Source organism: Anoplopoma fimbria, chromosome 7, assembly GCF_027596085.1.
Source record: "Anoplopoma fimbria isolate UVic2021 breed Golden Eagle Sablefish chromosome 7, Afim_UVic_2022, whole genome shotgun sequence".
NCBI classification, from domain to species: Eukaryota; Metazoa; Chordata; class Actinopteri; order Perciformes; family Anoplopomatidae; genus Anoplopoma; species Anoplopoma fimbria.
Window position 1 is genome coordinate 21475738 of NC_072455.1, and position 136289 is coordinate 21612026.

A 136289-nucleotide genomic window follows, 5' to 3' on the forward strand; every position below is an offset into this window, starting at 1 on the left:
AGAGCTTTAATAGCTAGTTAGCTTCCTGGCCAGCTAACAGCTAACAGCTAACATCCCCGACTTTCTGTTTTACGTTGAAACGCTTTTCTTTTTAGACGGCGACACTGAAATAAAATGTTCCCCAGAGAGACACGGAGGCTTCAAGCACCCAAACAGACCACAACACGTAAGACTGGAGAGACAACAGCATGATTAAAATGATCTTTAAAAGAAAAAGAGGAGCCCGGTACGTCACCATGTCGGTCGGCCTCTCTTGTTGACAAGTTCTGATCTACTTCCGTGTATTTGAGGTGACGTCAGAAGGGGGCGGGGCCTAATTGATGTTTTTATCATTCATTCATAAAAACCTGTCCTCCTGTATCTGCACATTAAACGTGTAACTGTGACCATGTGGGTTATTCACAATACTGTACATTCACATTGTAATGTTTTCTAAAGGGAGGATAATGTCTAAAAGGAGTAAGTGTGAAGTTCTTTTCTTTCTTAACACAAGGTGTCACTGTCGGTTAGTACAAGTATACAACATCAGCTTTAATTCACAAAAATGGGGTAGGAACCTTAATTTATAATAATGTTTTACGCTACTTTATAATACTTTATACTACTAAACTTATTGTAATTACATAAAGATCTCATCCAGACATGCTTATAATACTATTATTAGTATTTAAAACACATTAGTATACGAGTATTTATATATTTTACATACAGTACCAGTCAAAAGTTTGGATACACCTTCTCATTCAATGGTTTTTATTTATTTTTAGTTTTAGTTTTTTCTACATTGAAGATTAATATTGAAGACATCCAAACTATGAAGGAACACATATGGAATTATGTGGTAAACAAACAAATGCTCAACAAACCAGAATATGTTTTATATTTTAGATTCTTCAAAGTAGTTGAATGAGAAGGGGACACACCTTCTCATTCAACTACTTTGAAGAATCTAAAATATAAACCTTTAGACTGGTACTGTACATATATTTAAAAATGGTTTCAATACTTGTTCCACCGCTGTCCTGCTTTTAATATTATTGTGGGTCTGATGTGTTTTTTTTCCATTAAAAAAAGTTAAATTGCCTCATTGCCTCAATTCCTAAAATTACACCTCGACCTACTCCTTCTCCCTGAATGAAAAATCCAGATATGATTGTGCAAATATTTTCCATTTGAAAAAAGTTAACTGCTGGATCTAAGATGTCTACTGCTTCACTATTAAGCCCATGTATGTGGATTGCAGGCTTTAAGTGTCCATCTTAGTGTCAAACTGTTCACACATCATTCTGCACAAGAAGCAAAACACGTGTTTGAGTGGAGGGAGACTTCAAGTGAAAGAAGCAATATTGCATTTTAAATAAAGGTTTCGAATCTACATTTATACCTACTTAAAAGTACAAAAAAAGTAAAGTAACCAGTTAGTAAACTGTTATATTATCATATCTCTTGTGTTGCGCTCTCTTTCTCATCTGGTTCCATTATATCTTGATCTACTGATGCATGAATGTGTAGTATCTTAATGTTGGTCATTTACTTTTGAAACAGCTGAGTAGCAATGCCTCTTGCTTTATAAATTGAGTATATGGTTTTGAAATGTCTCATAGACATTAATAGTAAAGATGGCGTTGGCTTTAACTTAAATACAGTTGTATAGTTAAGTATTCTGAATGTAGGATTTTAACTTGTAATAGAATATTTAAGTTTAAAGAAAAATACGGAATGTCTTTTAGCCTAAAACATAGTTTAAAAAAGTGAAGCATTGTCACTTTCTGTGCCAAATCATATCAAACAAATGAACATCACATAAGTGTCTCTTCAGATTGGCATCTATCTCATTGTCAATAATCGGTACATTGATAAACCTGCTCAGCCATGAAGAAGAAATGACGTCTGCACATCTGGAGGAGGACCCGGAGGAAACCATCCATCTCTCTCTCTCTCTCTTCCTCTTTCTCTCTCTTCCTCTCCCGTGACCACGTCCACATGCAATCCTACCAGAGGACAGGAAACCAAACTATGAAGCTTTAGAGAACACCAGCTGCCTCACCATATTTATTTTGGGGCATTTTGTCCAGAGTTTTCAACTCAGCTCTGACTTTCAGGGAGTCGCTTTTGTGCAGACAAGCTGCGAGCGTCCATGTGGATGCGAGGAAAAGTTTTATACCTCGTTTTTTAAAAAGAAAAAGCACAACGGAGTAGCATCGAGTGGTTTTGTTGTTCGGGACGGCCGGACTTGTGTAGAAATTAAGTTTGCTGAAGTTTTTTTCCCGGGGCAGTCTGCAGATAGAATGCTGCCCCAGCTCCTCACCCTGGCCTGTGGTCTCTGCTGCTTTGGTTTTACCTCCGTCACTGCAGATGTACTAAAAGCTGATGTAAGTCTGATGTTAACTCATCATTTATTCACTTTAAACAATGCAAAGTGATCCACAAAGCTTGAAAAGTTTGTCATATAAGCTGTTATGTGTAAACAACTTGGATTCTGAATTGTCTTTATTTTAAAATGTTTTGTGTGGTTTCTCCAAGAACAGTTTTCTACAATAGTCGTTGAGGATATACATTTAAAGTATTTTCCTGCAGAAAAGCCTAAAACATATCAGATTTTTTACCTCTTACTGTATCACTACAGGAAATTAAAGTTTCACTGGTGTTTGTAGTGTCTTTCCAATGTTTATAGCTTTTTTTCTAATCTTGCAACAGCAAAGGAGGAACTGTTTATGTTCCCGTGTTTATCCTTCCTCCCTCAATCACTCCTGGAGTTTATCTTTCCGTACTAAGAGCTGGTTAACAGACGCCATCTGTAACAAGAGATGAAACTTCAACCAGAGAAAAAATGTCATGAGTCAAAACTCTTGTGGTTTGTGAAGGAGGAGGTCCAGCCATGCAGGGGCAGTGCCCGGTTTGGAAACCTCAGCTGAGCTGCTTTGTTCAGAGAAAAGAGGGGGTAGTGGTGGTACGGGGGAGGGGGGTTAATGATTTTCATCTGTCTGAGGAGACTGAAGGAAAGCTGGTCTGCATTCACAACAAGCCGGACATGAGTTGCTCCATCGGGGAGACTGAAGGCCTCAGGCTGTAAACCCCCGGCCTGGAGACACTAAAGTGCCGTTTAGGCTTCAACTAAACAACATATTTGGTCACCAGGTCGCATGCAGCTTCGTAAATTATTGGGTACGAGCACCCTCGGCTCCTCCGTCTATTAGCTCATTTTACGTTGACTCTGTTTGTTGCTCCAGAGGTCATAAGGGCGTCTGATGTTAGTATTTAAACAGTGCCTCATCAGAATTTACTCATACTGCCAGGAACAGCACATACAAGGTGTTTCTCTTTAAAAAAGACAGGATGCACCACTAAGAGGCAGCTGTCACAGGAAATTGATTTACAGAGGGAAAAAAAGTCAATTTACTACAACTAACTTAAGAAATACAGGAATCATAGCTGTAGTTCTGCGTGGACAGGATGCACGAGGAGCGAAGGAGGATCTTAGTCACTGACCACAACCTGCTGGCGTGTGAGTCAGGCCAGACATGGTGGATAACTCAGAGAGTCAGACGGTTTATAAGGCGAACACACCAACACGGTGATGAATGTCTGTAAACAACGCGAGAAAACAGGACTGTGTTACAGCTGTTTATAAAGCACTAATATATATCACCTCACTGCTGAAATGATGGTGACCCACTGTGCAGGATTTGATCAGATGAAGAGTCAATGTCTCATCTGCGAAGATGTCAAACATTGCACTCAGTCCAGAAAGAGGATAAGAATCAATTATGGGCTCAGGATTACATCACCTAAGAGCTGTTTATGAACCCTGTGATCAAAAGATAGACGCGTCTATGTTTGGAGAAAGCAGCAAAGATAGGAAGACAGAGACAGAACAACAACTGAGTGACATAAATGTTTAATTTAAGTTTAGTTGAAGCTCCTCTGACGGGATTGAGAAAGCAGAAGTCAGACAGAAGAACTTAGCTTAAAGGAATTTTGTGGTTAATCAGTGTTGCTCAACATCTGGACGTCCCTCCCAAACACACTTAATCAACGCTGATTGAAAAGAGAAGCAGCTCCAACAAACGAAAAATAAGACTTCCACTATTCTCTGAAAATGACTCCTGGTGAAGTCGAGCACCTTTGCGTCCTCCAGCATCTGTTTTCATTCACCGCTTTTGCCTTGTCTAACCTTTCTTAATTTAAATGAGAAGCTCAGGGAGACCTGGTGAGCAAAGGAAGTGGGCAGCAATGAAAACAGCACCGTCTAAAACAGGATCTCTCCATATCTGGCTAAGAAACTTATTGAGATTTCCCATCGCCATCTGGAGACATATGTCTCGTGATCCCAGCAAGAGGGTTACAGATCCGCTCAAAAACACATCTGGGTTCAATTCCCTTTATCTATACTAGAGTGACTGTTGATGCAGCATCAAAAGAAACAGCTTTGCTCAGAGATCTGGTGCACGCTGCTCTGACAGGCAGCGGCTGTCACTTAAGAGAGTCAAAATAATCGGCTGGATCAGGCTTAATGAGAAACTGATGGACTTCAAGGGAGAACGGGAGATTATCTTTACCCTACACCGAAGAAAATGGGTGTAGGAAAAGGGATTGATGTTATCTGTCAACACAGAGGATCATGGTAGAAAGAAAGTTTCCACCATGATGTTTGATGTTAGAATTGCAGGTTTTGAAGATGCATTTTTTTCCATAAGTTTTTAGTCTCAGGTGCTTATTTAGTAGGATCTGACTAAATTTAGGCCAGGTGTGCTCAATTCAATTCAGCTAACAGACTGGCCACTCACCAGATGTAGAGAGGCTCTCTTTGCATTTTATGCTACTTTATACTTCTGCTACACTACATTTCATTACAGCCATATGGTACTTTTTACTGCACAACATAAATGATTACTGTATTTTATAAAGTATGATGCACTTTCATAATCTACAAAGGTAAAGCTTGTTATAGCCTATTAGTAGATTTACATAATCACCTGCATCTCACAGTCTCCATCAGCCGATAGAGTTCAGTCAGTTGTCATGGAGACAGTCCAGTTTTTGTCACGTGGTCTAAGTAATAGTTTCATAGGTGTGCTCCAACTCCTATGAAAGCTGCAACATTAATATGAACCAATGCATAAACATGATATTGCATGGTTGATATATAAAAGGGACATTCTGCAAAACCTTTGATACATAAGTATATTTTTTTGTAATTGAGTATTTTTATGCTCCAGAATTGCTCCTTATTAAACTAAATTATCTAAAAACTTCCTCTACCACTGCAAAAATGTATGTTAATGTTGTAATTGGTCTCGGTGGAGCTAATTTCATAATACAATTTATTCTATAACAATTCATCATATATTAAAAGCTCCTTTTATATTTGGTCAGATAAAGTGCAGTAACAAGAACAAGATATGCCTTTGAGTAGAACTAGAAGTACACTCAAAATGGTGCTTATGTACAGTACTTGAGTAAACATACTTTCCACTACTGGTTATTTTAGTGCAGTTATTGCCATAAAAGCAATGTCTATGGTATTTATCGCTCCAGTTGCATCACTGTCACTAAAGAAAACCTATCCATGTACCAGTAACGGTTGGCTTGCATCAGTTAAATTTGGTTTTCACGAAACAGAATAAGTTATTTTAAATTGACCTGTTTGACCCCCTAGAAATGTAAATGCAGAAAAAAACATATTGCATGGCGCTGCTGTGAGTGCTAACTGGGTCAGAGACGCCAAGAAATGATGGCAATGTGAGATTCCGCCACTCATGAGCAGAACTCTCAGTTTTTTCCGTTGGCACCAAGCGAGAGGAACAACTGACTCAGTCCCTCAGATTAAAATTCAGCCTAAACCCCTCTCTCTCTCTCTTTCTCTCTCTCTTTCTCCCCCCACATCTCTTTAATCGCTCTTCCTTCTAATGTCTTTACCGCTCCTCCGCTAATGTAACTCTGTACTTTAGATCATCTTCTTCTGTCCATTTTCTCTCTTCACTGCTGATGAGATTTTTAAGGCAGGAAATAAAGCCTCCAACTCACTTGTCTGGCTAGAAAAATACTTATTGACATTAAAAAAAACATTGCAGCTTGAAAGAAATTGTGTTTTGACACAAAAAGACAGACTTTACTGCAGTACTTAGTGCATATAGGTTAAATATACACTAACTCACATCCTTATTATATTTAATTCCTGTTTTCTTTCAGTATATATGTCATAAATAAAGACACCCACCCACATGATTAATGTTCCCACGCAATGACAGTTTCACTTCCTAAAAAAAAATCATTCTTTATGTTTTTCACAGCAGTTAAATATGCTTAGGGGGATTTATTTTTCTTTTTGTTAATAACACTTGTAGGAAGTTGTGGTTTGTGCTTTTTTTCCAATTTCTTTCCTGTGATGCGCGACATGACATTGAGACATCACATGAATGCTTACCAGCATCACGTCATATTTTTGTAATTGTTGATTCTCTCTGGATTGAGTGATTTAGTGTTATGGAGTACATACTAGGAAACTTTGCAGGGTTCCTGAACGCACCAGATTAACTGTGTTTAAACTAGTTCATGCTAATTTAATTTTAAAAATTGTATCCAGAAATCAACTGAAGACTGTCCTGCTGTGTTTATCTTGAGGTTGTAGCTTGAGGAGGATATCTGTGTTAAAATCTACTTTTAAAACCTTTATTACACACCTGGTACTCTATATACTCTGTAGACCAGAGGGCCTGTTATAAAATTACCACACAGCAACTAGAACCATGGGGTGCTGTTCTAGCTTAGAAAAGTTACACAGATTGCACACATTGTGGGAGGAATGGAGGGTTAATGGGGGCCCAGCTACTCATTGTTGTCCCAAGGCCCCCTTGCAAGTGAATACAGCCATGGTGAAGTACGCATTTAGGATTTAGTTGTCATAAAATGTAGATTGTTCTGTTCTCAGCTTCTCTCAAATAATTGGTGAATTATTTGTACCATGAAAAGTCAGAAAAAACACTTTTTAGACCTCTAACATAAAGTTTTCACATGTAAATTGTGCAAGTGATGATACACCTTCATGGAATTTCCAGCTGCAACTGATGATTTTCATCATGTAATAATCTACAGATTTGTTTTATGGAATGGCAGGAAATGGTGAAAAACACCCATCACAATTTCCCCTGAAACCAAAAACAACATATTTATATTGACCACTGTGTCGAGCCAGCCATCCAAACCCAAACAAATTCAGTTTAGTAGAATTTAAGATGAGGAAAAGCAGCATATCTGCACATTTAAGAAGCGGGAACAGTTGAATGCTTGCCATTTTTTTTTTTTTTAAATGATGTAATGATGAAAGATGATCAAATTCTGTACACTTAAGTAATTTCTTAAGTTCTATATAAGATAGTAAGGTCATAGTAGGGTCACACAATCCACTGAAACAACCTCTTCCACCAAGTTGTCATCACCATCATGTGTTTCAGTGTCTGTGCATTATACATTCAGACCTCACGTCACTGCACACACACACACACACACACACACTCAGTGGTGTGTTTACCAAACCAGCAGCCAGCCCTTTTTGACCACACATGGCCGTGTAGCGAGCTAACCTAGCCACACCGAGACCAACAATACCAGCCATGTACAAGTCTCAATAAATAGAAGCTTTGATGGTGGCTGCTGGGAGTTCCAGGGAGGAGGGGTGCATGCTGGGATACCTGGCGTCTCAACCGGAGACGGTGGTGGCTATGTGTGGAGTAGTTTGGGACTAGCGGGAGAGAAGTGGAGGTCTTGTCGGTGTGTGTGTTGGGGGGGGGAGACTTTTCGGGGGAGTGTTTTTATAGAAGCAGACGCGTCACCACACTGGAGCCACAGGACACACTAGCAGCAGTCAGTGGAGAGGCAGAGAGAGTCAATTTGGTTGGTGTTGCAGGCAGATTGACTCAGAGAGAGTCGGCGGAGGGAGGGGGTAAATTAGATTAATGCTTAAATAATCGAGAAGAAATTGTGGCGGGGGGGGGGGATATGCAGAGATGGAGAGAAGGGGGATAAGTTGCCTCTCTGCGGGTCGTCATAAGTGAACCTTGTTCTCTGGCCTCTCTGCCCAGCACATGACTAACAGTAGCTGTGTGTGTGCACCCAGGCAGGACACGACCAGGTAGTCCGGCCTATGCAGTCCCTACATTTCCATCCCCCCCCCCCAGCTTTTCCCTTCACTTGTCGGTGGAAGGCTTGAAGAGAGAAACACAGCACTAATGGTGGAATCAGAGAGATATCTGAGGTTTGTATGACGCTTATGAAGGAATTCGGGGGATAATTCCAAAAAACCCTAATCAGTGGTGGAGATGAAGATGTGCGTCAACTCTGTGTGTGTGTGCAGATACATAAGTGGAAACACACATAGTTCAAGATGCACTTAAGCTTCTACAACTCATGAGATGAGAAGATTAACACCACACTTCATGTTTGTCCGTTGAATATGCAGCGAAAACTCACAGCTGGTTAGCTTAGCTTAGCACAAAGAGTGAAAACGGGGGGGAAACGACTAGCCTGGCTCTGTCTTACGGTTATGATATCTACCGCCAGCTCGAAAGGATTTAGGGTCCGTCACGCCTAAACGCCGCTTTAAAAACCACAACTGTTCATTTTTACACTTTGGTTTCTGTACAAATTAAACAAATGTGTTAATTGGTGAGATTTAAAGCGAGAGTGTAAGACTATTGAAAGAAGAAATAACACAATGATCTTCTCATGAATAAAAAGTAGAATTCATAGCCGATAAAACACAACCTTCAGCTCAATTCATTCAGTTTTAGCTTGTTGATGTTGTTGCATAATGGATATTTTAAGTTCACTAACTTAATGGCTCTTCTCTACTAATGCTAAAGTCTTTATGCTAAGCTACATGTCTCCCAGCTTCAGCTTCACTTTTAACAGACTGACATTACAACATTACTAACTCTCGAAAAGAAAGCACATATTAAACTATTCCTTTAAGTTTTAGACCACCAGCTGCAGGCAGTGGAAAGAATAGGCTGCTCTTTCATGTGTAAAGATAAATAGTGGTGGTTTTGGTTGACTTGAAGGCAGACAGAAAGGAGGAGGAGGAGGAGGAGAGACAGAGGCAGGCAGATCTTAAACTCAAGCTTTGAGGAACCTAAATGTTGCTGAAAATATGACTTTTTCCAGCGTTACGACCGCCAGTTGTCTTTGGCTGCGATCGTCTAGACAGACTTCTGGGTCATCGTAACTGAAATGACATCAGTGTTTTCAGATCGTGTGTTTTATTTGGCTCCCGGGTCCTCTTTCGTCCCTCCTTATGACCCCACAACAAAGTTCCCCCTTTAACGAGTTCAGCATAAATCAAGGGAGCATGCGAGGATTCAGTGTTTGCTTTTAAGAGTTCATAAACAGGATAATGTCACAGTCACATGAAGAAAAAAACAATAAATTTAACATGCTGAGTTAACTAAAAACACACACACGCTTTTTCTCCCTTATTCGGCATTTAATCTGCGTGATGCATCTCAGACGCAGGTCCGAACAAGCTCTGAGGTGACTGGAAGTACACAATCACCCACAGGTTCACACAAGCGGCCAATCCATTATGTTTTGTCGACTAAGATGTTTTCAGGTGGTTTTCTGTTGTTTCTGGCAAGTCTGACTACGAGCAGATTGAGAAACTCCCTTTTGTTTTGCAAATGTCGTAATTCTGCAAATAAAGTCTACCAAGGATAATTTGTGTGTTAAAGACTTTTTTAACTCACTTTATGATTTTATTACCTCCCTCTTAACCCAGGTGGAGACAGGCTTAATATTTTGGTTTTAAGCGTTAGGGGGAACACTGTTATATTACTTAAAGTATGTACTATAGAAACTGCTACAGAAACACTATAGCTATACCATTACAGACAATATAGTAATACTTAAACATCATCATAGTATTACAATGGGAATGTTCTATACAAACAATATATAATATACAATAGTAATACTTTTAAACTGTAGAGGAAAATTGGAATACTACAACAATCTACATAGTATTAATGTTGAAATGCTTCAACAGATATAACTATAGTAATACCATAGATGGTGAAAAACACTACAAATTCACAATAGGGAACTGTACAAACCATATTGTACACTAAAGTAATACTATAGCTCGTTTTTTCAGGGACTGCGTAGTATAAAATAAAAGTAATAAGAATATAATTGTGTTTTAGCAGATACATGTCATTTTTAATTTGTTTTTGCAGTTGTTTGTCTTTTGCATGTTGTATGTAATGGAAATATAGAATTCTATATAAACACAGAGTTTTAGGGCTAAGGTGTCTCAGGATTTTGCTGTTAGGATCTTGACATAAAATAGACTACAGGCCACCATACAACAGTGTATCAGTTGAGGCAGCAATCCTTCTTTTTTAAATATATATTTGCCTGATTAGCAATTTAATTATCTATATTTTCAATATATCAATTGTTGGGTCTGTAAAATGTCACAAAATAGCAAAGAATTACAATTTCTGTTTTTCAAAATCACATGTTATATATAAAAATACTCATAGAAAATATCATAATGTCTACATTCATCCACCGTCATTATTTTTCATCACTGTTGGAGATACTTATGTTCTTCTAAACAGAATAATGATGTAATGATAAAGGATGCCAAAATAAACACTGTTATAATATTATGATAATAATATATGATTATTTCTTTGTGTAATTTGTAGTACAAAAATACTGCAATTTTCGTAAAATATATTTATTATTTGCTTTGGCTTATCAAGTAGTTAGTCTGGAAGGTTTATTTTGGAATAAACAAGGTCGTTGATAAAAGTTGATGGAGAAAAATCTGAGAGGATTTCTCTCATTTCATGCTAAAAAACACTCAAACTAACATAGAGGTACCTTTCTGAGGTGCATTATTTTTGTAATAACCTGTATTTTTGTGCCGCCTGGAAATAATTACAGTTTTTATCGATATGTAAACAAACAGACATTGATCATCTTCTCTCTCTTTCCTGTAGGGTTGGCTGCAGCAGTATGGCTACCTGCCTCCAGGTGATGTCAGAACTCAGGCCCTCCGCTCACCAAAGTCCATTCAAACAGCGATATCAGCCATGCAGAGGTTTTACGGTTTGACTGTCACCGGCTCCATCGACTCCAACACGTTAGAGTGAGTCCTGATTGACAGCAATGCTTTTTTTTTTGATTGATTTTAAATCAATACTAGAATCTTTCAAGTTGTCAGATAATTTGATGAATTGAGATTGGGCTTAAGAAAATTTAAGAAAGCGATGTTACTAACTATAAATAATGTGTCCTTCAGTGGAGCCTGAATATTTTACATAGTTAAGAACTGGGAATTTGATTTTTGCTGTTGCCAGGGCGATGAGCCGGCCGCGGTGTGGCGTCCCAGACAAGTTTGGCCCGGAGCTGAAAACCAACCTGAGGAGGAAGAGATACGCTGTGCAGGGTCTGAAGTGGGACAAGTCAGAGGTGACCTTCAGGTACACGCCTACGCTAATCAATAATTCTGTCTTTTTCTACTTAAGTCTCACATGTGAATATGATATATTAAGCAGGTGATGACACACAACTAATGTTTTCTCACTATCAAGTCTGCATTCTTTAAACTATTTTCTTGATTAATCGTTGTCGACATCGTTAAAAAAAATGTTAAGAAAATATGAGAATCTATTAAATTAATTTAATAATTTATTCATTCATTTATCTGTTTAGCTCTAAGGAAATTAAATTTAAACTCAAAATCCAAACTCTAAATATCCCTTAAACAGACCACTAAAGAATAAAGCATTTTTGACATTATTTTAATTTCTTAATAATAGTAGTCAGATCTGCTTTATTCTAAAGATATTCAAGACACTTGGTCTAGAGTCATGTTTGACAGGCTTTTATTGTGAAGCACTAAATCTCTTTTGTTTTGAAAGGTGCTTTACTTGCTGAATTACTTCTCTTTAGTGTATTACATTCCTTATTACATTACAGTCATTTAGCAGACGCTTTTATCCAAAGAGTCTGCTAAATGACTGTAATGTAATTACTGTATTACTGTGAGTCGTCCCTAAATCCCCGTCCCTCCGTCCTTTCCATCAGCATACAGAACTACACCCCTAAGATCGGAGAGCAGGCCACATACGAGGCCATCAGAAGGGCCTTCAAAGTTTGGGAGAGCGCGATCCCGCTCACCTTCAGGGAGATCCCCTACAGCCGCATCGCAGGCAAGGTCGACAAGTACGCAGACATCATGCTCTCGTTCTCGGAGGGTTTCCACGGCGACAGCACACCGTTTGATGGTGAGGGCGGTTTCCTGGCCCACGCGTACTTCCCCGGACACGGCATCGGCGGAGACACGCACTTTGACCTCGCCGAGCCCTGGACCACCGGCAACACGGACCAGGGGGGTAAGAGAGAGAAGAGCAGACAGTCACATATAGATCCTGTAAGAAATGAAAACAAATAAACTAAATGTTATCTTCCCCTCTCTCTCTCTCTCTCTCTCTCTGAAGGCAATGATGTTTTCCTGGTTGCGGTCCATGAGCTGGGTCACGCTCTGGGTCTGGAGCACTCCAACGACCCCTCTGCCATCATGGCCCCCTTCTACCAGTGGTTTGAGACCGAAAACTTCCAGCTCCCGCACGACGACCGCAGAGGCATCCAGGCAATCTACGGTTAGTTGTTCTACTTAAGGAAGTGGGAATTTATTGGAGATATCTGCAGTGATGTTCCTCGCAAGCCAATCAGAGCAGACTGGGTTTTTTTAGGGACGGGTCTTAAAGAGACAGGCGCTAAAACAGAGCGTTTCAGAAATAGGGTGAATACAAGTATTATTCAGACAGACAGTTAGAGAAAAATAAAGTGTTTTTTGAACATTCAAGCATGTAAACACGTTCTAATAGAAACCCAAAATAATAGTATGAACCTGAAAATTAGCAACACATGTCTCCTTTAACGAGTGTCTACAGCCATACTAACAGCTCTGTGATGCTTAGTCACAGTGTTGCTTTGAGCTAAATGCTAACATGCTGATGTTTCCCAGGTCTAATGTTTATCATTTTTTCCTATCTTAATTTAGCACGTTGGTATGCTAGCATTTGCTAATTAGCACTAAACACAAAAGACAACTGAGGCGGATGGGAATGTCATTATCTTTGCAGGTATTTTGCCTTAAAAAAAGCAAACATCAAAATTTTAAGGCAACCCACTCAGGCGATATTTCAGTCTGGACCAAGGAGGTTGAGTTGGTGGTGGATAAATATGTTGAAATATGTCATTAACCATTTCACACATATCCTCCCCACAGGGACCAAGTCTGGCGCTCCCCCTCCTCCCCCACCTCCCCCTCGACCCACAATGCCGTCCACCCCTGACAATGGCCCTGACATCTGCGAGGGACACTTTGACACCATCGCTATCCTCAGAGGGGAGAGGTTTGTGTTTAAGGTACGATGTTTTCTAAAACCTTCAAATGAGATGTTTTGACTCGTCGTAACAGAGAAGGAACAGGAGTTAGTAATAACGTTAACGATGGCTCTGTTCTATGCAATTAAAAATGCATTATTTCTAATCTGTGAGTGAATGTGTGTGTTTGCAGGACAAGTGGTTTTGGCGTGTGCGTAACAACAAGGTGTTGCCAGGCTACCCGATGACCATCAGTCACTTCTGGAAGGGCCTTCCTTCAAACATCAACGCCGCCTACGAGAGGGATGATGGGAAATTCGTCTTCTTCAAGGGTTTGTTCCAAACCAGATTGGGGATGATTAAATCACAGCAGCTGCTCGAGTCTTTCATCTCCTCTGATCTTTCTTTTCTGTTCTCCGTCTCCCTTCTGATGATCTTCCTCTTGTTCTTTCTTGCGTCTCCAGGTGACAAGTACTGGGTTTTCAAAGAGAACAGCATGGAAAAGGACTCCCCAAAGAGTCTGAAAGACCTGGGCACCGGTCTACCCAAAGATAAGATCGACGCTGCTCTCTTCTACACGCCAACAGGACAGACGTACTTCTTCAGAGGCAGCAAGTGAGTCTGCCTATTGAGGTTTTACGACACACATTTAAAAAGTATGGTTAACTTTTTATGTGTGTAATCAAGTTTTGCATTTCTGAAAATGATTTCTCTCTGAGGAGAAGAAAAATTAGTTCGTCCTCATCTCACAGGACGAAAGCCTTGGAGTACTTCCTCATCACTTTTCTATCAAACATTGTTGTTGCATTCCTGCAGCATTCATGCATGGATTTAATCTCTTTACATTTTGTCCAAACAGATACTGCTCATACTTTTTTGTTGTAACCTGTTACAACTTGTACTTTTACCGTGCTTATCTGTGAACTTGTTATGAAGGAAACATTCCACATTTAATTTCTCTTACTCACACTTTGTCCCTCTTGTTTTTCATTCAGTTAAAGAGTATTACTTCATATGTGAAAATGGAAAATCCCCAACACGTAATTTCTGTGTAATTGTAGAAAAAACCCATATTACCAAAAACAACTGCGAGGACATGCACCTTGGTGTATCCCTGTTGTGAATGAATATAATCATCAGAAATGTTTTCTAACACTGTAGATCTCTAATAGTTTTGTGTCTTCGTGTCCTTTGCAGATATTACCGTTTCAACGAGCAGACTCGCACCGTGGACAGCGGTTATCCGAAGCCCATCAGCATGTGGAGCGGTGCGCCGGAAAACATCAAAGCAGCCATCATGAGTGAAGATGGATGTGAGTTTTACTCCCCATGGAACTCATCACGGTTACAGACAGAAACAACTCCAGAAAATTAAGCGATTCATCATAATCAAAGACCTCTTTACCATGTGCAATAGTAAACTGAAGTGTTTATCAGACAAAACAAGCATTTTAAATATAAGAAAACCAAATAATTAATCAGTTAATAGAGATAATATGTGACAGATTTAAATCTGAACTCTCTCTCTCCACTCTCCTCAGCCTACACTTACTTCTACAAAGCCAACAAATACTGGAAGTTCAACAACCAGTACATGAAGGTGGAGTCCGGCTACCCCAAGTCTGTGCTCAGCGACTGGATGGGCTGCGAGGGCGAGGAGCCCAAGAAGGGTCGGGAGGAGGTGACCATCATCGAGGTGGACGGATCGCAGCGCGGCGCCGGGCCGGTCGCCGTGGTGATCCCCCTCCTCCTACTGGTGCTGGTCGTGGTCACTCTGGGAGCGCTTTTGTTCTTCAGGAAGTACGGCACGCCCCGACGCCTCCTCTACTGCCAGAGATCCCTCCTGGACAAGGTGTAGACGGAGCGACGGGGGTGATTGACAGACTGCCACAGAGGGACAGAGAGAGAGAGAGAGAGAGAGAGAGAGAGAGAGAGAGAGAGAGAGGGCCGGGTGAAGGTGGAAACTGAGAGGAGGAAAGAAATGGAAGAGGAGAAAAAAATGGAGGATTAGGAGGGGGACAATGTGTTTAATGTTGGGTGGTTTGTATCTGCCACAACGAGAGAATTAAAAAGAAAAGGCCCTAGAAACTGAATTCAGGAAAATGTGTATTTTGTATGTTAACTATTTACATGTACTCTGTGCTCTGTGTTCAGAGATTAACAACGTACCCACAATCTCACATAGAGGAGTGAAATATACAAAAAGAGACTCATCAAACGACTTCCCTCCCGCCTCTCCTCTCTCACATCCCAGGTATTAAAAAAAGAAAACTTCCCTCCTTCCTTCCATTACCTTTAACTGGACGACTCCAGCTGAACTGCTGTCTGATTCATGTCTAAGATTGAGATCCGTGTTTCACTTTTGGGTTCTACTCAGATATTCATCACTTCTGTTAAGAGTTTTTGACTCTGAAATACATTTGCTGTTTGTTTTTTTGGGGCAGTTTGAAATTAATTTCAACGTGACATTTGTCCTCTTGAATCCATCGTTTTGGCAAAGTTTGGATATTGGGCAATGCAGTATTTCTTAAAATATTTTATTTTACCACTAAGTAGGGCTGGGTATCGCACCTCATACTTTTCTAGTACTGCTTAAAATTTGTCAACTGCACAAAGTATTACAATCTGTCAAGTTGTCATTAAATTTATGGTCAGATACGTAACCTTGTTTACTTAATTTTCATCAAATATTTTCAGATTTTATACAAAATTCTGCCAATTTTGACCATTTTATTAAGAACTTCTTGTTAATGGAAAAATGCTCATATTTCTCAAAGTAAGGTTCTGGAAAAAATATTGTTTTGATATTTGTTATCAATATCGTATCCACACTAGCATTAAAAATGATCAAATCTATACCTAGCCCTACTGCTAATATGATTATTTTCCATCTGCTAAACTCTTAACTTGACCATATTCAGTTTCAGTTATTATTGCCTGCTTTGTGTTTGATGGAGCTGAGTACAACAGCACGTACCCTTTGAACAGTGTCAGTATTGTTTGATGCAGACTTTTGAACATGCATACTTAGGATTTGTTATAAGTATTTGTTTTTCCAAGATTACGTCTACCAAAATACCTTGATGCTGCTGGAGGCTCTAAAAGACAAAGATGGTACAAAACTAGAATCCTTTTTTTAACTCTTCTCTCAGTGTAAGCAGTCAGACGGGAAAAATATTTTTCTTACAAAAAACGTTTTATTTCAGTTCTCAAACATTCCAGTACATTTGTTGTCGACCAATAAGGAGCAGAGCTGCTTGTCCAAAAATGTGTCAGTAAGCGGTACAGTTTCCAACAATATGGTGCAATTTTTTTAATTATTATCGTTGTTATGGGAAATTGTTGTTATTATAAGTATGGTTATTGTTATTATTGTTCTCCTGGTAAAGTTATAGGGACTTTTTTCTTTTTGTTGCTTTTGTACATTGTCATTTGGAGTCCTGCTGGACAGAGGCGTAACGTGACAATGGTTGAAATGAATCCCAGTTTACACTCAAGCATGTGATGAATTAGATCAGGGGGCTCAATGTGAGTTCAGGGAGTTTCTTTTTACTCTGAAACACCTGGAATTACAGAGATGTCGGCACAGAAAAACAAGCAATGCTATTTATGAACTTTGATGGTGCTTTTTTTTTTTTTTTTTTTTTTTTTTTTTTTTTTTTACATAAATCCAAATTGAAGGTGAATTCATTTAGTTTATAACAATGATAATGGTAATGATATTTATAATGATGATCATATCAATAAAATGGAATGAGATTTTTTTTTCTGCCTGTTTTTACCTTTGTATTTCATTTGATAAAGTGAAAAGTTTTGATATTCTCTTTATCAGTGGATTAACACAAAAACGTTAAAAAAAGCAAAATACGAAATGCAAAACTTAAGCCAACCACACGTCCCAAAAATGAAAAAGAAAAACTTAGATATTAAATATTTTCCAGATAACAAAAACAGATGTAACACCACAAATATTCTGAAGGAAATTCTGTTTGAGTAATTAACCAAAAAAAAACATGGACGCAACCAAACAAACCTACTTGGCATTGAACTGTTTCTGAATCTGAACTTTTGGAAATAGAATACTTTTAGTTTTTACAATGTCTCATAATCATTTCCTGTATCCGTGCTTCCTTTTAGGCAAACATTCTGCTTGTGTGGCTTTAATTGAGTCCGTTTCCCAGCTCCATGCTACATGCTAAAACTACTGTGTTGTCATTTGTATGATGTACTTTGCCTGTAATTACCATTGTGCGCTTTAAAAGACATGATGGAACATGGGGGCTAACTGTCACTCCCATTTCTTACTGACATGTTTCTAAGTTTGTGATGAAAGAGTCTGGCAGACATTGTTTGTTTGGGATGATTTCATCATTCCTGTTCATTTCGTTTCAGCCTGAGCTGTTGCCAGATAAACATCTGCTATTTTTGCCATTTCTTTCAATTTGTAGTCCTTCTCTTTCTCCACTAGGTCCAGCTCTATGGGACAACAATGTGACAGAAGTTGTTGTCATCTAATTCATAACAAGTAGTTATAAATGTAAAAGAACAAATGATAATGATTTATGTCAACATTTTACAGCCATTACCTGAACTCTGTACAATCAAATCCCCAAGCTAACAATGCAAACAAGTGTTATAAATCTGTAATTAAGAAACAATGCAGTGTTGTACGAAAAACAAAATAAGGAGGAAACAAAGACAGGCTGGATACAGTTACACCACCGCTGGTTTGTTTTGGACGTGGAGCCAGCAATCATGTGTCGAGGAACGAGTCGGAAAAAGTGATGGAACGCTCACATTTTTTCGGAGAACTTCTTTCCAACTGAGCATCTGGTATTCATGAAACATCTGAACATCCCGGCCAAGACCAGCTGCATATGTGTGTACTGTTTATCTGTGTGTGTGTGTGTGTGTGTGTGTGTGTGTGTGTGTGTGTGTGTGTGTGTGTGTGTGTGTGTGTGTGTGTGTGTTTGTCTGTCTGTGTGTGTGTGTGTGTGTGTGTACTGTTTGTCTGTCTGTGTGTGTTTGAGTTTATACAAAAACAAAAAGTTTAAGCCCTGTATGTCTCCACTGGAAATAAATTATAAAACATGTGACCGAAAAACAGAGAAAAGGCAGTAAAAAAGAAATGATTTGATAGGTTCGGGGATATTTTTCTCTCTGCACATTTCTATCAGCAAGAATCCCTTTGCAAGCAGCCTCCCTCCCTCCCTCTCTCTCTCTCTCTCTTATTTCCTCACCCACTGCAAAATTGTTCTTTTTATGAGGCTTCAGTCTCAAACCACTCCTCTCACCACAAGTATCTCTGGTCTGTTTTTGCACTCTTTCTTTTTTTCTCTTTCCTTTCCTCCCCCCGTCAACCCATTTTTTCCTCTAGCTATTTTTTTTTTTTAACTCTTCACATACTCTCAGTGTAGCGGTAAACAACAGCAACCACAAGGTCACGGAAAACCACTACCGACTTATAATTGGGAATTGCTGAAAATCTGGTTGGTATGCAATAAAGGTTTAGTCTCTCAAAAACACTATTTTTATTTAAATGACATATTCCAGAACACACGACCTTTGCACTTTTTTCTCATTAACTGTTTCCAGTTTTCAAAGCACTCTCAATTACTGTGTAAAAAACGTCCTTGCGCAAGCGTTCAACAGTGATGTCACAGTGTACTGACACACCCTGAAGTACGTTTCTACATCACTGCAGAAAGGAGAGAAGTTAAACCAATGGAGGGCAGCTAGAAACACGTTTAATGTGATAAAGAAGATATTTCAACTGGAGTAGATGTCATTTTTCTTGGTCGAAACATCATGTAGAAAAAATATATTACTTCATACAGATTTTATAATTAGTTTGATTGTTTGAACTGAATTCAACTATATATCTGTTTGTCAGTTACTGAGACACTGTAGAGATATTGTTGATATAGTGCAGCTTATGCGGACTAAAATAAACTGACCTTTTCTATTTTTTTCTGCTCACATCTGTTGATCCACTTGCCTCCTGTCACTGGCCAAACTGTCTCTCTCTCTCTCCCTCTCTCTCTGTCACCCGGTGTTTCCATTGGTCTCAGTGGATTCTGCTCATGCACAAGAACTGTTTTGGAGAATTCATCCTTCATTGGAATCCATAGATGCTGCTGAAACACATTAGAATGGCATTATTACCAGCCAAAGATCATCTTACTGATGATTTACAAAACATCTGGAAAGAATTAACAATTTATGAATTAACCATTAATAAAGTAATTAGTTACAACTTTGCAAATATTAAAAGACTGCAGCAGCCGCGTGCAGAGAGACTGTCCTTCAATCACTGCTTAATGTCGGTAATGTTTCTGTAATGTTTCTGAGGAAAACTATTTCCCAACAATTTCACAGGCATTTCCCTGGAAATAACTGTTCTAAAAAAAGTTATTCGAGTTATTGGCAGTTCAAGATTTTTCACATGAATTACCCTAAAACCCTGAGTAATTATTTTCTTAATATAGCGTCACACTTCCTCTTTGCTTTGTTTGTTGCTGCTGCTCCACACTGACTAAAATACCCTCTAGGTCTCTGGTTTCCATGCTTTTATTTTGTGATGCCTTAAAGCAAAGCACTGTATACTTTGTTATGAACAAGTATGCAGTGTGAACAATTAGGCCTGAAGACAACAAGGTGATATCAACCATTAAAATACAGGAAAAACAAATAAAGAATCTGCTTTTCTATCCTGTTAATTGTCTCTCAAACCCTGAAAAAGATTTATTGGATGACCCTTTGGTAGACTCACTAGAACTAATGCTGTAGGCTTTAGGAAGAATTAGTTGGCTGTGTCATGCCTCCATGTTCCTTATAATTATAACCTCATTACTTTCTGTAGTTCTTTCCAGAAACCTTCGGAATGTTTTACAGTTTCTTTTTTGAAGGAAACTATGAGTCCTGTGAAGTATGATGTTGACAGAAACCTTTCTCGTGCCTCTTTTTGTTGCCCAACAGCCCTGTTGAAGATGTTATACTCTAAAATTGAAGTGATGACATCTCTTTGTAAGCGGAGAAGTCGACAAGATACAATTTTGTTCAATGTTGTAAAAGATGTTGCTGATCAGTAAGGGGAAATAAATCAAACACACATATTTCACTTGATTTGTTTGGAGATGTGACCATGTTTTTCTGATGGAGAGCATCTGCTCTCCGTCTTGTAGGTCAAGGACATGAACACAGATGAGACCTTTGGCAGCTATGTTTGCTCTCTATTCCTCCCCTCTCTCTCTCTCCCTCTCCTCTCTGTCAGCCATTTTAATGTTGAACTCGTACGGCCTGGCTGGGCGGTGCAGGAACAACCGTCCAGCTCAGCACTCCTTCTCCACGCCAGGCAGGAAGTGGCCAGGACAGCTGCTTGCAATTCAACCTTAGACTTTGTTTGGGTGACCTACATTATGGCACCATCTACTGTAACTTTTTCTCGTTTTGCATGACTTCCAGTGCTTGAATGTAAATGTACTTGAGTACAATGTTGAGGTTCCTGTACTTTACTTGAATATTTCAACATTATACTTCATATTCGTACTCCACTACATTTCAGAGGCAAATGTTGTTCGTTTTACTGGCTAGTTTCAAATTAATTTTACATTTTAAACATATATGCCCATAAAAAATATGTATGTAACAAAAAGTGGTCTAGATTTATTCCACCGCTAAACTTCTAAAATGGTTTAATTTGAATTTGAGGCCCAAATTATCTAATATTTCACAAAAAAGCAAAGATTAGATTAAAGTCTAAAATATGATGACAAATTTGTGAGGCATAACTTCTTCAATCTTCCTTCTTTCCCATTAATCACCTCACGACCCCTCAGGTTTATCTTGTCAGGTTGGGAACCATTGGACTACACTACTAACGGTATATAAAGTAGTTACAACCTACCTACAATTAAAATATAGCACTAACATTTTCTGCATAATGAAACTTCAGATTGTTTTAGCTACATTTTGTAAATAATACTTATTGGTACATGTACGTGTAAAGTAAAGTATGAGAGTACTTCTTCCTCTCCCGCAAATCTCGTCTTCATCTCCTACAGAACAAACTCCCACTTGAGCAGCAGAATTTTAACAAACTGAAATGAAACAAGAGTGAAAATAATCTGTCCTGATGCCAAAACCAACTAATTAGGTTGTATAAAAAAAACAAATAAATACCAAAAGTACGCAGGAAGCCACGTGGTTTACTGTCCAACTAGCAACAAACAAAGATAATTGCAGCCTGCAGTGCCAGTTCTCATACAGTCATAGTATCAAAGTTCAAAACGTTCAGGCTGTGTAATTTGGTCAGACATGCTGCCCAGGTTGACCCCGTACTCTACAGACACACCCAGGTCAGGAAGCGGTCTTTGGGAACAGAGTAGCTGAATCAGACCCACTGACTCTGCACCGGGTCGATGCTCATCCTCCTGCACCCCCATCCCAGTCATATCGGCCAGGAAACCCTCCCTCTTCCTGGTCTGCGGGGGTGAAACTACAGATACATCCACCTCTGCCTCACCCTTCGCCCTCCATCCGGGGCAGACTGACCTCACCTAGCGCCCCCTTGAAGCACTCACCCACCAACCCTCCCTCACAATCGCTGACTTCTGCACAATAAGCAACATCTGGTTCTCATTTCCCCCAAAACCAAAACAACACGAGGAGGAGGAGGAGGAGGAGGAGGAGGAGGAGGAAGGGAGGAGGGTTGTTGAGGAGAAATACATTCACAGAGAAGCAGGATGTGAAAAAATGGTGCATCAAGAGAAAGAATGAGGAGTCACATTTCTCACTATGGGTCCAGTCGGGAGGTCTTTTGATGGTGCAGGTGTGAAGATGTGGGTGTGAATGAAAAGAATGTCGCCATGCCAACAAAATTATTTTTGTCTTTAACGCCGTCTAAGACCTTTTCAGTGTCCTCCCACACAACAAACAGTCAGCTCCTTTGGTCACAAGGTATGAAACAGTCAAGACAAGGAGAGGAAAAGGGGGAGGCGGGGGGGAGAAAACTCCCATCTCCACAGAAAAGAATCTGCAACTCAGCGGCTAGCAGCCCTAATTACAGTGGGGCTTTGCTGAAGTCTGCAACAAGACAAAGAGAGGGAGAGAAGAAAAAAAGAAAAAAAGAGGCAGATTGGAGGGGGGGAGAGAAAGAAGTGAGGAGGAAGGGAGCAGAGAGCAAGAGTGAGGCGAGGAGAGGGTTACCTCATTTTGTAAATAGTCTGTTTATAAGTCAGAGTCACACTAAATTAGTGCTGACTCTGCAAAGGCACAGCTGCTCAGCATCTCTGCAAAATGTCTCTTTTCACCTTAAATGCATGCGACAAAGAGTTCAATTTGATTCTCTTCAAAATAATGAATCAGTTTGGTAATGATGGTTTTTTTTTAAAGAAGAGATATAAAACATTCTAACGACTTTAAATACACACAAGAACTGGAATTAGGTTTCATTCTTTGCGGCAGATTTATGTTTTTTGCTGTTAAAATCCAATGACGCAATAGATAAGTGTTTCTGCAGCCTGATGAAGACTTCGGCGAGCTTAAAAATTTGAGTCGATACTAGAAAAATATCACTTTCTGTGGGATGCAACTTGGCTGCGGCAGGCTAATCATCTTACCAGACACCAGGCTGCAGAAAAGCACATTCAAAACTCAAGACTTTTTCCTCTCTGTTGGTATTGAAGCCCTACGAAACAAATAAGCTGCTTTAAATGAGTAACACAACGCATGATATGAGCCAAGATGTCGCTAGAAACACCCCTTTACTGCCAGGTATTAATTACTTTTTATATTGGAGCAGATTTGTCTTCACTCTAGCTAATAAAATCTTGCAAATTGTCAATTATTCTGGTGATGGCGTTACTTAAGATTTTCTTTTTAATGGCTCTCTACTTAAACTTAACTAAGCAGCTTGGTCATGTACTTTGAGTAATAACATTGAGTTACAACAGCATGCCAAGGTGTGAACTCTCTCTCTCTCTCTCTGTTTAAACACATACTCATACCCAGCAGATCCTGAATCAGAGCTACTTTATGTTCCCCAGCTCCTCCCTTCCTCTGCCCGCTCAACAAAACTCCTCTCTGAGCCCAAATCCAGACAAAATGGCGTTTGAGCCTCCACACTGCCTCACAAAAGGAGAAATGCTGCATTCTAGTGGAAGCTGAGGGACATTAACTCAGAATGATATCTGTAAAAAGATCTAGGCAACAAACACATAATCATAACAGATTCATATTTAAAGTATAAATTGGAACATTTATTGCAGAAATCCATGAAGAGTGAAAACAAACAGTAAAGCAGAAGAAAACCCACAAGTCCTCATAAATATATGAATGAATCAGAATAAGGATATGGCTACGTGACTACGGTGATTACATGTCTCTAACTTTGAGATTTGTTCTTCATTAACAACTTCCCTTTAGGTTTGAGTAAGAGAGACTTTTTGTGCTCCTCCAGTCGTTTGGCTTCTTTCTGTTTTTCACTCCACGCTTCGATTCCTTTGTCCACCTCCGAGTCAAGCATCACGATGCGTCTCTGTGAGAAAAAAAAAAGAGCGCAAAGGTTACAGACAAAATCATGTATGAAACAGAGGGACAAGAAGATTAAAAAAAGGAAGAGGATTTCTTTTTTTTTTTTTAAGTCTAAAGGTGTTGATACTCACTGCCAAAGCTTCCCTCTCTTGCTTTCTTCTCAGCTGTCCTTTCAGTGGAGGTGCTGGTCTCCCATCTTTTCAGTTCCACAAACATTAAAAGGAAATTATAAAATGTGCTTCAAGTAGAGCACAACATGGACACAGTTTTCTCCAAATATTGCAAGCAGAATTTATTAAGAAGTTCGATGTCAAGTGAATTTAATTACCCTACATTGAAATAACAACCGTGAATCCCTGTTGACTGCCTCCTTATGCAAACTATCATTTTGTTCTTTGTTGCTTGAAAATACCTCCTAATATCTGTCTTCACAAATAATATAAATAAATACCTGCAAATGACCAATCAGGCAGATCTGTCAGAGGGCCATATTCTGTGCCACTTCGGGCAAGTCCATGTCTGCAAGAAAACACAAACGTTATGAAAAAGTAGAAACAGAGAATGGGAGTAGTTGTGCCTAAGTATATATTTTCTGTACAAAAGTCAGATTGGCTATAGCTATAAATAGGTGCTTAAGCACTGTTTGCTGTAGTATTATCGAACTCGCCGTTACCATGGTAACCACACTGCATTGTCGAATTGGAATTTTCTATAACATTGGGGGTCACAATGGCTAGCTATGGATACAACAAGAATCAAAAACAGTGCAGATGAACCAGCGATATCGTGTTTTTTTTAAATCCCACAAATTATTCTTACTGGCGCCTACATTGCCCACAATGCAACACAGCCCCTGACAGTTAGGTTGGAGATTCAGGTGCAGCAGCTAATGTGAATTTTTTTTTTTTTAACCTCATAGATCCAGCCTTCCCGAAAAAATTGCTTCATTGTTTATCAATTGACATTTACGGAAGGAAATATAGCCAAAATATAATAATGATTTACACACTGTTAAATACAACACAGTCTTTATATTTTTTACTTATGACAGATAGTTGACTTTGAGTTTATAGTCAAAAATAGTACCTGACCGTACTTGACTTTCACATATTTTACTGTTTGAGAACTGTAATTGAATGCACTGTAAGCCATCCTCATTTGGTCACCCTACTCCAATCCAAACACATAAAGCCATAAAAGGCTGTACACATCTTCTGTATGCAGTAGTACTTCCTAACACCTGTAAACTGACTTTGATGTGTAAATTAGTAGATTTCCCCTTAAGGGATTACCACTTCAAATCCTCTTATCATGTCAGTCGACTGGGTGCTGTAGAGATGCATATACCCAAACTAAATTTCAAATAAATAAGGATTCAACTGCAACAGTCTAATTGCAAATCAAGATTTTTTTTGGTCTGCATACTGACTTTTAATGTCAATATAAAGTACCAGTCACACCTTCTCATTCAATGGTTTTTGTACATTTTTTCTACATTGTAGATTAATATTGAAGACACCCAAACTATGAAGGAACACATATGGAAGTATGTGGTAAACAAACAAATGCTCAACAAACCAGAATATGTTTTATATTTTAGATTCTTCAAAGTAGTTGAATGAGAAGGTGTGTCCAGACTTTTGACTGGTACTGTATAAAGTCACTTTTCCATTGAATTACATACTTAAAACCTGCTCAAAAATAAAGAGATAAAAGAGAAGGGACACCACATCAGTGTGTTTACAGTGAACTTACTCTTTCCTCCATTTCTCCCCACCTTGAGCTCCACATGTTGTGCTGAACTGCCTGCTGCAGTGCCTCAAAACTGTTAAACACAATAGAAACAGCCTGTTAAATCTCCTCTAGACAACAACAATCAGCTGCAGTCTGCAGGATATCCTGTTTACACACTATGATCTCATGACACATGCAGATCTGTTCACAAGAAGCACAACCTCATGAGTGGTTACTTTTCTTTGGCTAGTCTGTCAGCTGAAATAACCCTCAACATAACAAATGCTGCTCCAACTGTTAGCATTAGCATTAGCCTCTGTAGTCTCTCTTACTGCATTAATGGCGTTTCTTCCTGCAGACAGCTGTATCAAAGTACAAGAAGATATTTGCAGCAACGAAGGTCCACTTTAAGGGTTTTAACGGGTCTCAGAAGCATCAGTTTACCTGAATAACCTCTGTCTCACCTGAGCAGCACACTGTCCTCACGGGGGCCGCCATGTTGTCTGCGCACTTCCGGGTTGGCCACCAGGTGGGGCTAAAGCTGCACAGAGGTGGCTCAGTTTATTGAAAAAAGGGGATTTTATAGCTTAAAAAAATCTGAAAGTGACAATATATATTTTTTCTTTTTTTTAACATTGATTTTGCAAAGGTTTTTTTAGTTTTTATTTCCAACAACAACAAATAAAATAGTTAAAATAGTTTTTTTCTGTCTGTAAATATTATATTTCAGTTATTGTGTTTTTCTACTGTTTTTATTGCTTATTTATAATACTTGGGTTTTTTTTTTTTTTTTTTATCTTGTCTCTCTTTACTATGTCTCTTGTGTGCACTTTACTCTCTGCTGCTGTAAGCCTGCACATTTCTAATAAAGGATTATCTTATCTTAACAAAGAAACAGTACAGCACCACAAGCAGTACAGATGTTTATGCACTGAGCATGATGGGAACTTCAGTGAAACAGTGTACATACAGGGCAGCAGGTGGTGGAGGCATTTTGGGTTCAATAGAGGCCAAATAGCATTTTTTTTTTTTTTTGCCCCAGTGCCCTATAACAGTATGGAGGACGAAAAATGACATAAGTATAAATAAATAAATAAATGCATAAATGTAAGTGAAAAGAAATGTAGAAATAAATGTAGGATATGTATCTATTTATGTCCTGTTTGATTATTAACTTTTATTTATTTATCTATAGATTAATGTATTCATTTCCATATTTATTTTAGCATTTGCTTATTTATTTATACTTTTATTTATTTATTTCAGTATTTATTTAAGCATTTATTTATTACTGTATTTATTTAAGCATTTATTTATTTATTCCTGTATTTATTTATACAATTATTTATGCATTTATTTATTTATTTATTCATTTATACTTATGTCATTTTTTCAGTGCCTTACCTCTAACCATCATCAATTTTTAAACAGACCTTTTGTCTTTGTTGTTGGTGCATTTTCTTGTATTTTATTCTACACAATACCTGCTGTTGCTGTATGCATCTTTAATGTAAAGTTCACCTGTAATGAAAGATATAAACTGCCTTGCTTTGCTGTTATCCCCGTGAAGGAAACATGTCCTGATTATCTGCAATTGGGCTTTATTAGAAAGGAAATAATCTATTAGAGATGTCATTAGCACATTAAAGGAGCCTTCCACTGATTTTACATGTCAAAGTCAGGTGACATGAGGAGTAGTTTTCACAGTTGAATAACATCTCCTGAGGCTATGGGTGAGCTTTGTCAAGTCTAAAGACAATAATTCTGGTGATGTCACAGTGATGTCATCGGGGCTATCTCAGTTTGAGACTAAAAGTTACACCAGAAAACAATGTGACAGGGAGTGTCTAGCTTTTGACCCTTTACACAATGTGATTGTCAAGGACTTGTAGAGGTCTGACGGGATCAACAATATGTCTTGGGAGAAATGTTGTATTTTATCTGTCTTGTTCCAGCCTGATTCATCTTGTGACTTCTCAGATTTAATTTGGGAGCTTTCACTCAGGGAAGTTTTGGAGCTTGGTCCATACTTTAGACTCAGGATATTAGACCCTTTGCATTTTTTTACCATTGTTTGTGTAATCTGTGCAATGCTATAAACACTGGAGAGACTCTTCAAGTTTGTTTAACACTGTTTTTCTCCAGAAATTACTTATAACAGAAGCCACATTTCGCTGGAAAAGTCAAACAGACGTGTTTATGCTTGAACTCGCCTTTGCATGTGATTACAACAAATACACATACAGTACCAGTCAAAAGTTTGGACACACTTTCTCATTCAATGGTTTTTCATTATTTTTATTTTTTTTCTACATTGTAGATTAATATTGAAGACATCCAAACTATGAAGGAACACATATGGAATTATGTGGTAAACAAACAAATGCTCAACAAACCAGAATATGTTTTATATTTTATAATCTTCAAAGTAGTTGAATGAGAAGGTGTGTCCAAACTTTTGACTGGTACTGTAGATAAATTATATTCGACTACTTTTAGTCCATACAAATACATAATTAAATAATTAAACGAGTAAAAACTATATTCCTTTAACACCATTTATGCCTTAGTTTTAGGAAATAATATAATAATAATAATAATAATAATAATAATAATAATAATAATAATAATAATAATAATAATAATAGAAAACAGTTAATTAAGTCAATAAAATGTTAATATGTTTTATATTTTATAATCTTCAAAGTAGTTGAATGAGAAGGTGTGTCCAAACTTTTGACTGGTACTGTATATAAATAATATTCGACTACTTTTAGTCCATACAAATAATAATATAATAATAATAATAATAATAATAATAATAATAATAATAATAATAATAATAATAATAATAATATTAGAAAACAGTTAATTAAGTCAATAAAATGTTAACAGGTTTCATATTTTAGATTCTTCAAAGTAGTTGACTGAGAAGGTGTGTCCACACTTTTGACTGGTACTTTAAATGGGAAAAGATTGAGATAGATGGTGAGTTAAGTTCATTTCTCTGGAGATATTAGGCCTAGAGACAACAGAAATGCAGACAGAGCACAGCTGCTCTTCAAAGTATTGTTTTTGTATGAAGTGCTCCGCTACTAAGCTCAGAAGAATTTCTCTGTTAGCTTTTCAGGCAAGTTCCCACTCGCAGCCTGTGAGGTGGACTGTGAGTCTGCAGAGCTGCTGGGACTGAACCACAGGGGCCATGAAAGGCTCCATGTGGAGGGGTGGTGGGGGGACTCAGGGGCCACACAGACAGCCGGACAAACAGCCACTCTATCAGGGCCTTGGTGTGTTTAGGTGTGTCCACTAACTGCCACAAAGCCTGGGCCTCGGCGCTGATAAGGTCCCCAGCCAGCCTGAAACAGTAGCTGGATGTTTACTCTGTATCTTCCTTGGAGAACTCAGACAGGCCGAAAAAATTCGCCAGCCGCCTCACTCGTCGGTGTCCCTCCGCACATTCCACAGGCTGGTGGAACAATAAAGTAGTGCCGTTGCCCGAACGACGGGGTTTGAAAATGATTTTTTTTTTTTAAAGTGTAATGAAGAGAAACAGCGACTACTGAGTGTTTTAAACTGTTATGGAGGAAGCATTGGTATTTTTAATTCAACTAAAAGTAGTGCCACTGGTTAGACTTATCCATTACACATAAAAGCAATGCATCTTAAATTGAGCTCAGTATGCTGAATGTGTTATTACACATACAGTACCAGTCAAAAGTCTGGACACACCTTCTCATTCAATGGTTTTTCTTTATTTTTAATTTTTTTCTACATTGTAGATTAATATTGAAGACATCCAAACTATGAAGGAACACATATGGAATGATGTGGTAAACAAACAAATGCTCAACAAACCAGAATATGTTTTATTACATTACATTACATTACAGTCATTTAGCAGACGCTTTTATCCAAAGCGACTTACAATATAGTTTTATATTTTAGATTCTTCAAAGTAGTTGAATGAGAAGGCGTGTCCAAACTTTTGACTGGTACTGTACGTCATATTAATCTATTATTATATTTGTGTGGGCAGCATTTACGGGCAAACGAGTAGCTGATTCTAACTGATCTATATACAGTTGTCAGATTCATCTTTAAGGATGTAATATTTAATAAGATGATCATATGTTTTGGGTGGAATATCTTAATTTGCAGTAATGGAGTAAAAAGTACACAATATGTACCTCTCACTTGTATGTAAGAGTATAAACTACCAGAAAATGAAAATATTCATGCTATTGCCGCCCTCAAAGTTGTATTCACTGTGCTTGAGTTACTGTACTTTCCACCACTGGTTTAAAACATTAAAGGTTATAGCCTACATTAAGGTTTATTGCACAGACGAGATTTAAACAGAATAGTCAAGACAGCAGCACGCTTGGTTTTGTTTGTGATTTGGGGGTTACAGTTATATGAGGAAAACAAAATAATGGCTTTTCTGAAAACAGAATTGTTTACAGCGGTGGTTTGTCTTGGTGGTCAGGTCAACGTTTAAGCTTGTGCAAAGCCGCACCCACATGAATACATCTACATCCAGTGCTCAGTCATAATAAAAACCAAGCTAATGGTTAAAAGGGTTTTAGAAATATTGAGGTATTGAGTCACAGTTCTGCACCCCCACTGTAAGACAGATCATTTTTTAACCAAACACTAAATCAAAAAGACACATTTTTCTCTCCTTTATCTTTTATTGTGAAGAACTTTGTGACAGCTGAGTTAAAAAAGAGCTTTGAATAATCTATCCCTACTTTACTTTTATTTGAGCTTTCTTGTTTGTTTGTTTTTCTTGCATCAAAAAGTAGTAAAATGTATCATATTTGTTTCTTTTTGTGCTATTTCACAGTCATCTAATACATTTAAACACCTCCTACAAGCTTTAAAAAGTCATAATGTAAAAGTAAGTGACTTCAGGGGACTCAGACCCCAGTGGTGGCATGGAACAGAGTCCACTCTCTCCAAAGTCTGTATACTTAAGTATAATGAGGTACTTGTACCATACATGAGTATATCCATTTATACTCAACTATTCCAGATGGAAAACTATTCTACTTTTTAATTCAATACATCTGTTTAGTTATTTTGCAAATAGAATACAAAATAGTAATATCTAAGATACATGTATTAATACATTATGACATATTATAACGGATTAAACTATCCAGCAGTATTTCCTAAAGGCCTTTATGTGCTTTACCTGATACAACATGGGAGATCAGTACACCTGGATACACCACTAATAAGCCAGTGATATAATATATAGGCTATTGTTTTTCTACATGAGTAGGCCTACTTTTACTTTTTGTACTTTAGTTATATTTCTATTCTAATACTTAGTATGGTTTTGAGTACAGAAGTTATACTCGTTGCCGGCAGTATTTTTAAACCATTGCTACTTTCTGCCAAACCCCCACGCATAAGACATGACCTCAGTTGTTGCTAAGGCATTGCGTGGGAAGTCTTCATTTAAAATGATTTATTTTGGTTAAACAACTACTAACTAAAGATCCTGTGGCTGAAAGCTTCAGGAGAAACCCAGTGAGTGGACATTATGGTTATTTCCCCCTGAATACTAGTTCCAATGCTCAGAAACTAAACATGAACACATCATTTCTTATGAACATCTCTTCTTCTCTCCTTGTTGTAAAGAGCAGGTCTCGGCGGAGCGTTCTCATCCTCTGGGGGAGTTTTGCGTATGAATGACGAAACAGTCATGGCTGGTGGAAAGGTGTCCCGGCCGCTGTGGGGGGAAACGAGCCGCCGCGGCGTGATAAAGCAGCAGTGATGCGTCAAGCTGAACCAGCCAATGGAACGCAAAGCAGCGCTCTGCCCTTCAGAATAAAACCAACGCGTATAGCTGCTTTCGAATAAAGTGCTGAATAAAGAACAACTTACGTGTTATTTTACTATAAAACACGTGTTTGATTAATAATCCTAAAACCAAAGCTGTTCAGCGACTCGTATATGATTTTTGTTACCTTTAAATATAACAGCTTGCAAGTAATGATTTTATTGTGAAACGCGTGGAAGCTTGCAGCGTGTGAGCTTGACGCCTCTGCAGAGCGGGGGGAGGTAAGTGGTTATTTAGGGAAAAGAAAGAAAGAAAGACAAAGTTGTGTCGACCGTGCAATGCACACGGGAGGGATTGAGTGTATCTCCAGCGGCTCGTTTGGTCCGGCACCGGTCTGCGGGGATGTGAACGCAGCAGTTTCCTCAAACTTCTCCGCTACTCTTCAGGTCGAGTCCCGGGACAGGAGGGTTTTTTTTTTTTTTTTTTTTTTCTCCCCTTTTGAAAAAAAAACGTGAATGATAAAAGCAGCCGGATGCACGGGACGGGCTGCACGTTACAGTTACAGTGAATGATGTTTTAGTTTAGTTCTGTTTCCTCAGAGTGTGTGTGTGTGTGTGTGTGTGTGTGTGTGTGTGTGTGTGTGTGTGTGTGTGTGTGTGTGTGTGTGTGTGTGTGTGTGTGTAACACTCAAACAGAGAGACACACAAACACAGCACATCACACAGACTTCACTGAAGGTTTCACTCCCAGAGAAGATGCAGATGTGGAGCCACATGAGGGGCCACAAAGGAGGCCCTCCACGACCATAGGTCACTCAGAAGTGTCCTGGATGTATGTGTCTCCCACTTCCTGGCTGGATTGACTTGAACTCTTAGTAATTGTCTGATAATCCAATGGATTCTTCTTCACCACAGCCTCCATGTGCCAGTGGATCATCCACATGAAGGCAAACCAGATGACTCATAGGACTTAAGTCATGTAACCACCCTGAAATGTCTTAAGAAGTCTTATTTATCTGTTTTGTATTTATTGAGTGTACATAAGGGTCCTTTTTATTAAGGTTTGTGTCTGTTTCAAGGCCAGTTTTGAACCATTTTCATCTGTCGTAGTGAAAAGTAGACTTACTTGAACGTTTTTTAGTTTTTTTAGTTCTGCTGTGTATATCCACACTGTATTTGAGCACATTCGTCTGTAATTTAAGGAGGAAGTGGTGGTGAGTTTTAAGACTTGACTTTGACCGGACAGGTAAAAAAAACAAAACAGGAGAAGGCTTCATCATGGACAGGCCGATAAGCAAGTTGTTGGAGAAGTTAAATTTGAAGGACTCGGGCAGTGTGAAATTCAACAGTTCCAAGAAAAAACATGACTCTTCCAGCAACTCGAATAACAGCAACGCCAACACTGGCGTCTCCGGAGGCGGCGGTGGGGGCAGCGGTCTGCCACCGGCTCCCGGCTCTGCTGCCTCACCCTCAAGACCCGGCCAGTTCTCGCTTGCCTCTGCAACCACAGGCGATGCATGTGTTCCAGTGAGAGGAGGAGGAGGAGGAGGAGGAGGAGGAGGAGGAGGGATGGTACTGCCTCCCTCTCAGCTCCTCACCCCACCGCCGCCTTCCTCCTCGGTGGGTGCCATACCTCAAGATGGCGAGCAACCGCTTCACCCTTCTACCGTGGCACAGCTGAGGCGTCGCTCCCCCCAGCAGCGAGCTTCTTGTTACCTGGGCGAAGGCGTGGACTCCCACATGAGGCGTGAGTCCGGCCTGGGCCCCGAGTATGACCCTCAGGGGGCCTTTGGCTCCAAGGCGTCCCTCAATCAGCGGCGCTACTCCTTGGAGCTCCAGCAGCTGGTCCGGAGACAGCAGCTCCTCTCTCAGCCGCCTCACTCCGTTCCCCCGCCGTACCCGGCCTCCTCGGGCTACGGGTCGGCTCCTAGGAGCGGCCTGGCGGAGCCTGGATACCTCTCTGAGACCGAGAGGCACAAACGCCTCTCCCTCCAGGAGGCTCTGTTCTACAAACGCCTGAGCACGGGGAGTGAGATGTGGGAGAGCACCAGGCCTGCGTCCCTCTCCCATCCACCACATCGCACATCTGATGTGACCGGTGGAGGTGTGGGAGGAGGCTTTTTCTATCCCCCAGGACCCACCCTGAGCCCGTGCTCGTCATTCAGCCTCCAGGAGTCGGTGCTGGTCAGCCCCAGGTCCAGCTTCGCCTCCAGCACGGCCAGCGGCGGCGGCGGAGGAAGCCCCATGGGAAGCCGCTGCAGCAGCAACCGGACCAGTGGCATCAGCCTGGGCTACGACTCTCGCTACTCGGCCTCCGGAGGCCTCCCCCCACAGCAGCAATGCCCCTCCATGCAGTCGGGGGGCTCTTTGGCTGGTTACGGACCTCCAGGGCGGGCCGGCGTGACCCCCGTCGAGGCCTGGACTCAGTATTTGGATGGAGGGATGCGTCCAGCGGCACACGATAGCCGGCACTCCTACCCGCCCGCCGTTGGGAGTCCGGGGGCGGCGTGCTACCAGGCCGGCCCAGAGTGGTGGGAGGAGCAGCAGGCGGGAGTGAGGGGCAAAGAGGGGGGTGTGATGGGAGACAGGACCAGGTACTCGGACCTGCCTGGCACCCGCTACCAGGAAGAGCTCACCCGACTTCTACTGAGAGATGCTGTGCTGGCGGGCGGGGGGCTCCTGGAGGGCCTGATGCTGAAGGACCAGTCTATGGCCCTGACGGCGCTCTCCAAACCCAGCACAATAACACTGGGGTCCTGCTCAGCTGGAGGGCCCGTCAAACCTCAGGAGGATCCAGGAGTCGGGGCTGGGAGGGAGACGGTGGAGAACCGCCAGGAGTTCTTTGGTGAGATCCTTTTTTTTGTTGTTTTTAACAGTTTTCAAGGTGTAAGAAGGTAGCCAGGATACGAGTTAAACACAAATTGTAAAATCACATCCCTAACCTGAACCAGTGCTCATGCACAGACTCCCATGCATTCACAACAGATCGCCCTCAGTGTGTTATTATTGTCCGCCTCGCCGCCTGGTGTCAGATCACAGGTTTCTCTCTCAATGAAAGGGTTGTATGGATGGACGGACGGACAGATTAATAGTTGAAAGAGCGTACGGATGGATGGTGCCTTGAAAAACCTGCAGGGACATGCAGGGTTGTAAGCATGGAATCATAAAGGAGGAAAGAAGATGAAGAAGAAGAAAAAAAAAAAACCACTCAGGCTGCAGAAACTGATCCAGACAAGTAGAAGTGTTTGGCTGTAGAGAAGAAAGGGGGGGGGAAACCCATGTATTACAGATATGTATATATACACTCATTCAGGCTCGCACCTGTAGCCGAGACGTCAGGGAGTCAGCTGATGTTTCAGGCAGGCGTTGGTGCTCATGGAAGGCTAAATGCAGCGAATCTACACGGCCGTTAAAGTGCAAAAATTCTGCTTTAACACTCGGGACACAAATTACATGGTTCCATATAAACACAGTACCAACCATTACTGTGAGTCACAGAGGATTAGGGCGCAGGATGTGTGTGTACGTGTGTGTGTGTGTGTGTGTGTGTGTGCGTGTGTGTGTGTGTGTGTGTGTATTGTCTCTCTGTGGCAGGGTGTGTTTTCCCCCAGAGTGACTTCAGGCCACAGTAACGCAGTGTGTGTGAGTCATGTGTGCGTCCTGGTGTGTGTGTGTGTGTGTGTGTGTGTGTGTGTGTGTGTGTGTGTGTGTGTGTGTGTGTAGTGCTGCCCTGGCGTGTGCAGGGGCGGTGTGCTGTAGCCTGTTTGTCTGCTCAGGTATTTGTGCCCGGAGGGGACATACAATACTGTACCTCCTCAGCCATTAGGAAAGAAATCACAAGCTCTGAGGCATGAAGACAGACGCTCTGAGCTCAGCAGACACTCAACAACACACCTATATTAAAGTGTGAGGCTTTAATTAAATGGAAAAGAAAGTGTAAAAATGAAAAATATTGCCACATAAACTAAGAATGATAGAGCTAGTTTCACACAAAACTACTCCGGTGATGAGTCTTTTTGGGCTTCTTGAATTAGTTTTCCTTACAGAAAAGAGGACAAACATTTAATTCACACTTTTTGTGGCTTTTATGATTTTATTTTTTTTGGGATTTGTGCCCAAAGCGAACACATCAACTTAAACCAGTTAACCTCCTTTAACGTTTTCTATATATAGAAGCTTCAGACGTCAAATTTGAAGCCTGGAGTTTGAGTCTCTGTTTGCCTTTTTTGGTTTCTGGCAGAGACTTGTGCCTGTTCCTAAACATCGAAAGGACCGTCCAAAGAGTGAAGGAATTCTCGATTTTGTGTGGCACTCCCCTCAGCCACATTAGAAAGGAAAAAAAAACGCAGGCAGCTCCTTAAAATAGATCACAGAAACGCTGTCGCTTCGGACCAACACACCACTTTTCCACTTTACATTTAGTGCCTCGACTAGTGCTGAACGTGTACTTAGACTAAAATGTATTCTGTTAGATGAGAAACACACTGAGGAGTTAGTCTGCTGTACAGCTTGTCTAGCTTTAAGGTTTTATAGTATAGAGGTGTTTCCTTTAAAGGCGAAAACATTTTGACTGGTTAAACTGTTACGACAATGTAGTTCCTATATCTGACACTGAACTTAAAAAAACTGAAAAAAGGAGCTTAAAGGTGTGTTTGTATGGTTAGAATTTGGCCATAAAGTGGCAATTGACTTTCAATGGAGAGAACAATTATCTTAGATAATGACAAGAAGAAAGCAGCACAAGAGATGATGTTAGTAAGAAGCAATTTAGTTCCATGGGGTAGTTAAGGCTTCTATGAAGGAAAAAAAAAAAAAGAAGCCATCTCATTTAATCTCCAAATGGCTCCAATTGTGGGGTTTGAAGTAAAAATATAAATGGAGGTCTACTTTCTGGAAGGACAAAGTCAGATCCGGTGGAGTTCCCCCTGTTTTAATAACAGAGTGGATGAGCAAGCAGGCTGGCATGGGTAGCTGGGTTTTTTTAACGGTGTGAAAATCCCCTAGGTGGTGCGAACGAGAGGATTTACAAGTGTTGACACTCTGTGTGGAGTTGGATTTCAGAACACATCCTCCTGGAATGCGTCGTAAGCGAAGCGTTAAGGGCCGCCGAGCTATTAACTCTACTAAATGCACGTTTTGTGTCCGTTGTGTGTTTTTTTTTTTTTTTTTTTTTTTTTTTTCTTTCCAGGAACCTGTGTGAAGTGTGGGAAAGGCGTGTACGGGGCGGATAATGCCTGTCAGGCTCTGGATAGCCTCTATCACACACGCTGCTTCACCTGTGTGTCCTGTGGTGAGTACCCCCCACCCTGACACCTCCACCCAAAAGACACAATGATTTTAAAAGTAGTTAAGCCGAATGAAGTTCTATCACCGACACCTTTTCTAAACAAAGCATTTACTATTAGAAGTTCCCGAGTCACACATCTCTCTCTCTCTCTCTCTCTCTGCAGGACGCACTCTGAGGAACAAGGACTTCTACAATGTCAACGGCTCTGTGTACTGTAAAGAGGATTACATGGTGAGAGACCAGGTCGAGGGCGGGGTTTTGTCATCCGTCTCGCACCGCCACATATTCAGAGTCGGAGGGATTGATTTTCTTCTAATGGTAATCTCTCTGTTGTAATTACAGTTTTCGGGATTCCAGGCCGCGGCTGAGAAGTGTAGTGTGTGTGGCCACCTTATTCTGGAACAGGTGAGGTGTGTGTGTGTGTGTGTGTGTGTGTGTGTGTGTGTGTGTGTGTGTGTGTGTGTGTGTGTGTGTGTGTGTGTGTGTGTGTGTGTGTGTGTGTGTGTGTGTGTGTGTGTGTGTGTGTGTGTGTGTGTGTGTGTGTGTGTGTGTGTGTGTGTGTGTGTGTGTGTGTGTGTGTGTGTGTGTGTGTGTGTGTGAAGACAAACACCTCTCAATACTCTTAACTTAAGCTAGATTTAAAGATAATATACTTTAACCTTAACCAACCCTGTGAAATGTTTAGTTCCATGTGTCCTATGTTTCCCAGAATGCCTTTCATAAATTCCCCCCCCGCTAGAGGCTTGAGAAATTCAGTGACGTCTTTTTTGTTTGGCTCCTCTTCGGGGTTCCCACGGAAGATTTTCAGTGGAATGTTTGCCTTTTTTTTTTACATTTATTTTTTAAACAAAGGAATATGGCTCTGTGGTGATTAGCCCTAAAAGTTTTTTTTACCATATTTGTACCACATGAGACCCGTAACATAAATAGAAAGCGCTCAGCGAGTGTGAGATCCACAGGCCATCATTTTGATGTATGATGTGAACGGCTTAACCGCGCTCAAGTTTGAGGACCACAAACGTTTAATGGTATGCATTGTGGCTGAATTTGAAATGCAGCTACACGAAGGGAAGTTTTCTACGGCCATCTGAAAGAATAATAAGAAAGATTAATTTCATATTTTCTGGTCTGCTTACTTACTAAAAGTAAAAGATGTTGGTAGGACAGAACAATAAATGTTGATCATGCAGATGTATCATTAAAACAGCAGATGAACCAATTTATACATTGCTAAGTAAGATGTAATGATAACTACTTTGAATTAAATCCAAATCAAACTGGTATTAAATAAGAAAGGCATTCACTTTATACATTTTGAGGAGAGAGAGATACTTCAGCATTTAGGCTCAATTTAGGATGGAAATGTTAGAAAATCAAATTGGTTTTGTTGGAAATGGATTTTACAGCTTGTCAAATTATAAAAGACCCACAAATTAAGTTTGGTCATAAAGAGTGTATCGATAACAGCAAACATAAAACATTAAAATCCAACAACAAAAATCCAGAAACTGTCGTCACAAATCACAATAACAGCAATAAAGCATACACTAGCATATAAATGAGCATACCTACATACAGTCTTTACAGGCCAGTTATTCGTGGTAAAAATACTCAATAGGCCAAAACGAGATAAGCAACGTTTTTCTAATATCTTAACTAAGTCTCTGTGTTCCTCCTCAGATCCTGCAGGCTCTTGGGAACTCGTACCACCCCGGCTGTTTCCGCTGCGTGGTCTGCTCAAAGGCTCTGGACGGCGTGCCGTTCACCGTGGACCATCACAGCAACATCTACTGCGTGGCAGACTACAACAAGTGAGACGCTCAAATGCTCCGTTTTGGATGAGGATGCTGAAGCTGTGTGGCTCGTCACGTTTTACCTCTGTGTTTGATCCTATTTGTTGTGTAACAGAGATGTTAAGCAATTGAGTTTTTTTGCAAGTGTATCATCTGAAGAATGTCTTTTACTCATCCCACTTCCTTCATTACACAACCGTTGTGAGTGCTACTGGTTCTTACAACTAAATAAACTTTCTCCCGTCGTTTTTTTTCTTCCTGCAGGACTTTTGCCCCAAAGTGCGCCGCGTGTTTACAGCCCATCTTACCCACCGAGGTGAATAATCTGAAGTGTGTTTGCGTTCTCCATGCGCGTGCTTGGCTGGAGGCGTTTTTTTTTTTTTTTTTTTTGGATTTCTTTTCTACATCATGCACGAGCAGATCGTTTCATGTAACGTGACTTCAAAGTGCTTGTTTGTTTTTGTGTCTCAGGGCAGCGAAGAGATCCTCAGGGTCGTGTCTATGAACAAGGACTACCACTTTGAGTGCTACCACTGCGAGGTGAGCAATCTTTAACTCGTTCTGTTTCCTGACCTCACGTCCTCTGTGTGCATTCCTGTCCTTATCTGCATCTTTTTCTCCCTCTTTTAGGAGTGTAGTAAGCAGCTCTCTGATAAGCCCGGCTCGCAGTGCTTCCCTCTGGACTCTCATCTCCTCTGCCACTCCTGTCACATGAGCAGAGCGTGTGACACATAAAACATTCCCCCCCCTCCCCTCACACACTGATGATCAGCGCCCGTGCAGCTGTGGATGTGTATTTTTTATTTTATTTTATTTTTAAAAGCTGGTCTTAACATGCTGTCATTCCCTAACGTGCTTTTGCTCAGTCATACGATGAAACTGCTGATATTCAGACATTTCCACTGATTCACTTCAGTCCCCCCTTTGTCACATGTACTGCCTGCTGTACTTCTTGTACTATTACTGTACCATAGTTATAAGGGAACGGGAAAGAAACTACTGCTTTTTATTTTATTTGTTTTACCCCAATGTGGCTACTGTTTGCTGTAGAAGAACAAGGGATTTTGCTAAACTGTTTTGTACATATATTATCGCTAGCAAACATTTTGCACTTAAATTTGACTTTACTGTAAGAGATTTGTTACGTGAATCTGTACAATTTGGGGAAAAACATTACTGTAATTTCTGTATGTTGTAATAAATATTTTCATTTGTGTTCAGACAAAGTTGAAAGTATTGGGTAACAAGCTCAGACAAGCTCAGTGTATCAAAACTTTCACTTTTCCAATATACTCATTAACCGCACACAGCAGCTCTGTGAGAAATGACTAAGCAAAAAAAATCCAAGCAGAGAAGCTGATAACCAATTTAAATTTATTCATTTTTTTAAATTCTCAGTACATTCAGCACTTGCAGGAAGGGGAAAAAAAAGCAACAATATCTAACCGTTTCAAACTAAAAGCATAAAATTAAAAATATTAAAATTGTAACCATTACTCTATAAGAAGGTTAACGTTTTATTTGTACCTCCTCTTAAATATATATATGATTGAAGGGTCAGAGGAGGGAATTTTCAAACTGAGACTTCAGTGCAGGGAAGGTCAGCTTCCTGTAATTATTACAGAATAAACCACTTAACAAGAATTTCTATATCCCCTCCTTCTCGACTCCAAAAAACATCCACTAAAGACAAACTCGGGCAGGTGCATGTCTCCCGCACCACCACAACACATATCACGTCTCTTCCTATCACACACTTTTCTAGGTTACAGTGTTGAGACTACCAGTTGCATCTTTGTGGGAGAGAGAGATGAAGGTTATAACTCACACAAACATCACCTGCTGTAACACACAACAAACCTTCAAGGCTGAAAAAAAAAAAAAAAAATTAACATGATTCATAAAACTTCAACAAAACAAAATCCTCACTTTGACGAGGTCAAATCTAGTCGTATGTAGAAAAAAAAAAAAATTCTCAATGCTGAAGAGTAGAACACTAAACTGATCCTAGAAAATATTTGAAGGTCAGGGATCTATTTTGGACTGGTTTTATTACAGGGCTCTGAGGAGGAAGGAACTGTGCACCCGCAGAACTAAAATAAAGAGGCGGGCTCCCAAACCACAGTGGGACAAAATGCTGAGGCGAGCCAGAAAAAAAAACCTGCCGTCCTCTTTGCTTCTTTTCTTTAACAGAGACGAGGGGGAACGCCGCTCTCTGCAGAGGGGAGGGGGCTGACTTATGCTTCTGGAAGACGGAGAGAGAACAGAAGAGACGGGGATAGGAGCTAGATTAACTGTCGTGCTATCATTAACAAAACGTGTACTGAACATTTTCTGTGAAAGTTGACTAGGACGAAGGGGGGAGGAGGGGAATAAATGGCAGAAGTGTGTGGAAGACAACGCTGGCGTCAAGAGTGGACGAATTAAAGCACGCTGGGGCAGGTAGCGAGGTGCAGACACGAGTCCTGGACTTGAGGCGATAGAATCGTATCCCCCTCACAAAGACTTTATGTCTGCAGAGTCCCCGAGCTACGCTGTGTCCCTCTCTCCCTCTTCTCGCTTCAGCTTTCCCTGCAGCTACTCGCCCCTCAGCGGCGTCTATCCCTGGGGTTGCTACGGCTACGGGAGCGACGTCCACTGCCGGCGCCTACTGAAGGTCGCCTGGGCCGCTGGCTGTTGTCCCTCTTCTTGTCCCCCTCTCTATCTCTATCTCGGCCGCGGTCCCTCTCTCGGTCTCTGTCGGCCTCTCGGTCTCTGTCGGCTCCTCGGCCGGCTGCTCCGACGCTCGCCGCCACGCTGCCGTCCTTCTCCCGGGCCTTCAGCCGCTCTTTCCTCTCCTCCTCCCGCTTCTTCTCCTCCTCCTCTTGCTGCTCCTTGCGCCTTCGTTCGCGCTCCTTTTGCCGCTCTGTGCGGTCCAGAAGCCTCTTCGCCGCCTGGTGGACACACAGCAGTTTAGTTGGATGCAATTAAAAGTCTAAATTACTCTCAATGGTGACAGTAAGTGTGTAAGTGACCCACCTGCTCCTCAGAGAGGGGGAGCCAGTATATACAGGGAGCGGCTTTGGTCTTCAGGAACAAGTCGTCTAGCAATTTTGCAGGAGGCTCGTCTCCTTTCTCTGCTAGTAGAAAACATAAAAGGGGGGATTTCTTTAAAACAGTAAAACATCTCAAACTGCATGGCAAGATTAAGTATCGCTTCATAAAAACAAGTTTAACTTTGAGCAGCAAACTCTGTTACAGCGGTGGGAATTAAGAGGTGGCATGCTAGTTAACAGTATTTGTCAACAGTTCGTGCTGTATCTATCAGTCTGTTTCTCTCTTATCAATGCAGCCTGTTTTGTGTGGATATTAGCAATAATAATAACAATAAATAGATTGAGGTGTAGGGATCATTTTGACCAATGTCGCTTTAACTTTTTGTTTGTTTGTTGTGATTTGCTGGGCACTGAGAGTAGATCATTATTTGTTTTATGGACATTTTCAAAGCTTTGGACAACAAATGTATACCATTTGAAAAACATATGACATGGATGCCTATCTATGAGCTGGGAAACAAAACTTCCGTTTGGAGAGTAATGAAGGACGGAATTATTACAATATACGTTTAAAATCATTTTTCCTCCTCTCTGCTTCTACATAATCACAGCGGGGTTCGTTACCCTTCTTGTCGGTCTTCCTCTCCTTGCTCTTGGCCCTCTCTCTCCTCCTCCGCTCTCGGTCTCTGGATCGCGACCGTTGTCCGTCCTCTCCCGGTGTTGCGAACTCCCGGACCTTATCCCGGTCCCATTCCCGCTCGCCACGGGCTCGTTCCCGGCGCTCCATCTCCCTCTGCCGCTCCGCCCACAGATCCCGCACTCCTGCCACGCCCCGGTCTCTTTCCCGGTCGGGCTCCCTGTCCCGGTCTCTGTCCCGGTCTCGTTCAGGCATCAGAGGGGGCAGCCGGTTCTGAGGACCACTCGGCGGGGAAACATGTTCCTCCTCTTTTGCTGGTTTCAAGATGCCTCTTTGAATGTCCAGCTGCAGGGAAAAAAAATAGAAATATGGAGACAAAAGCAAGGTTGGTACTATTTAAGTGGATAAATAAAATTGAAAGGACAAATAAAAAACGTAAAAAGGTCTATAAACCATCAGCAAAATAAATCTGCACGGCCACTTCAATAGATTAGTAACTGAAAATAACAAAGACTACATTTGCACGTAATTTTTTTTAAAAGTACGATGCAAAAAAGTACTGTTCTCAAACAACTGGGATTACTTTTCCAGATTTAACACTAAGAAAACTCGATGGATGACGTGATACTGCCTGCTTCCTGATACAACTTGAAGTACGAAATATTTTATTTTGCATTATGGAATGAAATATTATATAACAAGATTAATTGTGGAGCCATTTCAGATGAGAAACCACATATTTAGTCCTTTTACTATGGACTTTATGCGTACTATTTGCTTCATATCTTGTTTGAGTGGTTTCAAATAGACAAAACGGTAAGATTATCATGTTGCTCCTTTAACAGAGGCTAACAGTCAGACATCGGTGACTCCGTCTATCAACAGTGACAAAAAGAGAAACTCTGCATTTCATGGGTTACCTCGTCCTGCTCACAGAAGTCGACGCTGAGGACCTTGGGATTGCTCGTAGGCCATTTGACCCCGTGGAGGGCAGCTCTGGTGGCGACCGCCTCCTCTGTTGTAGCGTACTAAAGAGGAGGGGAAAAAGTTATCAGGTTGAAAATAGTCCTTTTAAAGTGTAATCACATCTCAACACACCACACACACAAGTGGATATAAAACTGTATTTGTTGATACTCACTGTGACATAGCAGTGGGACTTGATCTTGTCGATCCAGAAGCCCTCTTCCACCACGCTGCCCGTTCTGTTCAGCAGCTCTTTGAGTTGGCCCAAGGTGAAGGGTCGCACCTACGGGACACAACAAGAAGCATGGTTAAATCAAGGTCAACGGCCATGTTCTATCAGATTGGGTCAGTTTATATAAAAAGCAAATACAAGACAAGATAATAAGAGCTGAGCAGGGATTATCTTGTTGTGTATCAAGACAACAGACTGTGACTTCTTTCAAAATGTGCTTAGAGTTTTAAAGCTCATATTAAAACATGGAACATATCTGAATTTGAGATGTTCCCACGCTATTATTCCCTTCCCGTTACAGAGAACCAATCCGATACCAGTGCGTTAAAAACAAAACAGTTAAGCACGTCATAATGTCCTCTAATATCTATTTTATATTGCTGTGAACTCATATCCTTCAGAACAACCGCATTTAAGTTTCATGTCAAAAATATTTATTTTGCGAAGCAGGACTTTGCCATCTCCCCTCTGCTAACAGCTAACATGAACTAGCTCTCCTCTGTTGTTCACTATATAGCATTATCAGGGAATAAACAGGGTGCATGGTAGTGTTTGACCACACGTGTGTAGTACTAGTTTGCAAATGTGCAGGATGTACAAATCGGGTAGAGATAGACATGTGTTGTTGTTGTTGTTGTTGTTGTTGTTCCTGTTTAGCGTAAATGAGCTGATAAATTACATGTTGACGTGATTTTGGATCTGTGCATAGACTCAAGTACTAGCTGAAACTCAGAGGCATTTCTGATACTGGTATCAGAAACAAGACTCTAAACATGAACATGAAGTGTTTACAACTTTGGATGAAGATTGCCAACAGTCATTGAGAGTAAGAGCAGTTGGAATAAAGTACAACAAGTTGGAGAGAGAAATGCTTAAACTCCAATGGTGTAGCTCTGGGGATGATGATGTTAGTCTTGGCAACTTGCCATGAATTGTGGTTTACATAATCATCTTTCCCAGAGAATGAATCCTGATGATTTGTGGACCCCCTGACTTTTTGTCTAGCATCAGTAACAGGTCATAATTTCAACTTTTCCAAGGCTACACGACATGATACTTCTACAAATAATGACTGATATATATTGTTGGTTTACATCAAAACAGAGCAAAGGTGTTCCTACGTTTTAAATCCATCAGTTGTTTTCTGGTAAACAAAATGTCACACAGCAGAATTATGAACCTTTAGTCGTATTTGTTTGCGTTCTGTGTGACTGTAGTCAAAGAGCCAGGTTTTTCTGAGGCTGGGTGTCTTTGGATTTCTGCTAGTCTTTAATCCAAGAATTACTTTAAATCCTGCTTCTATGACGCAAGTTTAAAAAAATCTGCAAATGCTAGTCATTAAATGTGTAATGTCTAGTCTTGTCATAGTCTGTTTAGTCATGCAGTGTGCCCCAAACTTAAGGTGCTACTTGACTACAGCCATAATACCTGGGTGAGTGTTCCTGACTCTAATTATGGGAATGACGGGGATTACCACTGGCATCAACACAATATGCCTCATTCATAAAAACTAGTTGGGTAGATTTTTGAAATGCTGGATTTGTCTGTTAAATCATTTCCCTCAACATCATTTTAGTTTGTGGGGAAAGTTTAAGGCTCCAACTCGACCAAGAAAAAACACATTTTCACTGTACTTCCTATACGCCTCAATGCAAAGGGATACACATGTTACAAACTCACCAGGTTGGTCACATGGATGATATTTGAGGTTTTGCCGTGAGGCGGCGAGGGCTGCCTGGTTGCACGGACGGGGTCATCGATGGTGACGGACACGCCCGATTTCTGTTGACTTATGGAGCGACGCACCAGACTGTCGCTGGGGGTAACTGAGGGGGGAAATGATGAGGAAAGAAGAGTGAGTGGAATGGGTAAAAAAAACACACACCAGGAATGTCTGTAATCAAGGTGAGAGAAGAAGATGAAGTACTGCTAGAGGGATGTCAGCAAAAAGATTTGTACCCAACCATCTACAGCAATTAAAAAAAAAAACTTCACAGCGAGGCATCACCTTTCTTTGCCTCTCCGTCGAGCTTGACAGACGTCTGTGTTTCCGAGGCTTCCTCAGAAACACTATTCTTCCTTTTGTCTCTGGAGGTCCTGCGTTGTTTCTCTTTCTCCATTTTCTCCACCTCTTCCTCCTCATTTGTCTGTCCGTTTTCCTGGCTGTCACCTGGGACGACCTGGGGAAGAATGGTGGACAAACAGTGTTTTTAAAAACCACTAACTAAAGACTTTGGGGAACAAAAATAATTTCTCAACAATGGCTTTAAAATAGAAATGATACATAATTGGATGTGGCATGTTGAACGTACTAGCAAGCACCTGATATTTAGTCAGTATTTTTGAACTACACTTTTTTTCCCTCTGACAGTAATGACACAGTGTGCCTCCTCTGACCTGTGTGACGGTGCGTCTGATCTTGAGGCCTTTGTCCTGGTCGCCCCGGCTGGTGTCCAGGCTCTCCTCGTCCCCAGACATTTGCAGCTCCTCTGGGTGCAGCTCCACCACGGCCTCCTGGTTCACTTTGATGTCTGGGATCAAAGACTGAAGGACAGAGACACAGACAGACGATGGCGAAGGGAAAAAGAAAGACAGGGAAAAGAGAGTGAGAAATATTTCAATATTTTAACTACATATGATACAACCTAGAAAAGATGCTGATTTTGTTTTCCCCTCATTCATTTTACATTGGTTTAACTTATGTACACAATGAGAGTTTGGTTGTCTTAATACAATCCCCAAATGTCTCCCAGCTTACTTGATGTTTTCAAACTCATCACATTTCACAGTTGAGTTTTAAAAGGTTGACACAGAGCTGGGAGGAAATCTTTGAGGGAGATGTAACCAAGCTGTAGTTGTCAAAGTAAGATCATCAATTATAAGAATGTTTCTTTATTGGTTGAAACAATTTATCTTTATTTCAAAGAACTACCCAATACTTAAGAGGTTTTTTTCCCGCATAGACTGTATACAAAAATGTGGACGTAGTCACTGACGTCACTGATTGGTTTGTGGAGCCACAATTTGAAGCCTCAAGTTCGGCAATTAGGCTTTCGCCTGCTTTTGGTGTGGAGGAATAAGTCATTTTTAGGCAATCAAAACAGTTACAATTAACTTTCAATATTTAAAAACACACTGTGAAAGTTCTAAAGCTCTGTTGTAAAAAAAACCCCCAAAAAACTTTGACAACTTCCAGTCAGGACAATGCCGTGGTATCAACCTGTCAATCAAACCTCTTTTCTATATTTAGAAAATGAAACTCAATAGTTTTACAAATTGCTTATCAAAGTACGTTAACAACAGGTTTCACCCTGAAAAATGAAATGATCTTAAAGAGTAAAGCCCTTGTGTTTTCAGAAGCTTTGGTCAGCTTTTTGAAATAAGAAATAATAAATATTGGCCAACATGTCAGCACCAATCAAAGAATACTGCCACAGCTAAAAGAAGCAAAATCTAATTCATTTCCCACATTTTCCCAACGGGTGCATGGACACCTGGTCCTAGTCTATATGCCGTGCTAGTACCTTCAGTGAGTCAGTGGTGATGCTGATGGATGGTTTCTTAGCAGTGGATGCTGTGCTGGAGCCCCACCGCCTCTTCCTCCCCGCTGCAGTTCCTGTGTCGGGCTCACCTGCTCCTCCATCTGTGGCGGCTGGAGACGTCTTGCTGCCTGTAGAGGAGCCAAAAACATGTAGTTCAACACTGAGAAAAGAGGAAATTAACTCCCAGATGGATGATTTACTTGCTGCTGAACAGAACTATAGTGACAAGTTTCTGCAAGCTCATATCCTCAAAGCAGAAATAATTGCTTTAATGACACAGATGCCATCGTTTGTAGGAACTAGTTCAAGTTTACAGAGTTTATAGATGGAACTGATTGATTCAATAATTTCAGTTATTGTTTCCCATATTGTTAAAACAATATTCAACATGTTACAAGTATGTTGGTAGCTATTCTAGGAGGAAGGTTCGGTGCACATTATTTCATGTAAAGTGCTTTCTCCCACACTGAGCGTAAGGGTACAGTACAGTATGCAGAGAAAAATAATAGGAACAATGCAGTGGATAAATATAGTGAGCACTTATAACGAGCAATGCTACTTTAAGAGCAGGCACTGACAGGGTCCTTGAGCATTAAAATAGCACAAAAGACTGTAGCTTGGTGACTTTTCCCCCACCAAAACCAGCACATTAGTGAAAGGTGTTTTGTTAAAATATCACTTTTAATCAGTGTTTCCTAAACACTCTGCTATAACAGCCTATTTGTGCAAAAGGATAAGACTAGTGAAATGATATTTATTATCAACATTATAGTCCACAAAGGGTATGAATACATTTCCAGCTGCCACCAAATTTTGAGTAACTAACAATTTTCTGCTTGTTTTAAGTAAAAAGCTGGAAAAAAAAAAAAAATGAGTAGAGTAGGATATTTTCTTTTTTAATTCTGGTTCCACTCTTGTGTCTAAATAGTCTTTATAAAAAGGACAAAAGAAGTAATTGGTATACTCACTGGTCAAGGAAATCTTGCGAGCAGCAAAAGCCTTAGGAGTGGTGCTCTGCAAAGAGAGACAGAGAGAGAACATACAGAAACCCCAGGGGTGCGGGGCGAGATGAGAACCGAGTCAAAACCCAAACAGGCAACAACAGAGAGGAGGTGAAACAGGAAAAAGTGGAGGAGGGTTTTGGGGGCGGGGGGGTTAAAAAGATGCCTGGAGGCTCCAATTTTACCACATTATGGAGAGAGTTCTGGGTCGATGCAGAGACTCCAGACACATTTCCGCCTTCCACCTCTGCTCAAAGACACTCCGATAAATCATTATGCTTCTCCCCTTCTGTGTGTGTGTGTGTGTGTGCGCGTTAGACTCTAAGGAAGTACATAATGTGCATTAGGACACGAGTTGGCCTGTGTAAAACTCAAACTGGGTCGTATCTCTGTTTTAGTACAAGATAATGTCCACCAGAGGACGGTGAGGATAGAAGGGAAAAGGAGACTAGCGAAGTCTGTCAATGTGTTTGAGTGGATCCTGTCACTTTACAAGATTCATGTCCCATTCAGACTGGATTTATTTTCCCAAGAGGAGGTGGGGCGACTTTAATTTTAAATCCGTCCAGAAATATGTCTGTGATTTTTTTTACCTGCCAACCCAGTAATAATTACGTTCATAATATCTTAACTAATCACTACCTGTTTTGGGGAAAAGTTGCTGGTCTTTCCATAACCCAGAGTGGTTTGTGCATAGAGTTGCATTAAATGTAATTCATGAGTTGAAGTAGAAAAGTATTTTGCTAACCTAATAGATGTTACATCAGTCAACTCTTGTGATGAAGCAAAAAGAAAAGATCCATCAATTGTGAGGTTGCAAAGTTATGTTACAGGTGATTGCTGCTCTGCCTTTATATGTATATATATGTATATATGATATATGTTGTCAGTGCTGGTGAGTTCTGTGGAGCAGAGGTGGAGAACCGAGTGTTGAAGACTCAAAGATCGGTCAGCAGGACTGTCGGTACAGCAGTTTAAATTCACCGTGACGATCTAACAACACAACTGTCCACCAGCAGTGTTTGTCAAATGTACAACAAATACTTTCATCTCGGTGCCGAAATAACAAATAAAAACTGCAGTACACGTGACAGTTAAAAAAATGTTGCATTGAATTACATGGAGGAAAAATTTATTTCCTCTTATTTAGAAAAAAACATTTTTAGTTTTTAGTTTTTTTTTACAGTTAATCCTTTAAAATCGTATAAAATTTAAATAGAGGAATAATCACAAGTCATTTCCTGGTACCATTTGACACCTGATTCCTTACTGGCTCGACTATGGCCCAACCGCACGACAGTGTGTACTGTATCTAGGCAACAAGGATCCAATCAGAGAAGGCAGAGGAGTGAGGGCAGGGCTCGATTAGAGTATGCAGATTAGCCACCAGCCACTAGGTCGGACTTTTTTTCTTGAATGGGGCTGGGGATGACTTTTCTTGATTGATCACAGAGTCACATATCAGTCTTTTGGGGAGACAAGGGTTTCAAATTGCCTTGTGATGGATTCTGACGGGGGCAGGGGGTGACGTTTACTTTGTTAGAGTCCATGATCTGTTTGGTACATCTCGGAGGTGTAAAAAAAATCCATTTTGTGATGCTTTAATTTATTGTCTTTGATGTCATAGTTGTCCATATTCTCCAATGTACAGTACTGGAGGCCTTTGGGAGAGTTGGGGGTATATGAAGTGTTGAGTCATTGTTTTTAAGCAGTTCATAGGGTTTCCATAGACAGGTTTGCTTCACAGCTCTTGAGTTTGTTTTGCAAATTGAAAGTACAGGTAGAAGGTCTCTTCAATATAATAAAAAAAAGCAGACAAAAGTAATCCAGAAGGATGTGTCTCTGTTAGATTATAATCCAGGGAAAAATGGGAGGATCGATGTACATCATCTTGAGTACCTTTGCTGGCATGAATGCCTCTGCACTCACATGCAATCACCCGAGATGCAGAGGTCAAGTTGTGGGTGTAGCAAAGAGATGGATGTAGAAATAAATAAAACAGCAGTCGTCCATCTGTCAGGTCAACAGCAGAGGCGGGTTTCCTGATGAAACCTCCACATGAGCCAACCGACAAGTGTGGCTGCAGAGGAAGGGTGGCGATGATTTGTTGATATATCCAGCTCTGTGCGGATGATCAATGTCACTCTGGTGCATAATATGTGTCAGATTCCTTGGCACCACGTCCAGTGAAAGCCTGTGTTGCAGTGGAGCTGGTGCAGAGTTTAGAGTTAGTTCTTTTATGAATGGCAACATCGAGCATGATGGCAGAATTCACATGCCTGGCCAGCTTTTCAAGGCAGTGGATGAGTGTTAGCCTTACGAGCTCAATGGCATAGTGTCAATGATACCTCAAAGTGTGAGCACAAGTCCATATCATCATGTCAAAGGCAGGTCTTAGCCACAAGGTTTCCATAAAAAAAGAAAAAAAATCCCTTATCATTACTTCCAAGCCGATTATGTCAGTTGCTTCGCTGGAGTGTGTTTTCACACTTAAAACCCAAAACAGTGGTCATATAAACACTCATGTCCTGATCACTGTGAGGGTTATTGCAGGAATTCTCAGTCCAAAGTCATTCCTCCACACCACAAGCAGGGGGCAGTGTGGGATTAGAGCGAGAGGTAAAAACAAAACAGGAAACACGAAGAGTTTTGTCCTTTCTCTGAGCTGCAGCTGGCGTTTGGAGGACACAGGCATGGATGTTGGAGGGCAACACTTTGAGGACATGCTTATCCTCAAAATGGCAGATGGGGAAGGCGGGGAGTAGGCAATACAGAGCGTTAGACAGCCTTCCCTTCCTTTCCACCATCATCATTCATCATCACGGCACAGTGCAGTGCAGTAGTACAGTCCAGTCGGGTTCAGATCAGCGAGCAGGCTTCCAACCCCTGAGGCTGGGTAACCATGGCAACTGTGTGCTGCTGCAGTTACCATGGCTGCCACTGCCGTTCGGCGGTGGTCTGACGCGAGCTCCAGTTCCTGCTGGCTCAGCATGTCACTGGAGGGCTACAGGGGAGGCCTTGCAGACTCAGGCTTTACTCAGTGCCATGGGGTTGCAGACTCGGGGCCTAATTCAGGTACCAGCGACGCACTTGGGCATAGTGGGACAGGAGTTGTAGGAGTAGGAGGAGTGGAGGAGGTGTTGGTGGTGGTGGTGGTGGTGGTAGTAGTAGTACGCAGCAGGTACCATTAGGGGCAATGGAAGAGGCATGGGCACCTTCATAACAAAGCAATCAATGGGGTTTTAAACAGCAATCACACCATAAATATATATAGTGAGAGAGAAGCTTTCATGATGGGACACAGAGGCAAAAAGATGGAAAGCAAGGGGACAAAGAGGGGAAGAGAGACAGTGAAAGAGAGAGTGAATTAAAGAGAGAGACAAAGAGAGAGACAGTGTGTAAGGAGCAAGTGAGAGAGCAGAGAGAATGAAACGTGGGTGAAAGAAACAGCAGAATCGAGCCCTGATGCATCTCTACACACACTGTCAGGGTCCATCACTCATGCAAACGTGTGTGGGGGGGACACAAAACCCACAAAGACTTAAAAAAAAAAAAAGAAAAAAGAAATACACATGCTTGTACAAAAAAATATTTGGATAGCAGCGCTCTACTAAATCTAAACTAGGTACTCAAGAGCTAATGTATGTTTGTGGGTATCTGGTTTCAGTGTTGAAGGCCATAACTAACAGTCACAGCGGCTACAGAATGAGCTCCAACAATTATTCTCTGTGCTCTAATAAGGTTGTAAATTTAAAAATGTATCTAAAATATATATTTCTTTATTTATAGAAGTGAAAATGCGTGCAATACCATTAACGTCTAGACTATGGTCCGATACAATGAGACCCTGACACACCAACGTGAACTGATCAACCATAAATACACTGCATTGTACGATAGGTGACGCTGGCGGCTGTGGTACATGCCTGCAGACGAGGAAATAACTTATCCGTCTTTCTAATAGTCGGATTATAGTCGGAAAATGGAGAATATGTCTGATAAAAACTTGTTCGAAATTGGACCAAAAGCAGTTAAAGCACAAAGCTGAACAACCCGTCTGGGAGCTGCTTTTAACTAACATCACCTGCCAACGATTCAAAGTTCTCAGTTGTTTGAAATGTTGATCAGAGCTGAGTAGTGCCAACATTGGTGGACAAATCATGAAAACAAGGTGCCATGGTTCTAAACAGATTCTAGACAGCGCTCGATAATTGGCTTGATGCGCTCAAGTTTAACCTTTTTTTGGTTTCTCACTTCCTGCCTCCCAAACACACACACACATACATAGAGAAGCATGCACTTTCTGCAGCATGTTTTGTCTAATTTAACACACTATTGCCATCACTACTTGCATCCAAGCAGCATCAACACTTAACATCCCTCTGCAGGTGGCAGACAGACAAGGCAAGTGTGTGAGAGATCATCTAAGTTATGAAATATTAGTTGCATTAATGGAGTGGATTAGTTCATTTCTATTTACCCGAGGACCCAACCCCAACTCAACCCCTGTTTGCTCACCTATGAGCATTTGTAGAAACCTCCAATTTACTAATGTGATGAGAATCTACAAAGGATACAGAAACTGTGTACAGAGCCAGAATCAAGAGGATAAAATCCCCACAGGAGCTAAAGGAATTAACGTTTTTTAAAAAGCCATGGGGTTGTGTTGGTTTTAAGTTACCTTCATAACTTGTGCTGGCGACGACACATGCTTTAATATGAATGAGGATGCAGGTAAGTAGGAGACAGAGCAAGGACCCAGGCACCCCCACCCTCAGTGACCTTACCTCCTCCAGGCGACCCTCGCTGTTCTCTGGCTCAGCCCCGGAGGGCGGCTGCTGGGCCATGGCGCTCTCCGAGTCCGGTTCCGCCTCTGTCACCGCTGCTGCGCTGGGCTCCGACACCTCGCTGCAGGAGGAAGAGAAGATTCGGGTGAGGAGGGAGGGGTGGTAAGCTGGTGATAAGCTTTGACCGCCTTTGTGTGGCTTTCGCTAATAAAGAGCATTTTTTATTTCTTTATGGCAGATGACTTTTATAAATTATGAATAACTGAGTAAAATTATCTGTCTTAAATTAATCAAACAATGGTTTCCTCGAGATTAGGTGATGCATAATTTAAACATATCAAAGCCTCGTATTTGTAGAATGGTCGATAACGACTGCAATTATACAGTCTATGATTATAAGGCCGAGCAGCATCCTCAGAATGGGTGTGACTGCTGTGTTGTCGGGAAGATGAATTGACAGAATTGCTAGTCCCGCCCCTGAAGCGCAGAATGGCCAATCAAATGGTAGAAACGTCCAGCTCTGACCTACGGTCCGACATGGCTCTGCTCCTTAGACTCTAATGCAGTAGCCTGAGATTTTCTTTATTTCCAGGGCTTAGCAAAGGGTCATTACTTAGGTTTATATGCTTTTCTTTGTTTAAATAATACTTTGGATATTTTCTGCTTTTGGAGTGTTGGCTAGACAGAATAGGCCAATTTGATGACATCACCTGGAGCTCTACGACAATGCAGCTCATCTCTAGAGGCCAATATGAGGGTTAGTATGAGAGGAGACAAAATGATGCGTAGGACAAGACGGGGGAAAACACCGGGATGTGTCAGAGGAAGGGGGCTGAGGGGGGTCAGGGATCTGGGTCACTACTGCTATGAATAACTCACCAGCTAACTGACACCCAGGGTCACAAACATTCCTCAAACTAACTCATAGTCCAAGACAGCTGACTGTGTGCGTGTGGTCTTCATCTGATCCATGCTGGATCATTATTGAAAAAAAAAAAAAAAAAAACTAAAACAAATCTAACTCAGCCAATAAAGAACCACTTTGAAGAGTTACTATGAGTCAGACCTCACACAGCCAAAAAAGCTTCTTCACATGATGTTTGATTGTATCGCTGTTATCTAAGACAAAGCAAAAACCAAGCAGATGTCATCATTATATTTTTAGCTCCCCCCTCAACCTCACCTCCCGCCGAGCCAGCACCCTGTAGGTGGGAGAATCACATCCTCTAGCATCTTTCTCTACATCGCAGTGCACATTCTCCACGGTTTGATTTGTTACATGATGCTTTGCATTTCAATTCATAGTTAGCGTTTCACAGGATAAGGAAATAAATAGTACATTTGAAGATACTCTGAAAAGCATCAAACAAATAAATGTTTAATAGGGATAATGAATTCCAGGTGCCAATATCTGGAGCATGTTTTGTCTTTATTAAAATTAACAGTAATTGCAGAAATTCCTGAATTAAAACCACAATACAGTTATTTTCAGTGTACCTGTGTGATGACGTTTGTTTTTCAGTTTTTAATCAACTGCTTATTTTCTTTATTAAGCTATATAAGCCTAAAAAACATCAGAAAACATCACCATTTCCCCGTGCCGAGAATTGATAAATCAACCAATCGTTACAGCCATTAGTCAAGTGACCTCAAGGATGAAGGCGCTAGAGCACTCAATTTGACCCTCAGAATAACCTCTCTGACTCAAACACTTAAGCACCTTCATCAAAGTCCCCTCGACAACCAGGTGATTCACTGTTTCCTTTGGATTTAAATAATTTAAGAAACATGCCCAATAACTGTAAAAAGACTCAGCTCAAAACAACCAAACCTCAGCTTTTCTCTCTCCCCATAAATTATAACATGGCCACTGACACAGTCTCTTTAAGAGGAGAGCCTGTAATGTTGGTCTATGTACCAGTGAAATCTACCCACAGTGTTCAGCCTCCTCCTCTGGATATTAGTCAATGAGTGGAGGCAGAGAGGACAGCAGCTTCCCCCTCCTCCACGCCACAATGGCTCTCCTCATTTGCCCTGGGTGTGGATGTCAATATCTATGTGTGTGTGTGGCTCTTGGTAAGGCCAGAGACACACCTGGGCAGCATATAAAAGGGAGACAGATGTCTGCTAGAAATACAATCCCCCCCAGGATCAGGAAAGACCAGGCCGAGGTGATGTAATGATACCAAAAGAAAGAATGAGTGACTAAACTGTGTGTATGCATAATGCTGGCTTTTTCGGTTCAAATGACACCCTTAAAGCCTTTCAAGGCAAACAGCTTTGTATTCATACGACTCTGCAGCAATGAGGAACCACGTTGAAGTAAAGCTCGAATCTGGGTTAGAGTATCACAATGTTTCACAAAATAAATGCATCGCCTCTATCCAAACTGCTCAAAAACCTGAGAAGAAGTGCCTGCAAGTGTGGCACGACCCGAGGCACCTATTCTCATTCATGGCAGCTCAACAGAATGACTCAAATCCTGTCCTAATCAGCAAACTGGACTCGTAAAATTGGACCATCACATTGTCTCCGATCAACTCAGACACACAGGGAGCTCTCGAGGGGACGAGAGTGTGAGTGCTGGTGCCAGCTGGGAGAATTATATCACACCATAAGGGTCCATTCACACTGACTGTACAGCTAACAGATGTCTGCTTTAATGATCTCCCTTGACAACAGTGAGATCATTAACAGTTCCAGCCACGCAAACCCCCCCAAAAATAAAAAATATGATCTTCTGTGGCGTAGACAACAAGATGCAAGTGCTGCGCGGCGATAAATCAGCATTAATGGGGACAACAAAATAAGGATTTGTCATCGTTAAATAAGTAAAATGTGTTTGCTCTCTGACTCCCTGGCATGGCAGTAAATGGCAGTAAATGTTGAGGTCAAGAGGAATAATAATAATAATAATAATAATAGAGTAGAGGAGAAATCACAGCCCGCATGACTCTCCTCAGCACACCATGAAATCTGAGCCCATTATTTATTAATCAATGTGCTCCTCCAATGTGAAGCTATTTTAGGCACAGATCATAAAAAGGGAGACCCCCCCTTTTTATCTCAAGAAAGAAAAAAAAAATCCTCCCTGCTTCTTCACCCAACAAAAGACCCTCAGCCACGGTCCTCCTCCTCACATGGGCGAGCACGCAACGCTCCTAACCAGGCCAATGTGCTCTGATGACATGAGAGGTAACAGTGAGGAGCAGCATCGCAATGCACCGCCGGCTCCCCGGTACGACAGACAGGGAGACCGGCTGATGCACACTATGTCAAACACTGAAGCCTGGAGTCGCCTCTGGCTCGCTCTTACCCGTTTTTGTTGCCTTCAGACAGCATTATAGCCGGCCTTGAGAGGAACCCCCCGAGGATACACTGTGACACCCTGTCAGCACCGATTGTTGCGGCCACGCGTGGGTTGAACTCGGGGACGCAATGGAATGAAAGTAGATCCGGCTGTGGTTGTTTCTACTGCTCATTAGCCGCGCACTGCGTCGCTATCAGGGATGCAATGCATGCATGCATGTCGGCCATGTTGGCTACCGAGATCAGTGTCAAGACTACCAGAGAGAGGAGGAAAAAATATATCTTCCGGTCAAAGATTTCCAAAATAAAATCTATGTCAGATGCTTTAAAAACGTGTCGCATTGAGGGAAATATAATCAAACTAAAGTATTAATCAAGCAAAGGAGCTATAATGCATGAGAAATACGAGCTCTGCTGCAAGCCACAGATGGAACAGTGCATGGGGAAGACAGCCGGTGAATGCAACGAGGGAAGAGAAAGAAAAGGACCCTTTACTCAGGAGACGAGCTGCTGGTGGGGCTGCCGCAGTGAACGCCTGATAAGAAACACTCACTGCTGCACAGGAGACTCATGTGGAGATCAGGGAGGAGGACAGGCAGCTCTGTGACCAGGTTTATTCAATAGTTTATGCCTTTATATGCAGACAAACTATATGCAATGGAAAATGACTTCCACCACACACACAAATATATAGAAACTTAAACCACAGCCTCCATCTGGTAATAAAACTTACTTTAAAAAAAAATAATGACAAATAGCTTTTGCTTTTCCTCCGAAGGCCAAAGTTAATTTAGGCATGACCACATAGCTAGAAAATGTGATCCATCATCCAAATAATCCAGCGATTTAGTCCACTTTGACTACATATTTCCAAAGTGCTACATTTATTATAGTATCACTGCATAAATGTATAAGCGTCTCTAAGTCACTTCTAGCAAGTTGAGATATCCAGAAATAATAAGAGAGAATAGCTCAATTTATTGAAAAACAACACACACATCATTGTTAATAAATATCACAGGGAGCCACTCAAGAGATTCATGTGTCACTGTGATAGTGTTGCATCTAGGATACCAATTCATAATGATGGTTCATTTTTGCTGATGCAACTCCAGCCACATACGATCTGAAGACTTAATTCCACTAGTTAATGAGGTAAACTTTAATGATGGTTACTGACCTTTTTGAAAGGTGTCGTTTCTCTGCCTCTTTCAGGTTAGTGTTTTTCTCGTCCTCTCCGTCATGCGCTGCCTTCTGTGGAATCATTTTTTTTTTAAAATAGTAAAAATAGAAACAGCAGCACACACACAACGGGTCGAATATCTCTATTAATGCTGTAGTTAATGACGGACTGTTTGATCACTGACCTTCAGCTTTCTGACAGGGATGATTTTATCACCGGAGGAGGAAGAGGAGGATTGTGATGAGCGTGAAGAGGAGTCTGATTTGGAGTCAGAATCTGATGAGGAACCTGAGTCTTGGGCCTCAGTCACAGCCACCCTTCCTTTGTTGGCTGTCTCCTGTCTCTTCTCCTTTAGCAGTTTCTCCTCTCTTCTCTTCTCCTCCTGGTGTTTTCTCTCTTTTTCCTCTTCCTGGTGTTTTCTCTCTTTTTCCTCTTCCTGGTGTTTTCTCTCTTTTTCCTCTTCCTGGTGTTTTCTCTCTTTTTGCTCTAGCTGGTGTTTTCTCTCTTTTTCCTCTTCCTGGTGTTTTCTCTCTTTTTCCTCTTCCTGGTGTTTTCTCTCTTTTTCCTCTTCCTGGTGTTTTCTCTCTTTTTCCTCTTCCTGGTGTTTTCTCTCTTTTTCCTCTAGCTGGTGTTTTCTCTCTTTTTCCTCTAGCTGGTGTTTTCTCTCTTTTTCCTCTTCCTGGTGTTTCCTCTCCTTTTCCTTCTCTTCTTCCAAGCGTCTCTTCTCTCTCTCCTGTTCTTGGATCTTCTTTCTTTCTCTCTCTTGCTTCTGGTGTTGTTCTCTCTCCTTCTCCTCCTTCAGTTGCCTTTCTTCCTCCACTCTGTTATCTTGTAGCCTCCTTCTCTCCAATCTTTGCAGTGGAGAGTCACTGGAGCCGGCGGACCCAGCTGTGGAGTGTGCGGCCCCTGCAGACATATCCACAGCAGTGGCGGCCTCTGACTCCATCTTGTGAACCAGCAGAGAAAGGGGCCCTGGCCCGCGCTTTACAGGCGGCTCAGGACTGCTGGAACGAGAGCTTGAGTCAGAGTCTTGCCTCTGCATGGTGGAAGGTGGGAAGGACGGCACCCTTGGACCACATGAAGCCCCGGGGCCTTCTCCCTCCTGGTCTGCTGTGTCTGGTGGGCTCTGTTTGGGAGTGTCAGGTAGGGGAAACAAGTCAGGAGGTGGAGAGGGAGGAGGAGTTGGGTGGCGCAGTTGCATTGGTGTGTGGTGTACCTGTGGAGGCGGGATGTGCTGCGGAGGCTGAAGCTTGCGTTTGGACCTCGCAGCTGTTGATGGGACACTTGGAGGTAACTGCTGCGCCTGAGGAGGTACTCGATTTCCCCTTCGTGCCCCGCCAGGACCAGGCCCCCAATCCTCGTCATCCTCACTTTCATCATCACCGTCATCATCGTCATCACTGTCCTCATGGACCTGAGCTCCTGCTGAGACCCCGGCAGACCGGCTAAGGTGGAGCACGGGATGAGCTGATCCGGGTTCACTCGGAGCGGTGCCCTCCTTCTCCTGGGCTCTGGGTACGGCGGGGGCAGCCCCTGGCGGTCAGGCTGGCCTAGGACCCGCACTGACAGCGAGGCTACGGCGCGGGGAGGAGATGGGGCTGGTGGCTCCTTATGTCCTTGATGAAAGGTGGCTCGCTGCATCCTTGCTCCTGGAGCCTCAAGGGACTCTTGTGGGTGGAGGATAGGGCCGGGGCCAACGTCGGGGCCACATGCCATCATCACATGACCCATCACTGAATCTCCTCCTCCTTTCTCCTCAGCCCTGGTCATTGAGGGCTTGGGGGGTATGGAGTGTTGCTTCTGGGTGAAAATAAAGGAGTCAGTCTGAGAGAAGACTAGATGCCTACATCTGTTCTAAACATTCATTTACATGTTTTTAGACATTTACAAGAAAGTAAAATTCATTTCCAGGTGAAGGATAAACATAGGAACACAATTCAAACACACACACGTGTTGGAAAAAATATTTTTTCAAGTAAAAGCACCACCTTGGAAGTAGAATATTGTAGGGAACAAAAAATAACATTTTCACAACATCATCTAATCGATGTGAAGCATCTTAGTTTGTCCTTCTCTAAGGGATACATCCTTAGTTTTTATTATTCGACTATTCGGTGTGTGGAGGTTACTGACCTTGTCAGAGACATAGGAAGAGCAATCATTGTCCTCCGAGTGGTCTTCATCCTCCTCCACCACTGCTGGGCTTTCTGTCAGGGAGAGACACAAAACAGGAGTTGGAGGTCAGTACCAATGTGAGGACTAATGGCACATATTCACTGGTTCACAACCAAGGACAACCTCTGAATGAATCAGGTTGATAATCCATTACAGGAACTTTGTGTCATGTGTTTTGAATGTTCATAGACACATACATGAAACTGGGTTAGTACAGATACTGAAAGAGAAAGACTGGGTTGTGCACAATCACATGAGTGTTTGTTTGTGTTTATATTTTACCTTCTGCCTCGTCTTCTTGTTGGGCCTCTCTCTCCAGCCTCTGGCGAAGGAGCTCCTGCTGCTTGGCCAGGTACTGTTTTATGAAGCTATTCTGGCTCATCTCCTCACCTATCTGCAACACAATAAAGTACACAAATTATCATTATAATACAATAGCGTTTTTTACAGAGTTTAAATGCCCTCACATATTATAATGAAATATGAAAATATGTTCTTACCTGTGAGTTGGGCTGCAACCCACTGTGAGAGGAGGACGACTTCTGAAGATTTTCCAGCATCAGAGCCTGCAAGGAATGAGCGAGTATTATACAAATGTTAAATACTGTATCATACGTAATAATACATATAAAAATGGATGCAGGCCAGCTGCTCCGACCATGAATCTGCTTTTTAAATGATATTTTACTGGCCATTTCAGTTTCTGATTCTTTTGTAAAACTAATTATGGATCGTAAAGAATGTTGTGATAAATGAATTGTGAGTTGGCTGCTTTGGTCATTTCATCCCACCACTGCAAAAATACCCTTTTAATATGTCTGGGCACTTGATTAGTTAAAAATCGTTTAAATATTTCACATTCAAACAATAAACATTGATATTGCATGAAATTTAATAACAATTAAACTGTTTAATTTATTATATAAATACCTAAACATGCCCACAATAGCAAAAAGATGAACCTTTGGAGATACAAAACTTTGAAAAGATTAACGGGTTTTGCAACGGCATTGGTTGTTTGAAAAACATTGTAGATCAATGTTTTAATTATAATGTATATAATTATAATCCCTTATTAGGAAATAAAAATTCCAAATATTATTAGAGAACAATTAATTAAGTAAATAAAATGTTTAAAAAAAAAAAACAAAAAACACTCGTCCTAGTTAAGTGCTTCTAAAATCCTAAAAAACTATATTCCTTAAACCATTTATGCCTTAGTTTTAGTGGAAATAAAAATCCCAAATATTATTAGAGAACAGTTAATTAAGTCAATAAAATGTTAATGTGTTTTATATTTTAGATTCTTCAAAGTAGTTGAATGAGAAGGAGTGTCCAAACTTTTGACTGGTACTGTATATAAATATATAATGTATATAAATATATAATGCATATTCCACTACTTTTAGTCCATACAAATACATAATTAAAAGAGTAAAAACTATATTCCTTTAACACCATTTATGCCTTAGTTTTAGGAAATAAAAATCCCAAATATTATTAGAGAACAGTTAATTAAGTCAATAAAATGTTAATGTGTTTTATATTTTAGATTCTTCAAAGTAGTTGAATGAGAAGGTGTGTCCAAACTTTTGACTGGTACTGTATATAAATTCCATTTTTTAAGACTACATTCCTTAAACACCATTTATGCCTTAGTTTTACTGTAATATAATAAAATTTAATGTGTTTTATATTTGACTACTTTAGTCCATACAAATACATATTTAAGAGTAAAAACTATATTCCTTAAACACCATTTATGCCTTAGTTTTAGTGGAAATAAAATCCCAAATATTATTAGAGAACAGTTAATTAAGTCAATAAAATGTTAATGTGTTTTATATTTTAGATTCTTCAAAGTAGTTGACTGGTACTGTATATAAATATATAATGTATATAAATTATATTTGACTACTTTTAGTGCATTAAAATACATAATTAAAAGAGTAAAAACTATATTCCTTAAACACCATTTATGCCTTAGTTTTAGGAAATAAAAATCCCAAATATTATTAGAGAACAGTTAATTAAGTCAATAAAATGTTAATGTGTTTTATATTTTAGATTCTTCAAAGTAGTTGAATGAGAAGGTCTGTCCAAACTTTTGACTGGTACTGTATATAAATATATAATGTATATTCCACTACTTTTAGTCCATACAAATACATAATTAAAAGAGTAAAAACTATATTCCTTAAACACCATTTATGCCTTAGTTTTAGTGGGGGAAAAAATTCCAAATATTATTAGAGAACAGTTAATTAAGTCAATAAAATGTTAATGTGTTTTATATTTTAGATTCTTCAAAGAATGAGAAGGTGTGTCCAAACTTTTGACTGGTACTGTATATAAATTATATTCGACTACTTTTAGTCCATACAAATACATATTTAAGAGTAAAAACTACATTCCTTAAACACCATTTATGCCTTAGTTTTAGGAAATAAAATAAAAACAGTTTTAAAAACAAAAGTTTAGCCTTCATTTTAGATGTCTATTGGTGCCAACATGTTTTTGGTACTTTTGACACTCATGTCCTAGTTAAGTGCTTCTAAAGTCCCATCTATGGCCCTGTTATGGACTGGATGTGTTGGACAAAACCACCACAACAACAACATCACCACTGCTTTAAAAACACCTGAAGCACTGAATGAACCAGTCTGTGACTCTGGTTAGAATGCTGTTTACATGAGGAGGCGCGGCCCCGTGAGGGCGCGGGCACGGGCCCGTACTGTACGCTGTGTACGCTCGGCTGAAGGCCTCGGACTTGACAGGTGCACAGTTCAGCGTGTGTGCAGCACGGTGTGCAGAGCACCGGGAGTTTAACCCGCTCTGCACCCGGGCCGGCGGGGGGGGCAGTGGAGCCGCCCCGCCGGGCAACACGTCACCGAAAACAAACAACAACAAAGAAGCTGTTGAACGTGGAAATGACGCGTTCCCGCTCCGCACACACACATGTAACCGTCACGGCCTCGGACGTTAACCCGCCTCCCGTCTCGGGCTGAACTTAGCCAGACTCGACAGGCGTCCGTCGGGGCAGCGGGGAGACTCACCCCTTTCAGCCGCTTGAGGAGGGTGTTCTTCTGGCCGCTCTTCGGGAGGTTTCGTTGCTCCAGAGCGGCTTTTAAATCGGCCACTCGGAGCGATTGTAGAGGTTTCCCATCAAGCGTAATATCTTCGTCCGCCATTTTCCTCCCTCCGCTCCGTCTAAAGCTCTGCGCGTCACCGCTCGGCTGTTTCCGGAGACGCTCGGAAACAGCCCGGAAACGCCCGAGTCACAGCGCAGCACAGGGACCGTCACAAGAAGCGCTGTGGGCGGGTTAGGCCCAGACAGGCTTATTCTCTCTTTAGGGGAGCTTTATGTGGAAAATACGGTATATGGAGTAAGAAATGCATCATTTTTAATCATCATTTTTTTTTACTACAGATACAGATTTCCTGAGCATAAACCAGAGCAAAAGTACAGTGCAGAAACAAACTAATATGAATACAACAAACTAATACGAATACAGTCAGTGCAACAAACTAACACAATAAGAACAAACAATAAATACAACAAACTAATACGTGCAACAAACTAATACGAATAATACGAATACAATAAGTGCAACAAACTAATACGAATGCAGTAAGAGATAAAAGGTTTGCCCCCTAGACAAACTTTTTATCTCATTTAATGTATTTGTATGTAGATTTTGACTAGTCTGTGGGAAAATACAGTATATGGAGTAAGAAATGCATACTTTTTTTTACTACAGATACAGATTTCCTGCAAACAAAAATGACTGACTAATACAATTCATTACATTACATTACAGTCATTTAGCAGACGCTTTTATCCAAAGCGACTTACAATAAGTGTATTCAACATAGGTATTCAAGAGAACTACTAGTCACCAGAAGTCATAAGTGCATCTCCTTTCTTAAACAAGCATCTAAGAGCAGAAACCAGAGCAAAAGTACAGAAACAAACTAATATGAATGCAATAAGTGCAACAAACTAATACGAATACAGTAAGTGCAACAAACTAATATGAATGCAATAAGTGCAACAAACTAATACGAATACAGTAAGTGCTAAAGTGGAAGGCTCAGCACTTCCACTTAGCAATGAGATAAAAAGTTTGCCCCCTAGCCAAACTTTTTATCTCATTTAATGTATTTTTATTTGGATTTTGACTAGTCTGCGGAAAAGTACGGTATATGGAGAAAGAAATGCACCAATTATTTTTTGGGGGGAATGCAAAAAGGTCTACAGATTTCCTGCAAACAAAAATGACTGACTAAGACAATTAATTTACAGTACCAGTCAAAAGTTTGGACACACCTTCACATTCAATGGTTTTTATTTATTTATAATTCATTCAGTTTTTAAGTTATTTTTAAACCAATACCATTGTTGTTTTGCCCAAGACATCCAGTCTTTTTTTAAAAAAAACATTTTATTTACTTGATTAACTGTTCTCTAATAATATTTGGAATTTTTATTTCCTAAAACTAAGGCATAAATGGTGTTTAGGGAATATAGTTTTTACTCTTTTAATTATGTATTTTAATGCACTAAAAGTAGTCAAATATAATTTATATACAGTACCAGTCAAAAGTTTGGACACTCCTTCTCATTCAACTACTTTGAAGAATCTAAAATATAACTAAATAAATATATTGACTTAATTAACTGTTCTCTAATAATATTTGGGATTTTTATTTCCTAAAACTAAGGCATAAATGGTGTTTAAGGAATACAGGGCGGCTGTGGCGTAGTGGAGAGCAAGGTCGTTCTCCAATCAGAGGGTCGGTGGTTCGATACCCGGCTTCGGCAGTCGATGTGTCCTTGGGCAAGACACTTAACCCCAAGTTGCTCCTGAAGGCCATCGGTGTGGACTGATGATGAATGTTAGTTAGAGTCTGATGGTGGCACCTTGATGGTAGCCTGTCATCAGTGTGTGAATGGGTGAATGATATGTAACATACTACTGACTGTAAGTCGCTTTGGAGAAAAGCGTCTGCTAAATGACTGTAATGTAATGTACAGTTTTTACTCGTTTAATGATTTGTGGTTTTGCCCAAGACATCCAGTCCATTAAAGGGCCATAGATGGGACTTTAGAAGCACTTAACTAGCACATGAGTGTCAAAAGTCCCCCCTCCCCCCCAAAAACATGTTGGCACCAATAGACATCTAAAATGAAGGCTAAACTTTTTTTTTCTTAATTAACTGTTCTCTAATAATATTTGGAATTTTTATTCACTAAAATTAAGGCATAAATGGTGTTAAAGGAATATAGTTTTGTTGAGAAAATAACTACTCGTTTAATTATTTAATTATGTATTTGTATGGACTAAAAGTAGTGGAATATACAGTACCAGTCAAAAGTTTGGACAGACCTTCTCATTCAATGGTTTTTCTTTTTTTCTACATTGTAGATTAATATTGAAAACATCTAAACTACGAAGGAACACATATGGAATTATGTGGTAAACAAACAAATGCTCAACAAACCAGAATATGTTTTATATTTTAGATTCTTCAAAGTAGTTGAATGAGAAGGTGTGTCCAAACTTTTGACTGGTACTGTATATATATATTAAAAAAAAAGAAATGTACCAAACACATTTGTTTTATTACAAAGGATGTATTTGTGCATTCTGAACAGGAATACAAGACAGACATCAAATGTAGTGTTAAATGGAAGAGGCGTATATTACTGTTGGAGAAAAGTCAAATTACTTCTATACCTCAGCAAATACAGATAACGGACTCATACGAGTTCACATAGTGTAGAAAACTTCCTTGTACAAAAGAAAAAAAACAGCTTCATCTTTAAACTGTATCTTAGCATTTTTTTTTTTTTTTTTTTGAAAAAAATGTTTTCATTGTAAATTACCCAGTAAAGTCACCCCATGGCAAAATATGTGCATATATAAAATGAAAGCAAATTAAAGCCATGCAAACTGAAAAGCAAAGAACATAAAAATTGACAGTAATAAATATACTGCTAAAGGTTACTTGCCAATCATGCTCTCATCATACATACACTTACTCCCCAAGTAATACTTCAAACCTCCACACGGTGGCACTGCAGCAGAGGCGTAAAAGCAGGAAAATGAAGTATTCCTCAAATGATTTAAACTGAGCCACACAAGAGAGGAAATGATTATGCAATGCTCTGATGATACTGACTTTTACCTAAAAAAACAAACAAGAATGTAAGGTGAAACAATATGACCAACAATAGAGTGATTTTTTTTTAAGTAGCATAACCCAACTTTGTAGAGCACCTTTGTAGTGTTGAGATGACATGTTTTATGAGTTTGTACACAGACCAACATATTAAATCTGATAACTGGTATAAATGTAAATGGTAGAGGACAGACTGTAATACTATTGTCTGAGGAAAGAAATGGATGTTGCTGGATTTAAGATGCAAAATTCCCCCTTTTCTATCAAAGAATATGCCGCATATCAGTTTCTACTAGGGCTGGGCAATATAAATATATATATATATATATATATATATATATATATATATATATATATATATATATATATATATATATATATATATATATATATATATATATATATATATATATATATATATATATATATGCAAGTGTATACTCTGTGTTCCACTGCTGTGTTTTACATTATTGGTGAATTATATATTTATCACACCCAGCCTTTGTTTCTACCTGACATGAAACAATCAAACAGAAGTGAGTAAGCACTGCTGACGGGTTGAGCATTTTGTGGGAAATGAACATGGAAAGCAAAATAATTCAAAAGGAATTTAAGCATGCAGACAATAACAAGACAAGTGCAGACAGGTGAGCTTGGAACAGGTTTCCTATCCACTGCCAGATTTACCATGTGACTGTGGGAAAGAACAAGATTAGGTCATTTCTCATCCACCTATCACAACTGACGCTCGGATATTATCTCTCTGTCAGACAGGATTTAATTATTTCTTTATGAGGCGTGTACGCCTGCATGGAAGTACGCTGAACATGTATTGAGGGAGGTTTGTTATCCTATTGAGTGGATTACAAGCTGTACTGCAGTTTGCTTTCTAGTGGAAATGGGTAATACACAAACACGACACATACTTGCACAGATTCAAGAAAGGAAGTCAGGCGAACTTTATACTCCACAATCTCCCCCATTCGTTCCATATTAAGCCCAAAACACTTGATATGCTGCTTCAGCATGATAATGACAAAAGGCCTTTCAGGTTAACAGTAGAAAGTAGGCCAGAACCAGGATGTCAGGCCTCCTTCTGTGCTATTTTTGGAACAGGGGGGTGGCTGAATAAATAGAGGGAGGAAGGAAAATGGCTATCATGTGAGGGAAAGAAAAATATGGCAAACATAACAAAGCAAAAGCTCCTAAGATAAACAGTCCGCAAGGACGCTCAAAGCCAAGGAAGGGCCTCAAATATTCAATAAGTTAACACTCAAAAAGACAAGTGTGCCTGGCATCAAAGCACGGAGGTCAGTACATAAACAAAGGCAAGCCAACACACACTTGGAGGACAGAACCAACACTCACAACCCATTTTAGTAACAGCTGCAGCGAGGCCAAACACTTATTCCAGGTTTCAACCTCGCTTGCTCCAATCCCATTCAAACGCAAGAGTCTAACAACAAATAAGGCATTTCAAAAGGAGAAAATATATGTGTAGTGTAATCAGAGTTTTTAAGCGAGTGATAGGAAATATCATGACGATATTTCTGCCAGGCGCTGCAGCAGAGTGGAGAAGCCAGCGGCTTGCTGGGAGAGCTCAGCGACGCGGTCCACCATCTCCTGGGTGGCCGATACTGACGGGTAGTTTTGTGCGGCGCCCTTTGTTGCCACGACAACTGTCTTCAAGGCCTGACAGAGTCGTCCCCCTGAGGTTGTGATCTACAGAAGAAAAAATAAATATTAACATAATTATTGATCAATTTCTCTTCTTTTAAACTGCCTGTTATTGTCCATTAAGACAAGAGCATGTATAATTTGTGAATCTATTCCAACAACATACCAAATTTATATATTTCATGCTTTCACACAAATATTATCATCAAAATGAAATGTGCGTAGGGTTTTCTACACACACCTTGGCCCGGAGGTCGGCGGAGGTGAGAAGCCGGGAGAGCGTGTCCCCGATAAACACCAGCTTGTGTGCCGTCACGATGAGACTCTTTCCCCTGGCGACGAAGATGCGCGGCGGCTGGTTCCCCTGCACGCTGCTGAAGAGCACGTCGATGGCGTCTGCCAGGCAGGAGAGGTGAGCGAGGCTCTGAGACGAGTAGAAGGACAGCAGCTCCGAGTCCTCCAGGGAGAGGGACGCAGGAAGTGGAGGGGACGGGGTCAACTGTGCGAGGAGAGAAGAAGTTAGTGTTTGTAAGGGAAAGTCATGCATAAAGAGAGATGACATCTGAGAAACTGGATAGCAAACTGGATTTTCCACTTTGAATCCATGTTAGAGCGGGGATAATCCAAACATGGAGAATAAATGAGAAACACTGTCTGATAAATACACAATGTGGATGTAATACACGTTTAAAGCCATTTTGCTGTACTTCCAATTAATTACATTACATTGAAATGACTCTTAGAGCTGCAACGATTAGTCGATGAAATGATAGCGGGTTCAACTGTTTTGATAAGTGAAAAATCGCATAAGTAATTTTCTAAGAAAAAATGCAAAACATTTTCTGCTTCAAGCCTCAGAAATGAAAGGATTTGATGCTTTCTTTGTCACACATGACATTAAATATCTTACGTTGTACAAACAACATTCCAAAGCTACATTTACTAACATATTTTACTAATTATTACGTTTTTTTCCAACTATCTGACATTTTATCGACCAAATGATTCATCTGGAAAATAATCTACATATGAAACAGAAAAAAAATGAAATAAGTTACAGCCCTGATCTTAAGAAACCATTTATCATGGCTTCCTCATGTGAACAAACACATGCAGATATGATCGATTTAGTATAACTGTGTTAATGTAATACAGGAAGTGAGCACTCAACTCTCATTTAAGTACGGTTGACGGAGTCTTACACTGAAATGAAAAGCCAGAGAAAGTCATACATATACTACGTCAGCAAAGACGTTACTGTTGAAAGAATGCCTGTGCTTCTCTGTCACTTATTGTCCTGCAGCCTCCATTCTATGTGAGGCAAGATTGTTAAGATTTACAAGTGATCTCTTGTTGGTCGTCTGTAGTGTAACCGAGAAATCTTGTAAGGAGTGATAAGAAAACATGACCTCAGTCTCAAGAAACAGAGATAACATAGGACAATGCATGATTGTTATTCTGCGTATGTATGCTGTTAAAAGTCTAAGACAGAAAGCCTTGATGTCGGATTTCTCAGAAGAACAAATAAAAAGCTTTGGCATTATTGACAGACTCTCTGAAGATGATGGATGGCTGTGCAGATTCATGAGACATAAATCAACAGGGGTTAATGTGAGATTAAGTCGTGTGGTGTTTGGTAAACATCTTCAATGAAGACTGAAGACGTGTTTGAACCGCATCAGGAGCCAAAGAGCTGCAGCAAGCTGGATTACTGAGTCACAGCGTTCATTAGTAAACAGAGCACGCAGTGAACAACACAGAGTGAATCAATGACTTATCTGTGTAGACTGGTTGTTTGTGTTTCTGTTCCAACAAAAACTTTTGGACTGCAGGAGGGAAGGATTGGGTTTAATGGCAGTAAAAGAAACAAAAAAAAAGACTCACCGTTGGATCTCCATTGATGGTTTGCATGTGTCCGTTCTCACCCAGAACATCAGGAAGCGGCTCAGGTTTTCCCTAGTGTGGGGAAGACAGAACAGTCAGTCATGTATACAGACACATTTAGACTCCATGTTTGATCGTATTGTAACCTTAAATCCTCTTGTGCACTAAAGACATGTATGAACAGTTAGCAGCAAGCAGAAGCATTATGTTTAAACACAAAAAAACCCATCAGAAATAGAAACGAATGGGAGGAAATACAAAACATGTGAAAATAAATGATTGAAAGCTGATATTAAAAACACTCATTTATTGCCAGAATAATTAAAAAAATGTTCTTGCAAATGTTGTATAACATTAAATTAATCTCATCATGAAAACTGACCTGCAGCTTGACGTATCCAACGCTGTCTCCAGTAGGCACCGGGGCAGGGATGGGAGTCAGGCCGATCCCTGCATACTCATTGCTGGGGTCATCTTCATCGTCATCAGGACCTATCGTCAGTGTCACCGTCGACAGAGTGGGAGGCAAGGGGAAGGCCGGCTGAGGGGTTGGCGGCAGGGGTCGCTCCTGGATCCAGCTACCTTTACGGGAGCCCATCCCACCGCCGGAGGACTTCCCATCAGGCACTGGGAGCGCTGGCAAAGGCCTGCGGGACAGGGAGTCTTGGGAAGGCAAACGTGGTCGACCCTGAGCCTGCAAGAGGAGGGCGCTCTCCTCTAGGGAGCGCTGGACCAGCGTCAGCAGCCCTTCGGAGGGGGGAGCGTTGCCGATGGCGGACAACGCCGGCAGGAGGTCCGACAGACGAGCCCATGCCTGCTGAAGAGGTGGCGGAGGATCGTCCGAATGACACGCCTTCCAGGTCGACAGGATTTCAGCCAGCGAGGTGGCCAGGTCCCGTGACGACAGAGCGGAGGGCGAGCAGGAGGCCGCGCTCAGCACTGAGTGGACGAGGCTGGAAAGGTTGGCCCTCCACTGCACGTCGCCCGAACCGTTACTGGAAATGGAGAGGCGGCGAGTGGAGGTGGAGGAGGATGACAGAGAGTGAGGGAGGACTTCGGCGTTCAACGCAGGCATGTCGTAGATGCCACAGTCGGGTTCGGAGGAGTCTCGGTTATGACCTCCGCCGCTAACTCGTTTCTCAGATCCAGGGACACGATAGACCTGACCAGAATCCTCGCCAGAGAGGCTGATGGTGGACTCCCCCGGGCCCAGAGGCACCCCTGGAAGTGTAGGAACACTGTATACGTCTTCATCGACTTCTTCAGGCTGGATGTCTGACGTGGACATATTGAGAATGATGGTGGGGACATCATAGACCTACAAGAGGGGGGAAAGAAAGAGGGAATGTTTTTGAAATGATGCGTGTTGTTTATGATTGTGTGGACAGAGGATCATTTCCCATGAGACAGGGACACAATTCTGTGTCAATGAGGGAACAATGATGCATCCGCTGTACTGTAAGTTCACAGAGTTTGAAAGAATAACATGTTTCGATATGAGAGTATAGAAGGCTTTAAACTTCCTTTAAAGCTGGCTTGTGCATGGATGATCTGGTAAACGTTAAAACATATGGTCAGACACACATTAGTCCCCTTAGAGAGCTATGTCTAAAAGCAGTGAGTCCACATCCAGCACATGCAGGCAAAGAGGGGGAAAAAAAATTCCAACAGCTGGCAGACATATTTAAGTCACATTAAAGGAGAGACCACTGGGGGCAGGGTGCTGGTGGATTGGCCTTGGCATGGCCCTGACAGATGGGTGTGACGGGGAGAAAATAGCAGCAGCACTTGGACTGGTTAGACAGGCTCCCCCAGCAGAGAGAGACAGGTGTGGCCTCGCCTTGAAGGGGGGCAGGGAGACAGACTGATGGCGGAATGTGGGAAGAAATGGTAACAGGGTATGTGATAGTCATCTGTTGTGGAATCGCTTCACTTGTACGGGCATGAATTCAACACACCAGTTAACTATGGTTCCCAGCTATTTCTGAGTCAATCAAACTTTCATAATGATTACCATTTGACTGGCAGAAAACTAAAGAAAAAGCCTAATTACAGGCAAAACAGAAAAAAACCCAAATTGATTAGTTTAACGTCTGCACACTCCAAATTGTATGTCAAAATATGATACAAGTCATAACTGTAGGAGGAAGTTAAAAAAATGTATCATTTAGTAAACAGGTACAAATAAAACGGGTCGATATGTTTCTCAGTAAGGACTGTGAAGGGTTGTCTTTACCTCCGACTCTGAATCAGCTTGTGGTGGGAGACTGCGAGGGGTGTCATAGATGCCATCATCATCATCATCACCGATGGAGGATGGGACGGGGCGCTGCCACCTGCCACTCGGAGGAGTATCGTACACCTACCAAGACAACGCAAATTATCATTGCAGGTTTTGGTCGATCCAAAGTTGTATATTTTTCAAACATGCTGATGAAACTTGGACGACATGCAAACCCACTCCACTAACAAACTCCCCAAGATAAAATACATTTTTGGAGCAATAAAAAAAAATGAATGATCCTACAACAAAATATCACTTTTCTAGGCAGAACAACAGCTTTAAACAGTGTGTAAGGTGAAGAAGCCATCACAAACCTGGTCATCCACATCTTGCGAGTAATCCTGTTTATCTCCTTTTTTGTTCAGCACGTTGTTTCTCTTCTCCAGGATATCATTCGTCCTGTCCTCCTTACTCTGAGGACCCCCCCTCTGTTTGTCCTCTTCTTGCTGCAGGTTTGCAGAAGTGACCTGAGCAGCGGGTTTGGGGACAGAGTTAGAATCAGCCAATGATGTTGCTGCATCTTTCCTGGTGACTCCCCTCACCGGAGGTGCTGGCGGAGGAGGTTTGCGGGCAAAATTTGGTGATCCAGGAACCCTGACCTGCCCTGCTCGGACCAGCAAAGGAGACCCCCGGTGACAGGCCAGACTGGGTTTGCCCCTGGCAACAGCGGGGTTGGGCGAAACTCCCTTGAGCAGAGGTCTGGGAGATGCTTGGACCGGGGATAATTGAGATGGGTGCTGGTGGGCTAAAACTGTGGCTTGAGTCCTTTGGAGGCTTGCTCCTACAGGGGTGGGTGTTTGGTACATGGTAGGTGTGTCCTGGCTCACTTTCAGCTGGGGGGTACCAGGTGTTCCACTGGGTCCATTAGAGCACAGAGCAGAGCCCACAACCCCTCCTGTCGGGGATTGGTAAACATCGTCACCTGCAAGTGGCGTACCTTTGGGCACCAAATAACAGTCATCCGAGTGTCCCGTTAGTGTTTCTCTAGGAACTAGATATGTAGTGTCCTCTGGTTCATCCGCTGCCCTTGGAACTCCAGTGGGGGCGAGGTACACCGACTCTGCAGCCGTGGGAGTTCCTGGTTGTCTGGCATGCTGAGCTGCTGACGACATGGGACTTACTGGAGTCTGATAAAGTGTTCCTGACACTTCTGTGCCTCGTCCTCTCAGAGAGGGCGAGCGCGGACGCCCCGCCACCCCTAAGTCCCAATCAGGTCTGGGCCGGGTGCCAGAGCTGGAGTGCGAGCGCGGGCGCCCGCTCTCCACTCGGCGGAGCTCCCCAGGCCTTAAGTCAGCTCCTCGTGCCTCACCCACAGCCGGCGGGGAGCGATACACTCCATCTATGTCCTCTGCACTGCCGCTGACGGAGGTCCGGGTCAGTGGGGAGGCGGGAGACAGGTAGACAGAGTCCTCACCGGGGCCGCGACGGGGATCTGAGGCGGTCTGGAGGAGCCGAAGACGGTTTGCGGGGGCGATGCCCTGTCTGCCATGCAGGGAGCAGAGCCACCAGCCCGGCCCACCACCCTGCTCCTGCTCAAGAACCATCAGTATGTCACCCTTCCGGAAAGCCAGCTCCTCCGGGCTCTCTGCTGCGTTGTCGAACAGTGCCTTTGCCAAAACCGTCTGAAAAAGAGGACAAGAAAAAAATTAAAAAATCATAAACACGGACCATTCCATTCAATAATTCAAACAACAAACACACCAAATGGTCATTAAAGTAGGGTTTAATCAACAGCGTAAATTCACACAAGCTAGTGTCTCACATCTGCACAACACAAACAAGCAAGTACATTGACATGGCAATGCCAAGTCAGGAGTATCAAAAGACTGATTGTTCGGGGCTATTGAATGGAGAGTGAATAGGAGTGAATAGGGACGATCTCGTAAAATATCCCTGGGTGAGGATGAGTGAACACAACAACAAAATAATAATATGTAAAAGCTAGCATCATCACAAGCTCAAAAATCCACAGCTGTGTCAATATTTATGAGGCAGAGAGAAAAGAGGGGGACAGCCAGGGGAGGATCAATGTTCAAATGGACACAAGGGCCTAATGGTAATGAGCAGGATGAGAGGGAGGGGGAGGGGAGAAGAGGCACATCTGTCCCTCCTGTTTAGGATTTAATTGCCAACCTAAAGCCAGAGAGTCAGGCCCCCCCTTTCATTTTCTAAACCCAACCCCCTGGGGACAACTGGGCTCCATCGAGCCATGTGGGACCCCCTTTAGAACAGTAATGGAGGCAATGAAGACCCTTATTAAATACTATACATATGAGACAACACACATAATAACACCATGTCCTGCAAATTAATACATAGTTTAGCTTTGGAGAAAAAAAAAGTTTTAAGAGTTAAATCATGCATTCAAAAACAGACAAAAAGACACAGATACTGTACTCACAGAGACAGACATGGTGGCTTCAGATAGATAACTGGTGCTGGTCAGTCGGGGTCGTCCATCTAGATCAGCTGTGGATGAGCCGGTGGCCGGAGAGACTCAGGGGAGGAGGACTCATCTCAGGCTGGAAGGCCTCCTGATGAAACACACAGGTAGACTTTAGTGTTAGTGAAGCTCTGCCATGTGAATGAAAAGGTAGGCAGGCTGCAGAAATACCTGTCTCCCTTTTCTCCACGCCCAGGAGGGGTACATTGAACGCAACCCACAACCAGAGCTTTGCACCGTGGTTAAATAAGCACAGTGCACATGCAAGCTGATATATTTTCACACATATAAAACACTCATGCATGTATAAGTGACCATGCATGTATAAGTGACCATGCATGTATAAGTGACCATGCATGTGAACAGGAGGTGCAGTCAGCTGGACGGAGCTGTGTGGCCGCGGCCTAGCTCAGGACGCTTCAGTCAAAACAATGGCACCGCCGGGGAAACCACCAAAGCACAGTGTGTTCCCAGTAAAGCTCCCATAGCAGCCAGTATATAATAATACACATTACCTGGCTTCTTTCTGTATCCCTTCACCCATGAAAGATGCAGTCTGTGAGACGTAAAGAAGCACTTCTTCTCAGGCGTCGGAGGCCATCAGCGTTCAATCACCACAGCTCGTCCCTGATTGGCTGCTTGTTGAGGGATGCGTTTACGGGCCGTCCGGATTTTGCGGAACGCGTGAGAATTATGTATGTAAAAAGCGAAATATGTCGTCAACGCTACGTATATCAACGCAAATTAATTATTCTTTGAACAAATGGCATCGTCGTTTTAACAGACTTGGTTGTACAATTGAATTAAAGAGCAGTCGGTTTCGATTTTCGGCTTTTATTTTGACACCTCGACTTTTACCCGGAAAATACGACGACACATGAATCGACCGCAGTCCAAGGTCCAGGAGTAGACTTTGTCTTCTGAGAAATACTTCCACTATTTAACCTCAAACTCAATATTGCATGAGCTGCAGGGTGAGATGCTGCTCTTTATCACGTTTGCGTGATTGCATTAGTTGCTTGTGCAATGTAGCACACGTAAACTTTAACTAAACTGTGTCTTAGTTTGCTTTTAAGACCAATAAGTATTTGTATTGTTGCTGTAGGGTCACAATGTATCAATAGGTGCATTAATGGTTTAAGTGACATATGAAAAAAATGTTTCCAACTTCGTTAACTTATTGTTTACTTCTATATCTAAGCACTTAGAGCTCATGCAGCACTGCTGTCAGGTGACCTCTACCCTAGATACCCAGTGTTTTCATTATAAGGAACATATATATATATCTGTGACTATTCTGTTCACAGGTGATGCTGAGGAGTGTGTTCAGGTGCCTTAGGACCAATCCTGTTTCCGGACAGAGGAGTATGTCTCAAAGTAGCCTTGCTGGAAAGGTAGCCATAGTCACTGCTTCCACAGATGGGTATGAAAAACATTATGAATTCCTCTTTTGTCTAAACTCTCCAAAAACACTTACTAAGTAAATGGCTTTGGGAATACTTCACTGCTGTCCTGTTGAAGCAGCGATACAGAATGCAAAGTTCAACTTCCCCATTGATGATGTATAATCTAAACTAACCTGCGATCTTATGAAGAAAGCTCAGCAAAGACTTTTCTTTTTAAAACAGCAGAAAAAGGTCCTAAATTACAGGAATGAATGATGCAATTTTTTTCACGCTGTTATTGAGATCATCCTCATCGGCTTCAAAATAACTGATCTGTTTCTGCAACAGCCCAGGTCCAGACAGGAAAAAGCTTGGCAAAGTGACGCATCAAAATAACTGCATCAAAACATAATTGGTCATGACTCATGAGCTACAATCCCTTGTTAAAATTTACACCTAGACTATGGAAAGACGTGACTAAACTTTTATAAATCATTCAGACTGTTTACCATTTGAATACCAGTGGTGTTGTTATTCCTCTGCTTAGGACACTAAATGGTCCTTAGGACACTAAATGGTACACAATAGCATCACTGTGGAGAAATTGGCTTTATCCATTTATTCATTCTACCCCTTTTTATGCATACAGTTATTATTTGACTGTGATCATTTGTGTATTTGCCATTTGTTTTATGTCTTCAGCACAGTCATGTTCTGAGCTCTGTAAGCTCCAAAAGCAAATTTCATTTAATTACATTGAACTGACCATGAAGCATCGAATCTTGAAACTTTGAATTGTCAAAGGATGGCGCCTGGAGTGATGAATTTATCTCATTAACATCATGTAAAACAGCTACAATTGTTACAGACTTGATCCCTTACTGAGATGCTCTTCTCCTCCTCCTCCTCCTCCTCCTTAGAATTGGTCTGGCTGCAGCTCAGGCTCTGGGAAAGAGAGGAGCCCATGTGGTGGTGAGCAGCCGCCGGCAGGCCAACGTGGACAAGGCGGTGGCGCTGCTGCAGAGCCAGAGCATCCAAGTGACCGGCACCACCTGTAATGTTGGCAAGGGAGAAGACAGGGAAAAACTGGTCCAAACGGTGAATACTTCTTTAGTTCTATCAACCACAATTATACGGTTCTCAGGATACTGCATCTACAAGTTTGGTCCACATGGCTGCATACTAATAATTATGAGGTTGTCAGTCATACATATGACTTATAACGTCATTAATAGTCTCCTTCTGTGTTTGGACTAGACTCTGGATCAGTGCGGAGGCATTGATATTCTCGTTTCCAACGCAGCAGTCAACCCTTTCTTTGGAAACATCATGGACTCCACGGAGGACGTCTGGGACAAAGTACACGTCGCAGAAAACACACTGAAAAATAATTATTCTTCCTCCATTTTTTTATTTTAATATGGGATAATTTCTCTCTAGATCCTGTCTGTAAATGTGAAATCAGCCTTCCTCATGACTAAGTTGGTGGTGCCTCATATGGTGAAGAGGGGGTGAGTGACCAACTTAAAGACGATCCAAACAACAATAAAGACGAGACAACTCAACGCTGTATATTTAATCACAAATGCTCTGTATTTTCCTTTTTAGAGGGGGGAATGTGGTATTTGTGTCATCTGTGGCAGGATACCAACCGATGCAGGTCAGTGAGATAAAAAGCAGAATGTTTATATTAAGATAAACAGGAAGTAAAGTCTCCAAATGCAGCTTTTTTGTTTAGTTGTCATTCTGTAAACCAATGTGCATGTGAATGTATTCATGTTAAGGACATTGTGTCTCCGTCTCTGCAGGCTCTGGGTCCTTACAGTGTGAGTAAGACAGCTCTGCTGGGTCTGACCCGGGCGTTGGCCCCTGAGCTGGCCCACAGTAACATAAGAGTCAACTGCGTGGCCCCTGGAGTCATCAAGACCCGCTTCAGCTCTGCGGTGAGGAGCAAAAACACACTCAAATCCTGCATTTACATCCTGTGTGTTTACTTTGTTCATTTTTAATCTTTATAAATGTTAAAGTTTCTATAATTAACCGTGTTGTTCCAGTTGTGGGGAAATGAAGACATCCTGGACGAGTTTAAAAAGCAGCTCAGCATTAAAAGGTACAACTCATCGTCACAGGTATCTCACCAATATGCTGCACAATGCACACACGAATACCATTTCGCACATTTTGCCCTTCAGAGTCGGAGAGCCAGAGGAAGTCGGTGGAGTGATTGCCTTCTTGTGCTCTGAGGAGGCGTCTTACATCACAGGAGAGACCATCACAGTGACCGGAGGGATTGGCTGCCGACTCTGATTCTCCAGTGGCAGCAAACTTGTGTGTTCCCGTGTAGATGTATATATATAAGTTGTGATTATATTTTGACTACTCTTCTGAAGTGTGTGGACACAGCAGAGCCAGAATACGTTTAAAAGCCTTAGTACGAGAGCTAATATGAGCCAGATGGTGATGCAATTAAAAATCAACGACTAATTTCTGAAGATTTGGGGCTCTTCTAAGTTTCTTGGATGATATTTTGTCAAATTCAATTTCTTCTCTCTGATATCGGCGATAATTTAATTTAATTTCAACAGTCTTTGTTATAAGATGAAAGTAAATTTCTAAATAAATGAGTAGGTTTCCAGTCAATGAAAGATGCCCCTATGTGATGAATGAGTATCTAAATATACATATGCTTGACAAACCCAGTTGTGGAAGGTTTTTAAAACTATTCACTTATTCCTTCAACATCACATATTAGATTAATCGGATGCAGGAGCAGTTCAAGAGGAGCATGCTACGTCTTTTTGCCATTAACTGTGTATCGAATGTCAGTCCACCAATGGGATCCAACCACACTTTGTTAACTGAGCAAATAACAGGTTTAAAATATTATGGTCTTTATTTACAAGTAAACTGCACAGTTACAATTTAAAAGAGTTCTGACATTTGTTTCAGGGCTCCTTTTTCCATGATGACAAACCACAGACTGAAGTTAATATCTGGTTAGGCTCGAGTGACATCATAAATCAAGAGAAAGAAAACGATAATAAATGTCCTTCAGCCACAGTAGCTGGTCAAATTCAAAGCATTTTTGGATTTAGTTTAAGTCGTCTGGCATCTTTCTAGCTTTAGTTTGAAAACACCCATCTTGCCAGTGAAAGTATTTCATCATCTGCGTTTGCTTCCGGCAGACGTCCGCGTCATCCCGGGCTTCCAGAACTCCCTCAGAGTGGGAACGTAGGTGCCGTGTTTGGTCTTGCAGTAGCGCTTCATGAACAGCTGAGGGAGACAAAGTCAGTTAGAAAGACACTGATGACTGATCAAACTTTATTGACATGTCAGCACAAATATGATGGGAGCAGTGAAAACTTTTTTCATTGACTGTCTGTGTCTTGTAAACTTCAAATGCTTAAAGTCACTATGTTTTAGGTTTAAATGTGACATCCGTTTAAAATTACACATTACAGAGTTAATAATCTTTATTTATTAACCTCACATGATGAAATCATCTCCGCAACAGAATATTCCTCAAGATGAATTTTGCCAGATTTAATTTTCTTAAAATAAATCAGATACTTAAAAAATGATCAATCTATTTTAGAAAAAAACCAAAACATGCCCCTTTAATATTATTTAGGATCGCCACCACCCCAGTAAACCCTCTCTTCTTATGTTTGGAGAAAACATACCCTGCTTTTGAAGTTCTTCGTCGCCTCATCCTCAGAGTCAGCTACGTAGTCGTCAGCGTCTCCTGGATGAGTTGACGTCACTAAACACAAAAGTAAACACAGTTAAACTTAAATCTCTGCTGGTGATTTTTCATTGTTGATCTTGTTCGTTTTCAATTCTCTGCGTTAAAGAGACGGGTTTTGTTAAATCACCTGTGTTACGCCGTTGCAGAGATGGAGAGCTGCTTATACTCGGTAATACGGGGTGATTTCTGTCAAGTAGAAACAACAGAATTAAACCACTAAGTCAATTCATTTCTTAAAAAAAAATAAGTTTCAATAGCTGGTGAATAGAGAATGACAGGGAAATCTTTTACTCAGCGGCTTCTCTAGGGTTATTATTTAATTCTTAAGACTACTACAGAACATAGAAATGCAATTGAATCATAAATAACTTTCCCTTTAAAAGACCTGAAATTCTTACGGAACAATATTCATTTTTAAATCACTTATAATATCTGACAGAGACAGAAAAATCAAATGAAACCAGAAACAATGAACTAAATCAGTTGGTTTTATTGTATTTGTAGGGTTTAGACAACTCCAATGCTAGTTTAAACTATGTTATACATCAGTAAACTTTTGTCTCAGTGTGCTTCTGCAAGGTCAACTTAAAATGTCGGGTCTTGTGATGCGAGTGCAGTGATCATTGCTTTGTTCATAATTTAATCAAAATGTACAACACAAGAAACCAAGGCAGAGAAAAAGCTAGTTAAAAAAGTCAGAAACACATAATGTAATTTAAAGCTAGATGCTGAATTCTTCCACTACCACCTTGACATAATGTTAGGGAGTATTTTGCACCATGGGAACTGTATTCCCATATCTCTTACTCTTTATCGTCCAGGCCAGGGACATCTGAGTCAGGCTTTTGAGGTTGACTGCAAATCTGTGTTGCAGCTTTGACTACTGCCTTTCTCCTTTTAGTCTGCTGTTTCACATGTAAGGATTTAGCTCCTCCATCAGTCCTGTTAACGCTCATTTTTTCAATAATAACTCTGGGTTGGCTACTCAGGCAAGAGACAAAAATGGAGCAGAGGGATGGATCTTCAGGCAGGTGCAGCGTTTTGACACCCAGCTGGGTCATACAGGTTTCCAGGGCTGCTCTGTTACACTCCTCCTTTCTCACTCCTCCTTCTCCTTCGCTCTCATTTGTCCTCTGGTCGCCTCTATCCTTCATTAACATGCTCGCTCCATTTCTCAAACTTCTGCTTATCGTCTCTTTCCCAGATCTGATCGTGCCAAACACTTCCTCCTCCTCCTCCTCCTCATCGGTTTCACCTTCTCCTTCGTCAGGTTGCTTGCGTTTCATTCCGCTGATTCGTTTTGGGGCGTACCTCTCCCCCTCCACTTGTTCTCCACCATCTTTGGGTCTCTCTTTAACCGCAGTGAACATCAACTTCTCTTTGCGGTGCAAGTGCTCATTTGTTGCATCTTTTGTCCTGATCATAACTGGTACATCTTCATTAGATATTAGTCCGATAACAGGTGTAATAAATGCCGTTTTGTCTCTTGTCTGCGTGCCATCGGACTGCTCCGCTCCAGACTTTTTGGCTGCCGTTGGTTGATTTGAAGGAACTCTTCCAGAGGGTGGCAGAGAAAGTGAAGCTAGGATGGAGTCTCCCATGTTTGGAGGGAGGGATGCTGTAAAAAAACAAACAAAATGTGGATAATGAGAAAAATGAATAATCTCATTCTAGCTTTGAAGCTTGGATAAACTCAGAAGTCATTTAGTTCTACCTGCAGCCTCCAGATGACCCAGACAGGTTTGATGTTGAAGCAAGATCTTCAGGAGCTGCGGTTGGGTGGCTGCTCGCGCACACTCCTCCAGGACAGGGGGGGCGTCACTGAGCCACGACACGGTCTGGAGACAAACGATTAATATATAAACAGTTTCTTTCATTTTGGATCACGTTTGGTAGAGTTGTAGTGTGTGACAAATCAAGGGAAGCTGTTCTGAAAGGCATCAACTACCTGAGCTAGGTTGGGAACCGGAAGCAACTGGTCCAGTCGAATCAAAAACTCCCAAAGCAGCTTCTCCAGTTCCTGGTCAAACTTTGGACCATAATCCACAGAAAACTCCTCCTGTCAGAAGAGAGAATAAGACGTGTTGGCCTTTACATTCACATAACCCTAACCCTACCTCAATTTAGAAATGATCACAAAAGAGACGGATATCAGTTACCGCTGCTGTACAATTGCAAATAAACATTAGAAGAGGGACTCACCTTGAAGAAGTGTTCTCTATCTGATGGGTCTTTTAGCAGAGTGTGAACCAATGAATGGAAACAGTCCACTGTTTTCATGATTTTTACATCCCTCTTCTAGGAGAAAAAAAGCAAAAATGACACCTATTCCATACATGAGTGATAGCATTAAATGCATCAAATAATATCGACACAAACAACATCCACCTTGTGTCAATATTATTTTCATTGTAATTTCATCATGTTCTCATCAAATCTTTTGCATTAAAGTTAATGTATTAATTGCTGAAACTAACTGTTTTAAGATAAATATGGGGTCAAAATATGGTTATTCTGTAATCAGCTCCAAGTTTCACTGGCGGTGGTTGTATTGTAGCAATATGCCACAGAGCATTAAGAAAAACGACAAAGTGTTTACAGACACAAAAATGGCAATGCAATTTGTTGTGAGATTCTGTTAATCAAATTCAATTTACCACAGTAGGAGCCGAGGAGGTGGACATAGCAGCAGGAGCACGCATCCTTTGCAGGTGTGGCATAATGTCCTTTTTATCTGGCTGTGTACGGCACAGCTCCAAGATTAACTGAAAAGAAGGGTACGGTTGATGAACCACACAGTCACACTAGGAATACAACACTGTCATAGTGTACAAATGTTAATGATGTGTCTCACAAAAGGGACAATAATACAGAGAAAAGGACAGGAGTATATGTAGTGTATTTTATCATATTCTGCTACACCTTGCTGTACTGAGGCCATGAAGTTGTTGCATGCTGTGTGATGTTGAGAGTCTGGGTTCTTAGGAGCTGCCCTAACAATGACCTCATGACCAACATACGTTAGTGATGTTTACACAGATGGAAGATTCTAGGGTCTCAGGAACGTATTTCAAAAAGTGTATGTTTTACGATGTCTGAATGATGCATGTACTGCTCAACATGTTTTATGCCTTTGTGCACATTGAGGGGATGCACAACACAGATATAAAGTTCAGACTGAAGGCTGAGAGCCTCGGTCCATGCTGAATCTCTGTATGGGCTCCATTCTGCGCAGAATGACTTCAGATGCATTGATTCAATAAAGAAATTGTTGAAACTGCATCAACGGACCTGGACATCTTCCTTCATCCTTTGATATCTAATTATATACTACATATAAGAGACTGGTACCACGGGAGTCACATCATAATCTCACCCGTCCTCTCAGCCCCAGTGCCAGCTTGCCCTGGTGTCTTACGGTGAGCAGCCCCGGGACAGTCTCACAGGCGGATGTCACAAATTCCTCCAGGACCCCATACTGCAGCACATCCCTCTGCTTCATCACTTTCCAGAGGGCTGCAGACACCAGGCGCACAGGAGGGGCCAGGAGCTGAAGTGCTGCAAAGGGAAGGCTGACATCTGTGCAGGAGGGGGGGACAAAAAGCATGCAACTCAATCAGTGATGCAGGAATCTCCCATCAGCTGTCAAATTTACCTGGAGGACCCTGGAGGAGCTGAAAGAGAGGGTGAGAGTTATAACATTAGAAAGGGTTCTGATCGGGGTAAAGCTGCTCGCCGTATATGTAATATAATATTTAAAGAATTTGTGGGGGGGGGGAAAATGTAAAAGAGAAATTCATGGTAAAAGGAAGTAATACATATTTTATAAAATATAATGAAGTACAAAAGATTATAGGTGAAAATAAGCAAATCCTAGTATATCTAATATAATAGATAATTTCCCCCTCAGTAATCTCTTTTAAATCACTTCTTAAAACACATTTTTACAGAATGGCTTTTATGTGATGTCGTCGTTTTATTGTTTCATTTTGTCTTAGTATTTTATCTTATATTCGTTTACTATATTTGACCTATTTCACTTGATTTTATTTATTTTGTTGGTTTATTTGATTGTCACTTGTTATTTCATTGTTTATTTTAAAAGGTGCTATATAAATAAAGTTATTATTATTATTATTATTAAAAAAAAACTCATTTGAAAAGGGAAATTCCTGTTTCTTGCATTAATTAATTAAACATTAATCTTAATAACTTACAAAAAAAAATGTAAATAATCAGTGACTGCCAGAGAGGACACATGCACTAGTCTGTTTGCATGTTATTCAATGCAAAACCAGGTTCACAAAACCTGCATCCATGAAGCATCTCTCTGTCAACACTCACCAGTGTCTTTAGTGTCTCTGTGTCTTCTTGCAGCCATACCAGCTGATCAATGGAGGTCAGCACCACATCTAATGCGGAAGTAACACTTTACCCGGGACAAGTTGTCCAGTAGGCGCTGCTGGTATTATCTGTACTTTGTGCTGTGCTGAGTGTGTCTCCGCACTCTGTCTCTGTCTCTGTTTCTGTTGTTGTTGCTGTTGTTGTTGTTGTTGTTGTTGTTCAGCCGTCCGAAAACAAACACTCCGTCAAAAGTTCTGCTTCTCATCCTCCCGCCTTCACTGGAAGACATCAGTCACCTCTTATATCCACCCGCCCGCGCCGAGTGGGCGGTGCTTCGCGCATTTGGAATGAAAGACATCGGCTCGAACGGGGAACTCCGCCCACGCGAGCGCTGTGGTAGTCAAAAACAAGCGCACCCGTTGATGTGAACAGGATATGACGTAGCAGCAGATCCGACAGCGTTTTACTATAAACAACTTTTATTATAAATGTGTTATAATAGTCAAAATAGTATAAGAAACATATATAAAAATGTGAACAATATCATAGCATTTTAAGGAGCATTGGGCACGAATTAAAATTAAAACTAAGATAATGTCCCAGAGAAAAGGCCAAATAAACAAGAACATTTAAGAAACAAATTGTTAAACAAACAATGACAGATATCAATTTGAGTGTATATCCCTACAATGAGGATAACATTACTATTTATTTTAAAAAAAGAATTATATATAAAAATTATATATATCATTTTATATATATTTTATATATATCATTTTAATACTTTTTGTAATATATTTCCCTAAGAAGTGAGTCAGATAAATTCCCTGGGACAATATTTTAACTGTCAAAGTGATAAGCAATTGCAGTAAAGAAATAAAAAACAATATAAGGAATCCTTATCAAGACTTTTATGTGTTCCTATTCCCATTATTGTGCAATACTATAACTATAACTATAACTATAATTATTCTGTCTGTATTTATAAGATTTTTATTTTTTTAGTTATTGTGGATTTTTCTTTTTCTTACTTACTTATTTAAAATACTTGTTTGTTTTTTCTACTATGTACCTTGTTTGCACTATATCTATGCTGCTGTAATCCTGGACATTTCCCCGCTGCGGGACTAATAAAGGATTATCTTATCTTTTTTTATCTTATTAATATATCAGATTTTTTTAACTGAAATATCAATATTTGTATAAACCTCAAATACCAAGTATCAGTCGGGCTGTAGAGGTAATAAAGATATTAACTAATGACGAAAGGATGTCTCTCACATACACACACAGGCTAGATGAACTTTGCCCTGTTCTTTTCTGTATCTGTGTTATCACCAGGTTTGGGTCGAAGTACAGCTACTGGGTCAAACACAGGTAGAACTGACATTATCCCTATTTGTCACAACAAAACACCTTACCAACAAACGAGGTGTGAGAAGAGACACCAAGAGACTGACGAACATGGAAACAACATCTTCATTTATCAAGTAAGTGAATAATTAGTTGTGGCCTGTTTGTATTGTAGTGGTTTGCTTCGTGATCCCTCTGCTTGATCAACAATCCACTCAGCTTTGTGTGGCTGTTGGAGCCCCGAAATGAATGTAGGACTTTAGAAAGTGAGTATTTCACTCAAATCTTATCCTATAACATATTTAATTGTTGGCCGTTTATACAGAATATTTCTGACATGTCACAACAGGAAAAGCACTCACACATTAAACAATTTAAATACATTTCTGTCTGGTCTTTTCTCAGATCTGTGACCAAGCGAGTGTGGTCTCCACCACAGCGTCCCTTCAGGGTCTGTTGTCACAACAGGGAGACCAGGAAGGGCATCACAGCCGGGACCCTGGAGGAGCTGAAAGAGAGGGTGAGAGTTATAACATTAGAAAGGGTTCTGATCAGGGTAAAGCTGCTCGCCGTATCAGTAATATCATATTTAAAGAATTTGTGGGGGGGGGGGGAAATGCAAAAGAGAAATTCATGGTAAAAGGAAGTAATACATATTTTATAAAACAAAAATATTTTTATAAAAGAATAGGTGAAAATAAGCAAATACTAGTATAACAAATATATAAAACTCATTTGAAAAGGGAAATGTTTCTTAAAAATGATCAGCAAAATTCAACAACATAATGGTTATCTTGTCTAAAAGTCGTTGTCAGGGTTTGTCAAATATGTGATAACATCATGAGTCAATGCCAAAAGATAAGATGAAGCTTAGGGCAAGACTAAATATTAGTTATATGTGTAACCCACTGGCCAATTTAAAGAGCAATAAAATTGGAATTAACGGTTAATATAAAGGCGTTTAAACAAGTTTGACCCAAACAGATTCATATTTCTATAAGTATGAATACTGTTCTAGTTTTCTGGCTGATCAAATGCTTATCTCTCATTTTCTTTGAACCTGGATTCCCCCCAAAATTGTTGTCATATACAACAGGAAGTGAACTATTTAGGACGTTAAAGCTTTTTTGTTCTCTGGTGCACTAACTTGAGTCTTCCCTGTAGGTATGCCAGGCTTTGCTGCTGTCCCTGTCTGCAGTGTCTCTGTCTCTGGCCTGTGAGGAGGACGGTACAGAGGTCGACTCCGACGAGTTCCTCATGACTCTGCCTGACAACACCATGCTCATGGCCCTGGAGCCTGGACAGACATGGAGACCACAGCCAGTAAGTCTGCCCAAATGTAATTTATTATACTGCCCCACATGTACTTTATGTTATACCTTAAAAGTATTTTCTCTCTCTTTGCATTACGCACTATTATTAAGTGTCTGTTGCCTCCGATCCACCAGGGTGCAGTTGTGTCCAAGTCTCAGGAGCACAACAAGCCTCGGACTGGGAGAGACATAGCTCGTGTCACCTTTGACCTTTACAGGATGAGCCCGAAGGACGTCTTCGGCTCCCTGAATGTGAAGGCAACGTTTCAAGGCCTGTACTCTGTGAGCGCTAGCTTTGAATGTCTGGGGCCCAAGAAAGTCCTCAGGTAAGTCAAAGGGAAGAGGGAGATGATCCTTACCAAAAATATATATATATATAAGTTCTGCAGAAGAAATGCGGATATATAATTACATGATTAGATTCTTAATGCTGATGCAAGTTTAAACTACTTTCCAAAGGGCAACAAGTTAATCTTGGGGTTTTTGAGATGATTAACGGGAAAGGAAAGATGAAAAAGAAAAAACTCTACTTCACAAACTTGTATTCATTAATTTTTCTTCTTCTCCAATCTTTTTTTTTAAAATATCTTAATTATATAACCTCTTGCGGACTTAAACAAGTTATCTAATTTAGTTAAGAGGGGAAATGTCTTTATTGTGGAGTTGCTAACATCCCATAGACATGAACTGTGACGAAGGGGCCCACACTGCTTTTTTTTTTTTAAAGGGTTCAAGCTCAAAAGTTTGGAAACCACCGGTTTAATCTAACATTGCATTGTATTTTAGAAGTTTATCAAAAGGTTTTTTATGTAAAATCATAATCTGAAAAGTATCTCAAAACTATAGCAGTCAAATAAATGTAGTTGAGTATTCACCTTTGAAATGTAGTGGAGTTGAATTCAAAAGTAGCATTAAAATAATCAATAACTCAATAAAAATACAATTACCTAAAAATTGAAGGCCTTCTTGACATAATATACTTTCCTCTCTGTGTCCTCTATCTGTCAGTTTTATCTTAATTTTAATACTCAGCAGATGATTTAGAACAAGGAAGAAATAATACTTTTCAAAGTTCAATTTTAGTGCACAAAGCCAGTGTAGTCATTTGATATTAAACGTGACTTGAGCAGGATGTAATGCAACAAATAGACACTTCTCTATTCTCTGTTCTGTTTTTCAGAGAAGCCCTGCGTTTGGCCTCCGCCCTCCTGCACACCGCTGGACACCTGCTCATCACTTCCGCCTCCATGATCCGCCGCATTATCGAAGGCGCTGAGCTCTGGCAGCCTCAGAGGACCGAGTACTCAGCCATCTGGAAGTGATGCAGCCAAGACAGACCTATTCAGCAGAAACATCTGGTATCTCTGTATAAACAGGATGTGTAGGAAGGTCTGAGATATTTTGAATAATATTCCCATTATTGAGCACCTCATTGGGTAAATTATATTTTGTTTGGATGTTCTGCCAGATAAAGCTTTAAGAGGCCTGTGTATTTCCGGTTATAAACAGGATGTAACAGAGAAAAAGAAATATCAGTGAGAACAGAGGAGGCTTAGTGATGTAGCTGGATAACATGAGAATGAGTGTCATAGGTATTAATGTAGTTATTTTTCTATTTTTGTGCAATATATAAATAATATTCAAGAATAGTACTTTATTTTTGTTAATTTGGTGTAGATTATGTGAACTATCTCCTCTGACATTACAGCTGTTTGTCATTTTGATCTGAAACACCACTGTCTTTTTGAAAAGAAGCAATAAACAATAAAAGTGTTTAACTTGAACGACAACAAAAACGAGGGACTAATCGATGTGAAATTGTATTATTTTTTGTATTTTTTGTAAACACAGTACATACATGTTAAGTAAACACAATAACAGTATAACAACAGCATAAAAGAAAAGGCTACTTCTCAAGAATGTGTCTTAATTCAGCAAAGTTTTAGCAAACATCTGTCTTAAAGCTCAAAACATCAACACAAAAATGACAAGTCGCTCCACTTCTTCTGATGCATCTTTCCAAATGTGAAGACTTGATCTTCATTCCCTTCAGAGGGACATTAAGTTCACAGACTGCGGCATCATTTCTCCCCTGGAGGCCCCCGGCACACTTTCCTCCTCGTCACAGCTTTCAATCCCGTCGAGCTTTATCTTCCAGGTTGGTTCTCCGTCGACTTTATCGTCGGCCATTTGTGGCTGCATCTTAACCCGCGCGTTCAAATACTGCCTGTACCGGATGTTGGCCAGCACCCTGCTGTACTGCTCCTGAGTCAGCCAGCGTGGTCTGCACTTCTTGACGTAATAGCGCATGTCACCGAACCACTGAACCAACAGGTAGCGGGGGATGTCGATCACTATCGCCAGTCGGTTGTAGTGCTCCGTGTCTGGGTACTGGCACTGCGAGAAAGCCAACTTCATCGTCGCCAGCTGGGTCCGCGTCTTTGCCTTGAAGCGGGCCCGACGGATGGGAAGCATGCATGAGTCGGCCACATGAGAATCCTTCCGTTGGGTCGCTGTGGGTGAACCGTCTGCAACAAGATTATTGTTCACCTCAATGAGCTCCTTAAGTTTTCCAACATCAGTGACGCAATAATTGTGGTTGGTTGACTCTGCGTGCGTCTGCGTTTCTGTTTTCTCCTCAAAGCCTCTTTTCTCAGGGGTCATAGGAATACTTGAGGTGGAAGCGTCGACTCTTTTCAGCAGCTCTGTGTGGCTGTCAGTCAGAGGAGGCACATCAAAGGCCTGAGTCTGAGACGGGGGGATGAGCTGAGGCCTTGCATCCAGCAGTTCATCAGGCACCACAAAGCTCCTCTCTTGGATGGACAGTAAACTTTTGTTCGCTTTTGCCTTCTTCTTCTTTCTGGTGAAATGTGTCGTCTCCTCCTGAGTGGATGTTTGACACTCCTTCTCAGCTCCTTCGCTTCTTATTTCTACTTCCTCTGCTCTCTCCACAACACCTTCTCCCCCTTGCTTCACTCTCTTCTTTCCCATCTTGTCCGTCACTGTCGTCCTTTTGCGCTTTTTCTGCGTATTCCTTTTGTCTTCTTCTTTTCTGTCCTTATCTTTCTTCATTTTTTTCTCTAAACGCTCATTAGCCCTCACGTTTTCTCCCATCATCCTTCCCTCACTTGCAGTCTGCTCCTCCCGAACCTCTCCTGCCTTCTTCCCAACAGGCTCTTTTACCTCTCTATTGCATTTCTTATTCTCTCCTCCATCCTCTTTTACCTCTTCCCCGTTCCTGTTTTGCAGATCTTCCTTTCCCTGACCTGACATTAACTTCTTCCGAACATTGGGGATGTCTTTATAGTCCCAGCTGATGCCATAGCGGAGCCTCTGTGCCATGAACCACACCTTCACCTGGTCCGGGTGCAGAGAGCAGCGCTGCGCCAGAGCAACTGTCTGTTTCTTTGTCAGGTATGGAAACCGGTTGAAGGCCTCGTCCAGCTTGGCTGCACCGTCCAGCTGTAGGTTGATCTCGCTTGAGGACACCCATATAAGCGTCTGACTGTCAGAGACCACGGGGAGACACACCACACAGCTAGGGTTCAGAATGAAAGCCGTTGGGGCAATGTTCATGTCTGATAAAGTCTCTCCAGGAGTGTTGGGTGTCTTTTCTTCCAGATGGGGGAGTCCTTCATCAGCTTTTTGCCTCATCATTTGTTGGAATGACTCCTGGAAAAAGCAGTCAAACATCGAGGGTTGATACACAAAGAAAATTTGTATTTATGAATAAAAAAGAATATAATACAAAAAAACGGAAAGGTAAACATCTGAACGCACTTTCATCTTTTTTTCGTAGTGAAAATATATATTGTGAGAAGATGTATGTGCCACCAGTCACAGATTTTTCTATAATAATAGCTAGTCCGTTAACATTTTAAGTTGTATGACTGTGAGGATGGATTATGAGTTACAATCTGATGATGTACTTCATTTGTCAGGTGTTGATTTAAGCCTAAAGTAGACACATCTATGAGTTATTTTGTTACTAAACCACAACAACCAAACTTTCAGAAAAATGTGCGATACATCTGATTGAAAATGACATATACCGTGATAAAACCTTTTTTAATAGAGGTGTTAATTATTGTAACCAACAGTCCATGCAGCAGTACTCAGATCCTGCATTTACTGTCAGTAAAAGCTGCCTGCTTTATGCTTTTAAAGATACATATTATGAGCAAAATATAATTAAATTATCAAAAATGAAAATAGTCATTAGGTAAATGAATTAAGTGTTGAATATTTAATATTTAATTTAAACGTTTTATAACTTCACTGCTTTTTGGTTTCATCTTTAATGCATCATATTTTTGTATTAAATGCAGTAGAATAAAAAGGTGACATATAACGTTAATAAAAATCATCCATGGACCCAAAATAATACATGTTATTGAACTTTTCTCCTGTTTAATACTTTCCACTGCAATGCTGCACAATGGAGGCTAAGCACCTTATTTATAAGACTAAGTTAACCTATGTTACTTTAATTAATAAATCACTAACAATACAACACTAAATGAATAACAATAACACTGTTTGTGTAATTAATATTCGTCTAACATGGAAAACTATAAATAAATAAAAACAAGCTTACAGTAACTTTATATATGACTGTTTATCTGTTTGTTAGCATTAGCATGCTAACAAACAGCTGCACAGTACAAAGCACATGTTAGCTTGCTATTAGCGTCATGCTAACTGTTATGATACAGTTAACTTAGCTTCCCATTCTTCACCTTTTAATGTTAATGTTTATCAAGAAGACATTGATGTCATCATTAGTAGTTGACGTACCTTTAAGCACACAAAGTGTCAGTTTGACAGGTGTGTGTTTCTGCTGATGGTTAGTCTATAAAAGGTGGAGGCTCCAGGTGTTCCACATCCACATCCCCTTAAACTACAGTTTCTCCACATTCTCCCAATTTGATTATATGTATATATGGTGGGAGTTAAATAATGCATGATTAAAATATATATATTTTTCAATAAAACACATCCTCAGTTGCCAGTTTATGAGGTACACCTAGCTGTAACGTGTGCTGTCAAGTGTAAATACCACCTTCATTAAGGTTTTGTTAAATATTTGTTGAAAAAGTTTAATAGTGGGATGTTTATCAAATGGTAGTTAGTTCTTGTTCTACCCTGATTAATGGAATTAGAAACACCTCTCCTCAAACTGAGTCTCCAAAAAGTACCAATACAGTTTTCACCTCCATAACTTTTTTCCACAAAAGAAATATAACTTTCATAAACTATTTACCTTGATGTACCTTTTCAACTACATGCAGTAGATTATTAATCTTTAAGAATGATAAACTAGGGCTTTTTTGAGCAGTAATCCCTAGGGCGGACCAGTGACACCTCCGTACCACAATAAAAAAATAAATTAACTAATTTAACAAAAACTGTTATTATACCTTATTTTATGTGTACAGATATAATTTGAAATGATACTGCTGGAGAGCAGCTCGGGCTTTGGGACCAGACTCTGAGGCACCAGCAACAGGCAAACAGCTAATTCAAGGCAGTTTCATGTTATTTAATACAGAGACATTTCTTTTTGGTTTACAAGGATACCTGAGCAGATTATTCAACAGAAACAAAAGAACAATAAACCCCAAGATCTCTCTGCTTCTGAAACCATGTCTGGCAATTTACCAAAGGACCCACAAGTTATCCTGTGTGACATGTTCACATATGAGTGCAGGAAACAGGCACATAAGATCTGCATTAAATGTTAGATCTGTGCAGTCATTTCAAGTGGGCAGCAGACAATGTCATGGCCACAACGGAGAAACAACACAGGGTTTTACTTCTGTGTCAATCACACATGGAGATGAGGCCTTACCATGACCTTCACCACTTCAGGTCAGGGTACTGCCTGTCAGTACAAACATCTCAGTCATTTTATTTTTCAGTAAAAATGTAGCAATTCTAAAGATGCAAATGTTATTAAATATAAACCAAGAACATATAAATGAATATCATGGGAATATGGTGAAATAATTGTAAGATTTTGTACTGGATTATAATGAGTTTATGAATCCTAATGTCTTTCCTGCACACAAAGAGTTACACCAACATTTATTGGCAAGTTATATAATAAATTCCCACTCCCATCGGTGTTGCTCATTTCTAATGTGAAATACAGCCTAACCAGGCCAAACAGCATGGCTCCACCCCCTGGAGTTTCTGTTTAGCAGAAACGAAACTGAAGTGCAGTGTTGTTGTGGCAGAGCATTCAGACCAGACACTGAGAGATCAGAGACGGGTGAACTGCTAAATTCAGCAAAATCCTATTTCATCGCAGTTTTCAACCAAAACAGAGTAAACCAAAGAGCCACAAGGAGGATCCAAAGGACAAATCTGAATAATATTCAAGAAATATCAAAACAGGACTTCCTGCTTTTGAAAAGATGTCTGAGAATCTACAAAAGGATCTACAATTTATCCTGTGTGACATGTGCACAGAGGAGGACAGGAAACCGGCAAGGAAGACCTGCATGAAGTGTGAGATCTCCATGTGCGTCCAGCATCTCCAGGCCCACCTGACCACTCCTGTGTTACTGCAAACTCATCCTCTGACTGAGCCTATGGCTTTATGTGGGACCACTAAATGCCCCCAGCACGGCAAACTCCTGGAGTACTACTGCCTGGACGACATGACCTGTGTGTGCGTCTCCTGCGCCATTGAAGACCAGCACCGCCTACACAATATGAAGACCTTCTCCACAGCCCACAAAGAGCTGACGGAGGAGCTCAACGCTGAGCAGCAGGCCTTACTGGGGAAAACTGAGGACGTCGGTCTGGAAAAGTGGGAGAAGAGCGAGCGAGAGAAGCTGGGTCGCTCCAGCGTGTTCCTCATCGAGGCTGTGACGAGCCTGCGTGACATCGCCCTGAACAGCGTCCAGAGCTCAGTGTCTGCCCGTATGGCGTCGATCAAAACCAGCAGGAGCCGCATGCAGGCAGCGCAGCAGGAGAAGGACACCTTCAGATTCCTGCAGATGTATTCCCAGGTGCATCAGGATGTGGAGAAGGCCAAGGCTGTGGATCTGAGGAAAGGGTTGGAGCCTGGCAGTGACCAGGACAAACTGCTTCAGGAGATAAGACAGAATGGTGAAAAAATGGTGAAGCAAGCGGGCCACTTCTGGGAATCGCTGTTGTCTCTGGTTGACCCAGAGAACCACCAGGAGCTCATTGCTACTAGTTCAGACCTGGTCTTTAACCCACAGATTTTCGGCCTTGGCATGTCACTGTCCAAAGACAGAAAGAAGGTCTTCCACAGCAGTGGGCTGGAGCAATGTTCTGCCGTTCTTCTAATCCGTAATATCCAGAAAGTTCCTAACTTTCAGAGGTGGATGGTCAGGTTTTCCAAAGACTTTGACTGGACCGTCGGTTTATGTGACAAACATTCTACAAATAACTTGATGGATGGATATGTATATGGTCTGTGCTGCACAGATAACCAGCTCCGCTCTCTCACAAAAGAGTATAAGCGTCCTGTTGCACCAGGTAGATTGGGTTTTCCGACGCCCAGACATGTCATGACCGGACCAGAGAAACAGAGTTACACTGTGTTGATCACACGTCAGGGAAAAAATGGAGATGAGGCCGTACCACGACCTGAAGTGGTGGAGGTGTTTTGGAACTTTGAGTCTTCCTCGCTGTCCTTCCTCAGCAGAATCGGAAAGCACCAGAAGGAAGAAATACTCACAATTAAGATGAGCCTCAACAACTTGGACCTGGTCCCCTTTGTTCAAGTGGCAACGAAAACTGTCTCATTTTCCCACCAGCAGACATTAAAGTGCACCTGTGGGAAGCCTCGCAGCAGACCAGGGGCCAGGGGCACATTGTTTGGTGCTGGGCTTCACCACGACTCTCAATGTTCCTGTGGAGCAACAGACATATGCACCACAGAGGAAGTTTGTGAACTTCTGTAATGGGTGGGACACTGATGATCATTATACAAATCTAAGAAGTGCATGGCTACAAATATATACAATGATAAAGTCTCTTTGGTCGAGTATAAATCTCGTTGATTATTAAGTTGCTGTCAAATCAATATGTAGTGCTTCTAGTGCAGATATCAGTAATCAACCAGTGCTGTGATTTTTATTGTACAAAATACACATCATACACTTAAAGCACATGTAATCATGTTCTATTTAACCTCATTTTCTCCTCATTTATTTGCTCCGTATGTGTTGTTTAACGAGCCTCTGTGTGGCATGTCTTAATAGTACCTGATTATGTACAAGGATGTCCTGAATTATGTTACTACTTATATTAATATTCTCTCTTCTTTTATTGTTTCTGTAACCTTTGTAAAGGGTAAATAATGCATAAACTTATATTCTGTCTTTAGGGTGACTTTGAAACATCTGTCTAGGGACTACAGATGTAAAATAGCCTCTTGGCTAACTCTGGCGCATTTACAGAAATGTTTTATTAATGTGCACTGTCCCTACCAAATAAACCAATAAAAAGATCATCTTCAGGTGTCTTTTGATTGTAGAGCTGTTCATTAGTTCTCTCTGCCAGTTAAGTGCGTTTGTCTCCATCTACTGGTGCTGAATGCATCATTGCTCTCACTTAGTTCAGTTATATTACAATGTAAGCTCAGAATTTGCAACATCCATTCAATAATAAAGCCATTAGAGTTGTAAGATGTGAAATGTTTTTTATTGACCGTTTAAAACAAGTGAATTTAAAAACTGTAACGAAAAATGAAACAAAGCACTGCTTGAAGTGAAGTAACTGCAGACACTGTGTGAAGTGAGACCAATGCTCATAATTTAAAACCTTTGAGGAACAATTAACTTAATTTAAAGGAATACAATGAATCAGAAATGAATTTGAAAGCGCACTTAGCTAATGTTAAGCTCACACAACCTTTGGTACTGAACAGGAGCAGCTAGAACCAGAGAAGAGGAAAGCTGCAGATATCTTTATGTTGAATAACACTTCTGCTAGGAATTCAGCACTTCATTGCTATGTGCTCTAGGACTGTACATTCAGTATATAATGGCCCATGTATGAATTCTGTCTATACCTCATTCACTTACTAAAATACATTGTAGTCTCATAACATATCTATGAAACAATAACGAAAATTAAATATTAGACTCTCAAATCTCAAATTACAAAACACAAAAGTGCAAAATTTAAAAAGTGGTGGAATGATTGAATTTCTAAAAACATTCATTTTCAATTTAAGACTTTTGCTATAATTGTATATGTGCGTGGCAATGATTTACAGTATGATCCCGGCATTGGGCATAATAACAACAACTAAGCATTGGAATGATGAGGCAGCAGACATGTGTAGAGCTGTAGACATACTGCTCTAGTTTACTTCTTACAGTCTAGAAACACTCTGACCCCTGAAACTCTTTGTAGATTGGATAAAAAATTGTAACATCAGAGTGTAAAGTGACTTCAAATATGTCTGTTCATGTCAGTGAAAGTCAAACCTAATAAAATGAAATTGCATTTAAACCTTAGCTTTAACTAATAAGCATAGTAAAAGGACTTTTTAAGTATTAATATTCATGTCTGTTCACTCGTGTTCGCACATGGTCGATGCACAAACAGCATCCAGGAGTCAGACAGGCAGTGTTGCAGACTTATCGTTCCCTCCGAAGAAGCGCCGAGCTGGACATTCAGCTGTCGTTGCCAAAGACCGTGTTGAGCTGCTGGGTGACCCGGATGAAGGTGGTCCTGCGGCTCAGCTCCTTCAGTTTGCCTGCACCAACATAGGTGCAGGTGGAGCGGACCCCGCCCAGGACGTCTCGTATTGTCACATCCACCGGGCCTTTGTAAAGAACTTCGACTGTCTTCCCCTCTGACGCTCTGGAGGGCGAAAAAACACACACTGGGATTATCCTCAGAGACGGTGTTTACTACGTACACTCCAAACACACACAAACACATAAGAAAGAAACATTATAGCTTATTATAGACTAAAATAACTTGTGACTCTGACCTGTAGTCAGCCACGCCTCCTGCATGTTTCTGCATCGCCGTGTCGGAGCTCATTCCATAGAACAGCTTGTACTTCTTGCCATTTTTCTCAATGACCTCTCCGCCGCTTTCTGAGTGGCCGGCGAGCATACCGCCCAGCATCACAAAGTCCGCTCCGGCACCGAAAGCCTTTGAGACGTCTCCTGGGCAAGTACATCCACCATCCTGTGTGAAAGAGAGACGGCAAAACAAAAAGAAGAGATGAGTGATCAATAGTTTCTATCATATATATCAGTTTAAGAAATCGTCGTTTCTTGCCCAGAGTTAGACGAGGTTATCGATACCACTTTCTACTACAGGAAGAGCAAGTAAGCAAATGAGCCTATTTTTCCAAAACTATCACATTATTTCTACACAAGAACTGTGTAAAAATCATGATTAAATCGCTTGGTTATCAGAGGAGAGAGTCACTCACAGAGATGATGTGGCCACCCAAGCCATGGGCGGCATCTGCACACTCGATCACAGCGCTGAGCTGGGGGTACCCCACCCCCGTCTTCTTACGGGTGGTGCACACAGAGCCTGTAGAGGAAGACACACGGGGTCAAGAGATGACTCCTTCTCCTTCTAGCTCTTTCTTTTTCTAGCTTTCTGGTCTGCAGCTCATGATTTGCAGCCAAGAAATACAATTTGCAAGCATTGGTTGTGGTCTATTTGATCTGGATGTGCCAAAAGAAATATGGTTTATTACATAGCAAATTCAATTCCTACGAGGAACTTTCATTTTGTGTTGATTTTTGACGGCCCCTGTGGACAGAAGCGGCAGTGTTTACGAGTACCAGATTCCCCTCAGAAACCTCTTATTTTACTTTATCAGAGGTCTGAAATCTGCTCCACTCAGTCTGGGTTCTGGTTAACCCGTGTCCCCTTTTCACTGATGATCTCGTTTACTCATGAAGGTCATACAGAGGCATCAGTTATAAATTGAGACTGTTCCATAACAAGTTAAAAGTTCCTCATAGTAACTTTGATATAGTATAAATTACGATATAGACGTAGAAATATGTTTCGTAGTTTCACCTGGTCCGATGCCTACTTTGATGATGTCGGCGCCGGCCAGGATCAGCTCCTCTACCATCTCTCCTGTCACCACGTTCCCTGCCTGAGCCGAAGAAAAACAATAATAATAATAAATATCTTTAATTGATTGCAGAGAAATGTCAAACTGTGATTATCAACTCCCCTCTCAGCCCCTCACACTGCAGTTTAAAGGCAGACATCTACTGACCATTATAGTGTGAGAGGGGAACTTCTCCCTGACGTCCTTGACAAAGTGAACAAAGTGTTCAGAGTAGCCGTTAGCCACGTCGACACAGATATACTGCAGCTGTGGCACGGCCTCCACTATGGCTGAAATCCGGTCAAAGTCGCCTTCCCCGGTCCCTGTGCTCACTGCTACATTCTGGGAGATAAACGGAGAAGAGAGAAAGACTTGTGTTACAATAAATACCAGCTTTATTAAAGTTCCAGAAATAGATGTACCATAAGAATTAACAATCGCTACTACCGTCAGGCATTCAGGATTCTTTTTTGCAAACTCCACCCAGTCATCCACGGAGTAATGTTTGTGAACCGTGGTGAAGAGAGTAAACTAGTGGAAGAGAAAAAGAAAGAAAAAGCAGAGCAATTGAACAAAAACGTTTGTGCAAGAGAAAATATGAAATAATATTCAAATAAATCAACCATAACCTTAAGTGCTTAATGACGCTATTTGTAAAATAATATGTGATGTATACACAACCCATGTAGAGCATACTTTACCTGGTGCAAAGCCAGGGCCATCTCAAAGGTCCCCACGGTGTCCATGTTTGCAGCGATAATGGGGATCCCTCTGTAGCTGCCCTTGGAGTTCCTGAAAGTGTAGCTCCTCATCAGGTCTACCTGGGAAAGGCAAGAACAATGTCACATTAGCGTACTTAATACTTTTATAGATTTGTCCACTTAAATGGGAAACAATTTATTTGAGCGATGCCTCACAATGTGTTCCTACAGTCAGAGGGCAGCAGGAGCTTATATGTATTTTATAGATGCAGGTTTGTGTCACTGCTTGAATCCTCTCACCAGCTGGTGAAATGTGAATTCTCTACTTGAATAACACCCACATGGAAGTGTGCTCATTCAAATGACTTCCCCAGGCAATAGAAACAATCTGTATTCAAAGGCTAAATCCTCAGCTCTTACACATACCTCGCTCCTTGACTTGAGTGTGCTTCTCTTTGGGCGGAGGAGCACATCCTTGAAGTCCAGCTTGATGTCATTCTCAATGCGAGGCATTTTGGAAACAGGGTGTACAGCAACTAGAGAAGTGAAATGGAGCACTTTGGTCCTGTGACAGAGGGAGGCATGAGACTTTAGGATGACGGCTCATTTGAACTCCATTTTCTTCCCTCCTCACTCCCACATGGGAATCAAATGTCATCAACTACATCAAACAGAGTCTGACATTAACCCATTGAATGGCAAACATGCTTGTTGCATTTAATAAGATATGGCAAAATGACCCCAAACTGTAATTACTACTCAGTGGAGATGTAATATCTAATAACTAGGATGCAATCAGCTGGTTAGCAGTTCCTAATGCTACGCTGAGCAATGGTCAAAACGTGTCAAATGTAAATCAACTTGCTTTACGTTACTTAAACACAACTAATTTATTAAGCAGCAAATTAGTTTTTTTTTTTACAAAAGTATTTACCCAAAGTGCGGTTGCTTTCCTCTGTGCAGCTTGTTTTCTTATCGACGGGAAGCGGGAAGCTTTACGGGGGCGGACACCAGCTGGCCGCCATTTTGTAGTTTTTTAAGGGGCTTTACTAGTGGGCGGCGCGCTGGAAAAGACTACAAATGCGAGGCTTGCTTTACGCCGCGTCGCAATGATCTCGCAAGTTTTTTTTAAAATTCAGAAAATATATTTTGGGGTTTGCTTGTGTCGTGGACTCACGCTAATGTCAGATATTTTAAGGTGGAAATTATGCTTTTTTTTGACGGTTTATGAAGCAAATGTGAAGAGCGGAACCTTTGACATGCACTAAAGGTCGCGTCGGAGATCCGCTGAGGAACACCAGCTAGTTGGGAAGCGGGAAGCTTTACGGGGGCGGACACCAACTGGCCGCCATTCTGTAGTTCTTTAAGGGGCTTTACTAGTGGGCGGCGCGCTGGAAAAAACTACAAACGCGAGGCTTGCTTTACGCCGCGTCGCAATGATGTCGCAAATGTTGTTTTTAAGAGATTCAGGAAATATATTTGATAGTGTCGTGGACTCACGTTAATGTCAGATATTTTAAGGTGGAAATTATGCTTTTTGTAGACGGTTTATGAAGAAAATGTGAAGAGCGGAACCTTTGTCATGCACTAAAGGTCGCGTCGGAGATCCGCTGAGGAGCACAGGAAACACCCCTTATATTTTGCAAAGGAATGACTATCAAGTTTCCTAAAAAACAACATCATATTAATATCATTATCGGACAATAAAGTGAGGTATAATCATACTGCTGGTCCAGCTCCACGACAAAGATGCTGATCAAAGTGAAGGTGAGTGAAACTATAACGGTTTACGTTAGATACACATGTGTCCAGTCTCCTAATCTCCTCAACAATAACCTGACATTGTTTTTGTTTTACATCTCAGACACTCACAGGCAAAGAGATTGAGATTGACATAGAGCCCACAGACAAGGTATGTAATTATTATTATTATTATTATTATTATTATTATTATTATTATTATTATTATTATTATTATATGTTCTGCATGCTGATCATCTCCCTTTATTCAGTGTGTGTTAATGTTTTGCATCTATTTTCATCCAGGTGGAGCGGATTAAAGAAAGGGTGGAGGAGAAAGAAGGGATCCCTCCGCAGCAGCAGAGGTTGATCTACAGTGGGAAACAGATGTAAGAATAAAGTGTCCTAATATAATATATATATATAATAACACAGTTTTGATATTCTGCATTTTTGTTATTGTGGATGCATCCCATTTAAACCACAAAAACTAACACTGAAGTTACTGCGTGCGTATCTAAAGCCAGATAAACCTCCGTTGTCACCAAACTGGCGGCTGAAAATAGCCCAAAACAAATGCACTAATTGCTCCTTTTAGTTTTAATAATGTTTGTTTCAAACTACAGCATCAAGTCTTTATAATGAATTAAACCACATATTTAGGACCTGCTATTAATGATTAATATGTTGTGGGTTTTTCTGCTGTCTTATGTCTTTTTGCCTCCCATCCCCTTTGTCTTTATTGCCAGGAATGATGAGAAGACAGCAGCGGACTATAAAATCCAGGGAGGCTCTGTTCTCCACCTGGTGCTTGCTCTGCGAGGAGGACAGGTGCTCCACTCTCAAAGATTCCTAAACTCAGAGACTGCGTTTTAAGCCATCGCTTGAAGTCATGCCTTGGCTTATTGCGATGCCGACACAGAGGATACACCGAAGACACGCGGCAATGTGTTGCGGAGTAACCCAGCGGCATCATGGGCAACACAGAGCCATTTTGTAGAAAGAGTTCGATCAGGTTCTGCTCGTGTTGGCTGCAAACGCCCCTCCCCCCTACTGTAACTTGGTCATGGCGAGACACACACACCTTAAGGCTGCCCTTGAAGAAAAGGCAAAGTTACTGTCAGAATTAATCAAAGCTTCAGCCAAAGATTTACAACCAAGAGCTAATTTGGTTGCCACAGAAAAAAAAGTATTGTACTGTGTTCAAGTTATTCTCTGTCTTTTTCTGTGGCTCTGGGTGTGAGCATTGATTTTTGTTCCACTAATGATAAAACAGAGATCATTGTAGCTTAAAGACCCTCTAAGGAAACCCATCCTTGGATTACAGTCTTTGCATTCAGAGTGTGACACAAACTACCCTCTTTTTCTGCTTCATCCGTGTTTTATTCAGTTTTCTGCAAGTTGCCCCAAGTCACTAAGTATTATCATCTGAGGCCACAGGGTGTGTCGGCATATTGAAAGTGATTTTCTTTCGTGTAGCACCCATGTAGCTTAGCTAGATTTGTGAGAGATGGACAACAGTCGAAAAGTTTGACATTTTGGCGGAAAGTTGGAAATGTTTAACTATTCCAATTTCTACTCTTAATGTCAAACTATTCCTATGAGGGAAAACTATAAGAAGGACATGTTTGTGTGCTTTTTGTGTCTGGAAAAATCCCACCACTGATTCCAAATCATGTAGCACAGAGTTTGCTTTACACCTGCTTCATAAATGGACTGTCCATTCAGTAGGATAATGTTTTATATCATTTCACAAGAATTAAACTTGTAAAGAGCAATTTGTATTTTGTGCTAATTGCACATTTTACTTCTTGCAAAAAGACAAGGAAGGTGCCAACCATGGTCTACTCTGACGATGGCCTCAGTTTACATGGATGTTGTTACGTTTGTTTGTGTGTTCAGAGAAGCAACGCTAGTTTTGGGATTGCTGCCCCCCCCCCCCCCCAGTGTGTACAGAATGGTGTGAAATGGATTTATGCTGTGGATTAGTTTCTCTGTAGAATAAACTTATGTTGATGCTTAAAATGCCTAACTTTCCATTCATCATTCTGTGTTTTTCATAAATTCTTTAAAAAAAATTCAAAACAGCTGTACAAAGGAGAGATTAAGATTCTTATTTTTTTTGTTTTTAATCACACACTCGCCACCAATATGTACATTTACATTTTTACACAAAAATAGACTTGTTTTAGAGACATTTCAGTCAAAATGGCTCTCAGGGTGGTAGGTAGACTGCAAACGGCAATTTAAACAAAATGTGTTCACAAAATGATTTAGAAACAAAAAAATGATCAGTGTATTGTAGTGCGATGATGTATTGCTAGGAGAAAAATTACTTATCAGTTTACATGACTGTTACAACATATAAAACTTCATATTTCTGTCACATTGAAGGCCTGTTTTGGTCTGAATCACAGCAAGAAGTTGCAGCTGGTTAGGGAACCCTGAAACACAATCAGCACTGTTAAACCGTCTTTAGATTTTAAGCGATTAACAAGATGGTGAAGCTCTAAGTCTGCACAGATGACATTGCTGTAGCACATAAAGTTGCAGCATTTGATTTATGAGGTTGAAAAATATATTACTGAAGGTAATCACAATCTTTGAAATTATTTCACAGTGGAATCAAAAGAAAGACGGAGCTGTTGTTTTTAGATAAGTGAGGCCTTGAATTACAAATTCAAACCTTAGTCAGTGGTTTTTATTTACTAAGAGACAATATACAGACATCTGTGTATAATCTGTAAATACACAATAAACATACAGGCACAAAACACAATCATTGTACTTGTAAAGACATCCAAGACACCTGTTCGCCTTTACAGTTCAACAAAAACAAAACCTGCACATTACTGGCCCAACTTTAAATGATACTTCATAGTTTGAACGATTCACTTGTCATCCTCTTGTCATCTTTTCTCTGGGATTGCTTGTAAGATTGAGACTCCTGAGGAAATAAATATCTAGAAAGCACCAGTACAGACATTGAGCACTAACAGACTGGATATAAAACAGGCATTCAGTGAGATCGGTAGAGTTTTTGGTGGGTCTGGAGGTTTTAGGCAGTGTACTGTGTGTAAACAGAGAGCAGTGGGGATGCCCTGAGACACTAATGGATTATAGAAAGACTGAAGACACAAGAGTATATGTGTGTGTATGTGTGGAGCAGTGTTGTTACTATAATATACAACACAAGTATAGATACATAACTATTACCAGACAACACAGAATGGGTTCGTTCTGGGGTGCATGTTCTGTTTTTGCTGGTGCCTATTCTAGTTTTGCACTAAAAACTCTTCTAGCGAATCGTATGAATCAAAACTTTTTTTTTTTTTTTTTTTTATGTAAAGCTCTAATTTCTACAACCTAAATAAAGAACAAAAAAATATTTAAACACAGCTAGATGGTAAGCTACAAAAAAATACTTCTTCCGTAAAACATGTAAGACAATCAATGCCTTTAAAAAACAACAACACGCAGGCATTCACAGGTGTCGGTGTAGGGATTTGCACATAAACAATGCAAATGTGGTGGTGAACACTATCATGTCTTGCCTATCTATTCTGTCTAGGTAACAAGCTGGACTTGCAGTTTTAATGAGTTCATTATCAGCGTAGTGTGAATTCAATAATCTGCTTTCCTGTTCATTTTTTGTTACTTTCTTTAAACTTAAAAAAAGACCTCAAAGTATGAGGATTATCAGTCAAAACAGAGCTGCATCGGCACCCAAATACTGGCTGTATTCTAATTAAGGCAATTTACAAGAACTGTGCGCCATTCACCAATACAAAGTACAGATCACACATCAGCTTTCAGGTGTACACCTCCACAAGAGTAAAAAAAAATAGGCCCAGATGTATATGATGTTGAGTAGAAAAAACAAAAATTAACTTATGAAAACTAAAATAACAACAAAATATATCAAATGATATAGACAATTACCGTAATTACAAAAAAAAAAAAAGAGAAACATTTCGGAGTCACAGTCACCTTCAAAACAACACAGTACTTAGTGTACTTCACGAACATGAAATGACTTGATCAGAGTTTCTGGTTTTTGACAATCAAAATACAGCTTTGGTGTGTTGAGCGGATGACAAAGCAACATCATTTACAAAGCAAGGCAAAGAAAAGGTGTTTGCGTAGCCATCACAGTAGAGTAAGAGTCTTTTGATAAAAAATAAAATAAAATAAAAAGAATACTTCTACACTAGGAGTGTGCAGGGAGTGTGTGGAGGAAGAGAAGCAGGATGAAGATGATGAAGAAGAAGAGTAGTAAATGTGTCTGTTTAGGCATGTGTTGAGGAGGCGCTAACCTTTCTTTATTGCACTTTAGAAAAACCCCAGACTGAAAAGCTTGAGGTCATATCACTCGAAATATCTCACCGCTATATTTGGCACAGAAATTATTGATTGATTCAAAACCAAAGAAAAATATTAAGTACACTACAAACTGTGGTGTATGTTTGCATGTTGTGTTTGCATGTTGTGTTTGCGTGTGTGCGCACCCACGTGTGCGTCTGCATATGTCTGTTTGTTTTGGGGCAGCTGGGAGGTGGAGGCTTTAGCAGTCCGCTGACTTGTGGTTGTCTCCGTCCTCCTTAGACAGAGGAGCCAAGGCCTCCTTCATTTCCTCTCCTTCCTCTCCACTCGCACTGCTTTTACCCATGGCCGGGTAAACCACCACGCAGAACTTCTGGCCCAAGTATGTCATTTTATCTGGAAGAAGAGAGAGACAGGTTTTTAGAAGGGCTTTCAAATGAGACAATATTTATGTAACATATGAAGAAAAAGCTTTACTTGGATATATTGCAACAAATAATTAAAATTTAAACACGTTGCGTACAAATATTTCACCATTTTTTTAAAGAAGGCACTGTTTTAAAGAGAACTTTGCAATTTTAATAAATACTCTTCAATAGATAGAAAAGATCCATACTGCTCTCTGTGAATTCAGTATGTAGGGAGAGCCATGAGGCCATTAGCTTAGCTTAGCTTAGCATAAAGGCTGGCTGCATGGCTAGTTCAAAAATATGCAAACAAGAATTGCTTCCCCCTAGAACCAAAAATTGTTGTTTGCACATTTCTGTTTTGTTACTAATAAAACAAGGATGTTAATAAGTGAGCTTTAGAAGTGGAGGGAATTTGTAAAGTTTGTAAAGATGCAGGCTAGCTGTTTCCATAACTCCATAACTAAATGTTCATACATGTGGAGGGTATGAATCTTCTCATCTAATTTTTGGCAAGAAATCAAATAAGAATATTTCCCAAAATGTTGGACTCTTTCACTGACTGGCCTGATATTTAATGAATGTGTGGTTGTAATAATGTTTTTTTGTTTTTTTATCACTGTTAAAGATATCTTAACATGTCAGCTAACTTACCAACAAAGGCGTCAAAGCACTGTGGCTTGTTGTCCCAGTAGACTCCCAGGAAATAGACAGGGACGCCAGTCAGCATGATGGCCAGGCCGATGCCACACACAACGGGCTCGGAGTAAAGGGAGAAGATGAGCAGGAAGGCCCAGAAGATGAGGTAAATGACCGGCCAGATTAGGCTGATCTGGAGGAGAGAACAAAGAAAAAACGTATTACACTCACGTATAAAGGACCATTGGGTAGTTTTATATAATAATTCCACTTTTTGCATCTTTCATTTTCTATCTGTTGTATATTTTTGTATGAAATGGTGTTTTTTGTGGCTGTTTTTAAACGCACCTTGATTGGTCGGTGCATGTCGGGCTGTTTAAAACGCAGCACAATCTGCCCGGCAACGGTGACTCCGTAGAAGAGGTAGTTGATGAAGCCCACATAGTTGATGAGGGTGTACATGTCGCTGGTGCACAGCATGAGCAGAGTGGACAGGCACTGGGGAAGAAGAAGGAAAAAGGAAGTTAGATAGTTTGTCCGCTACCTCAGTGTTTATCACTGGAGGAGGAGATACTATAAAAGGAGTGTGGCGGAGAGAGAGAGCTACTCACAGTGAAGAGCAGAGCCGGGATGGGAGTGCAGCGTTTCACATGAATCATGGCCAGCAGACTTGGGAGGTGGCCTTCTCTGGCTCCAGCAAAGAACAACCTGTGACGGAGAATAATCAATCAGTTGAGGCACATTATACAATAATAAAGTCTACAGTCCAACCACGTTACATGATACAAATAGAAGACTAGAATGGAGAGGTTTGAATTTTAAGCATACGTCTTGTTCAACAACCAGAGAATCGCTTCACTAGAACATCTATTCATTGGAATAATTAAAGGTGTGTTTGTTGGCAGTTGAAAGGTGTAATCGAGCCAACTTACCGCGAAGAGGTGAAGAGGGATCCGTTGACTCCCCCGAAGGTGGAGAGAGCCACAGAGATGGGCATGATCCAGGACATGACGCCCAGCAGCTTCTCACCAAACGTCTGGGATGGAGGAGCGGGAAGATGAAGGTTAGAGGTTAGAGATGCTCATTAAATCACGTGTTCTCTCCTATAATGCAACGACTTAGGTTCAAAAGGTATCAACCAGCACATCTGACTCACTAGAGGGCGTCATTCTACTACCAGAGGTGTATGAGGTACTCACCACGGCAACGGCGTTTGAGGCGAGCAGTTCCGCGGGACTCATGGCAGTGACGTAGGCGATGTTGGCAAAGACGTACACGAAGGTCACCAGGGGGATGGAGATGAAGATGGCGCGGGGAAGGTTCCTGGAGAGGATAGAAAACAGCTATGTTAAGGAGACAGAATGAGGAGGAGCGCTAAAGAGATAAGAGGTACAGGGCGGGGGTTTAGGGACGGAAATTAAATATTGTACCTTAGGGGAGCTGTATTAACGAATACCAAGGTTATTAAAAAACATGGGATTGTACAAAAGGACTGAAAATTCAGAGGAAATGAAGAAATAAACCATTCCATTCTACCAGGAATGTTACAAGGTCAGTGGCTAGAATGATAATGAGAATTTATGTGAAATTTCAGAGAGCTTAACGGAAAAAATGCCTCTAATAACTGAAACTGAACCGTGGCATTTGGCTTTCTAACCACAGCGACAAAATATGACTTGAGATATGACAAGCAGAAGAAAGTGCCTTACACATAAGGGTCCACCAGCTCCTCTGTGACGTAGTTCAGGAAGTTCCAACCTCCGTAGGCGAAGGAGCCTTGTAGGAAGGCTAACGCTATCAAACCCACGTCATACTCCTGGAAGGGCTCGAAGGCGTTGGCTGGCTCCAACCAGTAGTACTCTCCTACATGTGGAGAAGATGATGCAAAAGATCAGGGGACATTTTTTAGTTCGGCGCAGAAGCATTTTATAATATCAGAGAAATTCATGTCTAAACCGTCCTCCATCTTTAGGGCTCTTCTTACTTTCTCCTTCGTCATTACATTTTTCCTGAAATCCCCTCTTGAGCCGTGTTTTCAGAGAGCATTAAAGTATTTCTACTCTCACATACCGTCCCCTCGTATACGACCCAGAGTCTCCCATCAAATCAGCCACCCGACTTTTCATTTAACTTCAAACGCTCGCACAGAAATCCCCATTGGGTTGTTTTTAGGGGGCCTACTCTCTGTGGCCCCCCTTGTAATAACTGGCCCTCGGCCGTGTTGTGACAGCAAACCCACACAGGCGTGCTGATATTAGCGATGTGAGTTTTAACTTGAAAAAGGGGCCCCAGAAACTCACTGACCCCTGCGGCGTCCACGGGGAGTCTACAATGTCCCGAATGCCTAAAGATGACCCCAGTGACCGGACCAGAGGCCGGATGCGGTACGGACGTGTGCATCGAAGGAGCTTACCCTTGCAGATCTGCACGAAGCCCATGACGATGATGAGGGCGAGGGCCAGCAGCTTGCCGGCGGTGAATATGTCCTGCACTCTGGTGGCCCACCTCACACTGGAGCAGTTCACCCACGTCAGCAGCACTAAATAAAACACAGTAAAAAACAGAGTTAATGCTTATTCATTTGGGTTTCCTCTTATAGAGACTTTTAAGATTAGTATCAAAATCCCCTTATTCCACGCTGTCTGGAATAATCACATTTTGTATCGGCTTCGTTCCAACTCTTTATTTAAGCTCTATGATGTCTACACTGTGACATACATACAAACCAAAGGTCCCTATTGTTTTATGAATGCACCGCTTTATCATTTTACATTTTTGCACGTCTCTCTGGTGGGTTTATAGAAAGTTTGGCGGCACAATATAACTGAAACAAAAAGGGCAATGAACTGATTATGTTACGGAGCGAACCTAGTAGATAAAGGTTTATGTGTTGATTGTTTTATTGATCTCGTAAAAGAACTAAAAGTCACTGCATTGTTTGTCGATTATTTCCCAAGAAGAAGTCAATAGCTCAGCGTTTTTTCTTTGTTTGAACGAGAGCAGATCTCAGGTCAGTGTCTTAACATCGTAACACCGCGGCGATCTCTGACTGTCTTGCTGCATCATTGAGTTGAACTTTAGCACACCTTGTGTCTTACATGCAGTGCAGTAGTTTTTGCAGGTATTTGATAATGACTTAATTTTTCGACCTTGTGTAACTTTAAAAAAAAAAAAATCATCCATGATCCCATCCATGCATTACAAACTCCACCCATGGAAGCACAACACGTGAAAACTGGAGGCTGACCTAACATGGACAGAGATAATGGATTTGATCTGTACTGCTGGGTGCAACAGGCCACTGGGTTCAGGCCAATAGGGTGCCATTAAATAATGGGACTGTTTGACTCTGTGGGATTAAGTCCATCACGTTAAATAACTCACGAGCTGAGCCGCCACCGCAGGGAACAAAGGCAGACGCACATGAGCAGACATGCACTGATACTGTAGATGTGTGTGTGTGTGTGTGTGTGTGTGTGTGTGTGTGTGTGTGTTGGGTTGGGTTCAAATATAGACACAGGTGCGGAGAGCGGGTTTGTTTATAGCTGTTGCAGAGATGTTCACAGGGTTTTTCGGGGGGGGAAGCTTTGACTTTAACTTCCTGTAGCGTTGCTATGAATTACTACAGCAGACCGAACAAGAGCTGCTGTGAGGAGAGGAGCCGCAGAGCTGCTGCTGCTCCACCCACCACAAAAGAAAATAAACAGGAAATGAGAAACTGAACTAAAATACAACTGATGCGTAAATAAATATGAAACCTCTTATGTCATTAGTGCACAAAGTTGTGTTTGGAACTAGATTAACTTTCGCCAGCAAACTGCATCACAGCAACAACACACGAGTTCCCTGCTACTCCTGTTTGCTGACTGACAGGCTGCGAGTAAACACCTGAAGACACATTCAGGTGTTTACCAAACCGCGGAGCCGAGGGGCCGCTCAACTGTCCTTAAGTATACAAAATGTGTGTATGGAAACTTGCTGAGTTAACCATGAGCCTGCTGGAAAACATGACCCTGCACTCTGGCACCTGCAGGAAGAGACACGGGGACCCCGGGGAGAATCCCCCCTCCACATGTTTTTGAAACGGTACACCTTGCATAACCTTTGCCGTGCAGATTGAAGTGACCACACCTGCCAGCGACATCAGAGTTTGGTCACCGAATCTGGGACTGGATTTGTTGGTAAATACGTTAGGGGTGTATTCTGTGAGCTATTATAGAACGTTCTGTATGGAGCTAAATTCAGGGAATCGCCGAAACGTCCAGAGGCGATAAACACGTGCATGCTTCGCCCGTGAACAACAAGGATGACATCAGAGTTTAGGGGGAACGGCTAACTTCTTACCCACTTTCATCTTGAAAAGCAAAACAAGGATAAATACTCTACAAGAATAAAATCTGTATTTATTTATAGATATCCCACTAAAGGATGGACACAACTTCTTCAGCAGAGGTAGTTTAGCAGTGGATCTCTTGGTTCATTGAGTACAAATGTGTCCGTTATCGTGCATGCCTTTGTGAAATGAGATTTTCCAAACAGGGCAGCCGACTGAGCCCATCTGCCAGTGAACAGCATGTCACAGGATGTCCCTTCCAACTCGAGGAAGAAAAAAAAAATAACCTTTGGCGATCCGTTTAAGGGAGAAAAAATACTACTTTCTACCCTGACCCTCACCTACTTTTGTAAGGAAATGCCAAAACCAGTCTAAGTTTTTAACGTGTTTGTTTTCATTCTCCGAAAAACATTTAGTGGTGTTTTTCTTTTAAAAAGATGACTAAAGACATATTTGCGACCACTGTTCCTCCCTAAATGTCTCCACAGGATGTTTATTTGACAGGTGAAATGAAAAAAAAATGTTCACAGTCTGGTTTTGGTATCCTCACACACATATACACACACTCCTCTCCAGTGTCTCTCTATCTGAAGGCTTCCTGCAGTATTTGGCCAGTGTGTGTGAACTTTGTTGAGGGATTCAAATCGACCGCCGTCTTGTCAGCCGTAACACATTCATCCATTTGTCTCTCCTAGATTCACTGCTCAGTGCTACACTCCTCTAGCTGCTTTGCTGTCGCGTATTAGATAACCTTTTGACTGAGGGTTAAAAAACAAAAGAGCCTCAGAGAAAGAAATGAAGACAGCTTTGATGATGGAACTGAAACCAACAAAGCGAATGCTGCTGCAGTTTGAAAGTGATTTAATGTTAAAAAAAAGCTAACTGCACAGATTTTTTCACACTGCAATCTGTGATTATCTGGCAGTTTTTCAACATTTGGGCCTGTCTCAACAAGTGGACTCAAAACAGCACTTTAAGTCCTTCTGCTCCATTTCTTTAGGCTATTGGCACTCTGAATCTGTGTGGAGTCAGAGCTGTTAGCTGGTTCACAAGGAATGTGTTTTCTTGAAGAAGAGAGAGTTTCATTTGTAAAAGGTTTCTGTCTTTTTTAACTTTTAATTACGTTCATGAGGTGCCAATTTGTTTAAAAAATTACCACAAAAACGTTTAATATTGTTTTAGTCGTTATAAGCAGATATATCTGCAGAAAACAAATGAAATGTGTTGTCAGTAAACATTTTAAAACTTAACAATAATATTCTTCTTTTTTTGTGAAATACTTGATTATTTCTTTCTTTATGCAACTAGAAACTATTCAAATTAAACAATCTTAAGAATGGATTATGACTCGTTGGTTGAACAGTTCGCAACACATGGACATGTTGTTGCCGTCTTGTGAATCATGACTGACGCAAACAGCTCACCACCAATTCTAAGTTACACAGGTATCGGCATACAACAACAGCTTCAAGTCTTTGAGTGTTAACATCTGCATTACTCACAGAGGCAGACAGCAGCCAGCAGACGCAGGCCATTCTCCGGCGGGAAGCAGGTGGGGAACAGCGGCTGCAGGACGTAGTTTGAAAACGTCAGGGCGATCACGGCCTGATTGGTCGGGTAGATCACCAGCACGGCGATCCACAGACGCAGGAACCTGAGACAGAAAAAAAAAAGGTTACAAACGGTTACAAACACAGAGGCGCGGGAGAAGCAGTGGGGTTTCTTGAGTAAACAAAGGCAGGGGGTTAGCAGGAGGAAACACATCAGAAGATGCACATGGCACATATACATCCTTCCATTTACTGAGTACAATTCAAAGCAGATTATTTCAGGTGGAAAACTCTCATCATATGCTCAGCCTCTCATCGTTTCGACCAAAGTCGTCTGGCTATGAAAGAACTTTTTTAATCTACTTTCAAACCAGTTATGGATTGATAGTACATTAACAGTACCATTTTGAATAACCTTTTGATCGTTTAAAAAACAAAAATAATGCTCCAGCCTCACAAATATGAGGATTTGCTGCTTATTTTTGTCATTTGAAATTGAATATCTTTGTGTTTTTGTCAGAGAATTAAACAATTTGAAGATGTCACCTTGGGATTTAGGAAACATGGTGGGCATATCTGGCTATTTTGTGAGATTTTACAGGCAAAACAGTTGAGAAATGAAGACAGTACAATTAATAATCCTTTGCAGACCTCAACACAAAGCAAATGTCAGTTTGTTGCCTAACTGAGGTGAATGCTGGAGCCTTTAAAACCGTGATGAGCCTGTTTAACTAGGTGTGCACCACTATGGCAGAACACGATATTAAGTGTGTGTTCGCTGTGTTAGAAACTGACAGCGTGAGTCACACCACGCTGATGGGCGCTTTGTCAACAGTGACACGGATTAGTCACTGGAGCGTCACAGGGGAAGACAACGGGGAGTGCGGAGGGGGTGTGAGATGAAGGGTGAGGGTTTATTAGCCGACTGTAGCGGGGAGAAACCAGACGAATGGTTTTTCCATGAAATTCCCTGAAAGCTTATAGAGGGATCATTACACCTGACTGCGTTAACAGGATTGTGTCTCACTGGAATGTGTGCGAGTGTGTTTAATGTAAAAATGTGCGTCGAAATGCTGATTGAAAGCCTCTGTGAAGACGCCAAGGGGTGAAAGTAACATGCAGTCAAGTAATCTCTTGGGCTTGGACTTTCATTATTGCCTGTTTTACTTTTTGTACAACTTGATGTACTTTGTAGATTGGGTATCACATGATAATCATGCATGAGATTACAATATGCACTGCTGAGGATTAAACAAAGCTAAAACTCTACAAAAGTTCTTGTATAGTAGTTTGTAGAAGTATCGTAGTAGACGTAGCGCCAAATTGACCAATAATCAAATGCAGCTTGCAGGTTAATGTATATAAATAATAACACATATATGTGTTATGGCTGATGATTCTATTTAATTCAAATATTCTATAAGGATTTTGTGCTATAAGTCAAGTAAGTTATTTATCTTTAAATAGCCCTATCTCACAATCTGGCTCTAACTACTTAATACAATGACTCCCTGCAACCTGTGGCATCTATAGTAGTCTACATTCTGTATATTATGCCTGCATAACACTAGTCCGACGAAACAAAGTGCCTTTGAACTTGAAACGTCGTCCATTCAGGTCGTGTTTGAGCGACTTTACGAGCTCTTCCCCTTCTTCTACGAGCTCGCCTTCGACCGGCTGCGTCGAGCTGATGTAAGTGTTTCCGTTGCTGCGTTTCTCGACTTATATAGTACAAACGCCCATGGGGATAAAAGGAGCAGGACAACAAAAATAAACACCGCTTGAACAGGGTTTATTTATCCTAGACAGCGGGCAAAGGGAAACGGTGTGGCCCCCCGACACTTCAAACCGAGCCACGGGGTCCCTGGCTCATTGATGTGTATTGATAGCTACTGTACAAAGGGATAAAAACAATCATTGGCTGTTTTGTCTGGTTGAATTCCTCTCCCAAAATACTGTGATAATATGTATCCTTGTGATAGTTGGAAAAAACAATGGTCTAACCTGTGTTTACAGTCAGGGCAGAGGCACAGTGTGTGTGAAATCTACGCTAACAAACGATATTGTTTTCCTTGATGATTAAATCCAAAGTGGGTTCCCAAGCGTTTACTGTGAGAAGTGTTACCTCAACCGTTTGTGGTGGTTTGTGAATCTACTGTTTAAACATCCGAGTCAGTATTTACTTCAGGTTTTAATGTTGTTTATTCACATAACTTCTGCACCAGACTACAAGTCATAGACCTCCTGCTTTGGATTAAGATGTCTGACCTACATGAGCAGACTCATCCACCAGGATAAAGAGAAGAATCTAGTTATGTTGGTATGCTCACATAAATCCATGTCAAATTAAATTAAATTGTTTTGGAGGCCCCTTCTTCTAAAAAAAAAAACGGGGTCTTATTCTCAATAGACATCACGGACAACCTGGGGGTTTATATTTATTATAAATAAATCCACCATTTGCCTTCAGATATCTTATGATTATTGTGAAAAATAGCATTTAACGTCTGTCTTTGGTTGACAAAATGATAACAACTGGTTGATGGGGGCTGCTTTAAATCTTATTTTTTGCCATATAGATAAAAACGTTTAAAACAAGATAGAAATTTGGAAAAATGTCAATTGTGCACCACTCATATATATATATATATATATATATATATATATATATATATATATATATATATATATATATATATATATATATATATATATATATACAGTACCAGTCAAAAGTTTGGACACACCTTCTCATTCAACTACTTTGAAGAATATAAAATATAAAACATATTCTGGTTTGTTGAGCATTTGTTTGTTTACCACATAATTCCATATGTGTTCCTTCATAGTTTGGATGTCTTCAATATTAATCTACAATGTAGAAAAAAATACAAATAAAAATAAAGAAAAACCATTGAATGAGAGGGTGTGTCCAAACTATGTATATATATATGAGTCTGCTTTGATGTATCCTGCTCACTGACTCAAACTGAAAATACACCTGAACACCTCTTCTGATTGTTTCCAACTATTTAGTAGATGCTTGAATGTCTCACCCAGCCAGCCCTCCGAAGATGTCCTTGACGTAGGAGTAGTCTCCCCCCGACTTGGGGATGGTGACGCCCAGCTCGGCGTAGCACAGCGCCCCGATGGCTGTGATGACGCCCGTGACGATCCAGACGATCAGGGCCACGCCCACGGAGCTGGCATTCTCCATCACTCCCTTCGGGCTGACGAAGATACCTGAGCCGATAATGTTACCTGGTGGAGGGGAGGGGGGAGAGAGAGAGAGAAGTGTCAGGTGTCAGCATTCAGAAGCTGTAGTGTTGTGAGGTGCCAATTTGTGAATAAGCATAGATGAAAGCAAAATATGTTTTTACTGTTGTTGTTCTCAGTGCATTTAAAGGGGCATTCCACCATTTTGACACATTACATCACTTCTGTATCTCTGGATAAGCTTTGTCAAGTCGGAGCAAATAACCCAAGTGGTGATTACAAACTAGGGGAGTGGAGCTTAAACGCAGGTGGCTCAAAGAATATGCTTTCCAGTGGCATTATGGGAAGTGGAGGATCTAGTGTTATGGAGCTTGACCTCTTTGCCTCTGCTGTACCAATTTTGGAGGAAATTGGCCTAGCTTAGCATAAAGACTGGAAACAGCTTGAACCAGCTATAGGCTAGCCCCCGCCTGAAGTAGAAAATGGTATCTACCAACATCTCTAAAGCTCAATAAATGACTAGTTTCTTCTTTGTTTGTTTAATTCAAACACAAACTGAGACGACACGGAGACAACAAGACTTTAAGAAGTCCCTGTTTATGCAATTAAAGAAAAAAAACCTGTCCTTTTTACGTTCCTTTTTGTGCACTGAATGAACTCATGAGATACAACATGTAAAGGAAAGCCGGACAGTTGCACAGTTCCAATCACTGCGATGAAGCAGCGGAGCCATCAGGCAAAATGGGAACCTGTAATCTGCTGACTTTGCACAGAGTTACGAGGAGCAGGAACGAGACAGAGTGGGGTGAAAGAGTGCAAAGAGGGAGGAGGGGATGAGCGGTCGATGCAGAGGGGGGAGAATAATGCCCTGGCAGATTCAATGAGCATCAGAGTGGCGGGGTATTTTTACACAGGAGCTGAAACATGGGGTTCTGGTCCAACATGAAAGAAGGCAACGAGGTGATCCTCCAATCTGATTCAGCCGACTGGGTCCATTAAGGTTGGAACCAGCCGCCAATAAAAAGGCGTCAGGGTCAAAGGTTGAAGGTTTTGAATCACGACTGGATGATGAGATTGCAATTTTACAGTACAAAAGTCAAAGGTATGGATGATACGGTCACGTTCCGCCTGCAGAGTTTAACAAAGTGCGGAGATTGTGTGGATCATTTTTTACTGCTGCAACTGCCAATAAACTATAATATTTAACATGCGGATATGTATCCACCTTAGCTATTAGACATAAAATTTGGATTATATTGCATCTTCAGGTCTCTAAAATCCTTCATGTATAAAATTAGCAAAAACTAAGTAAAGTAATAGTATAAAGTTTGAGAACCACTCAACTAAACTTAATAATAATTAATAATACAAATAATCAGATTAAGTTAAAAAAAAAAAGCATCATTAGTTGCAGACAAATATACATTTAAATTTGTATATGGCAACATCAGGAAAAAGGCAAAAAACCTGTTTCTGCTTTCTCCGATCCGTTAAATCTAAAACATGATATGAACATATGCCGAACCGCTCAACTGAAAGCATGACGGCATGCAAATTTGTTCAACTTCAACAGCTTCCACGTGCAACCGTGCGGGTGGGTAACGACAGCCGCTCACTTATGTAACTCCAGTTGGGTAAAAGGTTAGAAAGGATGACAAACAAACCATCACAACCCCTGATAACGTTGACATCTTTATGGCCAGAGGGGTCTTCAGTGCATGACCTGTGACATCTAGGGGGGGGCTGCTATGATTCAGCACTTTCCTCAAACTCCCCGATGTGTATAAGGTTGCTTATGCAAGACCTTTACGTCAGGGAGAGAAAATGTGCACCTTTGCATATTATGTGTCCGTGTCACGTGCACCGCCGCACTGGAGAGTGTGAGACGTGCTGACTGTGTGGAATCTCTTCAGCTTTCCTGTTCTTGTGGTTGTCCTTTTACATCCTTTTGTCTTCAACAAAAGGGTCAATAGAGAACATGACATTTAATCTAAGAGAAACTGCACGTTTGTATCAACTTTAAAAAGCATTTGATATAAAGTCTGAACTCTTGAGACAGCGTGCATCACATCTGTCCGAATGTCTCTTTGTCATATTTTTGGATCTTTTTTTACAAATCCCTGCAGGCCTCGGCCTCTTTTAGCACAGGATATTTTCTTTGTTATCGGATTGCCATTTCACAGAGGAAGAGGCTTGGTCTTTCAAATGCTCTCTTGGACTTTGTTTGATGCCTTCTGACAGCAACAGGCTGAGGCTCCACTTCAGAGAGATTCACCTAGAGAGCTCTGAGTTTCGTTTTGTTGCATATGTTTTGTATTTCTTATCTGTTTTATGTTGCTAATCTGTAATTCATAACTCTGGCTACTACTTAAGCAAACAAACAAGCATTTTTATTATCATTTAATCTGCCGATCAATTTTTTTCAATCATCATTGATATAATAATTTGGTCTAAAAGGCTTTTATCTTAAATGGAGTCCACACAGAGACAGAACCACTGAGATAAATTAATTGTTGTGTTATTTGTTCACCCCCATGACACATGATCGAACACAGGCGCCAGCAGCAGCAGCAGCAGCAGCAGACTATGAATATTAACAAGCATGTGTGTGTTTGTACAGCATTATGATATAACCCTAATCAGCCTTCATAAAGCCCTCTAAGATTAGTCCTTGCATTTCCACCCAGCATTAAATCCCCGCTCAAACAGCCACCAAGCTGAGGCAACCTGCTGCCTGGCCCTCAGCCAGAGCCACACAGACTTGTGTGCACGCATGTGTGTGAGTTATTATTATAGCAAATCAATCTACTACAGTGAGGCAATTCATGGGAAAGAGGAGGGTTCGGCGTCATCACTATTTCTGCCAACTCAGGCAGACAAATAGCTACCGTGATAGCGTAGATCTGAGCTAAAATGTTTCATAAAAGTGATGTGAATGTGTGCAGCAATTCAATTAGAAAACACACTAGAGTGCAGCTCAGACATGGCTTAGCCAGGCAAGCTAATAAAAACAGCATTAACAGGGCAGGGCCTTCCTCAAACTGGCCAAAAGTTCACTTCTAATCCCAATTCCTGTTTTTTGCACGTTTCTGGGTTTATGTGTGTGTGACTGATAAATGTCTGTACTGTACAATAGGCTGTAAAAAAACGTTTGATGCCCTTGTGTGCTCGGCCCTTTTTCATGGAAAACCCAGCGGGGCATGTTCACCACGAGCAGATCAGACGAGTCACCTGACCGCGTGCACCGTCTGAACATGAGCATGAATGAGTGACTTTGGTCAAGGACAAAAGGAGCTGCCAGGAACAGTCTGGTGACTGCGCAGAGGCGTGTGGACTCTGGACGGCCGTAAACTAATCCTCTAAGATGGCATGCGTGGCTTAATGCTGCCAACCTGTTTCTTTATAGTCGGCTGATGAATGGAGAGCGATATCATCTATCTATCTAATTGTTACTATCTACATGTTGCTGTAAAGATACCCTCAAGTGTGTTGTAATAGGGAAAAGATGTTTGGGAGCAAACACAGGGACTCGCTTTTTTAACAATCTGTCAATATTTGCAATCATCTCAAGAGCATGATCGAGAGGATAAAAGGTGTGATGACATTATTCTATCAAGACAAATGTGTGTAAATTGTGTTTAAAGTTGATTTAGCCTTATTTTTGTGTTACTCAGAGCAGAAATGTGGCCTTTTAAGCTGTTTAAGTTACAAAGTGAGTAAAGTACAAAGTCACTCTTCATCTCTCTCTCTCGTCTGTCTGTCTCTCTATTGGGAATTCACACACACGCCCTTCTGTTCTCCCGTTACCATGGAAACGCAAGAGCGAAATGAGTCACCCCATCCTTACTCTTTATCCTGCCACGGTCAGACCACACACCTCGACAACCTGTGCCATATTTCGTCCTGTGTATTGATCGACCTGTAGTCTGATGGCTTTATATATATATATATATATATATATATATATATATATATATATATATATATATATATATATGTAGCTTGTTTTGTTGTACTGGATGAAGAATGACCACCATCGCCGCCTTTGATCTGTGTCATTTACTCCCATTATAATAAAGATAAAGGTCATGAATGTCAAGTTTGATTTATTTAAGTTAATAAAGACTGAATCATAAATAAGGTGATGGTTCTGCTAGATTGTTGATGATCACTCCATTTAGATAGAGTAATTCCCCACTACATCCAAAATAACCCTGATGACATCAGCGGAGCTTCATATGTAAAATCAGCAGAGTGTAAATTTAAAGTTGTAGCAAATACAAGTGAGTCAGTCATGTGAGCTAATTTGGTTTTGAATGGGCCCTAATCCTCAATCCCCATCAGCAGAGATGAATGAGGGTGATGGAATCATCATCATCATCATCATCATCATCATCATCATCACCACTAGCCAGGCTTCAAAGAAATGATGACTTCAGCTACATTTGAACCAAACTACTATCCGTGTTAAATGTAGGTGTGGCACACATCTGCAGGTAACATCACCGACTCCTTATCTCGAAACACCCACATCCTCATCAGAAACGTTAAGCTCCTCACTGGATGGTGGAATCTGATCTCAGTGCAGCTTGCATACCCCACTAAAGGCCTATACACTGAAACACAGCACACACTCCTTCTCCTCCCTATTCCAATGCTCTCTCTCTCTCTCTGTGTGTGTGTAATTATATCACTATTAAACTCAAAAACACTTCTTATAGTCTACTTTCTCAGACGCACAAATCAACTGCAGGCTATTAAAGGGACACTATGGGTGCACTACATGCAGAGAAAGCACATTAGACAAATGGTTGCACCTTATGGGCTTCATAGTAGAAGTGATAATAAGACACACTTGTTGGGCTTCATAGTGATAATAAGACAGACTTGTTGGGCTTCATAGTAGATAGTGATAATAAGACACACTTGTTGGGCTTCATAGTAATAGTGATAATAAGACACACTTGTTGGGCTTCATAGTAATAGTGATAATAAGACACACTTGTTGGGCTTCATAGTAATAGTGATAATAAGACACACTTGTTGGGCTTCATAGTAATAGTGATAATAAGACACACTTGTTGGGCTTCATAGTAATAGTGATATAGTAATATAATAAGACACACTTGTTGGGCTTCATAAATAGTGATAATAAGACACACTTGTTGGGCTTCATAGTAATAGTGATAATAAGACACACTTGTTGGGCTTCATAGTAATAGTGATAATAAGACACACTTGTTGGGCTTCATAGTGATAATAAGTGATAATAAGACACACTTGTTGGGCTTCATAGTAATAGTGATAATAAGACAGACTTGTTGGGCTTCATAGTAATAGTGATAATAAGACAGACTTGTTGGGCTTCATAGTAATAGTGATAATAAGACAGACTTGTTGGGCTTCATAGTAATAGTTGTTGGGCTTCATAGTAATAGTGATAATAAGACACACTTGTTGGGCTTCATAGTGATAGTGATAATAAGACACACTTGTTGGGCTTCATAGTAATAGTAATAAGACACACTTGTTGGGCTTCATAATAGTGATAATAAGACAGACTTACCAACTATGATCCCGCAGGCGCTCACCAGCCCGATCTCCTTCTTGAGGGCCACCCCGCCTCCCGAGTCCTTCTCCCCGGCAGCATCCTTAGTGGAGCCCGACGTGCTGCTCCGCTGTCTTGCACCGTCCGTCATCTTTGAAGCTGAATTAAGCTGGTGGTGGTGGTGGTGCTGGTGGTGGTGGTGCTGGTGGTGGTGTTGGTGGTGCACCTTCGTTTCCCTGAGGCTCTCGTTTGAAGGTGCAGCACTTAACTGATGAAGTTGTTGCTCTGTCAGCAGTCTGTGTTGTTACACTGGACAAACCAAGCACACAATATGCACACAAAAAAGAAAAGAAGTGATAAATAAGTGCAGGGCGTTGGGAAATGTTGTGCCAAATGTGTCCTTCAGCCAAAGCGCACAAAGAAAGAAAGAAAAGAAAGAAAAAAGCGTTTTGTTTTGGGTCCGGTTAGTGTGCGTTAAAGAGCATATTCCAATGTCTTTCCTTAAAATATAAAATATTCACACAAGGAAAAAAAAAAAAAAAAAAAAAAAGATCTCCAAAAAACGAATAGAAAAAGCTGTGACTGTTTCCTTGTTCCAGGTGTGAGCTACAGAGACACAGGCATCCTCTCTGCCACGACCAGAAGACACTCAGGAGAAAAGCTCAGCTTCTGCCTCATAAACCCGAGCTGTGTTTGGTCTCACAGGAGGGCTTGTATCTGAGTTAATATACGAGGTCCTCTCTATATATCTATGGTCCTCTATATATATCTATGGTCCTCTCACATCACACAGCAGCCCCGCCCACACCCCGCCCACTTACAGCTTCACTTGTTTTTCCTCCTCTTCCCCTCTTGGAGCCTCCAATCTCCTTCCCAAACATCAGCTGTTCCTCAAACCTCTTCTTCTGCTGTTGCTGCTGTTGTGCACCCTTCCACCCACAGAAACCTCCAAACAGGCAGCTTCTGCATGAAACACAAACACACACATTTAGCTTGCAGGACACGGGTGTGCCTCCCTGTCTATTCACTCACACTTATTATTCAAGATGAAGCAGGAGTCTATATTTAGCCCTTTCACCAAGACCTCACTCTATGTGATGAGAGACTGCTGGTGTGTGCTGCTCGTAGGTTGTTTCGTCTCCAAAATCAAAACTGAGTATTTTTATTGAAAGGTTTGTAAAGTTGTACTGACATCAATAGGAGTAATGCCTTTTCAGCGTGTCAAAAATATCTCTGCATGCAAATATTTGCTCCGTGCATCACCAGGTGTGTCCGGCTTTATCTTTCCGAGGCAGTGAGCTTATGAATTCAGAAATTATACAAAAATGAACTGGTTAAAAACCAAAACACCTATGGCTCCATTATCAAAGTGTCTTTCCCTTTAAATTAGGATGAGCAGTGAAAGAGGATACATTATTTCCTCATTCCTAAAAAGGGCTGACAACACACAAAGAAAGTTATACAGTTACAGCCTCGTGCTGTCTACAATCCATAGATATAACAATAACACTTTTTTGTCGTCTTTTTTACTTTAGAAAGATAAAACCAGATAATAAATTGATTTATTGTTATTGTTTATACAAATGTACGGACTACTTTAATCATTTTGTAACAGCTGCAGATTACAGCTGTTACAAATGGATTCAGTGTTGTGGTCAAGGACGCTTCGGATGCTTGCAGGCGGCCTTGAACCTGAGATCCTTCAGTTAATGTCCAACACATTTTTGCTCCATCTGCATCTCCTGCGATTTCATAGGAAACCTCAGATTCACCTGAGAGACCCCCGGCGCTTCCTGAACAACTGTTGACTCACGACAGTCAGCCCAGAACAAAATACAGTAGGTTACATAACCTCGGCTACTAATCTCTGCAAAACCGAGCGAGCCAGTGTTGTTCTCTGCAGAGCGGGCAGAACACCAAGGTCACCTGAATCACCCAAACACACTGTGACTGCACTAAAACGCAGCGTGCATGCTTGTGCCACTTTCCTGCTGCAGAGTTTAGCCGTAGTACTTCCCCTGACCCAGATCCTTGTGTTTAAGTCATCGGAAAGGTTTTGGTTCTGCAGTGTTATAATGATCCTGAATGTACCTGGTCAGTGAAGCAGCAAGGGGTACACACCGCTCACTCACAGTGCACGTGCTTGACCATTAGGAAACAGGTCAGTGGGCCAGTTTGTTGACATTTTTTGCATGCAAGCAGCACCTACTCGGAACATTTTTTAGTAGGTTGGCAAGTACGGCCCGGTTTTGGTGTCTTGATGCGGTTGATTCGAGGCTCAAAGCTTCCCTTTACTGTAGGATGGTCACTCTAACCGCATGCCACAACTAAACCATGTATAACTGCTGTTTCGCTTGATAATTTAACTTTTTGGATATGTTCAGAGAGTCTTTGCTTCTTTCTTGTTACATTTTTGATTTCTGGCCACTTGAGATTGTTCAAATGAATCAATCCGTGACGGGACAAATCCCTCCTCAATTGAACTAGGAACCATTGTATTTAATGATACACTCAGTAGTTTATTCCTAGGATAGATACGTATTTAAATTTGGATTACATCTTTTTTTGAAGGGACAGCTGATATGATGGAAGTTCCTCTTTGATCACACTTGCATCAAAGCCCATAAAACTAAAGTGAATTTCCACATTTAATTGTAAAGTAGTTCTTATTTGCATGCAAAACAATGGATGTTGTCTTCTTTTGACCAGATGTCAGGAAATCTCCCCATCCTCTGCCTATCAATACATGAAGGCTTTGTGATCAAACATAATGACCCTTTCGGTTCTGATGGTGTTAATAGTTTTTGGTTCCTGGCACACTGATTGATTCCAAACAAACAATCTCATTTTGGCATTGTTTGCTTGATTAAATTAAATTGATCTAATTTGAGTCATTTGTAATTACAGCAGGATAAAGGGATCTGATAAAATAATTACTTGTCACGGGTTTGGTGTGGACCCAAAAGCAGAACGACCAGGAGACAGATAAAGTTCTGGAGCTTTATTCAAAGCTGAGCACACAGCAGACAGACAGGCAGGCAGTGAGGGAGAGGGGGCGGGGCTGTGAGCTGGAAGTGGAACTGGGAGTGGCCGGAGTGAACTGAGAGAGAGTGACAGGCAGGTGAACAGAGTGAGCCAATTAGGTGAGTGAGAGAGAGTGACAGGGAGTATGGAGCTACTGACAGTATGGAGGAAGAACTGTGACATTACTAGGTAATAGCGTCAGAAGATGGAGTGCATCGCTGTTGTTTGAACATGGAAAAGTTGGATTAGAAGGGGAATATTTAATGTGCTCGATAATTTTTTGGCCTAAAGTTGCAATATTTAAAATATCTTGGGCTAAAAATACTCTAATCAATCTATAAAGTACCCCAAAATGCTGAATGCAACTCCACCAAGGCTGCTAAAACCTTCAACTTCCCAGCAAATAAACCAAGAACATGTCTATTCTATTTGTTAAACTGCCATTAAAAAACTTTTAACAGATTTTTCTATAAGCCGGCTATCCTCAGTTCCCTGTAATCGTCTCCCTCCTGATGCAGTGAAATCGGCCGCTAATGCTAACATGCTTACACCATTCATAGCAGAACATAGCTCATTTGTATCTCCAGTCCCTCAGGCTTTGATTAGAAATATTTCAGTTTCAATTAAGAAATGCCAGCATTTAGTTATATTCCGCTAGTTTTCACTTGTCATGCAAGCAGTTAACAGCCTTAAGGATGGGGGTTTGTATTTGCAGAGTGGACAGGTAGCCCCATCAATAAATGGCTTGAGTTCAGTTGGATGTGTGTGCTTCTGTGTGCAATTAGCTTACTGGACCATTTGAGCAAAGAGATAAGAGGTGCGTGCTAAAACCCTGGAGCTATGGACAAAGAGCAAAGAGAAATATTGACAGGGAGGGCGAGGCAAAGCATGAATCATCTAACTGTATCTACTGAGCATCTACAACGCAGTCAGGGTCGTCTCTGTACTCCAGCATATTGGATTCGAAATGGAGCAACATGGTTAAAGTGCTGACTTTTAAGTTTTAAAATGAGAATGTTTAAATCCACATCAAATGGACAGTATAGCTAAGCTAGCAGTGTGGTTTTAGGGAGGACATTCCAGGTCTGTTGGTCAGTCGGTCCACCACTTTGTTGTGAAATAAGTCAATACTGGATGGATAGTAAGGATATTTTGTACCTGACCCCAGAAGTTGCATCGTAGGTGATCTTCTGACTTTTTTTGGCCACCATAAGGAAGACATTGGTGGTCATGAGGTCGTAAGGTCACGAGGTTTACAAATCCAAAATGGTTTTAATATTCTGACACCTGAATTCTGAATCCCAGGGCAGCTTTCTTCAGCAGTAGAAGAAAACTGAGGATGCATTATAAAACACCAAAAAAATGTCTTATTATATTTGTGCAAGAGTCAAAATTGATGGCCTGTGGGAAAATTCAAAGAAATACAAAAGAAGAGATGTGATTTGTGATGTGACAATGGAGGAGTGGTGTGTGGTTTGAACTTCCCTAGAATGTCCTGAGTCAGCTGTTACTGGGAGTTTATCACTGTGGTAAAGCTGACCCTGGGTCTTTACACTGATAACGCCACACACTAACAGCTCTGTGTGTGTGTGTGTGTGTGTGTGTGTGTGTGTGTGTGTGTGTGTGTGTGTGTGTGTGTGTGTGTGTGTGTGTGTGTGTGTGTGTGTGTGTGTGTGTGTGTGTGTGTGTGCAGTGAGTACCTGTACTCACTGCAGTATATTATACTACAACTCTTTCAATTACAATTTGGATGCTTCAAATACAACAAAAAGGTATACTATGTATGTGATTAAAACATTTAAATCCCCTAAATTGTAGTTCTGATGTTCCCAAAAGACGGATTTAATAAGTGGATGCACCTCTGCAGCCCTTCTTTCGGTCCTCACCTCTCACGCACACATTCCATCTTCCCATCACATGGAAGCTGACATAATCATCTGAAACATATGTGCATACGTGCACACAAAAGGCATATACGTCCACACACACACACACACACACACACACACACACACACACACACACACACACACACACACACACACACACACACACACACACACACACACACACACACACACACAGTAACTGCCTCCCTGGTAGGTGACAGATCGGGCAGTGAAAGGCAAGGAGATTCTCCAGATAAGGCTGTTAATGAGTAACTCCACTGTTTCAGGTTGTTTGCTGCTCAGTGGCTGGAAAATTGGAACAATAACGTGCAAACACAGAGGTAATGGCTGTGTGGTGCCAGGGCAGGCAGACCGCAAGGACCTGGACCAAAACACCAACAGTAACGGATGGTTCACCATGGTTGGGTCCAGAAGCTTTTAAAAGAAGAATCTGTGTTTGATCTGGGCTAAAAATACCACTTAAACAAAAAGACAGATGTAGTGAGACAGAGTTTGAGCTATAGAAATCTAAATGTATCAAACACAAGACCAAACATGCATAGAAAGAGATGCAATGACACATAAGAAACCATGTGGTCATCTGTGGTGAAATAGGCTGCGTTGGATTGGAAATCACATATCTTCATTTAATAGACAAAGCGTAGATATGGTCTGAACAATACGATCTCCTTTAAAGCAATAAATGTGACATTGTTGTTACATTCGGACTGAGCCAGGCTAGCTGTTTCCACCCGGGTTCAAGTCTTTATACTAATATAAGATTATTATCAATCTACTCATCTAACTCTCTCTAGCTATACTCATAAGTAGCCTATTTTCTAAAACGTAGTGCTAGTCCTTTAAGGATCATGGAGCCACATTTTGATGGCTTTTAAGCACAAACTCTGCACTTTCATTGGCAAGAATTCTGTTTTTGCCTTAGAAACGTATGTTCCCATACTCTACACCTATAGTGAAGATATTTACTGAATCAAACTAACATTTCAGTCAGGCAGATGTGACAAGAAAATGAAAGAATTAGACTATTTATCACATAAACGCCTCTTCTGCTCATCTAAATTAACTGGCATGTGTCTAAGCTAAACCTGTTACTCTCACCCAAAGAGGTGATACAACAGGGAGTTCATTTTTGAGTAATTTCAGAGGGGCGATCATGTGATGAAATCTGAGATTAAGCCAAAAAAACATTTCTCATGGCCCTTAGCTGTTTGAGTCTCACTCTGGTCAGAATTAAAAAGAGAGATGAAAGAAGGTAGATTACTGCCTTTAAAACCAAATATGACACTCCACCGGCTTCTCTCAGAAGAGACTTTGGACAAGAATTATGCTGATGTCGCTCCTGATAAACTGAGAGTACAGAACCTGGAAGTGGTCCAGAGTCATCTCACAAAATCCTCCGCTCTCTACTTTCTGAACACTCAAACAGGACGCATCTTTTTCAACATGTGAAAACATTTGGTTTCCCTTTTACGCTAGCGTGCAGTATATTAATATCCATCAGGATCTGATTATAGGTTGTTTTGTGTCAGAAAGTGACACAAATGTGTTTTTTTCCAAACCAAAGACGCTGAAAAGGTTAAAAACAAGTCTCTGTTTTAAAATGTATTTGCTTGAATGTGTCATCTCCCACAATGTGTCATGAGTGGGTTCAGTTTCTCAAACTCTGATATGATGATTAAAGTTACTGTTGGGCTCTCCTTGGTCTACAAGATTAAGCTAAATGTTTTGATTAAGTGTGAAAGAACAGATGATGAAGTGTTAGATACCACTGTTAAATCTATTTATTTATTTTTATTTTAATGTATGCTGCTTCTCATCTTATACCATCTACCTACTGAATTAAAATAATGTGCTGTTAAACAGAAACCTGCCGAATTAGCACAAAAACAAAGAAAAGAGGGATGTGAGAGGAAATCTGATCACACAAACGTGCAAAGAGCTGTTAATTATTTGCATGTTCCATCAGAGAGGTGTTGCTTATCCATTATTTAAGTTTGATGAAAGGGTCAGAGAGCTATTGTTAGACTGTGATGGGTTTAATGGGATGAGAGAAGTTGTTAATGGGTGTTTGCATGTCTTTCTGTATCTGGTTAGAGTATTGTCTCCTTTTAAATCATGTTATGCTTCCTTTATTTCATTTAGCTGAGTCTCTGCACATTGTTGATTGACTACAGTGTCCTCTGGTTACAGTAAATTCAATTGTCCCTCTTGTACATGCCTATTTAGTTTCTTGCAAAACAGGTTGCAGATATGCACCAAAGAAAATCCTCTGTGAAAAATAATCCTGCATGTCTGTAATATGATTATGCCTGAGTCACTGGGAACAAAGCTTTAATTCCTATGTATTTAAAAAACAGAGGCAAACAAATCAAGACCAAATTAAGGATTATATCAGGAGGAGGAGAAAGAGGTGGAGGAGGAGGCGTAGTCATTATATCCTAACAAAGAGAGGGGAACATAGTGCTAGACTGAAATAACAAACATGCAAACAGTTCTGTGTTTGATGGCACAGATTCAAAAACATCTCCAGCTATTGTATGAAATATATGATATAGAACAGGGAATAACATGGAATTTCATGAAATTAAAGGCACTGATTTATTCATCCACACTGCTGTGTAAATACACTGTAGATGTCACCATGTTTCTGGACTCATCAGCACTTTGTTTTGCATGCTCACACCAAATAAGGAGCAGAACAGTGACGCAGCAGCGGTTGAGTCACCGCCCACTGTTATCCAAGAAATGTCCCTGTCTTCCAATCCTGGGGGAGCACATGTTCATTCACAGGCTCGTAGTGTGACATGCAGTTTCTTCTAATATCTATAAGCATCTATTTACAGAAACATAAGATGGGGTTGCAAAACAGGGGGGTGGAGGAGGAGGTGTGAAAGGAGGACTGTGTTGTGCAGAGAGGGAAAAGGAGGTCAGTGGGAAGAAAAAGGTTTGGAAAGTGAGGAAATTTGCAACCTCTGCAAGAAAGAGAGGAATGTGTGAATTTACAGCGACAGTTTGAGAAAATACCGAGGGGAGAAAAGAGAGGTAGTAGAAAGAAGGGATTGAAGGGCTGCGGGAGGAGGAGGCGTGGTGGTGAAGGAGCGTGGTGGTGAAGGAGGCGTGTGACCATGGGAGTGGAGATGGTAATTTGAGCCTCGTGTTTACCGTGTTCCCAGAAACATTTGAGTTTTTAGGACAATGTGTTCGAGAAAACATGCCGAGATTACAACCCCAAACAAACTCATTCACTTTGGTGGCTGATTTTAAATATAACATGGAAACAGGAAATTTAATTGAATGTCAATGGGACTGGGAGAAGATATGAAGGATGTGTGTTAAATATTAACTTTTGGGGGGTTTTATCGGTCACAACTTGACTGTTTTGTGTCAGCAGGCGGTTAATTAACCCTCTGTACACTACCTGTCCAGCGCCAAAGACAGACAAAGTTAGCGACCATCTGGTGAGCATAGTGGAGCAGTTAGCAGCTAAAGAGACAGACACAACTCTTAGGAGCTGGTGGAGACCAAAATTAGAGGTAAAATGAATGAATGCTAACAATGCTTCATGTCTGCTGGATGTGCAAATGGGTTTCTGTTAGCTAACTAATCACCTATTCAACTTCATAATGTCAATATTGTGTTTACCTCCTGTTGTGCTGCCCCCGAAAAAAATCAATGAATGCAGCTTTAAGTTGCGTAATCCACCACATTGTCAAATTATCATTACTGTTATGAGATAATGCAATGCAGACTAAAAACAATCACCCACTAAAATAATAAAAGGACAAGAGATTAAAGCTCACAGAATCTAATGTCAGCTCTGGCGTCAAGAGCAAGTTTGGTGTGTATTGTTATCTGTATTACTGTGTTATTTAATTATCATTGTCCTTATAAGTGTATTATTTAATTATGAATCAGGATGATGATTAGTAGTGTTAAGGCTACTGTTTACTTTTAGAGTATCTTATGTTGGTCTGCTACTACTATCTATTATTCCATTATTGTTTATTTGTTGACTTGCTTGGGAAATTCATGCGCATCCAATCAAAGTTCAGGTCAGTCAATTGATATGAATAAAACCCTTTGTAAATAAATAGATGCTGGAACATAATGATCCATGTCTGGATATCCTCTTGTGTATGTCTGTGCTTGACAACTCGTGGAACCAGTCTGAACTTGTCTGCCTCCCGTCTCCTTGCTCGTCTCTCACAGATTTACGGCTCCAAACAGCTGACACACTTTATGTTTCTCATCTGGCTCTTTGTTTACCCAGGTCCTTAATATAACCGTAAACTCAATGATCAGTCCTATCATGGCAGTGTTGCACTGAGGTCAAAGGACATCACATTGCTTCTTTATCTAAATATAATGTCAGCAATTCGTTCCATAGATTATCCTTAAGTGACCAGGCACACAATCGGTTTAGTTAGCAAGAAAATAGAAGATAAAGAGAGAAATAAGCAGCTAATTTCTTTGCCTTAAATATCTTTAATTCTGTGCATTTTATTCCTCATTCACTATGTAACAGCCTTCAGAATAACAAGGGATTTGATCTGAGCAGTAATCCTGATCAGCTGAGTGTGTTTGTGTGCTTTAACGTCCCCCCGAAACAAATCTATAAACACAACTTCCTCTCTCAGGGGGAGAATGACTTGAGCATCAAAAAATGTTTTTCACGAGGCAGCACATTTAGTATCCTGTCTTTCAAGATTGTGTGTGTGTGTGTGTGTGTGTGTGTGTGTGTGTGTGTGTGTGTGTGTGTGTGTGTGTGTGTGTGTGTGTGTGTGTGTGTGTGTGTGTGTGTGTGTGTGTGTGTGTGTGTGTGTGTATGTGTGTATGTGTGTGTGCACATTTCTCGTATTCATTTCCCCCTTTCCCCCCCTCGGTCCAGCCTCTCCCCGACTGTTGAGGCTGTTTTCATGGAAGTCTGGCTGAATCCAGTTCATGCTGCCTCGAGAAACGACCTCCTCATCTTACTCCCTACCACTCCTCCCTGCCTCCCACCTCCACCTACCTCACTGGACCTCTCTCACCCCTCTGTCTGCTCGTATTGTTTATCCCCCTTTCTGTCTCCCTCTGCTGCTTCCTGTCGTTTCACAGAGAAAGAGGAAAGAGAGGGACGGTGTACAGCTTTAATTGTGTGTATCTGAAACATATAAGTGCATTGTGCCATGCTTTTTCTGCAGATGTACAATATGTACAGCTGCTCCAGATGTTGTCTGTTTGGCAAATATTTTGAGGAAATTTATTTAGTTATGAATTTGTTTGATCGTCGAGTTGCCACACTATATCACCATGAAACAGAAATGGTAAACGTCTGACGGTGATCTTAACATCTTGTCTCAAAGATGGACTCTTTGTCCTGAAATTTAGTTTCAGCGTTTAACATTTCAGTTGATAAAATGCTAACAAGTAGAATTGGACCTTGTTTTCAGTGTTCTTTTGTTTAAATAAAAAGTTGTACTTTAAAGGCACATTTCACAGCACAGGGTGAGGTTTAGAGGGGCTGCTGGTATGCTGACCATCTGCATTTGTTTGATTTTGTGTGTGTTGATGTGTGTGAACCTGTGTGTGCGTGTGTGTATTATATGATCTATCGGTCTTGTGAAGGTGTAGAATCTGACACCTTTCTTCTTTGTAGATCTTTCCCACGATGACACTCTTCAGTTTCTAACTTGGTGTGTGTGTGTGTGTGTGTGTGTGTGTGTGTGTGTGTGTATTAAACTGTCTCAGCAGCTAAGCACATAGTTGTTTTACTTTATTTCTTTACTCTTGTTTTTATTCTTATGTTGTTGTAATTACCCACTACGGCTGTGGCGTAGTGGAGAGCAAGGTAGTTCTCCAATCAGAGGGTCGGTGGTTCGATACCCGGCTTCGGCAGTCGATGTGTCCTTGGGCAAGACACTTAACCCCAAGTTGCTCCTGAAGGCCATCGGTGTGGACTGATGATGAATGTTAGTTAGAGTCTGATGGTGGCACCTTGATGGTAGCCTGTCATCAGTGTGTGAATGGGTGAATGATATGTAACATACTACTGACTGTAAGTCGCTTTGGAGGAAAGCCTCTGCTAAATGACTGTAATGTATCAATCTTACTCTTATTGCTATTCTATTATGCACTGGTGTCAGTATTACTTTTATATACTTCATGTTTATTCTTAAGATAAGATAAGATAATCCTTTATTAGTCCCGCAGCGGGGAAATTTGCAGGCTTACAGCAGCAGAGAGTAAAGTGCACACAAGAGATATAGTAAAAGATAAAAATAAAAATGAAATAAAAAAACAAGTATTATAAATAAGCAATAAAAAACAGTAGAAAATCAACAATAACTGAAATATTATATTTAATTTTTTTAAATTTTTTTATTGTGTATATATGTTTAAATTTTGACCCTGTTGTTTGTTCTTATTCTTCTGTTGTAATCTTTGATCAATCTCTGGCACAAGAATCTCCTTTACGATTAATAAAGTTCTATCTTATCTTATTTTATCTTATCTTGAAGGGCCCCTTAGGCAAGACACATACTACTCATCATCTCCCACATGTGTGAAAGTGTGGCAGGGAAACATAAAGGTTAAAGAACATATTTTCATGCCTGAGTGCCTGTTATGAATGTAAATATCTTTTCATTTACATGTTTTAATTAAGCTTCAGGTTTGGTTCTGTGGGATGGCTGAGTGATTGATTACTTGCTAGATGCAATCTTAAAGACCAACGGCCACTGATTTGATCTTTGTGGATGAAACGATACAGAATTTGTCACTTTTTATATAATCTGAAATTGAAAGACTTTGTGTTTTGATTGATCATAACCTTGGAACCAAAACCTGACATGTTGTTATTCAGGGGGATCAGCTGATCGCGTACAGCTACAGATTGTGATGTAAGAGGTTATCAGCAAAGGACAATATATCTGTGAGCATGTGCGGCCGATGTTCTCCCTCAAGGAGGTCACTTTCTTGCAGGCTGGTTGCAACAATAAAATATTTATGCCGCGTGTGAGTGCAGCCCGGACTATAAATAGTCTCAGCTAAACAGAAAGCCATTCATTCTACCTCTGCCATCTGACACAGCTTTACATCTCACCCACAAACACAAATACTTAGACATAAATTTAGATATAGAACAGAAATAAATTCATGCACAGCTTCCCTGACAAACCAGATGCACGCTGCATTCTGATCATGCAGACGTATTGATATTCCGGATGTCTGTGCAGGAGCACACACACCCGACAGGCTGCAGTCTGTCTCCGTGTGCCAGGCTGGACATCTGTCTGCAGGGATTTATTAATGACAAAAACTATCAACTAAATTGAAGCTGCTATTAATCTGTTGAGCCTGCAGGAACAATGTAACATTCATTCATGTAAAACCTGATGAAAAGCTGCGAATAAAATGTGACTGATTTGCTACAAAGAGAAGGAGAGCACGTCCTGTTTTGGACCTTTCTTAGTCTATTATCAAGTAATCAGTGTACATTGTATTTGTCCCCAGAGGAAACAGAAAAAACATAATAAAAGAGGAAGCACATACATAAGGTGAAAAGAGGTTCTCTGTGCTTTTCTGATTGAGAATAACAAACTGGACAACATATGAATACAAAGAAAGAATGAACAACAACAAAACAATTTTAGAATAATTGAAAAGCAGCGCTTTTAAAATAGTGAGCAAAGTGAAGCCTCAAAGCTCAAATTTAGTGACACAATTCATCTTGTGCTCTTATAAGCAATTTATAAGGACTATTGGATCCATGGAGATAAAAATCTGAAACTAATAATTAATTTTCTAAAGCAAGATTTGAAAGGGACCCTGGACATTGCACCCGTGGAATATTACCCAGATTAATAACCGCGTTCTTAATATTTTTGACATGTATGAGCTTCCATACTTTATATACTATAGATATACAACTTTGCAGAGGAACAGAGGTATTGAAATTAATCCAATTGCAGACGTGCAGAGCCTTAACTCTTGCAAAACAATACTTTGACAAGCTGCTGAGTCAATTTATGAAACCACCAACGAGAGCAAAATGTGATGTCTGGATTTTCAGCAGATGTGACGCTGTCATGTGCACTCACTCTTACTTCCCCCTTTTGGTGAACACTCCCTTTACTGCACTTACTCGACCACAGACACCTACACTCACATCCACATTACTGGGAATTATTCAGGTTGTGAAACATTATACACTCTACAGAACTTCTTAACATAACTTAACTTTTTGTTTTTACCAATTTAAGATTCAAAAACTAAACAGATAAAACCAAACATTTGATTTATTGTAACCTTCTTTTGGCTATATAGTGTGAAACAACCCAACAGTGGAAAAATCAGCTCCAACACTACCAGCTATATCAATACAGTAATGATAATCCAGGAATAAAAAAAATCACAATACAGTGTCATTCTGCATAATGGGTACTCTAAGTGTATTTTCTGTTATTGATTTAACTTTAAGGGGTTATTAGTATTCAGTATAACGCTGGAGGACTTGAAAAGAGGTATAATTTGCTTATTTATAATACTTGTTTTTTTTATTTTCATTTTTATCTTGTCTTTCTTCTACTATGTCTCTTGTGTGCACTTTACTCTATGCTGCTGTAAGCCTGCAAAAAGGATTATCTTATCTTATCTTATCTTATCTTATAATAATTATAAAAACTGATACATGCTTCCTTAATATGGGTAAGTGAGTATTAATTCATTAATTCATGTGGTATTGATGTTTTAATAGCACAAATTAAATTAAATTAAAAACATTTTTTAATTTTCTTTTTTTTCCTTTAATGGTTAAACTTTCTCTCACATATTTATAATAGTGCGCCATCAAGCGGTCGTAGTGAGTCATAGCATCCTCGACACATGTATGTTGTACTGACACGCAGCCGCCTGTAGGGGGCAGTGTGGTTAACCCTGACTGGAGGAGAGGCTCCAGAGAGGAAACCTATAAGTGAGCTTTTTAAGTGGCTGTTTCCTAGCAACGAGGGGTCATTAATAACTAACTGTCATGCAGAACCTACAATGAACCAAAATATAGCACAAATGTAAAATATAGTGAATGTCGTTAAAGGTTGAAAATCTATTAATTACTTCAAATAGAGCTCACCTGTGCTGCTTCTTGCAATTGCTCATGGGAAATGTAGTTCCCAATAGTTAGTAATCCAAATTCATGGGAAGCTCCACATACACAATATATCAAACACAAACTGAGGATACTGAAAGCCATCTGGAAATTAGTATATATATTAGTTCAATTGATTTTATTTTTCTATTAATGATTTAATCTATTAAACGCCATGAATCAGGAAAAAAATTGCCCATTAGTTTTCCAGAAACCCCATGTTACATCTTTTTATGTCTGATTAGCAGCCCACAACCTAAATATATCACATGAACCTATATATCAAAGACAAGAAACAAATCTTCACATTTGAGAAGCTGAAAACAGAGAATGTTTGTTATTGCACTAGATTTGTCCTTAACGATTACTCAATGATCAATACTGTTAAATAAATGAACATAACGTAAGTACAACCCTCAAACAAACCAGTAAACTCAACATAATACTTTACTTCAAATCCACTTTATCTACAGAACCTAACCTTTTTTTGTCTGAGCTCACACGGTAACAATATTTAACCTGATTTTAAATCAAACCGAGCTGTGAAGGAATGTTTTGGAAAGGTTGTCCTGCTGAGATATGTTCTTCATCCTTGAGGCTCAGAAATGCCAAGAAACGTGAGGAATGTGTTCTCACCTGTAGCTACTGTACCTGCTGCTCCAGCCTGCTGTCAGGGGATTACACACAGGTGTGAGTGTACAATCGTAACAGTGCGTTCATGCTGGGTTAATATTCATATTAACATTATTGTCAACTTTTATTTTTAAGCTTCGGCAACATGGTTCTTTCTGAAACTTTCAAGCCAATAAACAAGCCACATTTAATTGAATTCATGTATACGAGAGGCAACACAGAGGCTCACATCCATTTGACCTCAAATTATTTTTTGTTTTTACAGAGAAAAACGAAGATTGGTGAAGAAAGAGGTAAGTGTTCAGTGTCTGACCACTTTTTTCTTGTGAAACATATTTTAATCTTGATAGACTGTGAAGTGGATCTAGCATTTAAGCCACTTTGCCAGTGGCCCAATGATATTTTTGTCAAAGTGTGTGTGACCGAGGGACGGCGTCAGCATCCTCCGAGAGCGAAACCACAGAAAACAACTATTCTCAGATTCTGTGACTTGTACTCTTATCTACCATTTCTCTTTCTGTTCTGTCCAATATTTGTTGGTTTGGTGTATGTTTGTGTGGAACTCTGCACACATCCTTCATCCTGTGTTGACATGCGCACCACAGATCCCTAGAAAAAAATGTCTTAATTTTTGTTTTTGAAAGTCCAGGTCTAAAAAAAGGGCCTTAAATTGTCTGGAATTTTAGAAAGGCAGACATTAAATTTGATCTGCGGCGGACAGGATGAGCATATGTGTGCTTATTTGTTCGGTCGTTTTTGTATTTTGTTTAATTTTATACCCCTCAACGAATGCTTTATTTGGATTTTAAATTGTTTAGACTCTGCTAAATGGGTGGCTGTACATCTTGTTATGCCTAGCTGCACTTTTTAACACTGAAGAAGAAGAAAGCCTTTCTGTTTTATGACTAAATTATTAACCGTTGACATGATTTAAAGCTGTACTCGAAAATGTGCAGATATCTTCATAGAAGCCATGTACAGTACATACAGGCAACTCTCCCTCACAGACTTTTGCTTGAATATTCAGTGTGACCAACACACAACCCCCCATCAACACACACTCACAAGCGTCCTCTCCATCCACCACCCCCCCCTATCTCCCTTGGGGCCCTCACGTCTGGTGAGAGGTCCCCAGTGCCAAAAAGCAGGAAGTCACAGCTGTGCTCATCCCCCTTTCAGCATGTGCGAGAGTGAGAGTGTGTGTTTTTTGTGTCTATCTGCATCTGTGTGTAGATCTGGGTCAGTGTGTGTGTGTGTGTGTGTGTGTGTGTGTGTGTGTGTGTGTGTGTGTGTGTGTGTGTGTGTGTGTGTGTGTGTGTGTGTTTTAGTCTCTTTATGTCAGTCAGTTTATCTGGCCAGTATGAAGCTAATTTCTATTTCCACCTCTTTGGTGCAGAAGTTTCCAGTGCTGTTAAATGAGAGAGACAGAGAAAGCCTGGCTTATACAGGCTAATAAACACTGTTTCCCTGAGCTGTGTGTCTAATAGTATAAGACTGACTGCACTGGACCGCTGCGGTGGAAACACACACACACACACACACACACACACACACACACACACACACACACACACACACACACACACACACACACACACACACACACACACACACACACACACACACAAACCCTCATTAACTCTGCTTTTTAACAGTTTCTGTCACCTCCTCTTGCTCTTTACTTCTTTATTTCTTCACTTTCTCTTACTAATTGTGCTATTCCTTATCTGTTTGTTTAACTTCTCTCTTTCTAAACATTATATGGCCAAAAGTATGCAGACATCCCTTCTGACATACCTTTGGGACTCGGGCTGTTTTTCATGGTTTTGTCTAGACCACTTATGACCTGATTAGAGCTGAAACAATTACCTGATCATCAGAAAATCAATGTCAGACTAGTTTGAAAATCAACTAATTATTCAAGTCATTTTTCAACCAAAAACGCCAAATATTAATGGGTTCCAGCTACTCACTTGTGATGGTTTGCTGCATGTCCCTTGCTTATATAAATGTAAATGAATCTCTTTGGCTTTGGA

The 136289-nt window shown here is 40.8% G+C and overlaps 14 protein-coding genes across 14 annotated transcripts in view; 6 read left to right on the forward strand and 8 right to left on the reverse strand.

The window, feature by feature from the left end:
* The window catches only part of lrp10 (low density lipoprotein receptor-related protein 10), an 8283-nt gene extending 7993 nt beyond the window's left edge, over positions 1 to 290 (reverse strand). Inside the window, exon 1 of the mRNA XM_054601442.1 lies at positions 236 to 290. The gene's annotated coding sequence lies outside the window, so the exon portion shown is untranslated. The remainder of the gene's footprint in view (positions 1 to 235) is intronic.
* A 1692-nt stretch (positions 291 to 1982) lies between these two features.
* mmp14a (matrix metallopeptidase 14a (membrane-inserted)) lies at positions 1983 to 17833 on the forward strand. Its single transcript, XM_054601012.1, has 10 exons — positions 1983 to 2372; positions 11004 to 11152; positions 11364 to 11486; positions 12094 to 12401; positions 12507 to 12668; positions 13301 to 13440; positions 13592 to 13730; positions 13863 to 14013; positions 14596 to 14711; positions 14940 to 17833. Exons 1-10 carry the CDS (start codon positions 2289 to 2291, stop codon positions 15254 to 15256), a joined length of 1689 nt encoding a protein of 562 aa, XP_054456987.1. The 5' UTR covers positions 1983 to 2288; the 3' UTR covers positions 15257 to 17833.
* Positions 17834 to 23639: 5806 nt separating this feature from the next.
* Positions 23640 to 26203, reverse strand: mrpl52 (mitochondrial ribosomal protein L52). The gene is made up of 5 exons (XM_054601762.1): positions 26130 to 26203; positions 25687 to 25756; positions 24383 to 24450; positions 24063 to 24127; positions 23640 to 23935 (listed from the first exon to the last, which is right to left on the reverse strand). Exons 1-5 carry the CDS (start codon positions 26161 to 26163, stop codon positions 23783 to 23785), a joined length of 390 nt encoding a protein of 129 aa, XP_054457737.1. The 5' UTR covers positions 26164 to 26203; the 3' UTR covers positions 23640 to 23782.
* Positions 26204 to 31600: 5397 nt separating this feature from the next.
* ajuba (ajuba LIM protein) lies at positions 31601 to 39810 on the forward strand. Its single transcript, XM_054601912.1, has 8 exons — positions 31601 to 34300; positions 36644 to 36745; positions 36906 to 36973; positions 37085 to 37147; positions 38423 to 38553; positions 38800 to 38851; positions 39007 to 39075; positions 39166 to 39810. Exons 1-8 carry the CDS (start codon positions 32734 to 32736, stop codon positions 39268 to 39270), a joined length of 2157 nt encoding a protein of 718 aa, XP_054457887.1. The 5' UTR covers positions 31601 to 32733; the 3' UTR covers positions 39271 to 39810.
* Positions 39811 to 41116: 1306 nt separating this feature from the next.
* acin1b (apoptotic chromatin condensation inducer 1b) lies at positions 41117 to 62631 on the reverse strand. Its single transcript, XM_054601911.1, is given in 18 exon segments — positions 41117 to 41468; positions 41554 to 41651; positions 42195 to 42552; positions 43128 to 43235; positions 43349 to 43456; positions 45086 to 45231; positions 45414 to 45585; positions 45803 to 45949; positions 46930 to 47075; positions 47916 to 47961; positions 52736 to 52856; positions 57225 to 57298; positions 57412 to 58748; positions 58751 to 59027; positions 59361 to 59434; positions 59685 to 59796; positions 59903 to 59968; positions 62459 to 62631. Coding segments are annotated over 18 exon segments (3870 nt in total). The 5' UTR covers positions 62594 to 62631; the 3' UTR covers positions 41117 to 41123.
* A 3391-nt stretch (positions 62632 to 66022) lies between these two features.
* Positions 66023 to 74680, reverse strand: efs (embryonal Fyn-associated substrate). The gene is made up of 8 exons (XM_054601055.1): positions 74392 to 74680; positions 73835 to 73967; positions 71748 to 73055; positions 71386 to 71511; positions 69532 to 70467; positions 69150 to 69221; positions 67507 to 67764; positions 66023 to 67310 (listed from the first exon to the last, which is right to left on the reverse strand). The coding sequence occupies exons 2-8, from the start codon at positions 73844 to 73846 to the stop codon at positions 67125 to 67127; spliced, it is 2898 nt and encodes a 965-aa protein (XP_054457030.1). The 5' UTR covers positions 73847 to 73967; positions 74392 to 74680; the 3' UTR covers positions 66023 to 67124.
* A 70-nt stretch (positions 74681 to 74750) lies between these two features.
* Positions 74751 to 77903, forward strand: dhrs4 (dehydrogenase/reductase (SDR family) member 4). The gene is made up of 9 exons (XM_054601057.1): positions 74751 to 74850; positions 75184 to 75299; positions 76182 to 76359; positions 76519 to 76620; positions 76702 to 76772; positions 76870 to 76921; positions 77070 to 77204; positions 77316 to 77371; positions 77454 to 77903. Exons 1-9 carry the CDS (start codon positions 74839 to 74841, stop codon positions 77566 to 77568), a joined length of 837 nt encoding a protein of 278 aa, XP_054457032.1. The 5' UTR covers positions 74751 to 74838; the 3' UTR covers positions 77569 to 77903.
* Positions 77904 to 78140: 237 nt separating this feature from the next.
* On the reverse strand, positions 78141 to 83628 carry tinf2 (TERF1 (TRF1)-interacting nuclear factor 2). Its single transcript, XM_054601056.1, has 10 exons — positions 83354 to 83628; positions 82386 to 82588; positions 81667 to 81774; positions 81212 to 81307; positions 80958 to 81068; positions 80724 to 80847; positions 79817 to 80627; positions 79137 to 79195; positions 78945 to 79024; positions 78141 to 78534 (listed from the first exon to the last, which is right to left on the reverse strand). Exons 1-10 carry the CDS (start codon positions 83388 to 83390, stop codon positions 78424 to 78426), a joined length of 1740 nt encoding a protein of 579 aa, XP_054457031.1. The 5' UTR covers positions 83391 to 83628; the 3' UTR covers positions 78141 to 78423.
* A 1057-nt stretch (positions 83629 to 84685) lies between these two features.
* On the forward strand, positions 84686 to 87743 carry cideb (cell death inducing DFFA like effector b). The gene is made up of 5 exons (XM_054601367.1): positions 84686 to 84843; positions 85112 to 85226; positions 85871 to 86029; positions 86155 to 86345; positions 87200 to 87743. The coding sequence occupies exons 1-5, from the start codon at positions 84818 to 84820 to the stop codon at positions 87339 to 87341; spliced, it is 633 nt and encodes a 210-aa protein (XP_054457342.1). The 5' UTR covers positions 84686 to 84817; the 3' UTR covers positions 87342 to 87743.
* Positions 87744 to 88068: 325 nt separating this feature from the next.
* homezb (homeobox and leucine zipper encoding b) lies at positions 88069 to 90828 on the reverse strand. The gene is made up of 2 exons (XM_054601108.1): positions 90817 to 90828; positions 88069 to 89691 (listed from the first exon to the last, which is right to left on the reverse strand). Exon 2 carries the CDS (start codon positions 89674 to 89676, stop codon positions 88069 to 88071), a length of 1608 nt encoding a protein of 535 aa, XP_054457083.1. The 5' UTR covers positions 89677 to 89691; positions 90817 to 90828.
* A 1432-nt stretch (positions 90829 to 92260) lies between these two features.
* si:dkey-183c6.9 (tripartite motif-containing protein 16) lies at positions 92261 to 94511 on the forward strand. Its single transcript, XM_054601873.1, has one exon. The coding sequence runs from the start codon at positions 92439 to 92441 to the stop codon at positions 93960 to 93962; it is 1524 nt and encodes a 507-aa protein (XP_054457848.1). The 5' UTR covers positions 92261 to 92438; the 3' UTR covers positions 93963 to 94511.
* Positions 94512 to 94590: 79 nt separating this feature from the next.
* On the reverse strand, positions 94591 to 98805 carry gmpr2 (guanosine monophosphate reductase 2). Its single transcript, XM_054601876.1, has 9 exons — positions 98741 to 98805; positions 98233 to 98371; positions 97807 to 97926; positions 97553 to 97636; positions 97274 to 97447; positions 97066 to 97147; positions 96461 to 96567; positions 96008 to 96210; positions 94591 to 95874 (listed from the first exon to the last, which is right to left on the reverse strand). The coding sequence occupies exons 2-9, from the start codon at positions 98317 to 98319 to the stop codon at positions 95685 to 95687; spliced, it is 1047 nt and encodes a 348-aa protein (XP_054457851.1). The 5' UTR covers positions 98320 to 98371; positions 98741 to 98805; the 3' UTR covers positions 94591 to 95684.
* A 491-nt stretch (positions 98806 to 99296) lies between these two features.
* On the forward strand, positions 99297 to 101565 carry nedd8 (NEDD8 ubiquitin like modifier). Its single transcript, XM_054601877.1, has 4 exons — positions 99297 to 99573; positions 99671 to 99718; positions 99853 to 99935; positions 100296 to 101565. Exons 1-4 carry the CDS (start codon positions 99556 to 99558, stop codon positions 100420 to 100422), a joined length of 276 nt encoding a protein of 91 aa, XP_054457852.1. The 5' UTR covers positions 99297 to 99555; the 3' UTR covers positions 100423 to 101565.
* Positions 101566 to 101688: 123 nt separating this feature from the next.
* Positions 101689 to 119866, reverse strand: slc7a8a (solute carrier family 7 member 8a). The gene is made up of 11 exons (XM_054601875.1): positions 119581 to 119866; positions 113855 to 114059; positions 110751 to 110902; positions 107329 to 107454; positions 106625 to 106778; positions 106115 to 106238; positions 105848 to 105951; positions 105527 to 105623; positions 105264 to 105413; positions 104931 to 105108; positions 101689 to 104265 (listed from the first exon to the last, which is right to left on the reverse strand). Exons 1-11 carry the CDS (start codon positions 119711 to 119713, stop codon positions 104111 to 104113), a joined length of 1578 nt encoding a protein of 525 aa, XP_054457850.1. The 5' UTR covers positions 119714 to 119866; the 3' UTR covers positions 101689 to 104110.
* Positions 119867 to 136289: the final 16423 nt, after the last annotated feature.

Excerpts from the sequence above, each read along its gene's own strand:
- mmp14a (XM_054601012.1), top strand. The coding sequence starts at position 2,289 with ATGCTGCCCCAGCTCCTCACCCTGGCCTGTGGTCTCTGCTGCTTTGGT. Across the intron at positions 11,153-11,363 it reads ATCGACTCCAACACGTTAGA|GGCGATGAGCCGGCCGCGGT; the intron begins GTGAGTCCTGAT and ends TGCTGTTGCCAG. Across the intron at positions 12,402-12,506 it reads CGGCAACACGGACCAGGGGG|GCAATGATGTTTTCCTGGTT; the intron begins GTAAGAGAGAGA and ends CTCTCTCTGAAG.
- mrpl52 (XM_054601762.1), bottom strand. The coding sequence starts at position 26,163 with ATGGCGGCCCCCGTGAGGACAGTGTGCTGCTCAG. Across the intron at positions 25,757-26,129 it reads GAGGACAGTGTGCTGCTCAG|TTTTGAGGCACTGCAGCAGG; the intron begins GTGAGACAGAGG and ends TGTGTTTAACAG. Across the intron at positions 24,451-25,686 it reads GGGGAGAAATGGAGGAAAGA|ACATGGACTTGCCCGAAGTG; the intron begins GTAAGTTCACTG and ends GTTTTCTTGCAG.
- ajuba (XM_054601912.1), top strand. The coding sequence starts at position 32,734 with ATGGACAGGCCGATAAGCAAGTTGTTGGAGAAGTTAAATTTGAAGGAC. Across the intron at positions 38,554-38,799 it reads TGCGTGGCAGACTACAACAA|GACTTTTGCCCCAAAGTGCG; the intron begins GTGAGACGCTCA and ends TTCTTCCTGCAG. Across the intron at positions 38,852-39,006 it reads AGCCCATCTTACCCACCGAG|GGCAGCGAAGAGATCCTCAG; the intron begins GTGAATAATCTG and ends TTTGTGTCTCAG.
- efs (XM_054601055.1), bottom strand. Across the intron at positions 69,222-69,531 it reads TTGGATACGTCAAGCTGCAG|GGAAAACCTGAGCCGCTTCC; the intron begins GTCAGTTTTCAT and ends TCCCCACACTAG. Across the intron at positions 67,765-69,149 it reads CCATCAATGGAGATCCAACG|TTGACCCCGTCCCCTCCACT; the intron begins GTGAGTCTTTTT and ends CTCCTCGCACAG.
- dhrs4 (XM_054601057.1), top strand. Across the intron at positions 76,621-76,701 it reads CGGAGGACGTCTGGGACAAA|ATCCTGTCTGTAAATGTGAA; the intron begins GTACACGTCGCA and ends ATTTCTCTCTAG. Across the intron at positions 77,205-77,315 it reads AGACCCGCTTCAGCTCTGCG|TTGTGGGGAAATGAAGACAT; the intron begins GTGAGGAGCAAA and ends GTGTTGTTCCAG.
- tinf2 (XM_054601056.1), bottom strand. The coding sequence starts at position 83,390 with ATGGCTGCAAGAAGACACAGAGACACTAAAGACACTG. Across the intron at positions 80,848-80,957 it reads CGGTTCCCAACCTAGCTCAG|ACCGTGTCGTGGCTCAGTGA; the intron begins GTAGTTGATGCC and ends GTTTGTCTCCAG. Across the intron at positions 80,628-80,723 it reads GGGTCATCTGGAGGCTGCAG|CATCCCTCCCTCCAAACATG; the intron begins GTAGAACTAAAT and ends GTTTTTTTACAG.
- cideb (XM_054601367.1), top strand. The coding sequence starts at position 84,818 with ATGGAAACAACATCTTCATTTATCAA. Across the intron at positions 84,844-85,111 it reads ACAACATCTTCATTTATCAA|ATCTGTGACCAAGCGAGTGT; the intron begins GTAAGTGAATAA and ends GTCTTTTCTCAG. Across the intron at positions 86,346-87,199 it reads GGGCCCAAGAAAGTCCTCAG|AGAAGCCCTGCGTTTGGCCT; the intron begins GTAAGTCAAAGG and ends TCTGTTTTTCAG.
- homezb (XM_054601108.1), bottom strand. The coding sequence starts at position 89,676 with ATGATGAGGCAAAAAGCTGATGAAGGACTCCCCCATCTGGAAGAAAAG.
- si:dkey-183c6.9 (XM_054601873.1), top strand. The coding sequence starts at position 92,439 with ATGTCTGAGAATCTACAAAAGGATCTACAATTTATCCTGTGTGACATG.
- gmpr2 (XM_054601876.1), bottom strand. The coding sequence starts at position 98,319 with ATGCCTCGCATTGAGAATGACATCAAGCTGGACTTCAAGGATGTGCTC. Across the intron at positions 97,637-97,806 it reads TGGCCCTGGCTTTGCACCAG|TTTACTCTCTTCACCACGGT; the intron begins GTAAAGTATGCT and ends CTCTTCCACTAG. Across the intron at positions 96,568-97,065 it reads CAAAGTAGGCATCGGACCAG|GCTCTGTGTGCACCACCCGT; the intron begins GTGAAACTACGA and ends CTTCCTCTACAG.
- nedd8 (XM_054601877.1), top strand. Across the intron at positions 99,719-99,852 it reads ACATAGAGCCCACAGACAAG|GTGGAGCGGATTAAAGAAAG; the intron begins GTATGTAATTAT and ends ATTTTCATCCAG. Across the intron at positions 99,936-100,295 it reads ATCTACAGTGGGAAACAGAT|GAATGATGAGAAGACAGCAG; the intron begins GTAAGAATAAAG and ends CTTTATTGCCAG.
- slc7a8a (XM_054601875.1), bottom strand. The coding sequence starts at position 119,713 with ATGACGGACGGTGCAAGACAGCGGAGCAGCACGTCGGGCTCCACTAAG. Across the intron at positions 114,060-119,580 it reads CGCCTGCGGGATCATAGTTG|GTAACATTATCGGCTCAGGT; the intron begins GTAAGTCTGTCT and ends CCCCTCCACCAG. Across the intron at positions 105,952-106,114 it reads CCTCAAACGCCGTTGCCGTG|ACGTTTGGTGAGAAGCTGCT; the intron begins GTGAGTACCTCA and ends CCTCCATCCCAG.